Source organism: Malus domestica, chromosome 15, assembly GCF_042453785.1.
Source record: "Malus domestica chromosome 15, GDT2T_hap1".
Taxonomy (NCBI): domain Eukaryota; kingdom Viridiplantae; phylum Streptophyta; class Magnoliopsida; order Rosales; family Rosaceae; genus Malus; species Malus domestica.
Window position 1 is genome coordinate 8,636,144 of NC_091675.1, and position 121,397 is coordinate 8,757,540.

The 121,397-nt window shown below is 36.5% G+C and overlaps 10 protein-coding genes, 4 long non-coding RNA genes and 1 pseudogene across 28 annotated transcripts; 9 read left to right on the forward strand and 6 right to left on the reverse strand.

The window, feature by feature from the left end:
- Positions 1-2,046: 2,046 nt before the first annotated feature.
- On the forward strand, positions 2,047-6,256 carry LOC103456159 (probable boron transporter 6). 4 transcript variants are annotated; one of them, XM_008395810.3, is made up of 13 exons: positions 2,056-2,240; positions 2,742-2,850; positions 2,972-3,054; positions 3,175-3,367; positions 3,478-3,616; positions 3,705-3,870; positions 3,974-4,140; positions 4,263-4,436; positions 4,530-4,748; positions 4,821-5,128; positions 5,229-5,484; positions 5,565-5,702; positions 5,813-6,256. In XM_008395810.3, exons 2-13 carry the CDS (start codon positions 2,747-2,749, stop codon positions 5,840-5,842), a joined length of 1,977 nt encoding a protein of 658 aa, XP_008394032.1. In that variant the 5' UTR covers positions 2,056-2,240; positions 2,742-2,746; the 3' UTR covers positions 5,843-6,256. The 4 variants fall into 4 exon arrangements, with proteins under 4 accessions (XP_028950793.1, XP_028950794.1, XP_008394031.1 ...); XM_029094960.2 differs by having other exon boundaries at positions 2,047-2,240; positions 2,953-3,054; positions 4,530-5,128; XM_029094961.2 differs by having other exon boundaries at positions 2,047-2,240; positions 2,745-2,850; positions 2,953-3,054; positions 4,530-5,128.
- A 223-nt stretch (positions 6,257-6,479) lies between these two features.
- LOC103456161 (potassium channel AKT1-like) lies at positions 6,480-11,354 on the reverse strand. Its single transcript, XM_008395813.4, has 12 exons — positions 10,877-11,354; positions 10,047-10,412; positions 9,781-9,838; positions 9,352-9,669; positions 8,934-9,179; positions 8,699-8,797; positions 8,534-8,566; positions 8,253-8,438; positions 7,944-8,138; positions 7,752-7,827; positions 7,040-7,630; positions 6,480-6,795 (listed from the first exon to the last, which is right to left on the reverse strand). The coding sequence occupies exons 1-12, from the start codon at positions 11,098-11,100 to the stop codon at positions 6,512-6,514; spliced, it is 2,676 nt and encodes an 891-aa protein (XP_008394035.1). The 5' UTR covers positions 11,101-11,354; the 3' UTR covers positions 6,480-6,511.
- Positions 11,355-16,073: 4,719 nt separating this feature from the next.
- Positions 16,074-19,353, forward strand: LOC108170484 (UPF0481 protein At3g47200-like; annotated as a pseudogene).
- A 5,390-nt stretch (positions 19,354-24,743) lies between these two features.
- On the reverse strand, positions 24,744-25,781 carry LOC103415651 (uncharacterized). Its single transcript, XM_008353959.3, has 2 exons — positions 25,569-25,781; positions 24,744-25,460 (listed from the first exon to the last, which is right to left on the reverse strand). The coding sequence occupies exons 1-2, from the start codon at positions 25,779-25,781 to the stop codon at positions 24,744-24,746; spliced, it is 930 nt and encodes a 309-aa protein (XP_008352181.3).
- Positions 25,782-40,289: 14,508 nt separating this feature from the next.
- On the forward strand, positions 40,290-42,443 carry LOC139192484 (uncharacterized). The gene is made up of 2 exons (XR_011576667.1): positions 40,290-41,148; positions 41,854-42,443. It is a non-coding gene; the product is annotated as an uncharacterized lncRNA (long non-coding RNA).
- A 4,393-nt stretch (positions 42,444-46,836) lies between these two features.
- On the reverse strand, positions 46,837-47,860 carry LOC139192170 (uncharacterized). Its single transcript, XR_011576100.1, has 2 exons — positions 47,760-47,860; positions 46,837-47,178 (listed from the first exon to the last, which is right to left on the reverse strand). It is a non-coding gene; the product is annotated as an uncharacterized lncRNA (long non-coding RNA).
- Positions 47,861-52,911: 5,051 nt separating this feature from the next.
- LOC103408246 (UPF0481 protein At3g47200-like) lies at positions 52,912-61,826 on the forward strand. The gene is made up of 2 exons (XM_070813472.1): positions 52,912-54,830; positions 60,237-61,826. Exons 1-2 carry the CDS (start codon positions 54,783-54,785, stop codon positions 61,530-61,532), a joined length of 1,344 nt encoding a protein of 447 aa, XP_070669573.1. The 5' UTR covers positions 52,912-54,782; the 3' UTR covers positions 61,533-61,826.
- A 1,661-nt stretch (positions 61,827-63,487) lies between these two features.
- Positions 63,488-66,135, forward strand: LOC103415502 (cytochrome b-c1 complex subunit 7-2, mitochondrial-like). Its single transcript, XM_008353830.4, has 4 exons — positions 63,488-63,782; positions 63,907-64,064; positions 65,313-65,360; positions 65,801-66,135. The coding sequence occupies exons 1-4, from the start codon at positions 63,689-63,691 to the stop codon at positions 65,867-65,869; spliced, it is 369 nt and encodes a 122-aa protein (XP_008352052.2). The 5' UTR covers positions 63,488-63,688; the 3' UTR covers positions 65,870-66,135.
- Positions 66,136-73,903: 7,768 nt separating this feature from the next.
- On the forward strand, positions 73,904-78,587 carry LOC103456171 (BIIDXI-like protein At5g11420). Its single transcript, XM_008395825.4, has 3 exons — positions 73,904-74,350; positions 76,090-76,587; positions 77,726-78,587. The coding sequence occupies exons 1-3, from the start codon at positions 74,278-74,280 to the stop codon at positions 78,250-78,252; spliced, it is 1,098 nt and encodes a 365-aa protein (XP_008394047.2). The 5' UTR covers positions 73,904-74,277; the 3' UTR covers positions 78,253-78,587.
- Positions 78,588-79,190: 603 nt separating this feature from the next.
- LOC103456170 (GTP-binding nuclear protein Ran-3-like) lies at positions 79,191-82,119 on the forward strand. The gene is made up of 8 exons (XM_008395824.4): positions 79,191-79,555; positions 79,685-79,754; positions 80,332-80,388; positions 80,501-80,618; positions 81,061-81,150; positions 81,257-81,436; positions 81,524-81,601; positions 81,808-82,119. The coding sequence occupies exons 1-8, from the start codon at positions 79,553-79,555 to the stop codon at positions 81,875-81,877; spliced, it is 666 nt and encodes a 221-aa protein (XP_008394046.1). The 5' UTR covers positions 79,191-79,552; the 3' UTR covers positions 81,878-82,119.
- Positions 82,120-85,483: 3,364 nt separating this feature from the next.
- Positions 85,484-87,785, forward strand: LOC103431343 (GTP-binding nuclear protein Ran1-like). Of its 2 annotated transcripts, XM_029094260.2 has the most exons (9): positions 85,484-85,583; positions 85,671-85,740; positions 85,859-85,915; positions 86,023-86,140; positions 86,705-86,794; positions 86,952-87,131; positions 87,253-87,330; positions 87,523-87,616; positions 87,733-87,785. In XM_029094260.2, exons 1-8 carry the CDS (start codon positions 85,581-85,583, stop codon positions 87,593-87,595), a joined length of 669 nt encoding a protein of 222 aa, XP_028950093.1. In that variant the 5' UTR covers positions 85,484-85,580; the 3' UTR covers positions 87,596-87,616; positions 87,733-87,785. The 2 variants fall into 2 exon arrangements, with proteins under 2 accessions (XP_028950093.1, XP_008367713.1); XM_008369491.4 differs by having other exon boundaries at positions 85,491-85,583; positions 87,523-87,785.
- A 4,489-nt stretch (positions 87,786-92,274) lies between these two features.
- On the reverse strand, positions 92,275-97,787 carry LOC139192112 (uncharacterized). 7 transcript variants are annotated; one of them, XR_011575938.1, is made up of 7 exons: positions 96,858-97,787; positions 96,025-96,446; positions 95,158-95,898; positions 93,365-94,261; positions 93,019-93,082; positions 92,776-92,851; positions 92,275-92,498 (listed from the first exon to the last, which is right to left on the reverse strand). XR_011575938.1 is itself a non-coding variant. In XM_070813473.1 (4 exons), exons 2-4 carry the CDS (start codon positions 96,421-96,423, stop codon positions 94,145-94,147), a joined length of 1,257 nt encoding a protein of 418 aa, XP_070669574.1. In that variant the 5' UTR covers positions 96,424-96,446; positions 96,858-97,787; the 3' UTR covers positions 92,275-94,144. The 7 variants fall into 7 exon arrangements, 1 of the variants encoding a protein (XP_070669574.1); XR_011575936.1 differs by having other exon boundaries at positions 93,019-93,120; XR_011575939.1 differs by lacking the exon at positions 92,776-92,851.
- Positions 97,788-99,463: 1,676 nt separating this feature from the next.
- Positions 99,464-106,813, reverse strand: LOC139192113 (UPF0481 protein At3g47200-like). 2 transcript variants are annotated; one of them, XM_070813476.1, is made up of 6 exons: positions 106,704-106,802; positions 106,580-106,592; positions 106,146-106,215; positions 105,447-105,542; positions 102,704-102,859; positions 99,464-100,985 (listed from the first exon to the last, which is right to left on the reverse strand). In XM_070813476.1, the coding sequence occupies exons 3-6, from the start codon at positions 106,191-106,193 to the stop codon at positions 100,275-100,277; spliced, it is 1,011 nt and encodes a 336-aa protein (XP_070669577.1). In that variant the 5' UTR covers positions 106,194-106,215; positions 106,580-106,592; positions 106,704-106,802; the 3' UTR covers positions 99,464-100,274. The 2 variants fall into 2 exon arrangements, with proteins under 2 accessions (XP_070669577.1, XP_070669576.1); XM_070813475.1 differs by lacking the exon at positions 106,580-106,592 and having other exon boundaries at positions 106,704-106,813.
- A 1,993-nt stretch (positions 106,814-108,806) lies between these two features.
- LOC139192114 (uncharacterized) lies at positions 108,807-120,806 on the reverse strand. 3 transcript variants are annotated; one of them, XR_011575940.1, is made up of 5 exons: positions 120,631-120,806; positions 112,148-112,332; positions 110,940-111,092; positions 109,494-110,844; positions 108,807-109,333 (listed from the first exon to the last, which is right to left on the reverse strand). It is a non-coding gene; the product is annotated as an uncharacterized lncRNA (long non-coding RNA). The 3 variants fall into 3 exon arrangements; XR_011575942.1 differs by lacking the exons at positions 108,807-109,333; positions 112,148-112,332 and having other exon boundaries at positions 110,198-110,844; positions 110,940-111,152; positions 120,631-120,798; XR_011575941.1 differs by lacking the exons at positions 108,807-109,333; positions 112,148-112,332 and having other exon boundaries at positions 110,198-110,844; positions 120,631-120,792.
- LOC139192115 (uncharacterized) lies at positions 109,668-114,262 on the forward strand. Of its 2 annotated transcripts, XR_011575944.1 has the most exons (4): positions 109,668-109,804; positions 110,346-111,342; positions 111,452-113,640; positions 113,701-114,262. It is a non-coding gene; the product is annotated as an uncharacterized lncRNA (long non-coding RNA). The 2 variants fall into 2 exon arrangements; XR_011575943.1 differs by having other exon boundaries at positions 110,346-113,640.
- Positions 120,807-121,397: the final 591 nt, after the last annotated feature.

Sequence of the window (121,397 nt, forward strand, 5' to 3'; positions counted from 1 at the left end):
AATGTACCTAAATAAAGAACATACAAAATTGTTATCGGAATATATATTATAAAAAAATTAGTTGCCTAAATGTAGACATTAAAATATATTATGATGAATGAAATAAAAATTAAATTTAAATGTAATTAATACATTAAAATAAAAATAAAAGGATAAAACAAAACATCAAAATACAACTAATAAATGATATGATTAAATGTGCTAGGGACTAAAATTGGATTTTAATCTTACATATGGTTATAATCTAAAACTCATCTTTTTTAAGGATTAAAATGAAGTTTTCTATATAATTTATTATTTAAATTTAAAAACTACAACAACTTAAATTAAATGTAATATAATTAAATATTTAAAATAAATTGTGAAAACACTTACTTCGTTGTAGTAATTGGCGCCGCTTTCATGTCTACTTACCGTGATTAACAGTTGTATATTAAATTAATTTTTTAATTTAAGTGTCCAATCACTAGTACAACTTAGTTTGAGATTTGTCCCAAACTTACATTTATAAATGCACGTTTACCATCTCTAATAGGAAGCTTAGATTTGTCCCACATTAGGCGAGAATTGAGCAAGCAAAAGCTTGCATGTGTGGCACCCATTATATTTGTCCCACATCAGTTGTGGGAGAGGTTTGAGCAATCAAATATGCTTATAAAAGCAACATCTCCATATAGAACCAATCACCTTTCTGGGCCTTAATTAAATATTCTTTTTAAATTTTTGGCCAAAAAAAAAATTGAAAAAATAAAAAAAAATAAAATAAAAAAATTCAAAAATAACGACTAGTTGACGTCAGCTAGCTATTGAGATTCAAAATTTTTAGCCCGGCCCGGGGTTGCCTGGCTGGCTCATATGGGCCGGTCGGTTGGCCATTTGGCTTTTTTTTTGTCTAGTGGGGTCCACGAGCCCTTTGGCCTGGCCCTTGGTTGGAGATGGTTTTAGGCCTATTTTCGGTCATCTGAACCTTTCGGTTGGAGATGGCCTATAATCCAGTGCCAAGCCAAACTTTACACAAGTTTTTCTCTAGTTGTAGAGTTGTTATAAGTAACAACTCATTAAAAATCCAAAACTTTCCTATATTGACATCGTTTTTTCTTCTTTTGTTGGGCATTTAAAGTGATTTATTATTCCAAACTTCCTATATACAAATGTAAGTAGGTTAGTTTAGTACCATAAACACTTGAGGTTTTTCGTGTTTTCACAAAACTCAAGGGGCTATGTGAAAATAAATTAAAACTTCATGGGTGTTAATGTAATTTCCAGAACGTGAAGGATTTTGTGAAAAATTCAAAAAACCATAAGGGATATTTGTAATATTAACCGGTTACGGTATAGTCATATTTGTAATAGTAACACAAACATTTAAGTTGAGACGACTTGGCTATTGGTACTATAATATCGTTCTTTATTAAAAATCTTAAATTTGAATATCGAAAATAACAAGATTGATCCAAATTATTAGCCAACTCCCTCACTGAAAGTCGGTGTACAGAGTACACAGTTAACTCAAACCCTAGGACGCGTGAGACATCCACAACAAAAAGCAAAGAGAGATTATATTCACACATCCCAAATTATTTTTCCTATACCTTTTTATTTTTTAACATCTACACTCCACTAACACTTGATAGAAAAATATTTATAAATTAAAAAAATATGAGAGAATTAATTTGAGATGTGTGAATATAATCTCCCAAAGCAAAAACGAAACAAAGGGACGAGTGAGACAGCAAAAGTACAGAACACAGACAAAATGTCGAATGTAAATTAAATTGCATAAACAACGAATCAGGCGCTCCGAACTCGTCGGTCCTCAGCCAATTAGGTTTCTCCACGTACTCGCATCCTACAACTTTAGACCGGGCCCCGCGGAACCCTCCGGCGTCTGATATTTAAGTGTGATGCGCTGCTTCTCCCTCCGCAATTCTCTCCCGCTGCATCGGAGGAGAAACCAGACAGGTTGTTGTTCTAAGGGGTAGAGAGAGAAAGGGGTAGAGAGAGAAAGGGGTAGAGAGAGAGAGAGAGAGAGAGAGAGAGAGAAACAGATAAGAGGCTAATAATAAAAACGAAAATTTAAGAGAGATTGAGAGGTAGAAGGGCGAGATTGTCCCTGACCCCTAATCAGAGTCTGTGACCTCCGGCAACCTCCCCTGCCGGAATAACTCTCTCTTCCGGAGCCTGTCGCTTCCGGCATTCCTGTCTTTTATCATATCCTCTTCATCGGTTGTAGGACTCGGGTTCGTGGGCCCCACCATTCCCTCTTGTTTCATGTTCATGTTGTTTTTTTTCTTCCCATGCATGCATTTGCTTAATTTCGCATGATCAACTCATCATTTGCATTCCAATCCCATGTTGTTTTTGTTGTTGATTTTGATGTTTGTGTTTGTATTATGAAAAGAGAGAAGATTTTTTTTTACCGCATACCAATCTACAATCTACAGTGTATATTTATTAATGCCAAATTAATATTTAGATACCATATGATATTAGTGAATCCAATCGTCATTTATGCCAGCCTTACTCTTTATACAACACTTTTGAAGCTTATTTGGAAGTTCAGTTTTATTGTTTACTTTGACATCATCATTTGTCCTGGCCTTCCTCTTTATACAATGCTTTGGAAGGTGTTTTTGAAAATTCTCTTTTTTGTTTTCTTTCACATTTGTGTCTCTCTCACACACTCTATAACAATTTGACTGGCCATTACTCATTGCTTGCCAATCAAACAAAACTTGCAGCAGAAATGGCGAACATCAGAAGTCCATTCAAGGGAATAATCCAAGATGTCAAAGGAAGAGCAGCATGCTACAAGGAAGATTGGATTGAAGGACTTTGTTCCGGTGTCAGGTAAAAATTCTGTAATTTTCATAAGTTTATTGCCCCGTCTGGTAACCATTTTAGTTTTAGTTTTTAGTTCGAGTTTTTTATTTTCCATTTCGTTTGGTTCAGTCTTCTCCATGCATTGCAGGATATTGGCTCCAACTTTCTACATTTTTTTTGCCTCCGCACTTCCGGTCATTGCCTTTGGGGAGCAATTGAGTAGGGATACAGGTATAACATTTGCTGATAAGAACTCAATAATATAGCATTATGTGTTTATAATTTTTTGTTTTCTAGCTAGTTGAGGTTTTTAATGGAGGGAGCCTGAAATTTATGTTTGTGTGATTGTAGATGGAACCCTAAGCACAGTGGAGACATTGGCTTCTACTGCTTTATGCGGTATCATCCAATCACTATTCGGCGGGCAGCCTTTGCTGGTCTTAGGAGTTGCAGAACCAACCGTCATAATGTATAACTATCTGTACACCTTCAGTAAAGGACGGCCGGAGTTGGGGACCAAGCTCTTTCTAGCTTGGACTGGTTGGTACGTGAACAGCTGTCCTTATCTATTTTTCCAAGATTTTCGATGTGCCTTTTCGCTATGTGTCCGGAAATAGATTTTTGATCTCTTGTTTGCTTACTCTTATGTCACAGGGTTTGTGTCTGGACAGCATTATTGCTGATTCTTCTGGCCATTTTCAATGCATGTACCATCGTTACTAGATTTACTAGGATTGCCGGGGAACTTTTCGGGATGTTGATCTCCGTTCTTTTTATCCAAGAGGCCATCAAGGTTTGTGGCGTTGAGTTTCTTGGAAAAACATAACAAGTTTCGGATCTTTTGAGTTGACTTTAACCCCAAGTAAATGCTTATTTGGCAGGGAGTGATTTCTGAGTTCAGTATTCCGAAAGGTGAAGATCCAAAGCTGGAGGAGTTTCAATTCCAATGGCTCTATGCCAACGGGTTGCTAGCAGTGATTTTCTGCTTCGGTCTGACTTTCACTGCCCTTAAGAGCAGAAAAGCGAGGTCATGGTGGTATGGCTCAGGTAATGAAATGGGAGTTTGCGATTCGATCATTTTGTGAAAGATCATTGTACTTAAATGGTTTTGGTTATTCTTATCCTGTCCTTTTTTGGGCGATGGATGCAGGGTGGCTCCGAAGTTTTATTGCAGATTATGGGGTTCCTCTTATGGTCTTGGTGTGGACAGCACTGTCTTATGCTTTACCTGGTAAAGTTCCACATGGAGTTCCCAGGAGGCTTGTTTGTCCGTTTCCCTGGGACTCTAAATCACTCTACCATTGGACAGTCGTCAAGGTATTATTAGATTTAGCGCATGTCTGGTAATCATTTCGTTTTTAGTTTTTGCCTTTGACCTTTAGCTGGAATCAAAGGCTCGATACCGGAATAATAATCCATTTCCCATGTTTAAATTGCAGGATATGCCAAATGTCCCTGTCATGTATATTTTCGCTGCCTTCATACCGGCTGTGATGATAGCAGGTCTATACTTTTTTGATCACAGTGTAGCTTCACAGCTTGCACAACAGAAGGAGTTTAATCTTCAGAAACCATCTGCATACCACTATGACATGTTTCTCTTGGGAGTAACAGTATGTTTTCCAACTTCAAATCTTCTTTTCCTTTTCCTTTTCGTTTGTAATCTATATGTTTATAACTCTGCTGCTACATTTTCAATGCTGCAGACATTGGTTTGTGGGTTGCTTGGACTTCCTCCTTCAAATGGGGTTCTTCCGCAGTCCCCCATGCACACTAAGAGTCTTGCTGTTCTAAGGCGTCAGGTGATCCGAAAGAAGATGGTAAAGAGTGCCAAGGAATGCATGAAACTAAATGCAACCAACTCTGAGATGTTTGGAAGGATGGAAGCTGTGTTCATAGAAATGGACAGGGGATCTCCTCCAAATGTAAGTGCTCAAAGCTTTCCTCCGTCATTTGTTCTATTCCATTGTCAAATCATAGTTTTTCTATCCTTGCAGTCCAAGGAGTTGGAGAACTTAAGGGAGGCTGTGATGAAATCTGATGATGGAGGAGATTTGAAGGGCAAATTTGATCCAGAGAAACACATTGATGCTCATTTGCCTGTTCGGGTTAATGAGCAAAGAGTGAGTAACCTGCTGCAGTCACTCCTTGTGGGAGGCTCAGTATTCGCAATCTTCGTAATAAAAAAGATTCCTACCTCAGTTCTTTGGGGATACTTTGCCTACATGGCGATTGATAGTCTCCCAGGTAATCAGTTCTGGGAGAGGCTCTTGCTACTCTTCATCAGCCCTAAACGACGTTACAAGTAAGTCATTCTAAAAGTTTCAATAAATTGCCATGAATGTTTATGTAGTAGCTTATCAGGATCTCGATTCATCTTCTAATTCTGTCATTTTCTTGGACAGGGTTTTGGAAGCTTCTCATGCTTCGTTCGTGGAGTTAGTACCGTTCAAGTACATAGTTGCATTTACACTCTTCCAACTCGTATACTTCCTGATATGTTTCGGGGTGACATGGATACCTATAGCCGGAATATTGTTCCCACTGCCATTCTTCCTTCTCATCAGCATAAGGGAACATCTGCTACCTAAGTTCTTTCATCCTGCCCATCTTCAAGAACTCGATTCTTGTGAGTGGGAAGAAGTTTCCGGTGCTCCACATGTAAGTCTCTTGTACTTTCTTCCGGCTTGTATGAATGCGTTTAAAGGATTCCAATTCATGGCATTGAAATGTGTGAGCAGGAAAAAGTACCACCCGAACCTGGAAACGATGATGGTACAGATGATTTCTATGATGCTGAGATATTGGATGAGATGACAACAAGCAGAGGAGAGTTGAAGCTCAGAACCAGCTTCAGTAGTGAAGAAAGGTTTTCACATGTAAGAAAAAAAAGCCAATTCATGTCATCCGTCTTTATTTTAATCACTTTTCGATCATTATACACTTTTCCAATCAGTTCAATGATGCATTTCAACGCAAATTTGTGCAGGTGCACCCCGAAGATGTTGCCCGAATTTGACGAAACAGTCTATTACGATCAGAGTATGGATAGATTGACACCTGAGCTTGTCCTTATCATGATCTGATTGATGTCCTCAGCAGAGGATTGTTAAATTACAGAAAAGAGGACTAAGGATTATGCCTAGCTTGGAAAACAAGTAATATATAGAGAAAATCATGTGCGGATTCCGCGATGTTTTTTGGGCAATTAAGGGACAAAGGGTAGGGAAGAGGAGGGGGATATGTAAAAGTTAACTGGAAGAGTTGAGGGGGATTCAGGAGCAGTTGTAACTCTTGTAAAATTTCACCGAGGAATGTAATTTTTTCCCTTTTTCTTTTAGATTTTCACTTTTTCTTGGTTTTCAATTTTTACACAAGCTTGTAGAATCAGATAAGGTGAAATCATTTATGTTATCTTCTTCTTTTTTCTTTATGTTTGGGATTCCCTATTTAAATTTCCTTCAAGTGAACTGAACCTGGTGAATTTTTTTTTCTTTTCAAATGACTGTATACTTAATTATTAATAATTTTTGTTACATAATTATGATAATAAATGGGGGTAAGGCTAGCCGACATTCACCTCTCCCAGACCCTGCGTAAAGCGGGAGCCTTGTGCACTGGGTACGACAATTATGATAATAGTTATAGACATGCCATCTGGGGTATAATTTTCTGGCCTTCTGCATCGTTATTTCTCAGAATCACCAGCAAGAACAAGATGATCACCGTCTCTAACAAGCTCTACATCTTCTACTTCAGCTCCGTCTTCGGTTAAAACTTTGGTGGCTGTAAACTGGAATTTCTTGGCACCAAGGTCAAGTAGTTGTTGAAGGGAGTCAGGCAGAAGCACAAGCTTTGCAGCAGTTTGGCCTTTTTTCGGGCAGCTAAGTGTCACTCTGGCCGGATAGCTGTTCCTACTCGTGCTCCTTGCCAAACTGCCTGTAGATGCGACAATGTCTCTATCTTTCTCACCTGCATGTTTTCAAATTCACCTTGTCAAAACTGTTCATCACCTAGTGTTCGAAAAATTAATGTACGGTGAAAGGCCTCCATTTCTAGTAGGTCGAGTAATGATGCACTCGGGGCTTTTTTACTCATGATTTTCTGGGGATCCCTATGAAACAGTATGTGAGTGCTTTTCGAATAGAAAAATAAGAACAGGAAATTATAGCATCTTACTAAGAATTTACAGAGAAAATTGAAGATATATGCTTACCAGTATTAGTATTGGCAGCTGACATGAAACCAAACAGTGAATTGCGAAAGATTTTATCCATTCTACGAGTATTTTCTGATGTCATATCTGAGTAAGATGGCCTGCCATCCCGTGCGTAGGGAGGTAATGTAGGCTCACTCCTGAACTTCCCAGGGCGTGATGGTATCAGATCCTTTGGCATAGGAACAACAGTTGGTTTCTTGGTTGGTTTATTACTCTCCCATTTGTGCTGAAACAGTTCCATTATTTCTTCATGTCCCTGATGCTCTGCCAAAGCCCTAGGAGTCCATCCATAGCCATCCGGCTTGTCAGCCTCAGCTCCTTGTTCCAAGAGGAACTTAACCATCTCTACATTTCCTTCACATACCGCCGTGTGAAGCGCTGCAGTCCCATTGCTCTTGGGCAGTGTTACATCACCGTTATACGTGACAATGTCTTTAAGCAGCTCCAAGTTGTTTTGCTCAACAGCAGCACAAGCAAAATTTCCCACATTGCCAGAATTTATCTTCGCTCCGTTGTCTAAGAGAAGTTTAATCAAAGACTCATGCTTCCCTGATATTGCTTCCCATATAGGAACATTTCCTTCCGAATCTGCATGCAAAGTAATGAACAATTGGTTCAGCGTAATGTTCTCACACCATATTTCATATAAAAGTTCACCTAAATAGAAGCATAGCACACCAGACTGTCTGACAAGAGAACATGTCCATACCTTGTATATTGGGATCTGCTTCATACTCTAGGAGTAAAAGGGCGCAGTGTTCATTTCCATTAGATGCTGCAATGTGCTGTTGAAACAAAAAGTTAAAAAACACACACAAAGTAAGCACCAAAGTCGCAAATTCAAAGGCTATAGGGGACAAAATGGTGTCTGTTTGCGCATATAAAGATAGGGTATGCGCACCATAGCTGTTCGTCCATTATTGTCCATCTCGTTTGGATCTGAACCCCTCCTGAGCAACCGATGCAGCAACAAATCATCACCTCTCTGTGCAGCAAAGCATAAACTAAGAGGCAGATCCATTTTACCGCTAGCCAGCACATGCTCTATGTCCCTCAAAATTCCTTCTGCCAGCGGATTCTTCATTTCTTTCAAATGCTGCATCAACAACATATATGCACATGCATAAGAAAGACTGCAAAAAACTGTTATCGAAATGCTGATTCCCAAATATTAAAGACTACCAAAAAATGACTAAAGTAACTTACATACCTTAAGAAAATTGTTCATGATTATCGTTCCATCTCCAACATTTGCTTGAACAAGATTTAAGAAAGCTGTACGGTTCAAACGCAGAAGCTGGGAGAGTCCTTTCGTCCTAACTGTGACCATTTGAGGCCTGTAACAAAGCACACCTATTTCACCAACAACGTCTCCTGTCTTTGCTTCATGAACAACCTGCAGTCATTCAACAAGAAGTCCATTAGTCATAGACAAAGCACCAAGTTTATGTTTTAGAAGACACGTTGAACAAAGATTATCCTTAAACTTGCCGGTGTTGCTCCATTCCTATGCATAATAAGTTCCTGTTAGCAAGTTGCAGGAATCAGAAGCTAGTTTTCCAAATAAAAAACCGAAGAGTAAAAGAAAGGCAATAGGTGCCTTGTGATTCAAGCGCAAAGAGTGAGTCGCGTGAATGCTGTGTTTCTGATTCTTACCACAGAGCCAGTAGCCACGATATACATGTCAGTGGGTGCTTCATTCTGCAAGATTACATCTTCTTTTGGAGGAAAATATTCAGCCTTCATCTCGGAGACCTTAAAATTCAACCACGAAAATAGAAGTTAAACAAAATTGGCTTCTTACATATAAGATTGCAGAAGAAACTAGAATGACATTGCGGTGTATCAAACACCGCCAATTAGTACAAAATAGTGTTATCTTAATAATTACCAATTGGAAAAGGAGGTCTCTTGATACACCCTGGAACAAGTAGACACTATCAACGAGTGGATAGAAGAGATAGTGAGAGATGCTACATCGAATGGCTTTAGGGAGCGCATCGAGAGCCTCTTGCTGCTGCAGCCCTTCTGAATTCGTTCTGTACTTCAAACACAAATGAGCAAGCATCTGCTCGTGCAGGTGATCAGGTATTTGGTTCCTATGTGCAAAACTTGTCGCAGCTTGAATACTATCTCTCTACAGTCCAAAAAACAAGCCCAAAAAAACAGGAAACCAAAACATGAAAACCACTATTACTTGCACACTTGTCAGAACAACGAAGTTAATAGCTACAATTCTTAAGTTAAAATTTACATAATTTAGTAGTAAGAATTATAATATTAGTGTGAAAACAAAGAATTGAACTTACAAATTGTCTAGTTCGAGCAGTTCCATGGACAATCAAGTTGGTCATGTTTCCGATCAGGTAAGCTTGCAACCCAACATTGAAGAGCATATAGAAGATATTGAATGTCATCTCCTGTGAATTTACAGGATGAAAATCACCATAGCCGGTGGTTGTTAGGGTGATTATGGACCAGTACATTGAGGTCACGTACCGGTCCCATAAACTCAATTGTTGAAAGTTTTCTACGATAAGCCCAAACCATGTCCTTCTTGGGTTAGGATAATGCACAGCAAGGAAATAGAAGAAGCAGCCGGCGCAATGAACTGTGAGGAGAGTAACCTATAAGCACATCAAAAGCCTGATGATCATGATTATACACATCAGTTATATTAGACATTCAGCTCTCTCTATTAAAAAAAAATGACCAGATATTAGTCGAAAAGTACTCACGAAAATAAGTTTGCAGTATCGAACCCAAAAGTAGCTATAGTTCCTGTCCTTCTCCAATCTAGAATATCAGAGAAAATGTAAAATAACATGAGAGCTTAATGATCAGATCCTGTAATGAACATGAAAAATATAATCTGCATTGCCTTTGGATTAAGCTGACTTCGAACATGCATAAACCAATGATGAATTCAGTTCAGAATTCATAAATAAATGCATATATATAATAAGACTGCTGTGAAGGGAACTTCCATTTATGTAATTTGTACCTGGAAATCATTGCACTGAATCTTCGGAGACGCCAAAAGCGGAGGATATTGAAGTATCCATAAGTCTCCAGAGGAGGAGGCAGAACACGCTGAGCAAGTTCCCAAGGGATTGTGGAGATGATGTCAAAGGCCAGCCAGGTTTTGGCATATCTCAGAGCAATGATCTTGTGGTTGTCAATGAGGAGATAAGTAGTTTTATCAAGGTAGGCTATAAAGAATGTCAATACAATGTCGATAGCGAAAAGTGCATTGACAACGTTATCAGCTATGGCAAGAGGTCCTTTTGCTCTGTCCAAGAATCCAAATTCAAAGGGACACACCCAAGCAGTGTAGAAAACCAGCAATATAAGAAATGACTGCCAAAGTCTGCAAATTAATTAAAAACCAAGACCAAATGTTATACTTGAATTATGTTTTTTTTTGTTTTTTTGGTAGGACGATATTCTAAATTGAGAAGGGATCAAACTCAAGTGCAAAGTATATAGCTTGATCAACTGACGTAACTCACATTACGCAATTATTAATTAAACCAATAATGGAGCTACAATTAGAAAATTAAAGTCCCCAAAATAAAACAAAACAAAAAATACCCATGAACGATTGAAACATCATTAAAAGAAGAACCAAACTGGGCAATAAATTGTTTGTGATCTTATGCCGCCATACATGTGCACAAACACCACCAAAGATATTCAAATACATTCTAAATTTAAAACTTGCCACATGCAATTCATATCGAATCAAAATAAATCACCCCAATTGAGAACACGCACTGACATGCAAAACCAACCAGAAAAAATCGACAAATTTCTCGAGAGATTGATTATCACTTGTAATAATAATTAAATGGGGAGATGATAAAGCGGTGGAGCTTGTGTTTGGGACGGTTTCGAGCAGTGGCACCAAGAGACGGCAAAATGCCATTACTGAGGCTAAACTGGCTGGCATGGCTGCTGTCTTCCCTCGACATTTGTTCCGCCTTCTCCTGTTCTACTCCGCCATACCCCTGCCCGCATATTAACATCGACATTGACATTGATCCCTTCCTCATCATTACCACTCCGATCAGCAGGCATCATCTTCCATGTTTCTCTCTCTAGAAACTCACTTTTCCTCTGTCTTTCTCTCTCTCTCTCTCTCTCTCTCTCTCTCTCTCTCTCTCTCTCTCTCTCTCTAAGATTTAACGCAAAAGTTCTCCTCCTTGGTGTCAGCAATGTTGGACAAAAGTGAAGACCCACCACCGAAAGAAAAAGAGAGAAGCAAAGGAAGGAAGCTGCTAGCTCACTCTCCCTGCCCCTCTCTCTCTCTCTCTCGCTTTCTCTGTGATTTGTATTCTCTTTTTCCCGGACGTTACGTGAAGGGAGAGACTCTTGTGTGTTGTAGTGTGTACAAACGTTACACTACGCCGGCTCAAGGACCAATACAGATCAAAGGCCAACTTTGATGATGTGGTGGTGCGTGAAACAGTGTGAGACAAAACCTAACTACTCAACCCTAATTAGGAATTTTCAAACGACTTGGATTGTTTGCCCTCCAATTTTGGTACCCTCTCCGTGCCCTCCTGTTTTTGTGATCACGGTTAAGCCACGCCAACATTTTATATTACTATTTCTTTTTGTTTTATTATTTTTATAAAAAAATAATATAAAATATTAACGTGGCTTAACCGTAACCGCACAAAATAGGAGGGCATGGAAGGGCACCAGAACTAGGAGGGCAGACAATCCAAGTCCATTTTCAAATTCATATCCTAATTATTATTAGACTATTCCGTAGTACTAACCGTAATTATGGATTGAATCTAAACTAATTCATCGTACATTTACTGATTTACATACCACTACTATGTTTCACATGTTTCTTTGTCATTGTCTATAACGAATGGGTAATTTTTTGATGTGAACGCTATAGTGCCACATGTATTATATGTAATATTATGATATAATTTTGTCGTGAATCTATATTATAACACGTGGCTTAATAACATTATATGACCTCTCAATTGAAGCTCCAAGTCTAAGCTTTCATTTGATAACAACTAAAAACTTTTTGAAAGAAAACCTTAACATCTTAGTTTTAGATATATGGAGTGACAGTGAACGAATGGTCCTCTCATCAATATGGAGATTATGTGTAAACAAATTACATTCTAAAACATATATTCTTTATAGTTACCCTAGTTTGGGCCTGCGCTTTGCCTCCTATTTCTAAACGGGTAGTGCTATCTACACATTAATTTTTACTTCTCACACACTCCTCTCAATTTTCGACTGTCGAATCGAATGAATTGAAGAAGATCAATAACAGAAAATTAACATGATTGTATAAAAGGTAAAAATGAATGTGTGGATAACACTATTCTTCTTAAAAACTATTATGCAATTGGCACAATTTCATGTTATTTCATACTTTGTGGTACAATTTGTGGCCCCCTTATTTTGGTTCATGGTTTCGGCCGTGGCTTCTTGCCAATTTTTTTTTTTTTGAAAAAAAAAAGTTACAACGCCAAAACATAGAGTATACGAAATGTAGTTGACCCTTCCAAGGCTAGATAATGGTTGTAAATTTCATGAATTTTGATTTAGTTTGCGGATAATCAAGCACCGAGAAGAAATTCATACAAAAACGACTTATACATTTAACAAAGATCTCCATAATTTAAAATCATATTTACTTTCATATACATATTTATTTTATTTTTTCTGAAATGTATTCATTTACGGTCAAGATTATGGTTATTTTTAAAAATTATAATACTTGCATGAATTAGCAATATTACGTGGCGATATAATCATCACACTAAAAAAAAAAAAAATTCTTAAATGCGATTGGAGAAGTATATAAATAATACATATAGTTGCTCTACATGTAAAGGAATAAGAATCTGAATTTTGAATGTGAACCAATGCAACGATGGTATGTCAATTTCACCGTTCTTTTTGGTTTAAAGCAGTGATCTTAATTACATCCAGTGATCTTAATTACATGAGCCAGGCAGACATCGAATATGAACGATTTCAAATAAGAAATTGGATTTAAGTTTAACAGATCTAAAGAATGGTTGATTTCAACTTTTCAATTCAAGTACTAAAGAGAAAACACATAGAATCCAAACAAGTGGCTTGGTCTGAAAGAGAAGAATGTGAATAAGTCTTGGTGGTTTGAAAGTATAAAATAAAAAAAAATAAAAAAGAAAGAAAAAAGTACAAGATCATCAGCCTTTGGTTCATCTTGTGTTAGTGTTTCAAAGGCCGTCGTTTGGAAAATTTAATGTTAATAATAAACAAATGAAAGCCCAAAATGACGTAATTTAATCTGTTAAAAAATGACATAATCTTAGACTTGCATAAAACCAGCATCTAAGTGATCATTACCAAGTAGCATATTAGTCCAGTGATGTTTCTCCTCTCAAAATTAGAAATGATAACAAGTTTGAATGCTTCACCGGGTCACATCTTGTGGATAAGAAAACAAAATGAGTAAATAAAAAAGATAATTGTTATTGGCACTCCAAAAATCTTATTCTATACTCCAAACTTTATATATTTGGAAAGAAAAACTACACGAAGAGTGTAGAATGAGATTTTTGGAGCGTAATAATACTTCCCTTCAAAATTATAGATTACAACAGTAAAACACAGTAATAATTTGATTGCGTGGTGACAAAGTGTAAGGATGGAAATCTTTAAATCTTTCTCGTTCTTCTGGCTTTATGTTGCTTTGGTGCCGTTTTTTGTTTTATATAGTTCGGTTACGGGCCAGGGCCACCACGGAAAGGACTTCTTTGTTAGTTCCTTAGTAGGTCTTTGTGCATATTTACCACAAGTTTAGTTTCGTCGCCGGAACTGTTTTATTAGTTTTCGTCATTCTTCAACTGAAGTTCATGTTGCATGGGTCGTCCTTTCTGTAATGTCTGTTACATTTTCTGTTAAAAACGATCACATGCCTTGCACGTGACCTTTTGCTGTCTCTAAGGAATCTCACGTGTTATAGGATGGAGAACTCGAAAAGTTACGAGCAATGGTTTCGACAGGGGATTGAGAGCTCAATTTCTAGGGTTTTAGAAATTTGAATAAGAAATTCACTATGAGATTATTTATTGATTGGGAATGCACCTTCGTGATTGATTATTCACATGACGACAACCTTAAGTGACTTTCTATACTAAGGGGGAAACGGAGTGGATTATGTCTCATAATCCTCTTTTTGTTGTTTATTTTAAATTTTCCCATCTACAGGGAGAGGGAAACAAGAGGTCATGGTATAACAAAAGGGAAAGGTAAACAAGCAACACAAAAACCAGCGCGTGTGCTTTAAATTTGAATTTGGGATGTATTGGTGACCATAGAAAAATTTGTTATGTATGTGATGTCTAAGTTTCAACTGAGAAAGATATCCCGTCTTCGATTGCAAAAGGTAAGGAAGCAGGGAAATCATCTTCACATCCACCTTTATAAGAAAGAAAAAACAACGGAAACCATGATCGGGATAAAAAATGGGCATGATCAAGGGGATCATTGCTGTTGTTTTTCGGACTTCATTTTTGTAACATGAATCATGTCTTGTGTGGTTGTAGAGTTGGTACCCCATTTTGTGGGGTAAACTTTGTATTTTGGTAAGGGTGGTACTTTTGATGAAGTTGTTATGTTATTTGAAACTTTTGGTGATCTTATTTTGGTACTAATATATTATTATTAAACTCAATAATTGTTGAGTTGTGCAGGTATCAACAACTAGCTAGATTATAGATCAATAAAAGACAAGACTCCTTAATTTGAAGGCAACACTAAGTTACTAACTCACATGATAAACAATTAAATTATACAAGAAAATTACATATCCCTGTTGCACTTTGGGGGGGGGGGGAGGGAATTGCATATCACAATTGGCCTGCCAAGTTACTAACTCACATGATAAACAATTAAATTATACAAGAAAATTACATATCCCTGTTGCATGATAAACAATTAAATTATACAAGAAAATTACATATCCCTGTTGCACTTTGGGGGGGGGGGGAATTGCATATCACAATTGGCCCCCATTTTTTAGCTGGAAAATTAATCTTAGAAAAAGGTATCATTCACATACTGGGAATCCTACAATTCATAACTAAAAAGACCATTATACCCTTAGATTTAAGGGAAAAGATAATAGATTTGACGAAATGATCATTTGTGCAATACAGAGTTAAGTTGGAAGATGAGAGAAACTAATATAAGAGTGTAGAGATGAAAATTAAACATGGAGTAAAGTTCAGATAACTTTGCTACGGCGCACCCTTAATATTATGGAGATTGAATTTAAGACCTGCATGCGTAATCCAACAATCAAATAACAATAATATTTTTATTTTTGAAACCAAAGCAATATTATTCAACAAAATAATGTGTTAACACATATGCATGTTGGAGATGAAACTACAAACAAAGAACAACTTTCTCCTGTCCTCCATCACATGCTAACAATATTTATTCAAAATTTATTATGAAAGAAAATCAATGTACTTGTGCCGGAAAAAGCTCAATAGTAGCAATGGCATACATGACCAGAGCTAATTTTTTTGCAAAAGCCTCTTTTCTCGCGATCTGCAATGCAGAATTTCCAGCACTTTCTATCTTTTTTAGGGTTGTCATCTTCACCAGGCGCACATTTTACTAGCTCGGGATATTATATATCACGGCACCTTCAATACATACACACACAAAAAAGACACGAGTTAGGAAAATGACCCGAGCAAAATAAAACCCAAGATTAAAAAAATATTACAAATCAATTAAAAATTTGAATCCTGGATTCAACTACATGAAATAAAACCATAAAATAGTTAATACTGTTGTGAATAGAATTATTCATTAGGAATGCGATTGTGTAAACTTAAAGTAAATCTCAATAGGATTTGAAGATCAAATTTTCATAGGTTTGCGTTACTTGCAAGGCAAGAAAACCCATGATTAGTAAAAATAAAGGTATAAAGCCAACGGTGAGGACAGAATTCTCATATACCTGAGCCATTTTTTCTCTCTGTTGTCTCCTCTCTCTAACCCACTTCTAAAATAGATTCATAGGACGTCACCAGCACAATGTATCCGTGCGAGAAGGAGAGGATCCCTGAAGGAAACCCCGCAAAAGCTTTTCACCTTTTTCAGCAACATCCAAGTAATTCACAACCATAATCTGTTTGGTTTCAATTTAATTTATATCATTAATACTATAATTATGATTCTGCTTAATGTTCATTTTATATGTTGATGAATATGTGTGAGACTATAAAAAAAATGACGGGATTCCAAATCCCTAAATTGCAGAAGTTGCGACTTCAAGTTGCTCAAGCAGTTGAGACACGCCAGTCCCCAGCCCAGGTTGCATGATGTGGCGTTTGACATGTCTTTTTCTTCCCAAAACTTGACCGCCCCCTCCTTGTCTCATGCAGTCATGAGGGCTATGATCCCATACCACCGAGAGATAGAGACCTTTAGAATGGAGACCTTTCAGCATATGAAATTCGTATTAAACCGGGAAAATTTCAGATGATAGCTAGAAGTAGTTATTGCATCATCTTAAGAATATAATTACTCCAAAATAGGATGACAGTAAGGTTCTAAAAGACGCTAGGTGCTAGTCGGGAGGTGGGCTGGGACCTAACACTTAGGCGGTTATGAAGCAATATAACATAATGAAAACATGAGGAATAAGCATATAATGACATATAATGTATGCTCATCTAAGTATTTAACAAGTCTCTTACAATTTATTAAAAATAAATAAAATAAAAAATGAAAGTTATCTAATTTTTAGAATATGCGGAGATTTCTTGCATGTATAGTTTGAGTTGTTTAAACCTTTTTTCTCTTTAAACTTTTTTTTTACATGTATTACTGGGGGACTTTGCACCTGTGCCTTGTCTCTTGTTTTTTGTAGGGGCCTCTCCCTCTGGTTGTTTAATGAAGATGGTTTTCTGATAAAACAAAAAAAACAAAAAAAGTATCAGCTACTTTTTTTTTTAGTCAAGGAAATATAAGGGTAGGTACATGTGAATCATGACATTAATTTAACATGGCCAATTAAAAACGTTCTGCAAAATCATATTGAAGTAAAAATGGTTATATATAACCAGCCTATCATTGTGCTATCGTCAAAGAAAATTTACTTTTCGTCTATCAGAGGAGAGCAAGTAATATGTATTGAGTTTTCTTAGTCGTCTACAAGAGGCAAGTTAACCGTGCAAACTTGTTTGTTTTCAATTAACCACTTTGGCCAAATATATGGATGGTATCAAGCTTATGGTGTGATTGTGTGTTGCAGGCTTCGGACCCGTGGAGGAGCCAATGGATTTGGAAAAAATTGAATTGGTCGGAGATGGTGAAGAAGATGACGTAAGTGATTCTCATCTCCGAAGTCATCTGGCGGGATTTTTTTTTAGGAGAAATTAGGTTTTCATCCTTACTTTTGTTACTCCATTGATTAAAACCTTATTCCTTTTCAATTTTTTATCAAGGTCCTTGGTATTAATAACATCATTAATTATTTCAATAATAAAATATTTTTATTTCTAAATATATTCATTTAATGTTAAAAATGTTACCATTAGTATATTTTTATCATATATTTTTATTTTTAGTTTGTACCCATTTTTAATTTGTACCAATTTTCTTATTAGTTTTAATTTGTACCCATATATTAATTTCTTTTTGTGCCCATATTTTTTAAAGTTTTATTTGTATTTGTACCCATGTTTTTTTATTTATTTGTACCCATTTTTATTTTTGCTAAATGTACCCATGCTAATTATATGTACCCATTCATGTAATTTTTTCAAATTTTTAATCTTAAAATGTACTAATTCTTAAATATACCAATTTGTTATATGTAAAATGTACCACTTTTTTATATATAAAATCTATTCAATTTTTTTCTAATCCATTTTTAAACATATATGGGTACATTCTTTTTTCTTTGATTTGAGAATGTATCCATGTTAAGTTTAATCGAAAAAATTTACTAATATTATTAAGCCTAATATCTCTTTCTTTCTTTTTTGTGATTTTGAAGAATGTACTCATATTTTGATACAATAATTTTTTGATTAATTTTGATGAATGTACCCATGTTTATATATATACACACACACAATAGTATATTTTTATTTTAATATTTTTAATCCCACAAATTATGGTTTTTTTATTTAAAATCTCATTAATATAAACAAATATAAATATAAATTTTTAATTTAAAAAATATAGTAACGTACATAGAAATAAATTATCACATTAATTTCAGGGATTTTGATCAAAAATTGAAAACCAATAAGGTTTTAGTCAAAGAATATTCATAGTTAGGGACCGCATCCAAAGTCTCTTTTTTTTTTAATTTTTCTTGCTAAAGTTTGCTCCAAGTATCAGTGGAATGTGTGCTTAGTGAAATATTTGAATTAATGCAGATGATGATCTCAGGCGGTAAAATATTAGGAATCGATGAAGCTCAAAATGACATAGAAAACCCCTACGATCCAGTCCTCGAGGCGTTGCGTAACTCGTCTCCCCTGTGCCTTTTCAACCCCAACGATCCATTCCTCGAGGCGTTGTGTAACTTTTCTCCCCTGTCCCCTTTCCTGTGTATCTGTAGAGTTCCTGAGCGACTACGGGAGGGAAATGAGAAAGCATTACACACCTAGGGTAGTCTCTATAGGCCCACTTCACCATGGCCTGGGACACTTATTAAAAGCCATGGAAGAGCACAGAATAAGGTACCTGCGAGATTTTCTAAGTAGAACCAGGGTAAGCTTCTTTGATTATATACAAATGATAGAGGACCAAGAGGGAAGGTTGCGAGCTTCTTATGCAGAACCCATTGAGTTTGACAGTTATGACTTTGTAAGAATTGTTTTAGTGGATGCCGCTTTCGTCATTGAGTTCTTATTGAGGTACTATTTCGTAGAATTACAAGGTGAAGCTGAGTGCATATTTAACAAGCCAATGATGGTGTGGGATGTGCGTCCAGAATTGGTGTTGCTTGAAAATCAGCTGCCATTCTTCCTTCTTCAGGTTCTTTTCTGTTAGACCAAGTTTTAGTCTGCGTACGGTTTCAAGTGTTCGTGATCAAGTCAAACTGTTATCCAACAAGAGTTAGTTTAGTTTAAAACTCTTTCAAATATTTATTTCCGTGTAAATCAAAGTTTGATCTTTCTGTTGTATTTTTGAATTTCAAATTGCCTTGTAAATAGGGATTTCGATTCCCTGATGTAATCTGGAATGCAGTATAAATACATGCAGCCCATCACTAATTGGGTTATGCAATTGAAGAGAAACCTTGAGTGTTCTTAAGATTTACATGGTATACGAGCCCTAGCAGTCTAACGACACAGATCCCTTTTTTTTTTCCATGGCCGATTCTAGCAACGGGGCTGCAACCCAAACCACCACTTCCAACCCCACAAATTCCACCATGAACCCCTTCGCTTCCTTGACCTCAGTTGTGAATATTAAGCTGGATCGTACCAATTATCCTCTATGGTTGGCTCAGATTTTACCTGTTCTCAAGAGTCAGGAACTGATGGGTTACGTCGATGGGACCATTATTTTCCCTCCCAAGCAGCTTCCTGGAAGTACAAATACCAATCCTGCGTACACAACATGGGTGCAGTACGACCAAATGATACTCAGCTGGATTAATGGCTCTCTCACGCCGTCTGTGCTCTCGGTCATGGCTAGCAAGAGGACCTCTCGTGCTACCTGGGAGGCTCTCAAGCAACGTTATGCCTCTACGTCTCAGAATCGCATCTTGTTTCTACGGAATGAACTTATACAAACAAAAAAAAGTGATTTGTCGATTGCTGATTATCTTGATAAGATGAATGCTATTTCTGATAACCTTGTCCTAGCTGGCAAACCTGTGGATGATGATGAACTTGTCCAGATTATTTTGAACAATCTTGGGCTTGCTTATGAGATAACAGTGAACGCTGCTCAGGCACATGATACTCCAATCACGTACCCTACGCTTGAGGCGCTCTTACTGACAACAGAGAGAAGGATGACTGAGCAAGCTGCTCCACTCATGGAGGCTGCTCCTGTTAATGCGTTTGTCACGGCCAGAGGTCGTGGTGGACAACTTCGTGGAAATGGACGAGGAATGGTTCCGGCTGATCGTGGTCGTGCTGCTGGAAACCAGCGAGGTGTTAATCCCCGCAACAATCATTACAACAACAATGTGAGACCTAATTTTGCATGCAATGGTGAAAAGTTCAATAGTGCAGGTGAAAGGATTACATGCCAAATTTGTGGAAAACAAGGGCATCCTGCTCTAGATTGCTACCAGAGAATAAATGCGGCGTATGAAGGAAGGATCCCCGCCAAGAACCTCACTGCCATGGCCACATCTTACACTTTTCAACACAGCTTTTTCGTCTTTACGTCATCTGCCTTCATTACTTGAAATCTCCTACCTTTCTTTTGTAAGCGAAATCGATAGCAAGGGAAAAGAAGTTTGACAAAATATGTTCTTCTGGGGTAGAAGTACAACATTTTGTTGATCTGATAAGAAATCTCTACCTACCGTTGAAATCAAAACCTAGAGAGGTACCTAAAACCACAGCCGTACCTAAAGCCACTGCCATACCCAACGCCACAGCCACAGTTGTACCTCAAGCCATAGCCGTACCCAACGTGACAGTACTCCAGGTTGAAGTCAAGTTTAGGGTACGAAAAGACAGCAGCGATTTATTTGACATAAAATTCTCCAACGGGATCCTAGAAATTCCAAGGTTAACAATAGACGATACCACAGATAGGAAACTCAGAAATCTCGTTGCTTTTGAACAATGCCATTGCAAAGAGGAGAATTACCTATCTAATTATATTTTCCTCATGAAGCGTCTGATGAAAACCCCAGAGGCGATACCAAGAAGTGTTGTGCGGAAGCGTCAAATATGAAACCAATAAGCTAATACGGTAAAATATGACAAGACAAATAATCCAAAGAACACAAGGATTTATACTGGTTCGGCGTAAGCCTACGTCTAGTTCCGAGACGGCGAGGAAATTCCACTAATATCAAAAGGAGATTACAAATTGAGTTTTAACTCTCAAACCCAAATCCCACATACACCAAATAGCTCTCACTCAAACTAAGAAACAAATGGAGAAGAAGAAACACATATCAAAATCCTTCTCTCCCAAAAGCTACACAAGTAGCACCAACATATTTGATTGAGTGATTACTAACAAAATGAGATTATTACAAATGGTGGGAAGGAGCAGCTCATATTCAAATGGGAGAGCCGAATGCTCTCCCTGGTTTCTCTCATTTGCAGCTCCCCCCATCCTTCTCCCACATTCGGCCGAAACCTTAATCCATACAAAAGCATTCAATAAAAAATCCAAAGTAAAGAAATAATCATTCCTTTACAAACATAATCATGACATTTTTTTTTCTTTTCAACAAACATCATCATTGGTCTTCTCATAATGATGTTCTCATATCATTATGTCCTTCATTTTTTATTATATGCTTTTGGCCACTTGACCACTAATTTGGCCACTATCCAACAATCTCCACCTTGGCCAAATTCTGAAAACATCACAGAGAATCGAATCAACAATCACCATAAGCACCCAAAGTACAAACTAAAGACAACGGGAACTAAATCAAATTCTCCAAACTTTCGGTACTCATAATGATCTCCACCTCGACTCAAATTTTACCAAAGCCAACAAAAGTAGAGCATTTCTCTACCGTCTTCTCCAAATTTGCAAACCATAAGTGCCTTGATCAAAACAAAAGTGATTCAAACGAAGAACTGAAATTCTTCAATATCACCGACAAAAGATCAAGCACACCATACCAAAGTTGGACATACAACGAACTCCACCTGCTCACAAACACCATGGTCTTAAACTACACCAATAGACTCATTCACATAGCATGACACATTCTCCAAGTCAAAACTGATTACAAATTTGGCAACAAGGTCTAACATACCACATACAAAAAATATGCCCTTCACTCAAGTTTACCATCATCACATGAGCACCAACAGGACAACCAAAATTTTAAATTCAAATAATCAGCAGGAGATCCAAAACTATACCTCAACTGGAGTCTTCAAGAAAACTAATTGCAGATGATGGAGACCAACAGACCAAATAGCAGTGGCAAACAAATCCAACCAAATATCCATAGACCAAACAAAGTTAGAAAGCATATAACTTGCCTTCTACAAGAGGGTTCCACACAAATGTTCCGCATTAGGTGTCTCCAAAATAGTGTGGTGTCTCACTATCCAAACTTGCAGAACTCAACAAATTGGCCCTCACAAACTCCTCCAATGTTTCCATCAACTTGCTCCAAAGGCAACTAGTGGGAGTGAAAAACAACCAAACAATTTCTGCCATTGAAAAAAAATGCCAAAGAAAAGAAAACTTAGCCTTAGCCTTTTTCCCTTTTCTTCCAGCCAACAACATCATTTGTCATCATGATGTCCTTCTGCCAAAACAAATGCCAAAAGAAAAGGAACCAACATTTTCTTTTCAATTCTCAACAGCTTCTACTTTTTCTCCTTTCCACTCAACTCGTCGACAATAGCTCACAAACACCTCCGGTGCAACGATGACCAACGGAAAACCCACCAAAAGCAGTACACTACACCTGCATCTCCAATTGACCAAATGCCAAAGTCATTCCTCCTGTCGAATTTTTTCAAAAAAACATATTTCACCGTCATTCGAAGATTTCATAGACAAACTAGTACAAAGCCTCCAAGTCGAAACCCGGAGCTCTGATACCACTTGTTGTGCGGAAGCGTCAAATATGAAACCAATAAGCTAATACGGTAAAATATGACAAGACAAATAATCCAAAGAACACAAGGATTTATACTGGTTCGGCGTAAGCCTACGTCTAGTTCCGAGACGGCGAGGAAATTCCACTAATATCAAAAGGAGATTACAAATTGAGTTTTAACTCTCAAACCCAAATCCCACATACACCAAATAGCTCTCACTCAAACTAAGAAACAAATGGAGAAGAAGAAACACATATCAAAATCCTTCTCTCCCAAAAGCTACACAAGTAGCACCAACATATTTGATTGAGTGATTACTAACAAAATGGGATTATTACAAATGGTGGGAAGGAGCAGCTCATATTCAAATGGGAGAGCCGAATGCTCTCCCTGGTTTCTCTCATTTGCAGCTCTCCCCATCCTTCTCCCACATTCGGCCGAAACCTTAATCCATACAAAAGCATTCAATAAAAAATCCAAAGTAAAGAAATAATCATTCCTTTACAAACATAATCATGACATTTTTTTTTCTTTTCAACAAACATCATCATTGGTCTTCTCATAATGATGTTCTCATATCATTATGTCCTTCATTTTTTATTATATGCTTTTGGCCACTTGACCACTAATTTGGCCACTATCCAACAAGAAGATATCTTGTTTGTGAAGATCTGAACAAGTACTATATTGATGGTCATTGTAAATCCCTTACGACTGGGGTTTTTGTTAGCAAATTTCGATGGTACAAAGGGAAGACAACTTTGAGAAAATATTATTTTGACTCGCCTTGGTCCATTATTTCTGTTGTTGCTGCTGTTATTCTCCTCGTACTCACTTTCATACAAACTCTGTGCTCTGTTAAATCTACTGCTTAAGCATCAACGACCGCAAGGCTCTCCTCCGCTGTATCCTTACAAGTCTAGCCTAGTCTTTGAGAGAGTACAGAGTTTGCCTTAGCAATCTCAAGTTTCCTTCAAGTGAGTGTAATAAATGTTCCAACAAAATATAAAGTATTCAAGAGTGTGATTTTATAATTGATAGGGAAGCAGTGGCTATTTGTAATGATTTTCATTGAAGCGTGCGTTGTAAATAAAGGGAGGTGATTTCTGCAGACCCTTTTGTCCTCTGCACTTCTATATTTTCATCAGGCCTTAGATTCAATCAATAATCACTTTCCTAAATTAATGCGTACGTAGCTTCTGATGTTTACCAATTTGATGTTCTTGGACCTATGTTATGTCTTTGTATGTTTAAAGAAAAAGAAGAGTAATTGTATCATGTTTGCTGTTTTTTTGCCACACCAAGTGAACATTTCCATTAAAATGTTGCTTTAAGCATCACTCGCAAGGATATGGAATTGCTTGTTCAAAAATGTAACTGTTGAAACTCAAAGCTTGACAGGGACGAGGTTAACAAACCTTATTAATCCGAGGAAGTAATTGTTCCGAAGAAATCCCTTTACTGATCTTGGTAAACACATCAATGCATAACGCAGATGTGGTAGGCAATGGTTGAAACAACACTCTTTCAATCTCCATGCTCTCTACTTTCTATTGTTGCGGTTGCTGCAGTCCTTGTGATCACTTCCATTCAAACAGTGTGTCTAATCGCCTTCTTTTGACATCACCTGTTATCATTAATGGATTCTAGTTTGTTCATGACCACGGAAATGATAACTGTTCATCGTTTCATCTGTGCACAACCCTTGACATTTGCAGATGACCAATTTCACATATTCAAGCAATCATCTGTCTATTGTCGAGTGATGTTAAGAACTCCTAGAACTTACTGAGTTAAACCCATCGTAGTTGCTGCAGCAACTTCTCCAATTCTTGCTAGTCTCTCTACAGCAGTCCCAACTTCGATGAATTCTTCACTGGTCAATGTATCACATAAATAGCCTCTGAGATTTGAGCTCACATTGTAAGACAATCATTGCTTAAACACGAAATCCGTGTACCAAAAAATGAGTTTCCTCTATACGTAACCACTCTGGCCTCAGCCCCTACACACCATATATGGCCTTGCAGTTGCAAAGCTCCTTTCACCCCTGCTGTTTCCCACACAAACTTGAAAATCCCAAGAGCCCTGTCCAACTGCCTCACCTCACTCCATACCACATCCGAAGTCACAATCCTTCCCATGCACAAGCAGAAATCATTCTCACTACCACAGCTATAAACCCCACCGCGTACATCCACTTCAATATCTCTAACATGCCCATAGAGGTAATATAACATAAGTGCGAACAAGCACTTGGATGAATAACCCAGTGTCTTCGTCAACTTCTTCTGCACTAGGCTTTCTTGATGCCGAACTTCCTTGTGTCCTGTACTTGTATCAGTCAGCACATCCTTGACTTGAGAAAGCCCCTCTTTCGTGACCTCAAGCTTTGCTACGTAAACGAGCAACTCCCTTTCATTTTTCAACCAATCAATGAGGTCGTTGAACATTTCAAGAACATCTTCCCATTTTTGCAAACCAGAAGAGTCAATAACTTTTGCAGGCGAAAGGCTTGTCCATGAAGAGAAGTCGTGCTCACATGAAACGGACGTGGATGTGTCAGCCAAGAACTTTAGACCGCTAGAAACTATCTGCTGTCCTCTTTGTCCCTTTGCTTGGGCAACGATAATCTAAATAGTCCAGCTCGGATTTCAATCCATTGAGTACCTCCCCAAGCGCGACAGTCCTTATGTGGGGTTGTGCGACCTGTGGGGATATTTTGACACGCACTGTCCTACTGGGGAGAGTGATTTCACAATCACGGGCTCCCTTTCACTAGGTGTACCGAAACACACAAACGGGTTATAGATTATACCTCCTGACAATGCCGCCACATGATTCTTCAGCACTTTCTGTACCAATGGAGCTCCAGTAAAGACCCTGGCAAGTGACTTGAAAGTAAGCATTCTGCGTTCAACATGGTCGACGGTCGTCGATGATAATCGAACCATCACTGAAATTAACAAACCTTCCATCGATCAAACCGACATTTTTCAACAATTGGGTTAATTTCGTCAACTTCCGGAATGCATTCTGATGTCACTGTGGTGTCAAAAGGCTCTTCACCAAACTTCTTCAAAGCAATGATACAGCAGCGCATTCAAATACTAAGCTCCGTTTCGCTTAGCCATTAGAAGCTTTGCGCCGTATATAACCTTGTCTATATGTCTACGGGGCATTGTTCGCTAGGGAAAATAAAAATAAAAAAATCCCTCCAAATTTACTCTTCAATTCGGCACTCGGAAACTAAAAATGCAACAAGAAGAGGACCATGACTTGATTGAGACAATACATCAAACAGATGGCGAGCAAGTTTCTTGTCTTCACATAAGACTTAAACAATCAACCATTCGAGATTGTTTAATCGCGAATAACGAGGGTAAAGAGGATGACATGGAAACCTTCCCCCTAATCTTTTTGTTGGGTACAGAAATCTTTAGAGATGCATTACACGAGCATTACAATGCATGTAAGAAAAGCCATTTGCAAATCCATGTCGGAGTTTGGAATTAACGATAATACTCTCAACGTTAGAATTACTGTAAGCTGAAGTTTTGTCATCCAAGTTGGAATTGTTCCTCTCCGAGGCAATGCCTCGGGATCCTATTGACCGAATAACATGGATCGTTAGATTTTGATTTAACGGCTATAAAAAGAGGGTTTCTCTAAAAGTTATAATAATTTTAGCCGTCAGATCAAAATCCAATGAGCCATTCCATCCAAGTTCAAACTCTTTCACCTGCCTAATATTAATCTATGGGTAATGTTAGACAAACTAAATTTGTCGAGCAAATTTTGGAGACCAAAAGATATGGAAATTGATGATTGATTTGTTACTTAAGTGTTGATAAACGTACTTACTCCTATTAATGTCACGCCATTTAATTTGCAAGTTTAGTCTCCAAATTTGATATATTTAGCACTACTCTATCTCTATAGAATCAAATTAATTATTATATAAAAAAAATCGCCGATTTACCTCCTCAACTTGTATTACTTTGCCAATTTTCAACTTTTTTTTTTTTTTTTTGAGGGATACCAATTTTCAACTTAAATGTTTATTCAACATTACATTCAAGATTGTATCCAAATTGGTCAAGCTTGTGAGCCCGATTCTCCCCCAATTAAGGGTAAATATGACTTTTTACCTTTTTAAAATCTATTTTCTCGAGCAAGTTTGATCTATAAACCTGTGCATAACAACGATCCATCTCAGTACAACGAAATGATTTTTTGGTTATCATTTGTGTTGAAAAATATTTGTATTTTATGGTTATTTAATTATTTGGATTTGCTCGTTAGTTTTGATTTTGATCCTAGCCCATCTAAATTAAAGTTTCTTAGGTTTTACATTCTATAAACATAGCTTGTATTTTTAAACCCAAGGCAATATTATTCAACAAATTAATGTGTTACACATATGCATGTTGGAGATGAAACTCCAAACAAGGAACAACCTCCTCCATCACATGCTAACAATTTTTATTCAAAATATAATATGAAATAAATCAATATCCTTGTGTTGAAAGAAGCTCAACAGTAGCAATGGCATACAGGGCCAGAGCTAATCTTTTTGCAGAAACCTCCTTTCTCACAATCTGCAATGCAGAATTCCCTGCACTTTCCATCCTCACATTTTCCTTTTTCTTTTCCTTGCTCGGGGTGATTATTACAGCACCTTGAAGCTTGAGCAATTGAAATCTTGCAAATTGAAATCACAATCAAATTACTAATTAATTAAAAATTGATTAATTATTGAAAAAACATGGAAAATGCAAGGAGGTGACACGAGCAAATAAAACCAAAATTAAAAAAAAATAATATTAGAAATCAATTACTGCAAAACCTAGTACTATCGATAAAATGTTAGGAAAATAAACTAAAAAAAACCATCCCAAAAGCTTGCATGGATGTTTAGACCATATGAAACTGAAATATATAGTAGGTTATGTGTTTGTTTGGTAGTGCTTTGAAATATGTGTTTGTTTGGTAGTGCTTTGAAAATAATTGAAAGCGTTTTTTTGTGAAAATATTTTTAGAACCAATCCTTATAGTAAAAATGCAAATAAATCATGAAAAAAACACTTAAAGTGTTTCCTAGAAGAAACATATAACTGGTGCTTCTTAGTTCTTACATAAAACACTTTAATGCTTTTGAGACCAAAATTTTTTTTCTCTAAAAACGTTTTTAGTCATTTTAAAAGCACATATAAACGAGTCTTATTTTAGTCCTAGAAAGCAAAAAGGCTACCCAAAAATAAATATGATTGAAGATAACTGAAACAGACCTGTGGAGCTTGACAAAAGCGCCAACACAAGGAGGAAAGATGTGATTGTAAACCTATTCATCTTTTCTTTGTAAATTTTCACTTCCCTTGTGTATTGCTCTTTCACTTGTTGCGTTGAAAGGTCTGAGAGAATGTGTAATTTATAGAGACTCGAAGACAAGAATGATCTTTGGGTATTAAAGCATAATTAAAATTGCGAGTCCAAGAAATAGGAAAGTCTGATCGTTGGTACATATATAGGTTATGAATATAGCAAAGTATCCGGGCATTGTATTTTATTGGAAATAAATCCCAAGATTTGGAGATATTATTTGAAACAGTACGCGCACAAGATCATCAAAATTTTTTTGAACAAGCTAGGTTACGAATGTATCAATAATTCCAATCATTTATTTTTCTTGGAAATAAATCCAACCATTTAATGACATTATTTGAAACAATACATGCACGAAGGTTTTCATGATCAACAAAATTATTTTATTTTATTTTTTCCTTAAAAAGAGGACAACTTGTGGCAACTCACAATTATTCATCCATTCCGGACCCGTAGAGGCTATGGGGAGTTTCACCTGCCCTTGGTCAGGGTCAAAAAGACTCACCAGGTCAGAGCATCGAACCTGGGACCTCTCACATTTTTTTATTTATTGGAGAGCTGCAGTCTGCGCCCTTACCACTGGACCACTTACTGTGGTTGTGATCAACAAAATTATTTGGTTGACAGAAATAAATAAATAAAGTATGCGTCTCTCCATTTTTCAATGAAAAGAATGAGAATTTTAAATACTCATATCCTAGCATAAAATATCGAACTCAAGGTTAGGCTGAAACAGTGAGTATTACATAAAATGCTAGGTGATAGTATTTAAAAGTATCTATGTTTCAACAAAAAATTTATTGTTTGCTAAAAAAAAAAAAGAATTTTAAATACTCCCATCCTACCACAAAATTTTAAATACTCCCCTATTCTTCTCCATTCCGTTTCACTGAAACTCTAACCCTAGGAATGGCTGCCTAAACCTTACTCCCTCCAACGAAAGCCTTTTCTCTTTTAAACCCAGACTTTCTTGTTTTTTGCCTTAAATTTTTATTTCAACGTTAAATTCAAATTCTGTGCAAATTAGTCAAGTGCTCTCAATCAAAGGTGAATATGAATTTTTGTCTTTCTAAAATACATTTCCTCAAGTAAGTTTATATATAAACCTCTGCATTACAATGACTCATCTGAGTGCAACGAAATGATTTTTTTGTTATCCTTGGAAGTGTACAAACATGAATAGAATAAAGGAAAACTAATGAAAATGGCTTGAAAACTTTGAGTTTTAACGATAATGACAAAATAAAGGGTAAAGTGAATAGTAACAGAATTGACTTTTTAGTGTAAAAATGTGGTTTTTCGTTAAAGTGAACAGTACTGCGGACTTTTTGTTAAAACTCCTATAAAAAAATGGATAAAGAAAATTTGAAAATCTGACCGAGGGAAAATAATTGGCTATTTTTAAAAACTCAAATGGTTAAAAGCAAAATTCAATGAGATAATTGGCTACTTTTACCTCCTTTTATTATTATTATTTTTTTTTGCTATAGTGCTTCCGTTTTCTAGAGATCCACATCCTAACATCACAATAACTTTAATTTGGTGGCCCAAAAATAACGACCCGATCCAGAAGCCCTTTCCTCTCACGGTGCCCCGATTTAAAACGACGTGTTGGCTCTGGAGTCATCATAGACATAGCCACCAACAACATCGCTGCCATCAAAAACTCAATTATTATTTGAGAGATCAATAATAATGGATTTTTAATTAAGGGATCATTACTCCAATTTTATTAAAGTTAAAGGACCATTACTACAATTCATTCTTATTTTTTGAAACAAAATCTACTTGTTTATTTTTGGATAACAAAAATATACTTCTTATATACAAACCTACATTTTCTTTATTGTTTTTGTCTTTTCAATTTATGTATTTTTTTGTTTCTTAATGATTTTAGTTTTTATGTTTGAATGGTCGTTGGATATTGGAATTTATAAGGAAATGTATAGGTTATGGAAACACGTCTTATTTTAACTTTTAGTAGAATTTTGTTTTGTCTCTTGGATGTTTTGACTGAAAGCTTCAAATCTAAGAAGGGGCACACATAGCCGTTCTCTCCCTTCCATATCAAAGCCTTAGATTTAAAAACTCTATAGTCGCCTATCTCTTGTTTCGACTTACGTGAAACATATTCGTTAAGGTAACAATGTTGTAAATCTATCTACACCGTCTTGTATAGAAATAAAAACATGTGGCAGGGGATTTTTTCTTTTTCTTTTTCGGATGTGACACTGGATCTAAAATCTTTAGAATTACTGATAATGGAAGGTCTCCGTGGACAAAGATTGTCTACCCTCCCACTTCTGGTGCCCTCCCATGCCCTCCTGTTTTATGTGGTTACGGTTAAGTCAAGTTAACATTTTATATTATTTTTTTATAGAGATAATAAGACAAAAATGAATAGTAATATAAAATGTTGACGTGGCTTAACCGTGACCATACAAACAGAGGGCACGGAAGGACACCGGAAGTGGGAGGGCAGACAATCCTTGTCCGGTCTCCGTGGGGGTCTTTATGTACACTGGTCAATGTGGAGACTTCCGAATCCACCTTCTGTCACTACATCCTACATTGTTTGTCTGGTTGTTCTGCAGTGGGATTCCTGTTTGTGTTGTAAATATTTGTAAACCCTGTAGCTACTGAGAGCTGTCTACCCAACCATCTATACTGATTGCCCTCATCTCTGCTTGATTTCTTGGAAGTATAATGTCAAAAGAGTTGTAAGAATTTCACCTGCATGTAGCCCATTGCAAAAGACACAACTATATATGTAGACAAACTTTCTCATCAGTTATATAACACGAAAGGTTTCCTAATTTCCCAACGAGAGATTCACACTCCACCAAGTTACCAAAACATAGTCAAGCTTTATCTCACATCTCTTCATTTCATTTATATGTGTAACTGGGATACGTGGAGAGGCACCTGAAAGATTGAGTTATCAAATTTTTAGTGAATGAAAACCACCTCTACTTGAATAAATTATTTATACTGTGATGTGAGAATAAATAGCAATAAAATAAAGTTGTCGAGTGTTTGGTAAACTTTTTTTTTGTAAAAGAGCTTTTAACAAAAAAAAAACAGTATTTGAGTGTTTGGTAAACTTTTATATAAATTGATGTGAATATGTTAAATAACTAAAAAATATATGGTACTTAATATGATATAATAATTGCCAAAGACGATAATGTATGAACAAATATTGTAAAATATGCGGGGGTATTCATTAATACAAATATTGTAAAATGAGTACTGATTACTATGTTTTGAAGAAAAAAAAAGCACCTTTTTAAAAGTATGGTAGACCTTGCTTCTGTTTTTCTACCGTCACTAACAGTAGTTTTTAAAGAAAATATTGTTTTTTTTGTTTTACCAAACATATATGATATTTCAGATTTTTTTTTAATAAGCTACCTTTTTTTTAATAAAATAAGTTAGTTTTTTTTAAAGGAAAACTAACAAAAAATTCAAAAAACTTTAATTTTAATAAAAATGACAAATAAAGGTATAGTGCATAGTACCAGAGAAAGGTAAAAATATATTTTTTCGTTAAAAGTGAACAATATCGAAAATATTTCGTTAAAACTTTTTTTTTTTAAAGCATAACAAATCCAAACATGTTATAAAGTAAGTGGATGTCCACTCAACTCCGCCACTTCATTCCACCACAAAAAAGATGAAGATTCTTTGTTTTTGTTTGTCCATGCTTCTCTTTTGTTTTTTTTTTTACTAAGTCAAGACTATCCAAAGGCTTTCTAGGCCGAATGACAGCTAGTGGCAAATCACGGTTATTCATTTTGTCAGACATGAAGAGGCTATGGGGAATTTCACTCTGCCTTTGGCTAGGATCAAGCAAACTCACTAGCTGGGAGCATTGAACATGGGACCTCTCACATTTTTTTGTTTATGGGGAGTTGCAGTCTACGCCCTTACCAATGGGGCACTTGTTGTGGTTGTGATCAACAAAATTATTTGGTTGACAAAAATAAAAATAAAAAGTATGCGTCTCTCCGTTTTTCAATGAAAAAAATGACCGTTAAAATTGACATGTGTCTTACACATGATGGAGTAGGATTTTCTCCCCTCCTATTCTTATCCTCTTCATTCCCCTCCTCTTGCAAATTATTTTTTTGTCTTCTTCTGGCTATTAAAAAATTAACACAAAATGTTGACGTGGTTTAACCGTAACCGTCAAATAAGAGGGAGGGGAGGGAGATTAGGAGGGTAGACAATTCTACTCCGCAAGTGAGAGGACAAAAATGTAATGCCCTTAACCCTGTCAACTCCACCTCCGGTAATATTTTAAATCCTTTGTTTGGAGTGAAATTATTTTGAGGCTTCGTCGTTGATCATCTGATCTCAAGTGCATTTAATGAGTTTACATGGAATTACATTTTTGTCTCACTTTGAACAGTCTTTCAACAAGCCATGTTGTCTGATCAGTAGGATCACGAGGCATTGCCTCAGAGAGGATCCAATTCCATCCAAGTTCAAACTCTTTCGTCTGCCTAATATACTACGGGTAATTTTAGGCAAACTAAATTTGTAGATCAAATTTTGGAGACCAAAAGATATGGAAGTTGATGGTTGGTTTGTTACTTAAGTGTTGATAAACGTACTTATTTCTATTAATGTCACGTCATTTAATTTGCAAGTTTAGTCTCCAAATTTGATATTTTTAGCACTACTCTATCTCTATAGAATCAAGTTAATTATTATATAAAAAAAAATTTGCCGATTTATCCCCTCAACTTGTATTACTTAGCCAATTTTCACCTTAAATGTTTATTCAACATTACATTCAAGATTGTATCCAAATTGGTCAAGTGTGTGAGCCCGATTCTCCCCCAATTAAGGGTAAATATGACTTTTTACCTTTTTAAAATCCATTTTCTTGAGCAAGTTTGATCTATAAACCTGTTCATAACAACGATCCATCTCAATGCAACGAAATGATTTTTTGGTTATCATTTGTGTTGAAAAATATTAGTATTTTATGGTTATTTAATTATTTAGATTTGCTCGTTAGTTTTGATTTTGATCCTAGCCCATCTAAATTAAAGTTTCTTAGGTTTTACACTCTATAAACATAGATTATATTTTTAAACCCAAGGCAATATTATTCAACAAATTAATGTGTTACACATATGCATGTTGGAGATGAAACTCCAAACAAGGAACAACCTCCTCCATCACATGCTAACAATTTTTTTTCAAAATATAATATGAAATAAATCAATATCCTTGTGTTGAAAGAAGCTCAACAGTAGCAATGGCATACAGGGCCAGAGCTAATCTTTTTGCAGAAACCTCCTTTCTCACAATCTGCAATGCAGAATTCCCTGCACTTTCCATCCTCACATTTTCCTTTTTCTTTTCCTTGCTCGGGGTGATTATTACAGCACCTTGAAGCTTGAGCAATTGAAATCTTGCAAACTGAAATCACAATCAAATTACTAATTAATTAAAAATTGATTAATTATTGAAAAAACATGGAAAATGCAAGGAGGTGACACGAGCAAATAAAAACCAAAATTAAAAAAAATAATATTAGAAATCAATTACTGCAAAACCTAGTACTATCGATAAAATGTTAGGAAAATAAACTAAAAAAAAACCATCCCAAAAGCTTGCATGGATGTTTAGACCATATGAAACTGAAATATATAGTAGGTTATGTGTTTGTTTGATAGTGCTTTGAAATATGTGTTTGTTTGGTAGTGCTTTGAAAATAATTGAAAGCGTTTTTTGTGAAAATATTTTTAGAACCAATCCTTATAGTAAAAATGCAAGTAAATCATGAAAAAACACTTAAAGTGTTTCCTAGAAGAAACATATAACTGGTGCTTCTTAGTTCTTACATAAAACACTTTAATGCTTTTGAGACCAAAATTTTTTTTCTCTAAAAACGTTTTTAGTCATTTTAAAAGCACATATAAACGAGTCTTATTTTAGTCCTAGAAAGCAAAAAGGCTACCCAAAAATAAATATGATTCAAGATAACTGAAACAGACCTGTGGAGCTTGACAAAAGCACCAACACAAGGAGGAAAGATGTGATTGTAAACCTATTCATCTTTTCTTTGTAAATTTTCACTTCCCTTGTGTATTGCTCTTTCACTTGTTGCGTTGAAAGGTCTGAGAGAATGTGTAATTTATAGAGACTCGAAGACAAGAATGATCTTTGGGTATTAAAGCATAATTAAAATTGCGAGTCCAAGAAATAGGAAAGTCTGATCGTTGGTACATATATAGGTTATGAATATAGCAAAGTATCCGGGCATTGTATTTTATTGGAAATAAATCCCAAGATTTGGAGATATTATTTGAAACAGTACGCGCACAAGATCATCAAAATTTTTTTGAACAAGCTAGGTTACGAATGTATCAATAATTCCAATCATTTATTTTTCTTGGAAATAAATCCAACCATTTAATGACATTATTTGAAACAATACATGCACGAAGGTTTTCATGATCAACAAAATTATTTTATTTTATTTTTTCCTTAAAAAGAGGACAACTTGTGGCAAGTCACAATTATTCATCCCTTCCGGACCCATAGAGGCTATGAGGAGTTTCACCTGCCCTTGGTCAGGGTCAAAAAGACTCACCAGGTCAGAGCATCGAACCTGGGACCTCCCACATTTTTTTATTTATTGGGGAGCTGCAGTCTGCGCCCTTACCACTAGACCACTTACTGTGGTTGTGATCAACAAAATTATTTGGTTGACAGAAATAAATAAATAAAGTATGCGTCTCTCCATTTTTCAATGAAAAGAATGAGAATTTTAAATACTCATATCCTAGCATAAAATATCGAACTCAAGGTTAGGCTGAAACAGTGAGTATTACATAAAATGCTAGGATGAGAGTATTTAAAAGTAGGAAAAATTAGTATCCGGTCCCTAGTTTTTACTGTTCATTGACTAAGACCTTATTAGTTCTCAAATTTTGATTCAAGTCCCTAGCATTAATGTGATAATGAATTTACATGTTTATTATATAATTTTTTAATATAAAAATTAGTAATTAATTTAGGGTTTAATACTCACACCTCTATTAAACTTCTAATAAATTTTCAATTCAAACATTTCCAAAATAATAAAAAATTAAATTAAATTAAGTTTGTACCTATTAGTTTTTTTTTATATATAAAAAGATTCTCAATTTTTTAATCTTAAATGTACCCATTCATATAATTTTTCAATTTTTTAAATCTTAAATGTACCCATTCTCAAATATATCAATTTGTTATATGTAAAATGTACCCTTTTTTTAATATAAAATCCATTCAAAATTTTTAATTCATGTTTAAACTCATATGGGTACATTCTTTTTCGTTGATTTGAGAATGTATCCATGTTTTGGTACAATAACTTTTTTTGTTAATTTTGGTTAATGTACCCATACATATATGTATACACACACACACAATATAATAGAGAGTATAATTTCTATTTATTATTTTTAATCCCATAAATTATGGGTTTTATTTAAAATCTCATTAATATAAACAATTACAAATTTCAATTTTGAATTTTGAATTAAAAAAATATAGTAACTTACATTATTACATTAATGTCAGGGACCTCAATCAAAAACCAAAAACTAACAAGGTTTCAATTAAAGAATGTTGATAGCTAGGGACCGCATCCAAAGTGTCCCTTAAAAGTATCTATGTTTCAACAAAAAATTTATTGTTTGCTAAAAAAAAAAAAGAATTTTAAATACTCCCATCCTACCACAAAATTTTAAATACTCCCCTATTCTTCTCCATTCCGTTTCACTGAAACTCTAACCCTAGGAATGGCTGCCTAAACCTTCCTCCCTCCAACGAAAGCCTTTTCTCTTTTAAACCCAGACTTTCTTGTTTTTTGCCTTAAATTTTTATTTTAACGTTAAATTCAAATTCTGTGCAAATTAGTCAAGTGCTCTCAATCAAGGAGGAGGATTGTCTGCCCTCCAAGTTTCGGTGCCCTTCCATGCCCTCCTGTTTTGTGTGGTCACGGTTAAGTCACGTTAATATTTTATATTATTTTTTTATAAAGATAATAAAACAAAAATAAATAATAATATAAAATATTAACGTGGTTTAACCGTGACCACACAATCAGGAGGGCATGGGAGGGCACGGTAACTTGGAGGGCAGACAATCCTCCTCCCTCAATCAAAGGTGAATATGACTTTTTGTCTTTCTAAAATACATTTCCTCAAGTAAGTTTATATATAAACCTCTGCATTACAATGACTCATCTGAGTGCAACGAAATGATTTTTTTGTTATCCTTGGAAGTGTACAAACATGAATAGAATAAAGGAAAACTAATGAAAATGGCTTGAAAACTTTGAGTTTTAACGATAATGACAAAATAAAGGGTAAAGTGAATAGTAACAGAATTGACTTTTTAGTGTAAAAATGTGGTTTTTCGTTAAAGTGAACAGTACCGCGGACTTTTCGTTAAAACTCCTATAAAAGAATGGATAAAGAAAATTTGAAAATCTGACCGAGGGAAAATAATTGGCTATTTTTAAAAACTCAAATGGCTAAAAGCAAAATTCAATGAGATAATTGGCTACTTTTACCTCCTTTTATTATTATTTTTTTTTTGCTATAGGGCTTCCGTTTTCTAGAGATCCACATCCTAACATCACAATAACTTTAATTTGGTGGCCCAAAAATAACGACCCGATCCAGAAGCCCTTTCCTCTCACGGTGCCCCGATTTAAAACGACGTGTTGGCTCTGGAGTCATCATAGACATAGCCACCAACAACATCGTTGCCGTCAAAAACTCAATTATTATTTGAGAGATCAATAATAATGAATTTTTAATTAAGGGATCATTACTCCAATTTGATTAAAGTTAAAGGACCATTACTACAATTCATTCTTATTTTTTGAAACAAAATCTACTTGTTTATTTTTGGATAACAAAAATATACTTCTTATATACAAACCTACATTTTCTTTATTGTTTTTGTCCTTTCAATTTATGTATTTTTTTTTGTTTCTTAATGATTTTAGTTTTTATGTTTGAATGGTCGTTGGATATTGGAATTTATAAGGAAATGTATAGGTTATGGAAACACGTCTTATTTTAACTTTTAGTAGAATTTTGTTTTGTCTCTTGGATGTTTTGACTGAAAGCTTCAAATCTAAGAAGGGGCACACATAGCCGTTCTCTCCCTTCCATATCAAAGCCCTAGATTTAAAAACTCTATAGTCGCCTATCTCTTGTTTCGACTTACATGAAACATATTCGTTAAGGTAACAATGTTGTAAATCTATCTACACCGTCTTGTATAGAAATAAAAACATGTGGCGGGGGATTTTTTTCTTTTTCTTTTTCGGATGTGACACTGGATCTAAAATCTTTAGAATTACAGATAATGGAAGGTCTCCGTGGACAAGGATTGTTTACCCTCCCACTTCTGGTGCCCTCCCGTGCCCTCCTGTTTTATGTGGTTACGGTTAAGTCAAGTTAACATTTTATATTGTTTTTTTATAGAGATAATAAGACAAAAATGAATAGTAATATAAAATGTTGACGTGGCTTAACCGTGACCATACAAACAGAGGGCACGGAAGGACACCGGAAGTGGGAGGGCAGACAATCCTTGTCCGGTCTCTGTGGGGTCTTTATGTACACTGGTCAATGTGGAAACTTCCGAATCCACCTTCTGTCACTAGATCCTACATTGTTTGTCTGGTTGTTCTACAGTGGGATTCCTGTTTGTGTTGTAGATATTTGTAAACCCTGTAGCTACTGAGAGCTGTCTACCCAACCATCTATACTGATTGCCCTCATCTCTGCTTGATTTCTTGGAAGTATAATGTCAAAAGAGTTGTAAGAATTTCACCTGCATGTAGCCCATTGCAAAAGACACAACTATATATGTAGACAAACTTTCTCATCAGTTATATAACACGAAAGTTTTCCTAATTTCCCAATGAGAGATTCACACTCCACCAAGTTACCAAAACATAGTCAAGCTTTATCTCACATCTCTTCATTTCATTTATATGTGTAACTGGAATATGTGGAGAGGCACCTGAAAGATTGAGTTATCAAATTTTTAGTGAATGAAAACCACCTGTACTTGAATAAATTATTTATACTGTGATGTGAGAATAAATAGCAATAAAATAAAGTTGTCGAGTGTTTGGTAAACTTTTTTTTTGTAAAAGAGCTTTTAACAAAAAAAAAAAAAAACAGTATTTGAGTGTTTGGTAAACTTTTATATAAATTGCTGTGAATATGTTAAATAACTAAAAAATATATGGTACTTAATATGATATAATAATTGCCAAAGACGATAATGTATGAACAAATATTGTAAAATATGTGGGGGTATTCATTAATACAAATATTGTAAAATGAGTACTGATTACTATGTTTTGAAGAAAAAAAAACACCTTTTTAAAAGTATGGTAGACCTTGCTTCTGTTTTTCTACCGTCACTAACAGTAGTTTTTAAAGAAAATATTGTTTTTTTGTTTTACCAAACATATATGATATTTCAGATTTTTTTTTAATAAGCCACCTTTTTTTTTAATAAAATAAGTTACTTTTTTTTAAAGGAAAACTAACAAAAAGTTCAAAAAACTTTAATTTTAATGAAAAATGACAAATAAAGGTATAGTGAATAGTACCAGAAAAAGGTAAAAATATGTTTTTTCGTTAAAAGTGAACAATATCGAAAATATTTCGTTAAAACTTTTTTTTTTTTTTTTAAAGCATAACAAATCCAAACATGTTATAAAGTAAGTGGATGTCCACTCAACTCCGCCACTTCATTCCACCACAAAAAAGATGAAGATTCTTTGTTTTTGTTTGTCCATGCTTCTCTTTTGTTTTTTTTTTTTTTACTAAGTCAAGAGTATCCAAAGGCTTTCTAGGCCGAATGACAGCTAGTGTCAAATCACGGTTATTCATTTTGTCTGGACCTGAAGAGGCTATGGGGAATTTCACTCTGCCCTTGGCTAGGGTCAAGCAAACTCACCAGCTGGGAGCATCGAACATGGGACCTCTCACATTTTTTTGTTTATGGGGAGTTGCAGTCTACGCCCTTACCAATGGGGCACTTGTTGTGGTTGTGATCAACAAAATTATTTGGTTGACAAAAATAAAAATAAAAAGTATGCGTCTCTCCGTTTTTCAATGAAAAAAATGACCGTTAAAATTGACATGTGTCTTACACATGATGGAGTAGGATTCTCTCCCCTCCTATTCTTATCCTCTTCCTTCCCCTCCTCTTGCAAATTATTTTTTTGTCTTCTTCTGGCTATTAAACAATTAACACAAAATGTTGACGTGGTTTAACCGTAACCGTCAAATAAGAGGGGAGGGGAGGGAGATTAGGAGGGGAGACAATCCTACTCCGCAAGTGAGAGGACAAAAATGTAATGCCATTAACCCTGTCAACTCCACCTCCGGTAATATTTTAAATCCTTTGTTTGGAGTGAAATTATTTTGAGGCTTCGTCGTTGATCATTTGATCTCAAGTGCATTTAATGAGTTTACATGGAATTACATTTTTTTCTCACTTTGAACAGTCTTTCAACAAGCCATGTTGTCCGATCAGTAGGATCACGAGGCATTGCCTCAGAGAGGATCCAATTCCATCCAAGTTCAAACTCTTTCGTCTGCCTAATATTAATCTATGGGTAATTTTAGGCAAACTAAATTTGTAGATCAAATTTTGGAGACCAAAAGATATGGAAGTTGATGGTTGGTTTGTTACTTAAGTGTTGATAAACGTACTTATTCCTATTAATGTCACGTCATTTAATTTGCAAGTTTAGTCTCCAAATTTGATATCTTTAGCACTACTCTATCTCTATAGAATCAAGTTAATTATTATATATAAAAAAATTCGCCGATTTATCTCCTCAACTTGTATTACTTAGCCAATTTTCACCTTAAATGTTTATTCATGTTGTGATAATATGTGGATGGCCCACATGAATAGTTTGTTACTATTTATGCACAGTATTTTCATTATTCATTTGTGGAAAATTTGTAAAGTGAATAGTGATCTCTTTTGTTTATATATTTGAAGAAGAGAAGAAGAGGTGGGCGATTTACGGAAGAGGAAGAGAGAAGAGAGAGAGAGAGGAAAGAAGAGGAAGAGAGGAAGAAGAGGAAAATGAGGGGGAGATTAAAGAGAGTTATCTTTGTACTCCTATTATTTCAGATTATAATGAAAGCACCACTGCTGCCCCGAGGACGTACTCCAGTCACACTGACTGTAGAGGAACCTCGTAAATTTTGTGTCTTGTTTCATTTATTCCACTACACCCACCGTCGATTTTACAACACGTTATCAGCACGAGAAGCTCTCATGTCGGTGGAAAGCACTACTTACCTCTCACATCTATCGGCTGGAATCTCACAGATAAGAAAATCTTTTCATTTCATTCTCATATCTCTAAATGACTAATTTTCTTAAAGTAAATATACATGTGTTTATATAAGTATTGTCATTATTATTGGCAGAAAATCCGACAGTCATATGAGCTTTGAAACTTCAACTTCCAGTGCTCATACAGAAACCATTCCTTCATAAAAGTTGTTCATTATCCTCTCTCCCATAACATACCAAAATTCCAGAACCATCCAACGGTTAAATCATTCCAGATCTTAGAATACTACAGACTCAAAATCCGCAGAAAATTTGGCAGCCATGTAAATAGCCACTGAACTCCAACTTCCTGACATCCGATTGAAATACTTTCTTCTTGAAAGTTGTTTGCCCGCCTCGTACCTAGAACATATCCAAATTTCAGAAATTGTCAACGGTGCGATCGTCGTAGATGACTGAAACTTCAACTCAGCTTCCATTTCCGCAGAAAACTGGACAGCCATCTTATGAGTACCAAACCTTCATTTTTAGAAGCTCAGCTCGAAACTGTTTCTTCACGAAAGTTGTTTGGTATCTTCTTATCCATATCATACTAAATTTTGAGTTAAATCTAACGGTTTGATCTTCTTATAAGTGGCAGACAAAGAAAAGTGTGATTATTTTGGGTAGTTGGAAAGAAAGAAAAATATACATATATAAATTGAAAAAGGGAGCAAATGGATGGTGTGTCGGTTGGACTATTTAAAGAAAACAAAATGGTTTTGGAAGTGAGTTGCACCATTCTGAAAAAAAATAAATAAATAAAAAAAATTGGAAAGGTAGATTTTTGGTGCATGATGTTGTCACAAAAGGAGAAAAGAACAAATATTATTGGATGGTACACGGCACCATGTGAATGAATAAGAAACGAAAATATATATTTATTTATGTGAATGATGTTGGCTTAAAACACTTTCACAAGCTCTATTTATTTAAAGCAATTTATTTACAGTGGGTAGCATTATTACCCTTTGCTTTAAAACTTTGATATTTATGTGCATGGTGTTGGTTTAAAGCCCATGTCACAAGTTCTATTTACTTTAAAGCAATTTATTTATCATGGACGGTTTTATCACCTACTGCTTTAAGTTTTGATTTATGTGAATGGTGCTGAATTAAAGCCCTTGTCACAAGCTTTATTTACTTAAATGCAATTTATTTACTATGGTTGGAATTACCGCCTAGTGCTTTAATTTATTTATTGTACTTATCTTTTGTTACTATGAGTATATACAGGACCTGAAGTTCCTTGATCAGATCAGAACCTGCAGTTTCTTGATCCTCATCATATAAAATGATTGGACCCGAAGTTCCATCATACAAAAGGATCTGGCATGAAGTCCCTTGATCCTGAAGATCTACACATGAAGTTCCTAGATGAGTACCGTAAGTTTGAAGTGCCGCAGTGCCTTAACTTAATTGTAATAAAAGCCATAAGAGTCTTAATTTACAGACTATTAAATAAGGACCAGAAGTTCCTTATGTCCATACTCAAAATGGTTTAGCAGAAGCCTTTATTAAGCGAATTAAATTGATTTCCCGCGCTCTGCTCATGAAAACGAAATTGCCAATTTTCTACATGGGGACATGTAAACTTTACATGATGCATTATTAATTCGGTTGAGACATGTTACCGACCATCAATACTTCTCAGTACAACTCGGGTTTGGAACCAACCAAACATTATACATTTACGAGTTTTTGGTTGTGTTGTCTATGTGCCTGTAAGACTGCCACAACGTACTGAAATGAGGCATCATTGCAGATTAGGCATTGATGTTGAACACCATCTATCATTCAATATTTGGAATTCTTGATTGGGGATATGTTTACCGCATGGTTTGCGGACTGTCATTTTGATAAGACAATTTTCCTGCCATTAGGGGGAGAAAATAATATCGTTCCAGAAGAACGATGAGAAAATATCATTCCAAAAGAATAATGAGAAAATACCGTTCCAGAAGAACGAAGAGAATTTGTCTTATTTTGATTCACGAAGCAATCAATGAGAAAATGAAATATGAATAATTGAATGATGCAACGAAAGTGATGAAATCATATATACTTACTGCAAATGTGCCTACAAGAATTGATGTCTCTGTTGGATAAAATAATGAGACAGTAAATGATTTATCTGTTGCACGCCTGAAACGTGGCAGATTTTTAGACTCAAAAGGTTCAGTTATTCGAAAGAAGAATAATATGGCACTACTGAACTATTGCATTCCCGAAGCATAACTGTTGCATGCCAGAAGCATGACAGTCGCCGTATGGATACACGTCCCAGATATGACAATCCACAGACATGGGAATATTGATGTCTCATGCATGAAGCATGATTGACGTATAGGTTCTAAATGACTCAACTCTTGGAAGTGGAGATTAAAATCCAAGCTCTATAACGCTCAAGAAGAGGTTATGATCCGCATTCTCTAAACTATGACTATCCTGGAAGAGATAGTGTAATGCCCTTGAAGAGGCAATGGATATCCAAAAAAAAAATGAAAAGCTTTTATGCATGCGCATGCACATGAGAATATGGGATCACGGATTGATGATAACCAATGGTAATTTTGGTTTTTACAAGTAGCTACTAAATTCATCAATGAGCTGTGTTAATATTGAGTCACGTTCTTTTGTTCATCGACAAAAGGAAAATTATTGGCCAAAATGGAGAAAGGCAATTCCATTACAATTTTGTAAGAACGTGGGCAAATGAACCTATATATATTTGAATACAATACAAATAGCCAAAAGATGTTGAACCAAGGAGATTATATATGGGCATTTGTAATACAGTGTAATACACTTACATGATATGACACAAGGTTGTAAACGAGTTCATATAAATGGAGAATTATATATGAAGGGTTGTGAGTCACCCACATCATATCTCCATAAGTAAATCCCTCAAATATACATGGGAGCAAATTGCTCTGTATAAATTTCAAAGGAAAATGTGTCATGAAGTGTAGAAAATCCCTGAAGGATTCAAATTGCTTGAAGTAAGCCCCCGAAGGGTAAAGCATAAATTATGTACTCAATATCAATGGATGATATAAATTGCCTTAGTGAGTACTATCATTATGATATTGTTGCAACATACTAAAATCTCTTGCAAGAGTCAATGACAGTAAATTATAACTCTTGAAGAGTTGATGATATTAAATTGGGACTCCTGAAGAGTCTAGAAAAATTATAAAGTGTTGAAGGAATTATTGTCTCGAGCTGCAGATCGAACAATCTACCAACACGAATCTTATCCATGATATTTATGATATTAAAAGAACCATATGGATTGAAGATTATGAGTTGAATACTCATATGATGAAGACACTAAGAATAATCATTTATCTTCGTGAGGGTAAAGATAAATTAATACTTGGTCCAGAAGTACCACATCTTAGTGAAGTATATGCTTTATTGTATTTGGCACAATACATTGAATGAAATAAAGCTTATTTATTAATATCTCCAAGAAATTACAGATATATACATACACATGAGTTAAAACAAACAAACAGGATGGAGCCTTCACAAAGGTTGCTCATGTGAAGCCTCAGTACTCGGAAGTACCCCAGAAGGGGGAGGCACTGGAGATTGATCATGTGGCACCCCAGTACTTAGCAAAACACCAGAAGGGGAAGGCATCAGTTGCTTTCGGAATCTAGCAACAAACCTCTGGTGATCACTTTGAATTCGACTTTCAGATTCCTGCAGTTGGTCGAGCTTTCTTTTCATGCTCGTAGAGTAACTATTTGCAAGCACGTGTAACACCCTATTCTCGTGCTTGAGCCCTCTGATCTCTTGTTTAAGACTTGCCACCTCCACCATCAATGATTTAATTTGGCAAGTTTGAGCAAGTAGGCGTTGGTCCATATTGGAAACAGAGCCAGCACACTGAACACTGAGAGCCAAGGAGTCTTGAACGGCCGACTCTTCAGACCGTTCTGAAAGGATCTTGTTATCCCTTGGAGTGAGAAGATTCCTAGCTACCACAGTAGCGGTTATGTTATTCTTCATCATAGAGTCCCCAACCGTAAGAGGACCATTAGAAGATAAGAAGGACGGGCGCCATATATTATCCTGACGCTGCTCGTCTGTATCACTCCTAAGACTCAAATCTAAGCAAATGTTAGATGGGCAAGTCATTTTTCAGAAATGATGAAGGAAAAACAGAGGTCAAATAAAATTTCAGAAGTGCAAGATAGAGAAAATTTCTACAGGCAGTAACTTTCTGAGCATACCCTTGAACACAATTGATGTCTCTATAAAAGAAGAGGCAGCAGAGCCACTTGTTCAAAGATCGAAGAGGCACCGCTCTCCGAATTTCAAAAGCCAGATTTTCCTGAATAAAGTTCGTTGGTATTTTTCAGACGTAATCCCAGCTTTTTCAGATGTCGCGTGCAATTTTGTCAAAGATCTCTGACAAAGTTGAAAACGCGTAAATCTTACTGTTCTATTTACACCACAGTTGCTGACAAGAGTAAAAGCACAGCACCACCACTTGCTATTGGGAAATCTCTATATATGTCGACCTCTGTTCTTCATAACAAGGCAGACTCGCAACTCTGCAAGAATACCTAACTCTTCCTCATTTCCGAGAATGCATCTTCAACATAGCATCTCGAAATACTCAGTTTTCTTCCTCTTCGAGAATACCTCTTCAAACATGTCACACCAGAGCAAGATTATCACATATCTTCAGGGACCAGAGCAAGATTATCTCATATCATGCAATCTCCCTGTCCTTTCCTTTGTCCTTGTTCTTGCCTGCAAAGACAAGGATCAAGAAAGCAATATGTCGGAACCTCCACTCAAACTCCCGGTAAGGAACCTACTGCCTGGAACCTTTTCTGATTGCTTACCTAGTATTGCTCTCGAGTAGTCATCTTCAACTGTTGTTGGAGCTGGGTCCCCAGTCACCAAGAAGTGATGAACCATTCAAATGCAAGGGTTTGCATTCCACTCCTGCATCAGGGGACAAATCCTACAAGAGAAGATGCCACATATGCATGGGGGAAAACCAGGGAAAATACTACTGAAGCCAGGGGAGCAAGTAAGGAAAGTGAAAATGATACATTGAAGCATGTGGAGACAAGTGCAATGAACACGTGTTGATTCATCCCCAACTAAGCCGAAGAACACTTGTCACGTGAAGCTCCTCATGGTCCAATTTCATTCAAGATCAAGCTTCGAAGGTCTTTAAAGAAATTACAAGTCCGATTCAAGATCAAGTGTCCACCACACTTAAAACAAATCTGCTCCAGATCAAAGGAGTAAATTCAGACCTTTGGATGCAAGTCTAGCAGAAAGTCCTCTAGCCCAGTTCAAGAAAAAGCCTGTGGAAAGTTAACAACAAGTAAAGCACCTCTTTCGGCAACTCTCCCCGCTAAGAGACTGAAGCAGAATGATCAGTGATCAGCCTAAATGATTTGAAATCAGGAGGAGATACTCATCAGGGGGAACATCCAAAACAGATCAAGATTTTAACGAATCAATGGAAGACTTATGGCCATCCAAGGGGGAGTGTTGTGATAATATGTGGATGGACCACATGAATAGTTTGTTACTATTTATGCACAGTATTTTCATTATTCATTTGTGGAAAATTTGTAAAGTGAATAGTGATCTCTTTTGTTTATATATTTGAAGAAGAGAAGAAGAGGTGGGCGATTTACGGAAGAGGAAGAGAGAAGAGAGAGAGAGGAAAGAAGAGGAAGAGAGGAAGAAGAGGAAAATGAGGGGCAGATTAAAGAGAGTTATCTTTGTACTCCTATTATTTCAGATTATAATGAAAGCACCACTGCTGCCCCGAGGACGTACTCCAGTCACACTGACTGTAGAGGAACCTCGTAAATTTTGTGTCTTGTTTCATTTATTCCACTGCACCCACCGTCGATTTTACAACAATTCAACATTACATTCAAGATTGTATCCAAATTGGTCAAGCGTGTGAGCCCGATTCTCCCCCAATTAAGGGTAAATATGACTTTTTACCTTTTTAAAATCCATTTTCTCGAGCAAGTTTGATCTATAAACCTGTGCATAACAACGATCCATCTCAGTACAACGAAATGATTTTTTGGTTATCATTTGTGTTGAAAAATATTAGTATTTTATGGTTATTTAATTATTTGGATTTGCTCGTTAGTTTTGATTTTGATCCTAGCCCATCTAAATTAAAGTTTCTTAGGTTTTACATTCTATAAACATAGCTTGTATTTTTAAACCCAAGGCAATATTATTCAACAAATTAATGTGTTACACATATGCATGTTGGAGATGAAACTCCAAACAAGGAACAACCTCCTCCATCACATGCTAACAATTTTTATTCAAAATATAATATGAAATAAATCAATATCCTTGTGTTGAAAGAAGCTCAACAGTAGCAATGGCATACAGGGCCAGAGCTAATCTTTTTGCAGAAACCTCCTTTCTCACAATCTGCAATGCAGAATTCCCTGCACTTTCCATCCTCACATTTTCCTTTTTCTTTTCCTTGCTCGGGGTGATTATTACAGCACCTTGAAGCTTGAGCAATTGAAATCTTGCAAACTGAAATCACAATCAAATTACTAATTAATTAAAAATTGATTAATTATTGAAAAAACATGGAAAATGCAAGGAGGTGACACGAGCAAATAAAAACCAAAATTAAAAAAAATAATATTAGAAATCAATTACTGCAAAACCTAGTACTATCGATAAAATGTTAGGAAAATAAACTAAAAAAAAACCATCCCAAAAGCTTGCATGGATGTTTAGACCATATGAAACTGAAATATATAGTAGGTTATGTGTTTGTTTGGTAGTGCTTTGAAATATGTGTTTGTTTGGTAGTGCTTTGAAAATAATTGAAAGCGTTTTTTGTGAAAATATTTTTAGAACCAATCATTATAGTAAAAATGCCAAGTAAATCATGAAAAAAAACACTTAAATTGTTTCCTAGAAGAAACACATAACTGGTGCTTCTTAGTTCTTACATAAAACACTTTAATGCTTTTGAGACCAAATTTTTTTTTCTCTAAAAACATTTTTAGTCATTTTAAAAGCACATATAAACGAATCTTATTTTAGTCATAGAAAGCAAAAAGGCTACCCAAAAATAAATATGATTCAAGATAACTGAAACAGACCTGTGGAGCTTGACAAAAGCACCAACACAAGGAGGAAAGATGTGATTGTAAACTTATTCATCTTTTCTTTGTAAATTTTCACTTCCCTTGTGTATTGCTTTTTCACTTGTTGCGTTGAAAGGTTTGAGAGAATGTGTAATTTATAGAGACTCGAAGACAAGAATGATCTTTGGGTATTAAAGCATAATTAAAATTGCGAGTCCAAGAAATAGGAAAGTCTGATCGTTGGTACATATATAGGTTATGAATATAGCAAAGTATCCGGGCATTGTATTTTATTGGAAATAAATCCCAAGATTTGGAGATATTATTTGAAACAGTACGCGCACAAGATCATCAAAATTTTTTGAACAAGCTAGGTTACGAATGTATCAATAATTCCAATCATTTATTTTTCTTGGAAATAAATCCAACCATTTAATGACATTATTTGAAACAACACATGCACGAAGGTTTTCATGATCAACAAAATTATTTTATTTTATTTTTTTCTAAAAAGGAGGACAACTTGTGGTAAGTCACAATTATTCATCATTTCCTGACCCGTAGAGGCTATGGGGAATTTTACCCTGCCCTTGGCCAGGGTCAAGCAGACTCACCAGCTCAAAGCATCGAACCTGGGACCTCCCACATTTTTTTGTTTATTTGGGAGCTGCAGTCTGCGCCCTTACCACTAGACCACTTACTGTGGTTGTGATCAACAAAATTATTTGGTTGACAAAAATAAAAATAAAAATAAATAGTATGCGTCTCTGTATTTCAATGAAAAAAATGAGAATTTTAAATACTCCTATCCGAGCATAAAATATCGAACTCAAGGTTAGGCTGAAACATTGAGCATTACATAAAATGCTAAGATGGGAGTATTTAAAAGTATCTATGTTTCAACAAAAAATTTATTGTTTGCTAAAAAAAAAAAAAGAATTTTAAATACTCCCATCCTACCACAAAATTTTAAATACTCCCCTATTCTTCTCCATTCCATTTCACTGAAACTCTAACCCTAGGAATGGCTGCCTAAACCTTACTCCCTCCAACGAAAGCCTTTTCTCTTTTAAACCCAGACTTTCTTTGTTTTTTGCCTTAAATTTTTATTTCAACGTTACATTCAAATTCTATGCAAATTAGTCAAGTGCTCTCAATCAAAGGTAAATATGACTTTTTGTCTTTCTAAAATACATTTCCTCAAGCAAGTTTATATATAAACCTCTGCATTACAACGACTCATCTGAACGCAACGAAATGATTTTTTTGTTATCCTTGGAAGTGTACAAACATGAATAGAAGAATGGATAAAGAAAATTTGAAAATCTGACCGAGGGAACATAATTGGCTATTTTTAAAAATTCAAATGGACGATTGGCTAAAAGCAAAATTCAATGAGATAACTGGCTACTTTTACCACATTTTTATTTTATTTTATTTTATATTTTTTGCTATAGGGCCTCCGTTTTCTAGAGATCCACATCCTAACATCGCAATAACTTTAATTTGGTGGCCCAAAAATAACGACCCGATCCAGAAGCCCTTTCCTCTCACGGTGCCCTGATTTAAAACGACGTGTTGGCTCTGGAGTCATCATAGCCATAGCCACCAACAACATCGCTGCCGTAAAAAACTCAATCATTATTTGAGGGATCAATGATAATAGATTTTTATGGGACATTTTTGATGTGGTCCCTAACTTTCAATATTCTTTTATTGAAACCTTGTTAGTTTTTAGTTTTTTATTGAGGTCCCTGACATTAATATAATAATGTAAGTTACTATATTTTTAAATTAAAAATTAAAAATTGAAATTTGTAATTGTTTATATTAATGAGATTTTAAATAAAACCCATAATTTATGGGATTAAAAATAATAAAATATAAATTATACTCTCTATTATATTGTGTGTGTGTGTGTACATATATGTATGGGTACATTAACCAAAACATGGATACATTCTCAAATCAACGAAAAAGAATGTACCCATATAAGTTTAAACATGGATTAAAAAATTTGAATGGATTTTATATTTAAAAAAGGATACATTTAAGATTTAAAAAATTGAAAAATTATATGAATGGGTACATTTAAGATTAAAAATTTGAGAATCTTTTTATATATAAAAAAAAACTAATAGGTACAAACTTAATTTAATTTAATTTTTTTTTATTTTGGAAATGTTTGAATTGAAAATTAATTAGAAGTTTAATAGAGGTGTCAGTATTAAACCCTAAATTAATTACTAATTTTTATATTAAAAATTATATAATAAACATGTAAATTCAGTATCACATTAATGATAAGGACTTGAATCAAAATTTGATAACTAATAAGGTCTTAGTCAATGAACAGTAAAAATTAGGGACCGGATACTAATTTTTCCGATTTTTAATTGAATGATCATTACTCCAATTTGATTAAAATTAAAGGACCATTACTACAATTCACTCTTATTTTTGGAAACAAAATCTACTTGTTTATTTTTGGGAAACAAAAATCTACTTCTTATATACAAACCTACATTTTCTTTATTGTTTTTGTCATTTCAATTTATGTATTTTTTTTGTTTCTTGATGATTTTAGTTTTTATGTTTGAATGGTCGTTGGATATAGGAATTTATAAGGAAAGGTGTTGATGCACAAACCGGAGGTCTTGGAACAACGTAAATCCGACCGTGAATCTGCAAGAAAGTAAATAACACAAGATGTATCGTGGTTCACCCCAATGTTTGGGCTACGTCCACACTAATATTGTATGTTTGTGAGAGGATGAGAGGGTGAGAGCTTCTGAGGGTGAGAAAGTTATTCCCATGGCCAAAGAATTGGCCTCCCCTAATGAGGAGAGTGAGAAGTCATTTTATAGAATAAGGGTTCCTCATTTATTACATATTTGCGCCTTCATTTATTACATAATTACATTTGAGTCCCCCGAGTATTTATACAAGGTCTAAATACGGATGCCCTAAGTATGGTATAAACAGTAGTCCCCAAAGTCTTCAGTCAAGAGAGTCTTTTGGCTGGAGAATTGAAATTCAGTCCATGTGTGGGCCAAAGTAACTAGATGTCGTCTAGAACTGATACTCGATATGAGGTGGGGCTCAATCTGAAATGATACTCAACTAGTAGTAGCACATGTTGCGAGGCTGCTCTGCTTGTGGCTTATGTTGCCTTGGATGGCTCGGCTTGTGGCGTTGAAGGTGAGGGAGTCCCTTTTATAAAATAAGGGCTCGCTCCTCAATACATAAATGATGGGCTAGAGTTGATGCTCGCGGTGAGGCGGTTGCTCAATAGGCAGCGATACTCTCTAATGATGGTAAGGGAGTCCCTTTTATAGAATAAGGGCTCGCTCCCCAGTACATGAATAATAGGTTATGAGTGATGCTCGCGGCGAGGCAGTTGCTCAGCTGGCGGCGATGCTCTCTAATAAAGGTGAAGGAGTCCATTTTATAAAATAAGGGTTCGCTCCTCAGTACATGAATAATGGATGCTCTCTAATGAAAGTGAGAGAGTCCCTTTTATAAAATAAGGGTTCGCTCCTCAATACATAAATAATGGGCTAAGTCCCCCAAGTATTTGGAAGGAACAAAATTCGGGATTCATATTTGGGGTTGCTGAATTCAAAAATTGGGGAATTTGGGATTTGATTTTTGTTTCTGGGGATTTTATATGAAATTGGAGTGAGAAAATGTGTGATGAGAGAGAAAGAGGAGAGAGAGAGTTTAAGAGCAGGGAATCCCACTGAATTTCTCTCTCTGTCACGCCTTTTTATTTTCTGTTTAGTTTTTTCTCTGATGAATCCTTGCTAATTTTGGAAGACAGAAAGAGGGGGAGATGTGACTGGTTTCTTGGGTTTTTGTGATCTTGCAGATTCACGGCGGAGGTGAAAAAATGAAAGAGAACCGACACAACTTTTCGTATCGTTTCCCACAGACGACGCCAAATGTTGATGCACAAAACCGGAGGTTTTGGAACAACGTAAATCCGACCGTGAATCTGCAAGAAAGTAAATAACACAAAATGTATCGTGGTTCACCCCAATGTTTGGGCTACGTCCATACTGATATTGTATTTCTCTGTTTGTGAGATGATGAGAGGGTGAGAGCTTCTGAGGGTGAGGGAGCTCTTCCCATGGCCTAAGAATTGGCCTCCCCTAATGAGGAGAGTGAGGGGGAGATGGAAACACGCCTTATTTTAACTTTTAGTAGAATTTTGTTTTGTCTTTTGGATGTTTTGACTGGAAGCTTCAGATCTAAGATGGGGCACACATAGCCGTTCTCTCCCTTCCATATCAAAACCCTGGATTTAAAAACTCTATAGCCGCCTATCTCTTGTTTCGACTTACGTGAAACATATTCGTTAAGGTAACAATATTGTAGATCTATCTACAACGTCTTGTATAGAAATTAAAACATGTGGAGGGGGTTTTTTTTTTTTTTTCTTTTTTCGGATGTGACACTGGATCTAAAATCTTTAGAATTACAGATAATGGAAGGTCTCCGTGGGGTCTTTATGTACACTGGTCAATGTGGAGACTTCCGAATCCACTTTCTGTCACTACATCCTACATTGTTTGTCTGGTTGTTCTACAGTGGGATTCCTGTTTGTGTTGTAGATACTTGTAAACCCTGTTGCTACTGAGAGCTGTCCCGATTGTATTATGATTTGTGCTTGCATGTCTACCCAACTATCTATATTGATTGCCCTCACCTCTGCTTGATTTCTTGGAAGTATAATGTCAAAAGAGCTGTAAGAATTTCACCTGCATGTAGCCCATTGCAAAAGACACAACTATATATGTAGACAAACTTTCTCATCAGTTATAGAACACGAAAGGTTTCCTAATTTCCCAACGAGAGATTCGCACTCCACCAAGTTACCAAAACATAGTCAAGCTTTATCTCACATCTCTTCATTTCATTTATATGTGTAACTGGGATATGTGGAGAGGCACCTGAAAGATTGAGCTATCAAATTTTTAGTGAGTGAAAACCACCTCTACTTGAATAAATTGTTTTTAATGTGATGTGAGAATAAACAGCTATAAAATAAAGTTGTCGAGTGTTTGGTAAACTTTTTTTGTAAAAGAGCTTTTCGAAGGATGTGAAGTTGCTCCAACGGTATGGAATTTTCGAAAAAAACAACCTACAAAAAAAAAAACAAAAAAAAAAAAAGCTACCACTTCATCTATCAGAGGATCAAAATGATCTGCAGTCCAGCTCCAAAGGTAAACCACAACACCACCGAAGGCATCTGGCATTATTCTTACAAAAGTTTGCTCCATTGTGATTGTTTGTTGCAGGCTTCGGACCTCGCGGAGGAGCCAATGGATTTGGAAGAAATTGAATGGGTAGTAGTGGAAAGTGAGGCTGAAATTAAAAGTGAAGGAGATGGTGAAGAATATGATGTAAGTGATTCTCAACTCCCCAACCAAAGGGAAGTAACCATTCGATGCTCCCGGCCCCTCTGAATTAAACTATATATGGTTCAAGAATATAATTAACTTTCTCCCCATTATATAAGAGTGCCTGTGTCACTATATGATAATATATAACTTGCAAGCCTCAAATTCTGCCAACAGAGGAAGTCTTGAATATCTGGTAAGCTTTCCTTGCACATATTTGTTTATTATTAAAGTCTTGATTATGAGGAAAACTAGGACTTTAGACGATGTTATAAGGTATAATTATTTGTTTAGACTATTAAATTCTTGCATGCTAAAAATTGAACAAGTAAAGGAAGACAATAATTGGATTTCAAATAATTGTGAATTGCTCGTCGTTAGGAGATGACTTGGGTGAGATTTAATTTAAATTGTGTTTTTGTATCAATTACATGATTTAGATTGTTTTCGAACATTCAAATACAAATATAGGAATTTTCATTGTGAGTTTGTGGGGTTTGTCTTCTTGCTTCTGCTCATTTTTTGTGTGTGTATACATGGATCCTCTAACTTCAGCCTGGCAGAGAAGAATTGCATAACAATTCAATTACGTTATAAGAAGTTGATCAATTAGGTTCTCTTCAAAAAAGGCTTAAATGTCAAAATGGTCCTTATATTTCATCTTATCGGTCAATTTGTCTCCGTGTTTATCTCTGTTAACCATTTATGGACAATTTGTTAAACATGGGGACCAATTTGGCTAAATTGAAAACATGGGGACCAAATTGACTGATAGAGTAAACACATGGACCAATTTAACATTTAAGCCAAAAAAATATACAAAATCGTTTTACTATTTTCCTTAGACTTTGGATGTAGATTGAATAAATTCCCTTTGATGCTTTGGTTTGAATTGTTGTGTTCATATAATTAAGTTTAAGGTAATTTTAGAATTGGGGTTTTATTCAAATTGCTTTTTACCTTTGTTTTGTTTGAATTCACTGCCTACTTCTGCAAAATGGATTACAACAATAATCGTGTTGCCACTTTGATGCATTAGTTGAACTGATTTGAATGGCTATTGGTTAACTTTATCAACATTTTTATTGAAAATTACCTTCCCCTCACATGTTAGTAAGTTGACATTTGGGATTCCATTTGTCCTTTTGTTGACAACAACCCTCTCCGTAAATAAGAATTTGTTCATGCCTACTCGCACTAGCTAAAGCCTTCATCTGCTGACATCAAATTGCAATTTGTGAGTTGGGATTTTCAATTCTATTAAGCCAAGTCATTCCTAAATCATATTGATTGAGCATTTGTTTTGTTTGCTGTCATGATGCGTGGTGCATAACATTACTATGGATCGTTGGAATTTTACAATTTTATGGAATTGATAGCTTGATTCAGTTACGGTGTGAATAAGAATGATTTTTACGCAAGTTTTTGTCAAGTTAAATACACCCAAGAGAAAAAAAAAGTTTCTACTTCATCTATCAGAGGATCAGAATGATCTGCAGTCATATTTTCTAACGTTCAGCTCCATAGGAAAACCACACCACCTCCGAAGGCATCTGGCGAGGTTTTTTTATTCTTGCAAAAGTTTGCTCCATGTGATTGTTTGTTGCAGGCTTCGGACCCCGTGGAGGAGCCAATGGATCTGGAAGAAATTGAATCAGTAGGAAATGGTGAAGAATATGATGTAAGTGATTCTTATCTCCTAGACAGTAAACGTAGGGTTTCGGAGCACTTCAAACTGTAGGCGGTTTCATATGAATATTTAGTAGCAATATTCTGTTAGACTTAATTAACTAAACAAGATTAAACATGAATCACAATCTAATAAGAACCAACCAATATTGTCTATGAGATAACTTAACAAGAATGGCATACCTGCAGAAGTCCCTGATCTAGAAACCATGGTGCTGAACTTTCTCTTCTCTCGCAAATGATCAAGAACTCGACTTACAAATAGGTTTAAGCCCCAATATGAGCGTGTGTTATGTGAGAAGAGAGGTCATCATATATATATATATATATACACACACACACACACACACACACACATACACACACATATAGTATTTTCCATAACAGATAGGATTCCCTATTAAAATCCCTATAGGAAATAAATACTTGTCTCCTTGTTCCATAAGAACTGATCTCATGGCATGTTTACGAAACGAGAATGAGGTAAGTGGAATCGGAATTGCATTCCTTCAAATGCATTCATGTGTTTACTTGTATATAGGGAATGAAAACAAAGGTGGGGTCCACCCAAAATGGAGAATTCAATTCCAGATTTGCCTGGAATCCAATTACCAAGATATAGGTGGTAATTGAATTCCATAAGAAAGGGTCCATCAGTAATCAAACTTTTCTTCCTAAAGTGCCCTTGTACTTCTTTTTATATCCCAAAACACCCATGCAGCTTCAACACACTTACTTCTCTCTCAGTGGACTCCTTGCAACTTCTTCTCCAATTTCTCTTCGTTCCGTGACTTGGGACTGGAGCTTTCAAGGTCCATCTTCCTCCTTGCCTTCAATCAACTATTGTTTATCCCAAACCCGATTCATGTCCCTATTCTTATATATTCTCATTTCAACTCTTCGATTCGCTGACTCCATGGTTAAAAACTCATTCATTGCCGCAACTAGGAAACTCAAATTTGGGGTAAAAAAATTAAGGCTGGGACATGGAGGGAGGGAGCATGAAAGGTTCTTCGCAAACGTGGGGTGGGTTGGCAGCAGAGAAAGATATTTTAGAAAGGGGTAGGTCGGCAATACGTCGGCAGCAGAGAACGATGGGGAAATTTTAGAAATGGGTAGATTGGGAAAGATGGGGAAGAGAGGGAGAGATGGAGGATCACAAAAAAAATTGGAAAAATGAAAGAATGAGAAGAAGAGTTTCTGGGAAATTGAAGTTGTAGAGTTTCTAGAGGGTTTTTGAAAGCGTGAATGAGAAGAAGAAATACTAATAAATAAATAAATGAAAGATAAAAGTTTAAAAATAATTAGCATAGAAAATAGATTAGTTAAACTAGGGGTATTTTAGTAATCACATTAGTTTCATTCCGTTTCAAGTGAATTAGTAAACAGTTTATATAGATCAATGTCATTCTTACTTCGATTCCAGACAGTTTTAGTAAACAACTTCAACAGTAATCTGATTCTGATTCCACCTCATTCCAATTCCTCCTCAATTCAATTCATTCTCAATTCAATTCCTCTCAATCTGATTACGGATTAGTAAATGTGCCCTCAATGCTATACAAAATCCTTCTTTGTCAGGGATCATCATTCTTCTTATTAACAAGACTTTTCTTCAAACTGAATATATATAGCCGATCCCAAAACTAATATACCTCATACTCATATTCTTACATTCTCCCACTTGAGTATGAGAATAGTTTCAAGTACTCAGCTTATTCAATTGTTTTTAGATAGAAGTGATCACTAAGTCTATTAACAAAAGTGCCCAATCACAATCAATTCATATACATCTCAAAATGTAGAACTCTGTAACTTTATTGCAACCATAATGCAAAACATCTTTCAAGAATTACATACATTCAATTTGTATCTTTAACATTGTGAACTTCATCAATATCATAAGTAGCATGAAACATTTATTGGATACAGTTTCTTCTCATTTGGATTATAAATTCAAGCCCCAGCTTTACATCCCCAAACATAAAAATGATCAAAGCTAGGCTTTCTTTCACTCCAGATTTTGAAAGGTGTTAATGAAACTGCTTTACAAGGAACTCGATTCAGTATATAAGTTGTTGTCTTCAATGCTTCTCCCCATATAAATCTAGGCAATTTTGACCTTGTCATCATACTCCTTACCATTCCAATCAAGGTTCTAATTCTCCTCCCTAAAACTCCATTTTGTTGTGGTGTTCCAGGTGTGGTGTATTGAGCCACAATGCATTGTTATTCAAGATAAAGAGCAAAAAGACCCTTGTGTTGTCCAACCTCAGTGTACCTGCCAAAGTACTCCCCTCCTTTATCCGATCTAACAATCTTAATGATCTTTCCTAATTGTTTTTTTACTTCAGTTTTATAAATTTTGAAACAATCAAGGACATATGACTTCTCACTAATTAAATAAGTGTAACAAAATCTTGAGAAGTCATCAATGAAGTTAACAAAATAAGATTTACCACATGGTTTTAATTGAAAAAGGACGATAAATGTCAGTGTGTATAATTTCCAGCAAATCATGACTTCTTTTAGCATCCAATTTCCTAAAATTAGTCATTTTTCCCTTGACACAATCAACACACTCAGTTGCAGTAGCAAAATTCAATTCAGGAATTAACTTAGCTTTGGACAGCTTTAAAACTCTTTCTTTGAATATGTGTCCTAACCTTTTGTGTCAAAGTATGAAGGAATCACCATTGCAGTGCATCCTCTTAGTGCTTATGTTTAAAACTTGTTGGTTATTAGACTCCAAAGTACAATTTAAACACCACAAGTTGTCACTCAAGTATGCAGTTCCCAAAACACAATCTTGGCGGTTCTTTTCAAAAAAATTTAAACACTCAACATCACCTAGAAAAACAAAACCATTTTTGGCAATTTTAGAAGCAGAGATCAAATTACTCCTCATCTTTGCCACATAAAGCACATCATTTAATTTTAGTATAAAACCAGAAGACAATCTTAAGCTTACCATTCCAATAGCTTCTACTGCAACCTTAGTTCCTTCACCTACAAAGATATTATAGTTCTTAAAACCAGTTTGTTTTGATGTCATAAAACCTCTAAAGAATTTGTAATGTGGACTGAGCAACCAGTATCAAACCACCAAGAATTCACAGGAATTTCAATCAAATTTGACTCGACACAAACATTAACTTGTTCTGCACCCTTACTTTTAAGATAGTCCTGGAAAACTTGATAATCTTTCCTTCAGTGTCTTCTAGTTTTGCGAAAAAACATCTAAGTTTAGCAATATTTTTCGTTTTAACCCTAAGATTGTTAGATCCCTTAATAGAGTCATTTACTTTAGCAGATACATTTGACTTAAAAAGGTCAGCTTGGTATTGGAATTTTTACCAGAGTGTTCAGAGAATGAATTGATTGCCTTTTTCCCCTTATCTGGTTGCACAAAATTCACCGTTTCTGCATCCTTTCCTCTTTCTTGCTTTTGTCTAGTCTCCTCTTGAACACATTGTGCTATTAGCTCATTGACATCTCATTTATTGTCTTGAGTATTATACGACACCTTTAACTGACTGTATTTGCTTGGAAAAGCTTGAAGGATACCATTTGTTTCTCACCAATGTTGACATCTAGAGAATTCAACTTCTCAGTTGCATTAGTCATTCTCATGATGTGGTCTCTGATGGAACCAGTGCCTTCAATTTTGTATATGGTAAGCATTGCCATGTATTGACTGATTTCTGCCTTTTGAGACTCTTTGAACTTCTTCTCAATTGCTTTCAAATGGTCAATAGCCAATTCATGCTTCTTGATCCCACCTCGAACAATATCAATCATGGCACTTTCAAGTATGGAAAGTGCCACTTTGTTAGCTCTGATCCATCTCTCTGCATCAGCTTTCTCAGCCCTAGTGCTTTGATCAGTCAAAACTGGCTTGGGAATGTCAAGTGCTATGTCAAATTCATTAAGTATCAACAAGAGACCAATCTCTCGTCTCCACTTCTTGTAGTTGCTTCCCCCTGTGAGAATGGAAATGTTAGCCAAGTTCATAGTTCTTAATGATATTGCAAATGCTGTAGAAGTCATGAAATCACAAAAATGAACTTATTAGTTCCTGATTTCATTTCAACATCCTTTTGCACATCATGACTTTAATCACAAACTCATATAGTCTTAACAACAATTTGTTGATAAGCATATATAGAATAAATGATATAACAAGAACTCAGTCAACATGCTGCAGTAATCATGTATCCTCAGACACCGGATGAATTAATGGTGTCTCATACATGTGATATATAATGAACAGATTCAAAAGTTATCAAAGTTAAATCAAAATCCAAAATTTGTATTCAAAACTGATATCCTTAATATGTTTCTCACTGCAGCAATTCTCTGTAGCAATTTATTAATACAAACTGCAGCAGCAAAGCATTTTCATATGCACTAAAACATACACAGGTATTTGAGAAAATCAAAAGCAATTAACATACCTTTTAATCACTGATTTCAATTTCACGAAGAGAATAGCGGAAGCGATTTAGAATTTGAAAACAGAAGGTTTTATTGCTTAAAGGAAAAACCCAGATCGTTATTCATGAAGAGAATTAAAACTAACTCTAATATGCGAAAACCCTCATTCGGCAATGGTTTAGGGGTTCCAAGGGTCAAATTTTCAGTTTAATCTTATAAAGCCGTTATTTTGTCGTTTTCCTCCACTGTTTCTTTTACAATCACCAGAACCAGACTTCGATTCTCCACGAGGGCAAGAGTTAATTTTTTTTTTTATTAGAATGAAAACACAAACGTTTGATCTAAACTCATGTTTATATGTCTTGTGGCTCTGATACCACATGTTAGACTTAATTAACTAAACAAGATTAAACATGAAGCACAATCTAATATAAGAACCAACCAATATTGTCTATGAGATAACTTAAGAAGAATGGCATACCTGTAGAAGTCCCTGAACTAGAAGCCATGGTGCCGAACTTTCAGTGAACCTTCTCTTCTCTCGCAGATGATCAAGAACTCGACTTACAAATAGGTTTAAGTCCCAATATGAGCGTGTGTTCTATGAGAAGAGATGCCACCATATATATACATATAGTCTTTTCCATAACAGATAGGATTCCCTATTAAAATCCCTATAGGAAACAAATACTTGTTTCTTTGTTCCATAAGAACTGATCTCAATGCAGTACAAAATCCTTCTTTGTCAAGGATCAGCATTCCTCTTATTAACAAGACTTTTCTATCAAACTGAATACATATAGCCGATCCCAAAACTACTCTACCTCATACTCATATTCTTACATATTCGACAAGAACTCCGAAGGCATCTGATGGGGTTTTTTTTGTTTCTTTCTTACAAAAGTTTGCTCCAAGTATCTTAGTTGAATGTGTGCCTAATGAAATATTTGAATCAATGCAGATAACGATCTCAGGAGGTAAAATGGAAGGAGTCCATGAAGCTCCACATTACATAGAAAACCCCAAGGATCCATTACAAGAGGAGTTGGATAACTTGTCAACCCTGTCCCCTTCGCGGTGTATCTATAGAGTTCCTAATCGACTGCGGCGGGTAAATGAGAAAGCATATACACCTCAAGTAGTCTCTATAGGCCCACTTCACCATGGCAAGGAACATTTAAAAGCCATGGAAGAACACAAAAAAAGGTACCTGCGACATTTTCTAAGCCGAACCAGGGAAAGGGTAAGCTTCTCTGATTATATACAAATGATAAAGGACCAAGAGGGAAGGTTGCGAGGTTCTTATGCAGAACCCATTGAGTTTGGCAGTGAGCAATTCGTAAGAATTGTTTTAGTGGATGCCGCCTTCGTCATTGAGTTCTTATTGAGGTGCCGTGACTCACATTGTGAAGGTGATGATTACATATTTAACAACCCTATGATGAGATGGGATGTGCGTCCAGATTTGGGGTTGCTTGAAAACCAGCTGCCATTCTTCATTCTTCAGGTTCTTTTTAACACACTTTCTTCTTCTGCACATCCACGGCCTTCGTTACTCGAAATTTCCTACTACTTTTTTGTAAGCCAAGTTGTTAGAAAGGGAAAAGAAGAGGCTTTTTATGAAAAATATTATACTGAAGTAGAAGTACAACATTTTGTTGATCTGATAAGAATTCTATACCGACCGTTGAAATCAAAAACTAGAAGGGAGCTTAAAACGACAGCCGTACCCAATGCGGCAGAGCTACTCCAGGCTGGAGTCAAGTTTACGGTCGGAAAAGGCAGCAATATATTTGACATAAAATTCTCGGATGGTATCCTCGAAATTCCGACGTTAATAGTAGCCGATACCACAGATCTGGCAATCAGAAATCTCCTTGCTTTTGAACAATGCCATAAGAGAGGGGAGGATTGCCTAACTAGTTATGTTTTCCTCATGAAGCGTCTTGCGAAAACCCCAAAGGATGTGGAATTGCTTGTTGAGCATGGAATTATTGAAAATTGGCTAGGCAGTACCAAGAAGATATCTACTTTGCTTCATGACCTTGGCACTGGGATGATATTAGACCACTACTGTTATGCCCCTCTTTGTGAAAACCTCAACAGCTACTGCAGAACTCGCAGGCACAAATGGATGGCAAATTTGAGACAAAATTATTTTAACACGCCTTGGTCCATTATTTCTGTTGTTGCAGCTGTTATTCTCCTCTTACTCACTTTCATACAAACTGTGTGCACTGTTATATCTGTTGCTTAAGCATAAACGACCGCAAGTCTCTCCTTCTCCGGAGGATCCACAAGTCTCTGCTTCTCCGGAGGATCCGGAAGTCTCTCCTTTGCCGTATCCTCCGCACCCTTAGAAGTCTAGCCTAGTCTTTGAGACGGTACAGAGTTTGCATTAGCAATCTCAGGTTTCCTTGAAGTGAGTGTAATAGATGTTCCAACAAAATAAAGGTTTGAAGAGTGTGATTTTATACTTGATAGGGAAGTGGCTAATTGTAATGACTTTCATTGAAGTATGTGTTGTAAATAAAGGGAAGTGATTTCCGCAGGCTTTTTTCTCATCTGCACTTTTATATTTTCGGGCGTTTAGATTCAATAAACCTTGTATTTTTAAAACCAAAGCAATATTATTCAACAAATTATTGTGTTACACAGATGCATGTTGGAGATGAAACTCCAAACAAGGAACAACCTCCTCCAGTACATGCTCACAATGTTTATTCAAAATATAATATGAAATGAATCAATATCCTTGTGTTGAAAAAAGCTAAACAGTAGCAATGGCATACGGGGCCAGAGCTAATATTTTTGCAGAAACCTCCTTTCTCACAATCTGCAACGCAGAATTTCCAGCACTTTCCATATTTTTCAACGTTGTCATCTTCACCAGGCACACATTTTCCTAGCTCGGGGTGATTATCACAGCACCTTGAAGCTTGAGCAATTGAAATCTTGCAAACTGAAATCACAATCAAATTACTAATTAATTAAAAATTGATTAATTATTGAAAAAACATGGAAAATGCAAGAAAGTGACACGAGCAAATAAAAACCAAAATTTAAAAAAATCTTAGAAATCAATTACTGCAAAACCTAGTACTATTGATACAAGATTAGGAAAAAAACATTAAAAAAAAAGATGCCAAAAGCTTGCATGGATGTTTAGACCATATGAAACAGAAATATATTGTAGGTTATTTTAGTCATAGAAAGCAAAAAGGCTACCCAAAAATAAATATGATTCAAGATAATTGAAACAGACCTGTGGAGCTTGACAAAAGCACCAACACAAGGAGGAAAGATGTGATTGTAAACTTATTCATCTTTTCCTTGTAAATTTTCACTTCTCTTGTGTATTGCTCTTTCACTTGTTGCGTTGAATTGTTTGAGAGAATGTGTAATTTATAGAGACTCGAAGACAAAAATGATCTTTGGGTATTAAAACATACATATATAGGTTATGATGAGGCAGATTGTCTGCCCTCCTATTTGGGTGCCCTTCCCATCCCCTTCTATTTTGTGCTGTCACGATTAAGCCACGTCAATATTTATATTAATTTTTTTTATAGAAATAATAAGACAAAAAATAATAATAATATAAAATGCTGACGTGGTTTAACAGTGACAGCACAAATATGAGGGGATGGGAAGGGCACCCAAACAGAAGGGCAGACAATCTGCCTCCTTAGAGATATTATTTGAAACAGTACACGCACAAGATCATCAAAAAAAAAAAATTGACCAAGGTTACGAATGTACCAATAATTCCAACCATTTAAAGACATTACTTAAACCCAGACTTTCTTGTTTTTCTCCTTAATTTTTTATTTCAACGTTACATTCAAATCCTGTGCAAATTAGTCAAATACCCGAGCCCAATTCTCTCTCAATCAAAGGTAAATATGACTTTTTGTCTTTCTAAAATACATTTCCTCAAGCAAGTTTGATCTATAAACCTCTGCATTACAACAACTCATCTGAGTTCAACGAAATGATTTTTTTGTTATCCTTGGAAGTGTACAAACATGAATAGAAGAATGGATAAAGAAATTTTGAAAATCTGACCGAGGGAACATAATTGGCTATTTTTAAAAACTCAAATGGACGATTGGCTAAAAGCAAAATTCAATGAGATAACTGGCTACTTTTACCTCTTTTTATTTTATTTTATATTTTTTGCTATAGGGCCTCCGTTTTCTAGAGATCCACATCCTAACATCACAATAGCTTTAATTTGGTGGCCCAAAAATAACGACCAGATCCAGAAGCCCTTTCCTCTCACGGTGCCCCGATTTAAAACGACGTGTCGGCTCTGGAGTCATCATAGCCATAGCCACCAACAGCATCGCTGCCGTCAAAAAACTCAAACCATTATTTCCGAAACTCAGTCTTGAGAGAGAGAAGGCAAAAATGGCGTCGTTGCTGAAATCTTTGGTGGATCCAAGGACGAACTGGTTCGCCCGCCAGCACATGAAGGCCGTCTCCCAGCGCCTCCGCCATTACGGTACACCTCCTCTTTCCCAAACCCTAATCTCTCTCTCTCTGTATGTATATGTATCTCGGTGTATGTATAGGCCGATTTGGTTTCATTTGATTTGATTTGTGCTAAAATTGGTAATGGAAATTAGGGCTTCGATACGATGATCTGTACGATCCCTACTACGATTTGGACATCAAGGAGGCTCTGAGTCGTCTGCCGAGGGAGATTGTGGACGCTCGTAACCAGCGTCTCAAGCGCGCCATGGACCTCTCCATGAAGCACGAGTACCTCCCCGACCATCTTCAGGTGCCTTTTTCTTTTACCTCATATCATTTCTGTATCACTTTGCTTTCCAAATCTAATCCCTGATTTAATTCATAGGGATTTGTGGTGTGTGGAATTTGACTACAATTTTGCATTTTATGATTGATATTGGATTAGTATGACTGAGAACTTAATCATGAATGATATAATGTTAATTGGAATCAAAGGTTTTGCCTTTCTAATTCATATGTCATACAATTCTACAAGATTTTTTGTGAAATCGTAGTAGCATGTGTAGAATGTTGTGATTGGCTCATATTTTAAGCTGGCAACAATGAAGTGACCCATGTGTTTTCAGCAGTGGATGATTTGTGCAATTGTGCATGCTTTGCATTTAGTGGAAAAATAATGTGGTGCACTTTCGGATAAATAGTGGAAGACATGTTTGGGATTCTTTCCACTTTGTCCTTGTTTTGGTTTCCCATTGGAATGCCACGTGAGTGGCTTTGAGTTTGGTCAAAAGGCAAAGCAGAAAGTAGGAGCATCATGATGCATCATGATTATGTTTGTAAAGGAAGGAAAGTTTATTTTTTTTTCTTTGTTTAAAGGCAGAAGCAGGGCATTAGAGAGGCAGAGAGCATTCGGCTCTCTCCTGAGAAGGCATCAGAAAAACATCCAAGGTGGACAGAGCATTCGGCTCTTCCATGGGAAAGGTTGAACATGGGTTGAGAGAAAATCAAGACAGCTAGAGTGAAAAGTATTCTAGTGAAAGAACTCTTGGGGTAGAGTGAGGCTCTTGGGAAAATTCTATGAGTGGGTGTACAAGGGATTTGGGATTGGGTTATGTCGATTTAACTCATGTGTACTTGTACTGTTATTCTCATAGTGAAGAGCAATATCTCTCCGGGGACGTAGGCAGGTTTTTGCCGAACCTCGTAAATTTCTCGGTGTCTCTATTTCTTGTATTTTATTCTGTTCAACTGAGTGTGATTTTGGTGAGGTTGTAATCTGAATCTCGTTTCCGCACTGACGAACGGGCCAAGGCACAACAGGTTTTGCCTTTCTAATTCATATGTCATACAATTCTACAAGATTTTTTGTGAAATCGTAGTAGCATGTGTAGAATGTTGTGTTTGAATGTGTTGTTCGGTGCATATTGTAGCAGAAAATTGAGTTTGAATGTGTTGTTCGTATTGTTGGCGCCGATATTCAGCATATTGTAACCACGCATATATTTATGTAATATTAAAATGGCATTGTAAACACTTGCCTTTGTTTTGCTATTTGCAGGCACAGCAAACACCATTCAGGAGCTACCTTCAGGAAATGCTGACTCTGGTAAGTAACGTTTGTTTTCTTCTTTACTACGGTTGTTTCTTGGGTGTTTCAGTTTGTGTTTGTGTCGTCAACTATGAAGCTTCTATATACCAACCTGTTTGAGTTTTTAACTAAAACATTGAAGATTTCCGGTGACTGTTTATTTTTTAGAACAGTTTATGGGAAGATATGTTTACATGTAAGGTTTTTTGGAATATCTTTATTGCTAATTTGCTACATGTGTGTAATTTGGGATGGGAAAAACGTCAATTTTCCTTTTTGTTATGGTCTCTGTTCTCTGGCAATCCGTGAACAGAAGATATAGAATAACCAATATAGAGAAGAGCGTGAGGCTTTGGATGTTCTACCGAATTAGAAAAAACAATCTATGATTTTGCACACGTATGACATGTTGGGTACATAATTTGTCATTAACTGCTAAATTATGCTTATGTTTGCAGGTGAAGAAGGAAAGCGCAGAGCGTGAGTCTTTGGGAGCTTTGCCACTCTATCAGCGCACCATTCCATAAGCATGCTATTGCCTCTTTAACTATTTTTTTTTTTGTTGGAATGAATCTTGGGATGAAATGATAGCATTGTTTCTGGTATATGTTTCCACACCTGAACGGAGATTGTGTTCTGTTCTAGAAGCTTTTCCAAATTGTTGCCATTTGAGATTCGAAGTTGGAACTTCCTTGATGGTTATCATATTCTGGAAGTCTGTTTTCCAATAATAATGTGCGATCCAACTTTCAACTTTAATACGTTTGATTGCAATAAGCTGCTTTCTCTACAAGTGTTCTTGAATTCTTTCTATGCTGCTCGTTTGTTACCTTCTATTCATGTTCCGAGTAAAATCTCTATGATTGGATCAAAAATCGATTTGAGTTCTGCAATTTCTCACAGTACTTGTGTTTTGGATCTTTATGGGCACCAAGAATGGTTGCCTACCTTTTGTTGTCCTATATTATTTGTGAAGCCTGTAGAAATATGTTCTTGCAAGGTTATTGTTGGCTATGAGATGTAGTGGAAGGACGACTTACATGGCACAGGGTCATGATGATGGTATACTTGCGTTATGTAAGTTGCTCTGTACTAGAGCGGTTGTGAAATGTGGATGTGGATGTGGATTCCTTAAAATTTTATAGTTTAAAACTGTGTAATACATTTAACTTTAATTTGCCAAGAATGATAGTTTTGTAATTAAATAATTTTTTTTCAGTTACAGTTATTATATTTTCGTCATGAGTATTTCGGTTTGTAAATTGTATAATATTATAGATGTTTTCAGCGCCGAAAAACAAAATTTAAGATTTTCTTTCTGTGAGCCACTGGAAACTATTCGACCGTAGGCCTAAGCATACCTACGATTTATTTGGACTTGGTGAAACAAAAGTTCGCTTCACGGCGTCTCAGCTAGGGTGGGCATGATTTGGTTCAGTATGGTTTTAGGGTAAAACTGAAAATGAAATTAAAATTTATTTAGGTTTGGTACGGTTTTGGGTTAAGAACGGAAATGGAAACAAATTAATTGGTTTTGGTTCAGTTGGGTTTCACACAGTTTTGGTTTAAGTTTGTGCCTCACTTGTAGCAAATCACCAACGAAAAAATTTTGGTGTTTCAAGTCGCTACTTTGAAAACTTTGAAATTTTGAATCGTACATCGCTTTAAAAGACCATTGAGCTCGTGGAAGAGCTTGAGAAGGCATTTGAGCTTGGGAACGTGATACTTGCGAAGTCCTTGTGAAAGTGAAACTAATGGATGAGAAGTCATTGAATGTGAACTAGAAGCTTAAGAATGTTTTGGAGTTTGTTGTTGTGGTTGTGGATTAAAAGTAAGAGAGGCGATGTTTGAATTCAAATTGGTCAATTGTACACAATACAAAACCATAAACAATATAAACTACATTAGCTGTTATATACTTTAAAAAGGAATTAGTTTTCACTTTTTGATTTTCAATTTTTAGTTTTTTATTAGTTTTATTTATTTATTTTTAATTGAAAAAAAGGTACCAAACATGTTTTCAGCTTACAGTTTAATAAAAAAGTGAAAACTAAAAATGAAATGGTTATAAAAGGTCTCTTAGTGATGCATATAAATGCAATTTGATTTAATCAAGTTGGCTAAAGCACAATGTCTTTCTTTGCGCTCTTCCCCAAAGTATAGGTCTAAAAGTGATCCAGGGTTTCCAATTCTAACATTAGGACTTTAGGAATGGAAATTGCCTCAAGCCAAGGCAAGGCAAAAGACCGGTGACTGGGAAGTTCAGTTTGTGTTTGGGAGTCCAGCAATGTCCCTCTCACCTCCTGCAGAATTATTCTACGTCTCCAAAAGACTGACCATGGTCAATCTATGGATTAAAGGAATTTCTTATCGAAAAAAATTGGAAGTTTTAACGAAAAGTTCACAGTACTGTTCATTTTAACGAAAAACCACATTTTTACACTAAAAAGTCAAATATGGTACTATTCACTTTATATTTTATTTTGTCCTTATCATTAAATCTCAAAATTTTCAAGTCATTTTCATTAGTTTTCCTAAAAAAAATTGATTGATCTAAAGGGACTAGGTGCTTTAACCGATTGGAGGAGAATGAGCTAGGTATTAAAGATCCCCCATATATTATTTAAGAGCATCTCGAAAGAGATGCAAATTGAGATGTAAAAACTGGATATAGAATTTTATATTTCTGAGAGATGAAAATTTAGAATTTCTGCTATCAGAGAGGTATATGGCTGAGAAAGAAAATAAAAATGCCCATTTTAAGGCATTTAACATTTTTTATTGAAGATGCTCTAACGAGACGTTTAAATGATAGCGTGTTTCATTTGTTCATGCATGTATGAGCTCATTTTAAAATAATTAAATGCATAAATTAATTACAGTTAGTTTTAAAAAAACGTCAAATAATTTTGAATGGGATGAAACGTAACACAGTTATAGCATTACGAAGAATGAGGAGAAACGTTAATGATTGGTCTAGTGGAAAAAGTGAAGTTCAAGATCCAAAATTTAAATGTGGATAAACAACAAAGAAAGGGAGAAGATCGACCTCCATCAGCATCATGTGCATGTATTGTAATTTTAGGTGGCTCCTGTACTTGAAAACCTAGATGGATGCGATGCATGGTTCAGTGAGTTCAGTCTTCACTGTCATAGTCGATCAAAATTCTCATCTCCTTACAACAAGGTTGATCTTCCACTCATTTATCATGCAATCTTATATGCATTCCTCTTCATAAATAAGTACATTGCCGACATTCTTTCTTGTTCCTAACTGAGCATGCATGTTACCTAATTTTCACTTGGCATGCTTGTTTTCAAATTTATTATGCACATTCATGAATCCATGAAATTTTTTAGTGAAATTGTCTGCATATGTTAGCAGTGTTGGTGATGTGATGGTTATGGGAACTGGTGTAAGTCGTATGCACGATTCATTAGCCAAAATAATTTAGTAGTGGGTCTCATTTGTTTGTGCATGTATGAGATCATTTAATTTTTTTACTCATAACAAATAAGAAATTGTTACATCAATAAGTAACTAAAACTTGACAAAATTTTTTGTGACGCTAGTATTATTGTTTAAAAATTCTCACAATAGTTGTAAAATAGAAATGCATCGGACTATCTGTTCATCCTAAATTTTTATTTCACACAACCATTGCGAAAAATGAAAAACTAGTGTATACATGCAATTGTAAACAATCGTACTCGCACGAATTGGAATTTACCACCGAGCATTCCATGTACCATGAGCCCCATGCTTTAAACCATCTTCCACATTGTCTCCCTAGGATTATGATTCTTCACCAGGATCTCTCTCTCTCTCTCTCTCTCTCTCTCTCTCTCTCTACCGTTTGGTGCCCCAATTTACCTAGGATGCGTTGTCTCATGGAACGGATTTTAGTTAATTTTTTGTGTCACCCTTCCCCATGGAACACAAAATAATAACTTGTTGGACAACAATACCCATCCTCTTTTTCATTAATTTCACTATCTACCCTCTCTCTCCCTTAGCCTCCTTCTCTCATGTAGCCTCCTCCTCCTCCACCACAAACTCAGCAACTCAGGCTAACCCAATCCCAGTAAACCCATATGAACCCAACCTAACCTTCCTCCCGACGCCTCCCTCCTCCCTGCTAGTCCCACGACAAGACCGTAGCCCTCCACCACAAAAACCTCAAGACCACCCACTCGCAAGACGTGCCGACGCCGTCGCTCGAGGGATGGGACGACGAGGATTAGGCGGAAGATGTGAGGGATGACATTGAACTTGTCGGTGGTGGCTCAGGTAAGGTCGAACTCGTCGGAGTGGATGGGTACGATTGTCATTTAATCCTTTGTTCCATTCCGATCTGAGCATACACCAAACGTAGCATGAAACCTCTCTTCCGTCCCGTTCTATCATGTATGTGTACCAAACGGTACCTAAAGGATTAAGAACCCAAACACACGAACCTGTGTATCAAGAAAATTGGGAGGTCAAATTATTATTCAAATCATTGAACACAAAGTTGGGTTGTGTTACATCTGAAAGCTTATAATTGTTAGTTGAAAACAACCATCTGAGATTGAGATATGCTATCCAATCTTGAAGATTCACTTCAAATGTGAGGTTGCTTTAGGTGAATTAAATTCAGGATAGGCAGGATATTTCATGTCCCTTTTCTTCAATTGCTGGAGATATGCATGAGTGCTGACGGTGTCACCCGAGAGTGGTATGCAAATAGAAAAATACTAGACTCTAACGTACCCATCTAATGTTTCGGTTTATATTTTCTTATATATCACCTTAATAATATAAATGTCAACTTGTGATTTGGAGAAAGGTGCCAAAAGGGTTCCTGCAAATAATCTCATAGCTTAGTTCGATCTCCACTAATTTCATTCCCCCTAATATATATAGTTATCTGACTCACTTGTGCTACCATTTGTAAAATAAAATAAAAAATAAAAAAATAAAAAAAACATTTCCCCTCTAGTTTAAGTTTTAAATTTTGCTGTTTGCAAAAGAAGTGATCTACATCATTATCTTATCTTGAGACAACTTAATTAAATGCTGCCACATGGAGAGTACAGCCACCGTCCGATCTGTCCAATTAAAGTGCATAGGTTAGCATGTCATTTTCCATGTATAGCTAAAGAAAGTGCAGCTATTTGGTTCGAAGTTGATTTCAGAAACAAGCTCAAGATCAAACCATCCATGGTTATCATTCTCTGAAAACCATAACAATTATTTTTCAAATTTTGTGGTATTATCCGAATGAGTGATGGCTTTCATTGGATAAAGGATAATATATGCTTGTATAGTTGTATATATGAAATTCATTCATGTCAATATTGGTAATGCAACTGTGAATTCGTTTCTCCAAATTTTTGCCACAATATTACGTTTCTATTGAGCCTATATATCCAACTTGGAAAGAGATCTAGATGGCATATATGCAGTGTCGTTAATGTTATCATAATATAACATGCATGGCACTTCAACTTCACGTGCAAGTGTGCAACCATGCATGAACCCTAAAAGTCGAGCCTTCGTTTTCTTGCGCTATTTCCTGGCTTGATTTCCAAATTATAGATGAAATAAGATAAGTATTATCTTATTGAGATTACTCAAAGATTATTGCAAAGAGTTATTAGGTACTGAATAATTGTAATCAAAAAGAGAAAAACTTATATAGAAACAGATTAATTGTCATTGTGATGTCTCGATCTAAGTCTACTGACATGTTATTATGCTAAATTTTTCTTCATATAATATAATATTACTGAACTAAACGTTATGCAGCGATGAATTCATGCAAATGGCTGAGGTCTGACAATTTTGACGATGACACTTGATCATGCATGCATTTGGTCCCGTGCCCAAAAGACATAGGAACAGTCGTTTTGGGAAAAGAAAAGGGGTGCTTGTTTTCTTGTGGTGGGATCAATTGGAAAGTGGAGAAAATGGTGATGCTGTATATTTCATGTCAATCGGTTTTGGCATTTTATCCTAGGGTTGAAATTCTTTGGCTACTTCCATGCTTGTCGCATATCTAAGCAAACAACCAAAAAAAATTTTATTGAGATTTTTGGACCCATTAAGTATTTTTAGTTCCAAGTTCACATTGTTTAATTATTGGCTAATCTTCACTGTTGTGATTGTTCAGAAATTTAAGGATATCTAATCTAAGTTTAAAATTTCATCATTTGCATTAGGCAGCAATTGGAATAAAGATTGTCACATTTTTCTTTGACGAGAAAAACTTTTCTAACACATCTTAATTTATACACTAATTATACAATTTAATTAAATTAAGATAATTTCGTGTGTAGTAACTTTTCAATTTCGTGAGAAAGCCGACATTTCTATCACCAATTGTATACAACTAATTTCTTTAAAAAAATTCTCCCTATGGACTTGCCATTCTCATTCCTATGTACCCTCGCCCTTGGACATGAATCACTAGAGAGGTAATACTTCATTTTTTTAAAGAAAAATGATCATTTTGTTTAGACACAGAAACTGACATACATGTTGATATCGTTTGAAATGAAAAGTTTTAATAATTAATTTCCTAAGTTTTCTCTTTTCTACGACACCTTATAACTTCTACATTCAAATATATATATATACATACCCTTTATCCAAAGGGATACCCATAAAATGATTTGTTTATCCATGTACAAATACTTAAGAGAAATTAATATTGATTTAGATGGTAGATGGTAGGTGGTCAATCATAACTTTGGGCCAGTGAGTATCAAGAAGAGTCCAAAAAGTAAGGGGACAAGTCCCTAGATTTCTGGCCTACGCTGGTCGTCCACATGCAGCCGATCCTGGGGGTTGAGGCTCTGGATCAAAACCGGCCCACTTCGTTTCCTTTTATTTTTAATAATTTTTTTTAAATGGTAAAAAAGGCCCACATATTGCTCGTATGTCAAGCCCAGAACCCGGCCAGAATCATGGGGTGCTACGATCCTACACAAATTCAGATTACGATCAATTCAGATTTTTCGGGATGAAAATATGGGTCCCCCCAACATCACCCCCAATCACTTCCCCTACATTCCTCGTGATGTGTTTTTTCGGGTTAGGGGTACTTTGGTCTTTTGAACCTTGAACCTTTGTAATTTTAATGGATATTAGTGATCCTCCCCAGATTTTTTCCATCAAATTCATACCATCAATCAATTTGGATTTTTAAAATTTGATTCAACGGTTAAAATGATTATAACTTTTAAAGGAGGATCCTATTTTTAACCGTTGGATCAAATTTCAAGAACCCAGATTGATTGATGGGATGAATTTAGTGGAAGAGATCTGAAGATGATCTTTTCCGATATTAAGCATTTCCAATTCAAATCCTTTATTTTACTGGATATTTTGCTTAATGGTCTTTTTAAATAAAAATGTTAATTTGCTATATTTTAGCATATGTTACCACATTACTCATGAGAAGTGTGCATGCCCGTCTTAAGAGGCTCAATTTTATTCAATCTGTTCATAATTGTATTTTTTAAATTCCACTTATATCATGAGCTAGAAATAATAATTTCATTTATTGTCAATGCAAAAAGGGTTGTAATTCAAGTGATTACAAATATTTTTTTGTTTGCATATGAGGTTCGAAGTTCAATTCTCCAATCTCGTATTATGTATGAAAAAACAAACATACAACTTCTCACATGAAATATACAGAATAAATAGAAAAATGCATCTTTTTTTTATTCATACAACGGTAACCTTATGATTTTATTATCCCTGTTTAGTTGGTTGTCTCATATTTGTATTTGATTCAAAAAAATATGAACTTGCTAACTACATATCGGTTTCATGTCGTCTAAAAAAATCATTACTCCACTCTCGAACTATCACTTTCAAATCTTCATTTGTACATCTTATTTTGTTATTAAGATTTAAATCAAATTAGTAATACGTTAATATAACATATCGAGCTAATTAAGAAGTGAGCATTATAAGACCGTGTGTGGCTGCCTCTCTTGAGGTCATTTATCTCATACGACCTCACCGGCAAGAATACTAGTGTACCAAACAAACATTAATAAATGGCATGTGCTTTGGCCTCAGTGCCTCACCAAATAGTATAAGGTCAAATATGTCATTAACACATAAAACATTCCCCACTTATTGTCAAATTCCATTCACTATGGTTAATTGTTTAACAAACTTCATTTCCATTTCTAAAAGACAAAATTGTACATTCCTTAGTTAATCGAGTCAGTTGGTCGAAACAACGCGACCATTTCTTTTCACATACATTTGAATTGGCTCCTACAAAGTTAGAGTACTTAACGTCACGTTCGAGATTGTTTTCTGTAAAAAAAAAAAAAAAAAAAGCGCTTATGCTCATACGTATTTCATTAAAAAAAAAATAGAATATAATTTTACGACTCAGAAACACTTTTAAATTTTTCTATCAAACAGAAACAAAGATACTTTTGATTGTCAGAAAACGCCATCCCTTTCGAACGTAATCTCAAACATTCCCAAGAATACCACTTTTTTAACGTGAACTTGGATTTCAAACATGTATTCAAATGTGCGAGGATACAAGGGTGTCGTGGGCATGCATGCTTCGCAACAACCAAGGTTGAACGAAACCATGTGACCTTAAAACAGCTTTTGTCTTCAGGTTCAAATCCGCCACAACACATACAGATTCGGATCACATGTCGACATATGCACTTCACCCCCTTACAAAAAACAAAAGAACTCAAGCCTAAACACGTCATTTCACAGGCCGCGCGAAGATAGTCAAAAATTCGAATGGCAAACTCGTTATATTCGGTAAACCTAAGGGCAACTTTGGACGCTGACATGCATATAAACCCTTCCTCTCTCCCTCTTTTCCTTCCACTCAGCATTGCTCACCAGCTTACACCTCAAAAATTTGCAGAAAGAGTTTGAATTTGATTGATCAAAATTATGAGAGGGGTAGCCGTTTTGTTGTCGGTGCTGTTGTTTGCCACTTGCCACTCAGCCTTCTCCCTCATCGATGGTAAAGCTTTTTATATCACACTAATTAATTAACACAAATAATATTTTCATTTTATTATTTATTCAAGCATTTTTATTTGGTCCTTTTCAGTTCTTCATCTTGCTCCTTAGGTATTTGGCCGTTATGCTTCATACTTTACTTCAGGTTGCCGTATATCTTGCTAGTATAGTTGATGAAATAGGAGTAGTATTTCTTGAAATTTGGTCGAAATTAAAATTTCGTAAGTATTGATCTCCGAACTTGTTACAAAATGAAGCAAATGGTTTTTTTTTTATAAAAATTCTCTTCAAAATAAATGAGTTTTAAGAACAAATAAGCGACGAAAATTCTAATAGGTTATTTAAAATGATCGTTACTTCACATTGTGATGCATTTAGAGACAAGTACTCACAGATTATTACTTCCAGCGATCAAAGCTTCAATTGGCCTAAATTCAGGGACTACTACACAAATTTTATTAGTATATCACCTTTTACTAGCTTAATTTGTCAAGGTTATGTATGAAGTTTGTGTGAAAAAGACCAAAATAGCCTCATACTTAAGCATAGGTTCATCTCTTGGATACATGGGTGGAGGGTCTTCTTCGTCTACTCATGGTCATAGAGGAAGAAGGGTGACCGGAATTGAGGTTTCTGTTCACCTAAGTTTTTTCTAGTTTTCGAAAATTTTGAATTCCTTGAGGGGTAAATTTGTCATTTAGGTCTCACCAATCTCTTCTTATTTTCTGAGTTGTAACTGCATCTTTTGCCTTATCCAAAGGTTTTTTTTAATGGATAATGTTAGAGAGATTAAATTTGAAGATTAAATTTACAAATTAAAATATGTACTAAGTACGTTTATCAAAATATACCAATATCTTTTAATTTTTAAAATTTATTCTTTAAATTAAGTCTCCTGGTTTTATCTTTTTGGATTTCCATTTCCTTATCCCTTCAGATCTTTTAGAGTAAATGTTTGGACGGTTGTGATTAATATTATTCTGTGGCGGTACCAATCTATTTACTAGCTTCGCAGAGTGTCAGAAACCTCACATGGGTGCCTAAATTTATTTTGAAAATCTGAATGATAACTACTGGTCATTATATAAGTAAATTTAATGAAGAAAAAATTTCAGTTAATTTTTTAACATAAACATTTCACAACTATATAATAACACGTGGCATCCCTTATCTTTCGACATATTTAAAAATCTCTTTACAAGCGCACCAAAATCCAATCCACTACATTTGTATAACATCAAATTTATTACCATTTACAGTAAAAAGGCCAATTCATTTTCAACCATGCATAACTTGGTCTAGAATTACAATTATTGTTTAGTTAATTATCATCTCATAAGATAAAGCAAACATCTGAATTAAAAATGTTTGTAACTGAATTGGTTAAGAGTATTTCTTCTTGTGGTCGACTTTTTCGAGTTCAATTGTCATAATTTTGTGCCCAACAAGATTTTCTACGTTCGTTTGATTATAGTTTTATCGCATAGTTTCATGTACACGCATTACTCATTACTTATATGTCACATGGACCACATTCTTGTACTACGTTTTATGTTTGTTCGCTGAGAAGTAGGCCATGCCTACTTACTTTTACACGCCAATTGCAGTTTAACATGTGTATATGCCTTTTTTATTTTGTATTTTTATTGAATTAATTCTGCATATCTGTCGTGCTGTTATTAATGATTATTGCGATAAAAAATTATTCCTTTCCTAAAACAATGTCATACACTAATGCAGGTTACTTAGAAAATGGCAATTTTGAGCTACCCCCTAAGCCCTCAGACATAAAGGGTTCAGAAGTGATCGGCCGATATGCCATACCAAAGTGGGAGATTTCTGGGTTTGTGGAATACATTAAGTCAGGCCAAAAGCAAGGGGACATGTTGCTGGTTGTCCCCGAGGGAGCCTACGCAGTTAGGCTCGGAAATGAGGCCTCGATTAAGCAGAGCATTAAAGTGACTAAGGGGTTGTACTACTCAATCACTTTTAGTGCAGCGAGGACTTGTGCTCAAGAGGAACGTTTGAACGTTTCTGTGGCACCGGACTCCGGAGTGCTGCCTATCCAAACAGTGTATAGCAGCAACGGGTGGGATTCATATGCTTGGGCGTTTCAGGCGGATTATGAAACAGTTGAGCTTGTTTTGCATAACCCCGGAGTCGAGGAGGATCCGGCTTGCGGGCCTCTGATCGATTCGGTCGCCATCCGAACTTTGTACCCTCCTCGAGCAACCAACAGTAAGTTCTCTTATCAGATACCTAACATGTTATATTTGAATTGACAGTATGATAATATAACACGAGCATATTTTGAATTTGATACTATAATTGCTTAATATAGGTGACCTAGTTACATGCAATGAGATATTCTGATGTCTGTCTTAAGGTAAAAATGGGGTCCTCCTATAAGGAAGGACCACACATTTTGTATAGCTGTATGGAGCAATTGTTTCACCTCCATCAGAAAAGCTAAATAATTCAGGGCTGTGGGTGCAATTATTAGATGGCAAATGTCCTTTTTGGGTCCCTCTGCCTAGGTTTTTGACATGCGTGACATCAATAGTAAAAGTTTTAATACCACAGAAACTATAGTGGTTCCTTGAGGGGAGAACAAATATATCAATTTAGGTAAATCTTTGCTATTCTCGATAATTCCATAGATCTCATATTTCCGTTTAATTTCTCAGTCATCCCCCATAGACAATGCTCCTTTATTAGTTGGCTCTAATCATGACTCTGAGGCTATAAGTTGAGAAAAACTTGTGTACAAGCACTCTATCGATCATGTCATTTGTAGGACAACTTTCACAAAAGTATGAAATTTTATAGTTTGGTCTCACTTGACCGTATATCTCATTCATTTCGGATGAAAGTTGTGCTAATTAGGCAACACTATCATAGTTTCCGTTGTATAAATTGAGGCCGGTAATTTAAACTTCATAAAAACATGAATGGTGAGTTCACATGGATTGTTTATTTGTACGAGTCTCACAATAAAGTGTACACATACATGCATCAATTGTTGGTGTTGAAAGCAAATCTCATCAATATAGGCTCGTGCAGTGCCTAATTTTTAGGCCACATTGTCTTGGACATCACAGCTTGCCATGACCTTCTTTCCCATTCTGTATTAAAATTGTAGGGTATATCATGTCTCTCCCCTTCGTACATTGATGCATGCATAATTGAAGTGTACCAAATTGAAACTTTAGGGTAACACTCTATTGTCGGACTTACTGAAAACTTAGGGTAACGTTTTGTTGTTAGAATGTTACCATATTGTAAATTTATGTTATAGGTACATTACATGTAAAATCAACTTGATCAATGATCTAGATTTACGTCGATAATTGCCTAATTATATACCCTAATGCAGAGAACTTGTTAAAAAACGCTGGATTTGAAGAAGGACCATACGTGTTCCCCAACACATCTTGGGGAGTCTTGATCCCACCAAACATAGAAGATGATCACTCCCCGTTACCAGGCTGGATGGTGGAGTCCCTCAAAGCAGTGAAGTACATAGACTCAGACCACTTCTCAGTCCCAGAAGGCAAAAGAGCGGTCGAACTTGTGGCCGGAAAAGAAAGCGCGATCGCCCAAGTCGTTCGAACCATCCCCGGCAAGACCTATGTGCTCTCATTCTCCGTAGGAGATGCAAGCAACTCATGCGAAGGCTCCATGATTGTGGAGGCATTTGCAGACAAGAACACGGTGAAAGTGCCTTACGAGTCCAAAGGCAAAGGCGGGTTCAAGCGGGCGGTGCTCAAATTCGTGGCGGCTTCGACCCGGACACGTGTCATGTTTCTAAGCACATATTACACCATGAGGAGTGATGACTTCTCTTCTCTGTGTGGACCTGTGGTTGATGACGTGAAGCTGTTGAGCCTTCGGAAACCCTAGACAGTGAGGGCAAATTTGGTAAATGCAAATTGGCTTGGAGCTAGGGTTTGAATTCAGTTTATGAACGTGAGGAAATGAGACCGTATATTTATGATATACAATGAGGTCGCTTAATTTGGGTTATGTTATGAAGATGATGATGAACTTTTGGTTCATTTTATGAGTGCTTTTTAAAGAAGAGAAGAGGCGGGATTAGTGTGAGTTTAAACATATATGTATGTATACTAATGGGGAATAATAGTGTATAATAATAGTTTGATTTTTATCAATGGTTATGTACTTTCATGAGCAAAATAAATGGGAATACATGATATTAGTTATTTCCAAAACAAAAAGGACTTAAAATCATTGCAGAAAATTGCAAGTGATAGATTGTCCTCGTAAATAGCTTATTCATCTTTGATCCATTCAACGTCATTGCGTTTCGAATAAACCCTTCTCGTCGTGTAGTTTAGATGATAATATCATTTATAATAAAGAAACCATTTTAGAGAGCATGTTTCTTAACTGTTTTGTGCTTCGTCAAGGTGATTTGCTAGGCTTTGGTGAGTCCAAAAGGCACCATAATTGGGGAGGAGTTGGTTTGATACCTGTTCCTTCTCATTCTTATTCATGACTTCCTTGAGTAAACATGCCAAAAGCTTAACTTCCTATAATCTTAATTCTTTGCGTTATATCGTGATGCATAAGATCTCAAACAGTTGAAAATTAATGTAAGTGACGCAATTAGACCATATAAGGAAAATTTGACATTCGTCAGAATGTGAACATCCAACTTAAAATCAACTGACAATAAAAGAGAAACCCAAATTATACAAACTATTTACGCAAAGCTTTCTTTTCAACGTGAGAAAACTTTCAATGCCCTCTAACAACATCATAAGAAAAATATCACTAGATCAAATCCACATGTCAAATGCATCAACTCATGAATCTATGCCAGAAACCAGAAAAAAAAGTGAACAAATAAATGAGAGTTCGAAAGCATTTTTAATGATAAAAACGGCTTACGCCAGCCCAAAGCCCAAGCCCAAGAGCCCGACTAAATCTTTCAAACCGGGTCCGACGAAACCAGGCACAGTCCAAAACGTCAAACCGACTCTGCTACGTGTCAATCAAGATCATCCCTGCTGTCACAATCGGACGGCCCACATCCCTGCGTCACATTGAAGCTAACATAATGAAGTGCTACGGTCTCTGAAAAGACTGTGACTACGTAAACCCTAAACAAATCTCAACTCGTTCCCTCTCTCTCTCCCACTCGCCCTGCTCTCCGCGCCACTCACAGCGTTAGACTCAAATGGTAAGTCCTCGCTTTTTTTTCTCGGGAAGATTTCTGTCCGATTCTTTTGATCTTTGTGTTTTCTGTTTGGCTGCTGAGAAAACCGATTTTTTACTAATTTGTTTGAAATTTTTGGGTGAAATTTTGCAGGCTTTGCCAAATCAGCAGACCGTGGATTACCCGAGCTTCAAGCTCGTCATCGTCGGCGATGGTGGAACAGGTATGCCCTTCATTTTCTCTTCCGATTCATGATCTGTTTGGTTTCTCAGAAAACTTTCGTTTTCTGAATTTTTTTTTGGACAAAATGGATTGGTTTCTGAGCTCAGATGAGCCAGATGCGAACTTTGTGGCTTGGAAAATATGGAGTTTGATTTTTAAATTTGGTTAAAGATTTTAATTTTTTGAGTAGTTGTAGCGAAATGGTAAATGTGAAGTTTGGATTTTTTAGTGATTATATAGTTGTAGGGTGATTCCTCTTGATATTGATCACATTATTGCAAATCGATAATAGCAGTGGAAATGAACTAAGAGTACATCTAAACCTCTTGCTTCTCTAGAAATTGTTTACTGGGGTTTCGGTTCTTGAACTTTGTTATAATGATTCAAATGCAAATGCGGCTTAAATATTATGTTTGGTGGTTTGATACTGTCTCGGTGTAATAAGGTTTTTGTTATTTGTGATTGTGGACATTTTCTTTTTCAAACTGTGGTTTAAGTTTGTAACTATGACAATATGGATTGAGTAGTTTGTTTGTAATTGTGGTTTTTCCCTAATTGAAACTTTTCTGGCGATGCAGGAAAGACAACCTTTGTGAAGAGACATCTTACTGGTGAATTTGAGAAGAAATATGAACGTAAGTATCTTGCGTACCACTTTTCCCTTTTGAGTTGGTCTTTTCTTTTTTGACTGTTCCCTTGCCATTCTGTGATCTATGTAACTCATTCACATTCTTGTTTAATGGACAGCAACTATTGGTGTGGAGGTTCATCCATTGGACTTTTTCACCAACTGTGGAAAAATTCGATTCTACTGCTGGGATACAGCCGGGCAGGAGAAGTTTGGAGGTCTCAGAGATGGATACTAGTGAGTATTTTTTAGATTTTTTTAAATTTCTGGCTGAAGTTTGTTATCAAGCTTGTTTGCTTTTGTTTTTTGGCTGTGTTTTGAGTACAAGTATTCTGCTTTCTAAATTCTTATCAGCATTAATTGTTACTCGAGATTTGGTTTGTTGGATTTGCCAAGTCTAAAGTTGGTGCTTATTCTTGTATAGTGCTAATTCAATGTTGTTTTTTTAGTCGAATGATTACATGCTTCATTGAGATGTGGTATGCAAATCGTGATGACGAAACCTTTGTTTTATTGATTATGATGCTTTATACTCTATGCATTCATGTCATTATCTGTAGTTTTTGTTCCTGGTGGATGCATGAACATTTTGTAGTTATTAGTCACCATGCATGTTTGATTGTTATCCCCCAAAATGTGACATTTTCTTACTGGGGTTTTGAATTACATTGTTGTACAGCATCCATGGGCAATGCGCTATAATCATGTTTGATGTTACTGCTCGGTTGACATACAAGAATGTCCCTACATGGCACAGGGATCTTTGCAGGTTTGCATGCAAAATTTTCATTATTTGTTATCGCATGGATTTCACCCAATGAGGTTTTGGGTTTGATATTAACTTTTTTTTGGGGTTATCGTGTTTTGAATTCCAGGGTCTGTGAAAACATACCCATTGTTCTTTGTGGAAACAAGGTTGATGTGAAGAACAGGCAGGTCAAGGCAAAGCAAGTTACTTTCCACAGGAAGAAGAATCTGCAGTACTATGAGATATCAGCTAAGAGCAATTATAACTTCGAGAAGCCTTTCTTGTACCTTGCCAGAAAGCTTGCAGGGTAAAATCTTTGAGTTGTAGATAAATGTATTTTTCTTGTGACTTTTGGAAGTGCGGTTTAAGTTACTGAAAGTGCGGCTTCTTGTAGGGATCCTAACTTGCATTTTGTTGAATCCCCTGCCTTGGCTCCTCCAGAAGTGCACATTGATCTTGCTGCACAGCAACAGTAAGTCTTATTTCGTAACCAAATTCTCTCTCACACACACACACAACCCACACTTGCGCACACACGTCTAATGTAGTGACTAGGAATATAGAGATTTGGAAAAAAGGCTAACGGTTTATGATTGGACTCAACGCATTGGTGTTGGTACTTTTTGATGAGTTGTTGCAAACAGGAGCTTACGTTTGATTTTGTAATTGATAATACAGGCACGAGGCTGAACTTGCTGCAGCTGCTAGTCAGCCCCTTCCGGATGATGATGATGAAGCATTCGAGTAGATGTGGAAGTTGTCGTCTGGTTGAGAGTTCCCTTATTATTGTTCGTGGTCCTCGGACCATTTGTTTTGTTTTTTTTTTCTCAAACTGCTGGTATTGTTGTTTGTAAGTGTTGATTTTCCTGGTCAATTGAGGATGTGAATTGGAGAATGCCAAGTTCTTTTGATGTTGAATTGGCTTCGTATCAGCCATCTTCCGACAATTTGTTCAATCTATATTATGCAATGCCGTTCTATTGCTATGTAGCCAATCTTTTCAGGAAACTTCTGTGGAAGATGCTGTAGGATTCGTAACCGTTTGGTTTAGGCCCAAGAGCCCGAACCAAATGTTAAATAATGGTATGGTTTGGTACAGTTCGGTTTCTATGAGGGATCTTGTCAAATCCAAATTGAACTAATACCGTTATAATCAAGTATAATTTGCCTACTTGGTATGCATATGACACTTTTTTCCATGAGGCAAATGAGTAAGCAATATTTCACGTCAGTCTTTACAGTACAATCTTGCCTGCTTTGGTTGTCTATACCATTGAAGATGCTTTAAGACTTCACACTTACGAAAAAAAAACAGAAATATCATTAAACTGTAGTATTAAGTTGCAAAAGAAAGTTTCAACTTACGGTTCAGGGCCTTTGACAAAGTAAAAAGTCCTTCGACAGGCTTTGACGAGGTTTTGATTGGGGTTTGTGCTTCTTAAAACCTGTTTCTAGTAAAAGCATAGCACCTCGAAACAAGACTTAATTCTAGTAAGAGCATATTCAATGGAATAGGCAAATGAGTAACCAAACTCCTTTTCATGAGCTACATAGGTAAAATCAAGCTTCAATGGAGTAGTCAATTGAACAGTCAATTGAATAGGCAAACTTTTCCTACTCCCCAAAAGTAGGCAATGTTGCCTACTTTCACATGTGCAGGCAAAACTAGGGTTAGGGTTCTACCACTATTCTATCGAGGCCTTTTTAGAAGACACCACACCTATGAATAATGAATTGCACATGCAAAGCAACATCTATGAGAATTAGTAAAGCGCCATTGGAGCGACTACGAAGCTTTGAACATTTTTCTGTTTCGAGATTCTCTTATTTTGTTGTTTTAGAACTTAGGATTTTTGTTGTTGTTGCATATATTCCTCAAATTGCTGGCATGATTATTCTTCCATCCGTAATGTACGTGTTTCAATATATAGAAGCATCATGTTCTATGGTTAATTAGAATCTTGAACATAAAAACCAAATCATAATTATCTCGGAATTATTTGTTTTGTTCAACTTCTGTAAACCAGAGGATTCTTCCATCCGTAATGTACGTGTTTCAAATTGCTGACATTGTATATTGCATCTCCTTTGCCGTTGTATTTGACACTTACGCAATGTTCCTTTTCTGGACTTTCAGTATCAAGGACAGTGTGCCATACGCACAAAAATGTTCCCACATGGCGCCGTGATATCTGCAGGTTTGTTACTTGAGATTTATTTATCCCCTTTATTAATATTCTGTGTTTCTGGTTTAGTAGTTTCTGGCCAGGAAGCTTGCAGGATAATTTCTGCATCATTTATTTCAATGAATTTTCAACTTTTTCCTTTAGGTTTGGATCGTTTTTCTCTCGGTTTTATTTACCTTCTCGTGGGCTGAAAGCTAATATTCCGTCACTTCCGTTTGTCTCTGCAGAAACACCGAGCTGCATTTTGGTGAATCACCTGCTCTTGCCCCTCCAGAGGTTCAAATTGACATGGCTGTACAGGCAAAGTAAGTGATAGACCCCATTAACTGTAAAAATAAAAAATAAAAAATTTCACCGTCTGCTTTCGATAGTACACCAAATTGTTCTTTGCTTTGTGCTTATACTCTGAGTTCTTGATTGGCAAAGTCTTGCTAAGACACCGTTGTGGTGGTGTTTTTTCAGGCATGAACAAGAATTGATAGATGCAGCTACACAAACACAACCACTTCCTGCCGACGACAACGAGCTGTTTTGAGACTTGAGTATTAGTGTGCTTGTTTCTGCATTTTGTAGGCTGTTTGATGTGGTCACCGCTTGTTTAGGTTTCAGGTTTTAGGATAAAAATTGGTGTTGATTTCTAGGAGACACATTTGCCATTTTTTTTTGTTTTTGAAGTTTTTCATGTTTGGTTGATATAGATGATGGTGATGAATTTTTTGGGTAAAATACTGTTTACTACCCTTATGTTTCGTGGTTTTCAACATTTAGTACATCAAGTTTTTTTCGTCCCAGAGTCATACCTAAAGTGTTAATTTTGGAACAATCTTATACATCCGTTAGTCAAACTGTTAATTCTCCTGTTAAGTGATGACGTAACTCCCATGTAGACAATGATTGGGCACCACGTGTCATTAAAAATATTAAAATAATTAATTAAATAAAAGTTATAAAAAAAAATTAAAAAAAAACATCCCTTCTCCCCCCTCCCCCCGCACCCCCAACCCAAAAGAAGAAGAAGGAGGAGGAAAAAAAAAACCGAATCTGCAACCCAGAAGAAGAAGAAGAAGGAAAAAAAATCGAATCTGCAACCCAGAAGAAGAAGAGGAAGAAGAAGGAGGAAGAAGAAGAAGATGAGAAAGAAAAAAATCGAATCTGTAACCTAGAAGAAGAAGAGGAAGAAGGAGGAAGAAGAAGAAGAAGAAGAAGGAAAAAAAAAAAATCTGCAACCCAGAAGGAGGAAGAAGAAGAAGGAAGAAGGAGAAGAAGGAAAAAAAAATTTGCAACCCAGAAGGAGGACGAAGAAGAAGAAAAAAAAAAACCGAATCTGCAACCCAGAAGAAGAAGAAGGAGGAGGAAGAAAACAGCAGCCCAAACACAGTTCCTCCCCCCCCCCCCCTCGCCCAACGACTGTGAACGCGAACCCAGACCATGAACTCCATATTTTTGGGATTTTCAGTGTGGGTGATGGGAAGATGGGCATTTGGGGAAGATGAAGGTTTTTTTTTTTTTTTTTTTTAATTTTAATTTTTTGTATAAATTTTTATTATATTTATTTATTTATTTTATAAATAATTTATTTTTAATTTCCATGTGAATGACACGTGGCGCCCAATCATTGTCCACATGGGTGCCACATCATAGTTAACGGGAGAATTAACAGTTTGACTAACAGATGTATGAGACTGTCCCAAAATTAATACTTTAGGTATGACTCTAGGACGAAAAAAACTTGATGTACTAAATGTTGAAAACTACAAAACATGAGGGTAGTAAACAGTCTTTTACCCTAAAATTTGTGTTAAGTTTGATAATAGATGTTGAATTAATTTGTAACCTTTCAACGTATCAAAATAAAAAAGGAAAATTTTAAGTTCGAATCTCGTAGATGTCGAATTCGACACTAAATTACGCTGCGCATTATGTGGCTTAGTCGAATTCCCTCTCATTTTAGTGTAAAATATCGATTTACTAAGAGGAAAAAAAAAAATTAAACGAATTGATTTGTTAAGCATATTGGCCCATTGGGGAAGTAGGTGCCACGTGTACGAATAAAATTCAAGCGGAGAATTTAAGCGGGACTGGAATCCAACGGTGGAAAAATAGCTTTGAATCAAAGCCGAACCTCTGGCGTGCTTGTTCCGCGTCCGTCCGATATAAAACCCGCAAGTCCTTCACCTTCTTCAGTACTACTGTTCTCCGCGGAATTCAAACCCTTCCCTCTCCTCCAAACCCCTAAATCAAGTCACATTCTGCAGCTCTCTTGCTATGGTAAGCAATCTCTCTCTTCTCTCTAGGCAGTTCGCTCGCTAGGGTTTTGTTCTGATCGAAAACGATCATTGTTGTATTTGATTACAGGCTCTTCCGAATCAGCCAACTGTAGATTACCCTAGCTTCAAGCTTGTCATCGTCGGCGATGGTGGAACAGGTACACGTTTTTCGCTTTTCTCTTTGTTAAGCTTCAATATCGTCTTTTTCCTTTTTTTGTTCATTCTGATATAAGATTTTGTCAAATCCTAACTTTTGCTGTATTTGGTTGGGTGCAGGGAAGACCACTTTCGTGAAACGCCATCTGACCGGAGAGTTTGAAAAGAAATATGAACGTAAGGAAATTAAATTCCTTTTATTATCTCTGCGTGATTGCCAGTGACTTTTGGGTTTTTTTGTGTGTGAAATTTGGAATTTTACTGTGTGGCTTGGCGAATTGCAGCAACGATCGGTGTTGAGGTTCATCCGTTGGACTTCTTCACAAATTTTGGGAAGATCAGGTTCTACTCCTGGGACACAGCTGGTCAGGAGAAGTTTGGTGGACTCCGAGATGGTTATTAGTATGTCGTCTTACCACAAACCTCTATTTTAATTGCATCCTGTTCATGATTAACTGTAATCTATATTTCATTGTAGTCATGCGATATTGTATTCATCTAATTTGCAATGTTGTGCGTTTTGTTAGTGCTTTTGATATATGTTATGCCTAACCATCGAATTCATCATGTTTCCCTTGCTTCTGTTACTTTGTTATTTTTCATAACGTGGGGAATTTTTAGCATATATTCTCCAAATTGATGGTATTATTTTCCTTTTCTTTATTTCGACACATTCTCTTTTTGCAACCTGGTTTGTTTGGAACATCATGTCGGTTAATTAGCTAGTTCCTAGGAATCTTGATACAAAGCCAAATCAAATCATCTAGGAATTATATACATCTTTATTCCTTGTACACCAAAGTACAGTACAGTTAATGGTTTTGTAGCCATTGTTTGTCTTTCATTGTCTAGTGTGTGGATCTGCCCTTATCTTTGAATCTTCTTTTCTCCACTGTTTGAATAGGTTGATGTCTATTGTTACTGCACTTAATACTTACATGAGCTGCTATTTTTCTTGATTTTCAGTATTCATGGACAGTGTGCCATCATCATGTTTGATGTTACTGCTCGTTTGACATACAAAAATGTCCCGACATGGCACCGCGATCTCTGCAGGTATGTTGTGATTTATTTACTGTTTTCTTAATATTCTGATTTTCCAGTGTTGTCTCCCTTCTACCCTTTTTTCTGTTTCCTTCAGGTGTTCCTCCTTTCCAGTTTTCTTAACTTGAAGATCTTCTAAGTTCTAACCACCTTCTCTATTGTCGTCCAGGGTTTGTGAGAACATACCTATTGTTCTGTGCGGAAACAAGGTAGATGTGAAAAATAGGCAGGTGAAAGCAAAGCAGGTTACCTTTCACAGGAAGAAGAATCTCCAGTACTATGAGATTTCTGCCAAGAGCAATTACAACTTTGAGAAACCTTTCTTATACCTGGCCAGGAAGCTTGCAGGGTAATTTATACATCATTTATTTCAATGAATTTGCCATATTCCTTTATGGTTTGGATCGTTTCCTCTCCCTGCGTTGTTTAACTTTCTCATGTGCTGAAATACGTTCCGTTGGTCCCTGCAGAAACAATGATCTTCACTTTGTTGAATCTCCTGCTCTTGCTCCTCCGGAGGTTCATATTGACATGGCTGTACAAGCAAAGTAAGTGATAGACCCCCACTTCGATTCAAAAAATTTTAACAAAAGGTTTCATGATCAACCCTAATATGATTAACAAACATGGGATTTTTCAAAAGCAATTGTTAGGACGGTTTGGTGCGATAGCACATCATTGATGTTCTAGTTTTGATGAGAAATTCTTGCTAACACAAACTGGTGTGGTGGTGTTAACAGGCATGAACAAGAATTGAAAGATGCAGCTGCACAACCACTTCCTGATGACGATGATGATCTGATTGATTCGTGATCTACTATATGATTCTCCATTTTGTAGTAGAGGAAAAGGCAGTGTGGTGTACTTTTGAATATGTTATCAATGTGACCTAAACTATTTAACTTTTTGCAAGTTAAGTTGGACATTTTATGCTGATTTCGCAGGGATTATTGTAGAAATGTTGAGGATTAAAAAAATGTCAAAGTTCTTTTTTCTCCCTTTATACATAGTAGTTTAACTTCTCATTCAATAGAATAGACCAAAAATGAACTTCTTATCGGTACATTTTCTTTACAGAAATCTTCATGAGTTACCAGCAAATACAAGCAAAGCTTTATGGAATTGACTTTGTGATGTTGTTAAAAATTTCAGAATTATAACATTGATTAAACAGAAAATAAGAGAAGTTGCTAAAAAAAAGAGGAACACTTAGAAATTAATATATATTGCTAAATGTGTGGCTGTAAGACGTTTTTGTCACACTTTTTGACTTTTTAGCAATAGTTATGCCAGCAACAGCCACATTGGCTCTATGTTGCCCTTTTATCTTATGGTAATGAAAGAAGATGAGCTGATGTTTTTAATACAAGCAAATTCTTCTTTGAAGTAATCTAAAATATTGGGATGAAATTCGCAGTTGCGTGCACCGAGGAATCACATTCACTCTAACCAACACCCACGTCTGCAACTGCAAGAAGGTAAGATGATTTTTGTCAAAAGAACCAATATTCAGCCAATTACCCAGTTGATGTACAATGACTTGATTAGAAATTAATTTGTGCACAGGATCTGAATCAAGTTTCATTTATTCTGTTAAGCTCGTTGCAGTCTTATCCGTTTCGTGCTCGCACAACCATTAAGGATAATATTACCCCGAAACTACTTAGCCTGATTTCGGAGGCTAGAGAGATTTTGAGAAGACATTAACCAAACTAACATTTCTGCCCTAATTAAAACCTAGTTTTGCGGTATTTTTTCAATTGTCTTTTTTCTCTTGACTGACCTGAAAACAAGTCCATGATGACTGTCTACCATGATGTCGATGTCGATGAGGGGATGGACGTAGAAAATAGAGAGGCTATAGCAATCACGACTTGCCTGTTGCTTGACCTACAAGGAATAAGTCTTGCAACTACAAGTTCAATTATGCGATGAGTACTACATGCAAATTCAATTATGCGATGAGTACTACATGCATCAACGACTGAACTATCACAATTAAAGCGGAGCTACTGTTATGCTAGATTGTGTTCTAGCTTAGTGAAAAAACTTAGAATTGTAGAAATTTAGTTCTAGTTTAGCCCGCCCCATCTTTGAAAAGAATTAGTCTACTCCACCTAAATCTGACAAATAAAATTCATTGGGTTGTTAATAGATACCTAATGAGTTCAACGTATAATGGTGGCTATAGATAGTTATGGTGACGATATTGTTAGTGGTGATAATGGTGTAATAGACCTTCTATGGAGATATAAAAATAATTTTAACAAAAATTAAAAATTAAATAAAAAACTATGGCCTACCCTTATGAAATTTCCTGGCTCTACTCTTGAGCGTGATCTTTCAAATAATTTATAAAGCAGGAATAGCATAATCTTTCAAATAATTTATTGAGCAGGCCAATTTGGACCACTCTCCTCAATAATATGTTTATATAACTGGATCTCATGGATCGCTCTTCACTCACCTCAAGCACTAAATACATAGTCAATACAACCTTATGGATAACCCCGTGAAGGTTTTTTCACTTCTCAGATTTCTAAGCATTGCTATAACAATTAGCATTTGCTTATGCAATGGAATTCTCATCAGTGCGCCTTGCAAAGAATATGAGAGAGAAGCACTTCTGGTGTTCAAGCAAGACCTCAAGGATCCTTCAAACCCGCTTTTATTGCGGGTTGGTGGCGAAAGAGACTGTTGTAACTGGACTGGAGTTGTCTGTGATAAAAAAACCGGCCATGTCCGAGAGCTCCACCTCGGAAGTTATTATTCAGATGAGGAATTTTCGAGTGAGAGTTTGTCTAGGTACAAGATTTTGGGTGGTAAGTTAAATCTTTCCCTACTCAATTTAAAGCATCTTAGCTACTTGGACCTACACAACAATGATTTTGACGGCATAGAAATTAATTCCTAGCTTCTTAGGTTCTTTGAAAAGTTTAAGATATCTCAACCTTTTGGAAGCGGGGATTTGGAGGTACAATTCCTCCTCAACTAGGAAACCTCTCGAGTCTTCGTGCTCTTGGTCTGTTTGATAATGATTTTGTAGTTGAGAACCTTCAATGGATTTCTAGCCTCTCTCTTTTGCAACACCTGAACATTGCTGCTATAGATCTTAGCAAAGTATCACATTGGTTGCAGGGTAAAAGCACACTCTCCTCTCTGCTGGTAGAACTACATATGTCTGAATGTTTTTTGCATCTGCTACCAGGTGGAATTTCAAACATGACTAGTCTTAGAGTTCTTAATCTCGATTAGAACTCTATCAGTTCTACCATTCCTAACTGGTTGTAAACTTTTAGATATCTCGAAACACTAGTTCATTCCAAAAATAACTTTCATGGCGAAATTTCGAGTTCCATTGGAAACTTGAAAGCCCTTGTCAATCTTGACATATATATCTGACAATCAACTTGATGGGAAAGTCCCAAACTCATTGGGAAACCTCTGTAAGCTGATGGTTCTAGATTTGTCAAAAAACAATTTCAGCGGAGGCGTTTCAGAAATATTTGAAAGCTTGTCTAGGTGCAATCCAGGTCGCATGGTGTTATTGGCTCTATCAGATAATAATCTTTCAGGTCATCTGTCATACCAGCTTGGTAACTTCAAAAATTTACGCTTGCTTGACTTTTCGTGTAATTTAATATTAGGTTCGATTCCAGTGTCCTTGGGAAATCTGTCATGCTTAGAACATTTGAACATTTATAACAATCAATTAGAGGGTGTTGTCTCTGAAGTTCATTTCACTAATCTGACAAGATTGAGAGACTTTTACGTTAGCCAAAATTTGCTGACTCTAAAAACTAGTCCGGATTGGCTTCCTCCCTTCCAACTATCCACCTTGTTTCTAAATTCTTGGCATCTGGAGCCATCAGAGTTGCCTGCATGGCTTCAAACTCAAACGCAACTCCTTGCTCTTAACATGTCGAATACAGCAATTTTAGGAACCATTCCAACTTGGTTTTGAACTTTTCTTCTGTTGGATTACTATTTGTGGATCTCTCATACAATCAATTGTACAACAAGGTTCCAAATATTTTTGTTGCAAATATAGATTCCAGCTGTACATCAGTAATTAACCTAGGTTCTAACTAGTTCAATGGTTCATTACCTCTGTTTTCTTCCAATGTGTCTTCACTAGATCTTTCCAATTCATCGTTTTTTGGAACTTTGTTTCATTTCTTGTGTGACAAGACTGATGGGTCAAAACAACTTCAAATTCTTCGTCTTCACGACAATTCTCTCACAGGAAAAATTCCTGGCCGTTTGGACAATTTGTAAAACTTGGAACTTCTCAACTTAGAAAACAACAATTTGAGTGGGAACATTCCAGCATCCATTGGGCACTAATGACTCCTCCGATCGTTGCACTTGCATAATAATCGCTTATGTGGAGAAGTATCTACTTCCCTATGAAAATGTGTGTCCTTGTTCCTTCTTGACCTTCACAATAATCAGTTTGTTGGAAGCTTACCAACATGGATTGGTAAAAGCCTTTCACGTTTGGGAGTCCAGCCTCCGTTCGAACATGCTTCGTGGCAACATTCCTCATGAACTGTGTAGTCTCTGAAAGCTCTAGATCCTGAACCTCGTGGACAACAACCTCTCTGGAGCAATACCAACATGTTTCAACAATTTCACGGCCATGACAAATTTTTCAAACTCGGGAGGTCCCATTTTGTTCTACACTGATTCACTTGGCGGTTATGGTTTTTTCGAGGATGACTACATACAGAATGCAATCTTGGTGAGGAAAGGTAGAAAAATGAAGTATACCAATAAGCTTGCTTTGGTGACAAGCCTGGACCTTTCAGACAATGTTATACTGGAATATCCTTGAAAAGCTGACCAGCCTCATCTGCTTGCAATCACTCAACTTATCAAACAATCGTTTGGTTGGAAAAATCCCTTCAAGGATTGGTGATATGAAATGGTTAGAATCTCTTGATTTTTTGATCAACCATCTTACTGGTCAGATTTCTCCAAGCATGTCAAAGTTAACGTTTCCAAGTTACTTGAACTTGTCCGATAACAATCTGTTAGGACAGATTTTGGTAAGCTTCAGAGTTTTGATCCATCCAGTTTCCTTGGAAATAAACTTTGTGGACCTCCACTGGAGGAATGCAGCACAAACCATGTTGGAAGTTTAGGTTCACCAGGCGATAAGAAAGAGGGAGCAATTGTTCATTTACTTGAAGACGGTTGGTTCGATATGAGTTTGGGACTAGGGTTTGCATTTGGTTTTTGGGGTATTCTTGGCTCGTTATTGTTGAACATCCCATGGAGCACTAGGTTTTGTCGATTCCAAAATAACATTGTGAACATGCTTTATGCCATCATTCAAGAGAAAGTTATAAGGACGCCTGCAGAGGAAAAGTGCAATGCTATAACTAACTTGACTACGTCCATGTTTGCGAAAGTTTTATGCTATTATTGTTGAATTTTGTTAATTATTAGATATAAACTGTACCAATACTTGTGTTTGTGTATTCGAGTCGAGTAATTTCCTTGCTCATTTCAAATAAATACACAATTACAATGATCATATTTCATATAAACAACTGCATAACAGTAGTCTGATTACAAAATGCTCATTATCTAAAGAAAAAGGAAAATTGTTCGATCAGAACTGAAAATCCATGACAGCATTTTCTAGTCATCAACTCTTTAACAGCAATGCTTGAGCAATTTTCTGAAGGAACCTCGTACATTATTAGAACTGCAAAAGAAAGCTCAACTGTCCTCAAGATCAATGTGACAAATCCGAATTTCGAACGCTCGACTGTAACATCTAGTCCGCTTAAAAACGCATGTAAAAAGAATTTGCAGTAGTTAATAGTGAACTTTTTGGGAGACAAAAGAATGTAAAATGTATCTTCAGGTTTTCATACTCCCTAGTAGCAAAATTTACCAGTGATACGGCACCCCACATACATCAAGAAAAAGAAATGCAAAATATAATGTTACAAACTAAAATGGCAGCTGGGATGGCGTACCACGTATATCACACTATCCCGCAGTATACGTTCATGAGACTGCCATCTAAAGAGGTTTTTCGCGCCCACATCGAACCTATTTCATTACTCGAATCATAAACATCATGCAAACTGCCAAAATTTCAATGGGATACAAAGCAGGTCTATTTGTACAACAAGCCGAGCCCTCAAAATTTAACCTTATACTGCATGATCTAGTTAACGGAGGATTGAGAATTATATACAAAGAAATGTGCGCATTACCTTGTCAACGAATGATAATACGTAGTTGGGACAAATGCTTGTCGATCTGAATTGATTCTTTTATCTGAGCTCCAAAACCAGCAATCAGTGTCTTATCATCATCTAATAACATGTGAAATTCCTTGAAAATTTCCAACAAATCCCATGACCACATCCAAGTATAGAAACAGACTAACAGTACATAGTGCAATCAAGTTCGATTCAATGCTTCTTTTACAAATGAGATCACCACACATTGCTTTAATCACTTACACAAATCCTAATTCAATCAATAGTTCACAACAGTTCACATGTGCCTACAATTAAGTGTTAGATATCACTTGTCTCAATAAGTAACTGAGCATACCTCCTCGTTCCGAGAAAGCTCTTGGCAGAAAGTAGTTTAGTTCTTTCCTTCCACTTCTCTCTACTTGTGGGAATTACCTCTTGTAGCCAACCGTCCACTTATATTGTTTTAACTTTCAAATATATGACAATTTCAAAACATCAAAAGCTTCGATTAATAGCATCAGAAATTATTGTTTCAAAATAAAAATAGCATACCATCAAAAACTTCAATTAATAGCATCACAAATATTTCACATGATAATTTCATGTCATAATCAAAACAGAAACATCAACGCCTTCAGATTACTATCATCAAAGTACATAAACTAATACGGAAATAAATGCATGCCAAACAGGGGTTTTAAACAGTAAATTCAAAGCCATTTAGGTTGTCGTACTAATGCACAAGGTACTGACGGATAAGGAGTATTGAATAAACAGATGGATATGGAACATGTAAAACGTTCCAGAGTTCAAAAGATAAAACAGAAAGAAAAAAACAGAAAATTTACTGGGCAAATTCAAAAACTGCATGGAGATGGTGCTAAACTAACATAGCTTTTTAAGTCAAGCAATATAATACGTCCTATATTTCTACTGTAAAAATGAAAAATTGATAGAAAATATAGAGATATATCATATAGAGCAAAAGATAAAGGTAAACTGCATCAAGCAAACTGGGAACCTTTCAAAGTTCATGTTCTGCTTTGTACAAGATGTGTTCCAGTTCCCAGCAGAGCCGAAACAAACCACCTCTAAAAAACAGAGGAAACCATTGTACCACTTGCTAGTGACATAGTCATACACCAAGAAAATTGGAAATAGATAGTCCCACTGTACACGCTAAGATGATAAATCCCAGGATCATCTTGGCCTTTGGAAGCAAGGTAAGCCAAGCAAGGCTCCAACCTTGGCCCTGAAAATGCAGGGATTCGAAATAAGAATCATGAAATGGAACTCTGTATGCATTCACATGGTAACAAGGAAACCAAGCACAATTCGACAAGTAAAAAGATAATATGGCATCACAACACACTTCATATTCCATGTGTAATGCAGAATGAACCAATCTTCCACATACTTAATGATAGCATCTCACTCAACTAATCATTAATGATAGAACAGAAATATGGTGATCCTTGTTCCCGGAACAGAAACTTGGTTTTTCATTTTACCTTGTAAAAAATCTAGAGTTCAGACAGAGAAGTCCTTAATATAAACCAAAACCATATGGAGACAAGTGTTCATCCTTGTCATCATCATAGAACGAAACAAACGTAAATGGGTCCCAAGAGACTAGATCATGGATAGGTACAAATCCTCTCTGGTTTAATACTCACAAAATACTGCACATAAGAGCTACAAAGCACAAACCTTCCAAAAGGGACAAAAAAGGGTACAAGTATTCACTTCCTTATAAGACAAAGTACATAGCTTCCTAATTACAAATTTTACATACTTATATAACTGGACATTGGAAACTAAAATAATCACAACAAAATGTAGCAATATATCCTTGTTTCTTACAATGGAGAAAAAACAGGTAACGAGATTATTAAAAACAGATGAAAAGACAGGACCACGGTAAACCTGGAATATTCACTTCTACAAAATCAAGTACATAACTTCCAAAGTACAAATTTCCCAAGTTTAAATCAGTACAGATTGAACAATCAAGATAAGCAGGATAAATTGTAGCAATTATTTCTCTGATTCTTACAAAGTATGAAAGGCACTAAAGCTACTGAACATCGTAAGATCAAAAGTTATCTAATATTGAAGTTTTGTTCCTGCAGAAAGTAAGTTCCTTACTTCCATCAAATGTTCATCATTTGAAATGTGAAGTGAAATACGGAGATTTGTCAATAACGCTTCTTGTTCCCAGCTTAAGGACCCAGAAGCATGCATTGCCACCAGAGTACTGCGATAAGCGTTCAACTCTAATCTATGGATTCCTGCTGCTACATCCTCTTTTAGAGGAAGGGAAAGATTTTCTTGTGCATCTTTACAGCAACAAAAGGACTCTGCATCACTAGAAAGGGTATCTGCATCTTGACTAGTACCTGCTACATTATGACCGAACAACTTATTTGAACTGCTACTAATAACACTACAACTACCAACAGAACATGCATCACTATCGGTATCATTAAGTTCTGAGCTTCTTTCAACAAAACAAGAAATAACACCATTTAACTTTTCCCTCTCCTTTTCAACACATCCAGTTGTGCGATTAATAAAGGATGTATGCATGTCTTTTTCACCCAGATTTTCTCGCGGGTAAGCAACAGCATCTACCTTTTTGAGCAAGTAAGATGGGGACCCAGAAAAAACGCGTTGATGCTCACACCCCTTCTCAATTGCCCTCATCTTTTGAGAATATCCCTCAACAGAAGAGCTATATGGAGAAGCTCTCTTCAAAGATCCAGATGAAACACTATGGGAATCCTGACAGCTGATGTTGTACAGAGAAGGTAAACGATTATTCCTGGCAGGTAGCTTTATTTTTGCATTCATTTGTCGGACTTGCAAGCTCATCCGATTGTCCGGACCCTGTCAAAAGGAATATTAGTAAGCAAACAAAATAAAAAGAAAGGCCTGAAACTGTTATCAATATATTCAACAAGCATAGAAATGATACAAATACATAAAACAAAGATGAGCCAGAAAGATGTTTACCTTTCCGATCCCAACCCATTTGTCATCATTCCATAATTGACGCGCCCTGATCCTATATTTGTGGACTCTAAACTCCTCAAAAGATCCAAGTACCCTAGCCAAGTAATAATTTTCATCCAAGACCTTTAGCACCGTGGCCATTTTCCAGAAACCAACATCAAACACCTCCGCAACATCACCAACTGCCCAAATCTCCATTCTTTGAACAGGCGGAGGGCAAGGCCTAATATCCTTCCTTGAGACTCTCTGCACAATTGCCTGACTGTCCTTGCCAGACCAATCATAGCTAACACTATATGTGTGCCCATTACCAGAGACAATCACAGCACAGCGCCATGCTCCCCCAGGCACCTCCTTTTGGCTAAGTACCTCCACTTTGCTTCCCTGCTTGAATCTCATGATGCCTACTATTACGTCAAAACCTGTAACAACCAAGAAATCAAATCTTCGAATCAGAAGCGAAGCCTAAGAGTTCCGTAAAATCAATAACTACACGAAAAAACGACGATGAATCAGCAGATAAACATTTGTAAAACTTAGAAAGGGGACAACTTTTCCAGATTGTAGTGAAACAGTTTACAAAACCGAATAATTTGGACTAGAGTAAATACAATCAATCAAAAGCCCCAACATATCAAACTGAACCAAGTTAATGAAAAGCCCCAAATTTTAATAGAAAATCAGAATCGGAGTTCTTAGGCAAGCAAATAACACCAAAATCTTTCGCAAAACAATCCAAACGTACTCAATTTCACATAAAAAGTAAACGAACAAAGCATTGAGAGCGTAAATTCCAAACCCTAGAAATCAAAATTGAAACAGATTCGACTCACCTTGCTTGAAATTTTGCGAAATTCGATCAATTCACGAAAAATACTGCCCTAGATCCTCTGTGTTTCGGCTTCAATTGGAGATTTCCAGTCTGTAGGGTTGAGAATTGCGCACTTGGAATTGGGAGGAAATTTAGAAAGTTAGGGTTTGCAATTTTCTGTTTGTGTGAGAATATGAAGAAAATAAAGTTGTTTACGAATTTATATTTTGATTTTTTATTATTTTTTCCTTTTTGGCGTCCGCTTGAAGTTTTTGCCCTCGGCCAGAAGGGAGAGTGCGCAATGCGCATAACTGGGTAATTTTCACCTAATTTTTAGGAGATTATATCACTTTGATTTTTCTAATTTTTTTAAATTTATTTTTCACGAAGTTGGTGGATTTTTACTATTTTTTAATTAATGTTGATTTAGAAGTATTTGAGTGTTAACTTGCTTCTCAAGTGTCCAACATTTTTAAGCATCTTTTCCCAAACAAAAAAAAAGTGTCCAACAAATTTCTTTTAATGAAAATGACAATCTAAAAGCAGGACTTGGTGAACAAGTTTTGCGAGATGAAGTTCCTTTGGACTTGTTTGAGATTGTTTTTATAGAAAATATTTACGCTCACAAGCGGTTCTATTAAAACATTATTAGAAACAAATTGAAATTTTTATAAAAAATTCAAGTGTTCTTGTAACCGGAAAAACAAAAAATAGTTCGTATCCAATACACTAATAATATTTGAAATAAAATGTTATTCTTTTTTTTTTTTGGAAAATAAAGTTAATTATTCATAAAAATAGAAGTTAGGCATGCTTTTTTATATCAATTCAAGGGTGGTGGTGTGATAATAAAAAGTGTTGGTGTAATAAACCAAACATTAAAGAGTCTTTAAAAGTTTTTTTTAACTCTAGACGCGATAGTAGCTCACGCGCGCTTACATTATTTTTTTATCGTTGGTGCAAGTGAGTCTCACAATAATCAAAATCATTTGACATTACCAATATAGTCCGAAAAGTTACACTTTTTTTCCTTGACAAAATTAACTTAAAAATGACAACTAAGACAGAGAAAGAGTCAAACTAAAGCCGTTGAGATAATTAAAAAGGAAAATTAGAAGTCCAAGATGTAACAAAGACAACATTGTTACCCATCCGAGCCAACACATTTTCTGCATAATTAGTTTCATTAAACGCTAAACTTTCTCATCTCCCTATATTTATCTTATATATTTCATGACATTTCTTCCACATCTCTTCCGTCATCCTTCTTTCGCATTTCTTCATTACGGACCCATAGAGATTATTTGGCACGATGATCCTCTTCTAGCCTCCTCTAGCCTGCATCTTAGCTCCTTTCATTAAACAATTTGTGGTAAGCCACGATGATCCATATGTATCGAAAACTCTCCTAGAGCAGGATCTTATGTGCTTTTCCAAGACGATACATACATACCTAGCTAAACCAGTATCCAAGTCCCAACCAATCTTCATTTCCGGTAGGAATGTGGCACAAGGATAATCAAAACTCTGCCACAATAAGTTATCCGGGTTAGTTTCGTTCCCAATTTGCACCACAAAATCTCCAGAATCCAAGAGTTGCGATACTGGATTCCCCGCGATTCTTGATGAATTTGATGATCACAAAATGCTGTTTGAGCTATTGGTAAGGAGGACGAGAACTCCTTACTCAGTGAGCTTCAAAAGTCCTGAAGAATCATCAAGTGATGTTTCTCTGTTGGCTACCAACACAACTGCATCAGTAGAATCCCATTTGAAAGCTTCCACCATCTGAAACCAGAGTTTCGACGTCTCTAATATATCGAACTGGGGTGATTGTGCATGGAGTAGCTGCAGATGAGATACCTAGGAAGGGAAGGAGAATAAAGAACAAACACACAAAAAGGCTTCTCAAGGATTGCATTGGCATCTTGTCTACAGGGAAGCAAAAAGTGGAAGCACAAGACGTTTAGCTCTCTTTCAAGATTATTCTTCGTTTTATCAGATATTGTGTTAGTTTTGGCTTTGTGAAAGGCTAAACTAAGTTGACATTTGAGAGAAAAAACTCAACAATGTTAATTCACTGTCTAGACTCTAAATTGTAGCGCTAAAACAACTTTGTTAAGTAATAACCTCCCTAAAGTTATAAAATTGTTCCGAAGAATAGACACACTGTTTGAATGGAAGTGATCACGAGGACTGCAGCAACCACAACAATAAAAAGTAGAGAGCATGGAGATTGAAAGAGGTTTTGTTTCAACATTTCCTTCCACCACTTCGTTATGCATTGATGTGTTTACTAAGATCAGTAAAGATATTTCTTTGTAACAATTACTTCCTCGGATTAATAAGGTTTGTCAACCTCGTCCCCCTGTCAAGCATTGAGTTTGAACAATTACATTTTTGAACAAGCAATTCCATATCCTCGGGAGTGATGCTTAAAGCAACATTTTAATTGAAATCTTCACTTCTTGTGGCAAAAAAAGCACATGCAAAGACACAAGCATAGGCCCAAGAACATCAAATTGGTACGACATAAGAAGCTAGGTACGCATTAATTTAAGAAGGTGATTTAAGCACGATTTATTGAATCTAAGGCAGAAATATAGAAGTGCAGAGGACAAAAACGTCTGCAGAAATCACTTCCCTTTATTTACAACACACACTTGCATTAAAGTCATTACAAGCTGCCACTCTTTCCCTACCAAATATAAAATCACTCTTCAAACCTTTATTTTGTTGGAACATATATTACACTCTATTCTACGAAACCTGATGCTAATGCAAACTCCGTAGGCTAGACTTCTAGAGGATATATGGCGAAGGAGAGAATTGCGGATCCTCCGGAGAAGGAGAGACTTGCGGTGGTTGATGCTTAAGCAACAGATAAAATAGAGCACACAGTTTGTATGACAGTGAGTATGAGGAGAATTACAGCTGCAACAACAGAAATAGTGGACCAAGGCGTGGTAAAATATTTTTGTCTCAAATTTGCCATCCATTTGTGCCTGCGTTTGTTGCAGTAGTTGTGAAGTTCTTCACAAAGAGGGGCATAATAGTGGTTGCTAACCATCATCCCATTGCCAAGGTCATGAAGCAAAGTAGAGATCTTCTGGGTATCACCTAGCCAATTTTCAACAATTCCCTTCTCAACAAGCAATTCCACATCCTCTGGGGTTTTCACAAGGCACATCATAAGGAAAACATAATTAGTTAGGTAATTCTCCTCACTGTGATGGCATTGTTCAAAAGCAAGGAGATTTCTGAGTGTCAGATCTGTCGTATCGTTTACTGTTAACTTTGGAATTTCGAGGATCCCATTCGCTCTCGAGAATTTTATGTCAAATAAATCGCTGCCTGTTCCTCCCGCAAACTCGACTCCAGCCTGGCATAGCTCTGTCACGTTGTGTGTGGGTGTGGTATTTTCTTTCTCTGTAGTTTTTTATTTCAACGGTAGATATAGAATTCTTAGCAGATCAACAAAATGTTGTACATCTCCAAAAGAACATATTTGTTTAAATTTCTCTTCTTTTCCCTTGCTATCGATTTCGCTTTTGAAAAAATTGTAGGAAATTTCAAGTAACGAAGGCAGCTGATGTGAAGAAGGAAGAAGTGTGTTGAAAAGATCCTGAACAATGAAGAATGGCAGCTGATTTTCAAGCAACCGCAAGTCTGGACGCACATCCCACAACATCTCAGGCTTGTTAAATATGTAATCATCTTCACAATTTTTGGAACAGTAGCGCAATAAGAACTCAATGACGAAGGCGGCATCCACTAAAACAATTCTTACAAATTCATCGCTGCCAAACTCAATGGGTTCTGCATAAAAATGCCGCAACCTTCTCTCTTGGCCCTTTATCTTTTTTATATAATCAGAGAAGCTTACCCTTTCCCTGGTTCGGCTTAGAAAATGTCGCAGGTACCTTTTTTTGTGCTCTTCCATGGCTTTTAGCTGTGGCTTTCCATGGTGAAGTGGGCCTATAGAGACTACTTGAGGTGTATATGCATTCTCATTTCCCCGCCGTAGTCGCTCAGGAACTCTATAGATACAACGCAAAGGGGACAGGCGAAACAAGTTATGCAACTCCTCGAGTAATGGATCCTTGGGGTTTTCTATGTCATGTGGAGCTTCATCGATTCCTCTCATTTTCTGCATTGATTCAAATATTTCATTAGGTTCACATTCCACTTATAGAGAGGTTTCACTATAAAACTAATTGACAATATGAAGAATAGCCCAACTTCTTATAAGCTCATGCAAAGTCTCTTTTCCCATCACCGCGAGACTCATTCTCAACAACTTCAAACAAACTTTTGTAAGGACCTCTAAGAGAGAGAGAAATCGAATTTGCGAATCTTCTCTCTCACTGCTTCTTCTTGTCGATTTATCCCGGCCCTTGGGAGGAGAAGGCTGGAGGTTTAAGTGAGGGGAGAGAAAGAGAGGGAGAGAGAGGTGAAGAAGATCGGGACAGGGGCAAGGGGGGAGAGAGAGAGAGAGAGAGAAGCTGGATCTAAAAATTTCAAAAACAGATTTTTTTGTGTTTTAAACAAATAAGCTTTGTAGCCATTTAGTACTACGGCCTAATAGTATTCCTCCTTACTTAGTACTATAACCTAGTTGTATTAGGTTCAGTTCTTGCCAAAAGTGAATTTGAAATACATTATTGTTAGCCCATTGTGAAGCTAACCGCACTCGCTCCCCTTTAACGTAGATAATATCGTTTGTTAAAAAAAAACAAATAGGCTTTGTATTTGTGTTTTTTTTTGTTGAGTTTTTTTTAGAAGTCTGCCAAATAAGAATTTTTGACTTGCAAATTAAAACTTATTTTTGAGCTAAAAAAGTAGAACTCAAATAGAATACTAAACATTTTGACAAAAAATAAAAAATAAAAATAGAATACCAAACAGATCTTAAAAAAAAATCAATACATATTACTTACTCATCTAGTAAATGAAAAATAAATTTTCTTTAACAGTAGCACAATGATAGGCGAGCTACATAATAACCATTTTTTCTTCAGTATGTTTTTGCAGAATGTGTTTAATTGGCCATACTAAATTAATGTCTCAGACGCATGTAGCTACCCACTTTATTTGTGTGACCATGTTAGGGAGATCATCTATTTAAACTATATTTTGTAAGTTATATGTTATGATTGTTGATGATTGAATTATTAAAATATGTGTTTGATACTAATTCTCCAATTCATGTACAACATTCTGACAGAACTTGGATTTTAAAGAGTCTCGATATTGTGCTAGCCAAAATGATCTCACTTACTGTGCTTGATTAATTTAGCCTTTAGCTATACATTTTTGTTTAAACCCATCCGCTACTTACTATGCTTGATTAATTTAGCCTTTAGCTATACATTTTTGTTTAAACCCTTCCGCTACTTACTATGCTTGATTAATTTAGCCTTCAGATGTACATTTTTGTTTAAACCCTTCCACTAATGCAACTGGAATTTCATTGCTTTCCAACTCATCTACACCAAACTCCATGTGTGCTTTAGTAATTATAATTAGCTTAGGATGTAATTTTACTTTGATAATGGAATCATAAGTTCGACACTACCCTAAACTTGCAAAACATTATGAACTCAGCTCTTGAACACCTATTTTGTTCTTTATTGTAAATAGAGTTGTAAATAAATTTCTACATGTATGTAAATAGTTCCTATAGTATATATATATCTACAATGTTTTACATATTTTACACCGTTTTAAAACCCGCAACATCTACATGTTCTGTATTGTACAAAGATTTCTCTTTCGCATGACGCTTACTAGGGTTTTAACCTCATATGGTTTGAAGTGTTCCCAAACCCAACTACATTTATCATCTAGGAGATGAGAATCACTTACATCATCTTCTTTACCCTCTCTTTCACTTTCAATTTCAGCCTTTTTTTCGGTTGCCAAGTTAGATACATTCAAAAGCATTGGCGCCTTGGGGTTAAAAGTCGACAAAAAAGGAGCATCTACTGGACCTGCTGGAGCCTTCAAACAAGGTTCTGAAGCCTGCAACAAACAATCACACCATGGGCTTGATTCCATTCATATATTAGGCCTAAGTGGTTGACTGAAGACAATATTAGTGCATTATTGTACTTAATAGTGGACACTTATAAAACTGAAACATATATACACAGCCAAAGTAATCAACTAAAAGATATTAAGAAGAAAGCTGCAGCATTCCCTTAACCAGTAAATATGAAACTAAAAGCTTCAAAACAGTGGATATGAATGGAGAAGAAACAAGGCAGATGAAAGATTATATATTGAAAGGTGAGTTGTTTTTGGTACTAAAAATAAGTCATCTAACATGTTTTGATGTGAAACTTGTGTTTGGCTCATACATTTGTGAGTAATTATAAGTCATGTGTTGACAACAATTGAAGACATGGTAACTACCACAAGCCAAATGTCTTTCGGCTAGTAAACTAAACAAAGAAGTGGACATCATCATTGTAAGAAAATAGAAAAAAAGTGGTTGCTTTTTTCTTTAATGATTATGCATAAATTATGATGTTGGGGAATAAAATATGAGTGTGAGTGACCTTATATTGAAAGGGCATTCGGAGGAGAACATGTGAGAAAAATTATAGAGTGAGAGTGAGAAACTCTTGGGAAGAGTGAGATTCTTGGGAAAATTCTGTGAGGGTACAAGGGATTGGGGTTTGGGTTATGTCAATTTAACTCAAGTGTATCTTGTACTAGTTATTCTCATAATGAAGAGCAATATCTCTCCGATGACGTAGGCAGGTTTTTGCTGAACCTCGTAAATTTCTCAGTGTCTTTATTTCTTGTATTTTATTATGTTCAGTTGAGTGTGATTTGATGAGGTTGTAATCTAAATCTCGTTTCCGCACTAACGAACGGGTCAAGGCACAACAATTGGTATCAGAGCATCGTTGGACGCTTGGTTCGTTGGAGGTCCAGATTTGTTGTTCGCCATGGATTTTTCAGTTGAGCAGTTTAATGGGAGAGGCAGTTTTACTCTTGGTAAATGAGAGTAATGGAAGACTGAAGAAATGGAAGTCGTGTTCAGGGATGCTTAGATCATCTGCGAAAGTTGATGTTAAGGAAGAAGACAAGGGCCTCTTTCTTCTTACCTCACTTTCAGATTCGTACGAGAACCTTGTGAAACTTTACTGCATGGAAAGATACAGTAAGTTTGGAGCAGGTGCAAGCTTCTTTGGTGTGGAATGATACACAAAGGATACCATTAATGATGGTGGGCACGAGACTGCTTAAGCTATTCAAGGTTGGAATCGTGGAAGAAAATTGGAAAGAGGATCTGAGAGAGACAACAGGTTCAGATCTAGTTCCGGAGGCAAGGGTCCACCTTGCTACGGTGCAAGGCCGGGTGGTAGCAAGTTTGTGGCATAAGGCTTCGAGTATGCCCTATAGGTACTTGAAGCAACAATTTTCCTAGTGATGTTTAGTCTCAAGTGTTGCAGGGGTTTTGCAACAGGTGGAGCTATGGGATTCACAGGTGATGAGATGGTCCTAAGGTAGGAGGAAGTGTGTGAATTTTGTCTGGCTCGATGGGTTGTTGTTGGAAACGGGCGCGCTGAAGAGTTTCCAGGTTGCAGACAATGAAGATGAGAAAACCCTGCTAGAGGAGACGAGGATATGTCAAGATCCTGTCTGAAGCTAAATGGTGATTTTTAGCTTGCAGCAGCTGCACATGCATTGGCAGTGACTGAATCGGAATAGGACCAACGAGGTTGATTCAGGGTGTGTATGCTGGTACGTAAGGCCAATGAGCTTTGGTGATGGGTGCAAGGATTTTTGCATGGTATATTCGCCAAGGTGAAGATTGTTGTGTTTGGCTCATACATTTGTAAGTAATTATAAGTCATGTGTTGACAACAATTGAAGACATGGTGACTACCATAAGCCAAATGTCTTTCGGCTAGTAAACTAAACAAAGAAGTAGACATCATCATGAGTAAAGACATCATCATTGTAAGAAAATAGAAAAAAAGTGGTTGCTTTTTTCTTTAATGATTATGCAGAAATTATGATGTTGGGGAATAAAATATGAGGGTGAGTGACCTTATATTGAGAGGGCATTCGGAGGAGAACATGTGAGAAAAATTATAGAGTGAGAGTGAGAAACTCTTGGGGAGAGTGATGCTTTTGGGCAAATTCTGTGAGGGTACAAGGGATTGGGGTTTGGGTTATGTCGATTTAACTCAAGTGTATCTTGTACTAGTTATTCTCATAATGAAGAGCACTATCTCTCCGAGGACGTAGGCAGGTTTTTGCCGAACCTCGTAAATTTCTCAGTGTCTTTATTTCTTGTATTTTATTCTGTTCAACTGAGTGTGATTTGGTGAGGTTGTAATTTGAATCTCGTTTCTGCACTAAAGAACGGGCCAAGGCACAACAAAACTTATTTTTCTACATGTATGTAAATAGTTCCTATCTATAACTTTCTACATGTTTTATACTGTTTTAAGACCCGCAACACCCACATGTTCTATAATGTACAAAGATTTCTCTTTCTCATGACATTTACTAGGGTTTTAACCTCATATGATTTGAAGTGCTCCCAAACCTAACTACATTTGTCGTCTAGGAGATGAGAATCACTTACATGATCTTCTTCACCATCTCCTTCACTTTCAATTTCACCATTTCTTTTGGTTTCCAATTCAAATAAATTCAAATCCATTGGCTCCTCCACTGGGGCCTGCAGCAAACAATCACACCATAAGCTTGATACCATCCATATATTAGGCTTAAGTGGTTAATTGAAGACAATATCAGTGCATTATTGTTCACAATTATAAAACTGAAACATATATACACAACCAAACTATTCAACTAAATGATATTAAGAAGAAAGCTGCAGCATTCCCTTAACCAGTAAATATGAAACTAAAAGCTTCAAGACAGTGGACAAGAATGGAGAATAAACAAGCCAGATGAAATATTATAAATTGAAAAGTGAGCTGTTATTGGTACTAAAAATGTCATCTAAGTTGTTATTGGTACTAAAAATTAAGTGATCTAACACGTTTGATGTGAAATTTATATTGTAGAGTTGTAAATAAATTTCTACACGTATGTAAACAGTTCCTGTCATATATATCTAGAACTTTCTAAATGTTTTATACCGTTTTAAAATCCGCAACATCTACATGTTCTATAGTGTACAAAGATTTTTCTTTCTCATGACACTTACTAGGGTCTTAACCTTATACGGTTTCAAGTGCTCCCAAACCCAACTATGTTTACTATCTAGGAGATGAGAATCACTTAAATCATCTTCTCCACCATCTCCTTCACTTACCATTGCAGCCCTTTTTTGTCTAGCTGGTCTATGTTCTCCCGAATCCATTACTCCTCCACGGGTCTGAAGCCTGCAACAAACAATCACACCATAAGCATTACCATCCTATATTAGGCCAAAGTGGCTATTGAAGACAATATCGGTGCATGGTTACTTAATAGTGGACACTTGAAAACTGAAACATATATACACAGCCAAATTATTCAACTAAAAGATATTAAGAAGAAAGCTGCAGCCCTCAACCAGTAAATATGAAACTAAAAGCTTCACAGTGGATATGAAGAAGAAACAAAGCCAGATGAAAGTTTTTAAATTGAAAATTGAGTTTTCATTGAAACTAGAAATAAGTCATCCAACACGTTTTGATGTGAATTTTTTTTTAAGAGTGTTAACAGTACTCCCCTTCAGAAAAAAAAAAGAATTTGAATTCGCACCTGCTTTGTATACCTGAAAACAAGCAAGTCTATAGGGTTAATTATAAACAAATATGTGCAAGTCTTAGTGTTTTCAACAAATCAAGACTTTAATAATAAACAAATATGTGCAAGAAAAGCTTACCAGAAATTCAAGACCTCCTCAGTTGGCAGAATTTGAGGCTTGCAAGTTATATATTATCATATAGCGACGCAGGCACTCTTACATAATGGCGAGAAAGTTAATAATATTCTTAAACCATATTTTAATTCATAGAGGGGCCGGGAGCATCGAATAGGTACTTACCTTTGCGTGTGGAGGTGCTCTACTGCAATATGAGCAAGAAATCTCCGCATATTCTTAAACCATTTTTAAAGCATTTAAATTTGAATGAGTGTCATTGAAGCAGAAAAGTGGATGCATCTATTTTTCCTAACATAAAAACGATAAAAGTAGAAAGATTTGCCTTCCAATAAGGAAAACCAATGACAATGTGGGGATTAGACTATTAAATTCTTGCATGCTAAAAATTGAACAAGTAAAGGAAGACAATAATTGGATTTCAAATAATTGTAAATCGCTCGCTGTCAGGAAATGACTTGGATGAGATTTAATTTAGATTGTGCTTTTGTATCAATTACATGATTTAGATTGTTTTCAAACTTTCAAATACAAATATAGAAATTTTCATAGTGAGTTTGTTGGGTTTGTCTTCTTACTTATGCTCTTTTTTTTTTGCGCGTGTAACATGGATCCTCTAACTTCAATCTGGCAGAGAAGAATTGCATAACAATTCAATTATGTTATAAGAAGTTGATCAATTAAATTTTCTCAACAAAAAAAAAGGCTTAAATGTCAAATGGGTCCCTGTGTTTCATCTTATCGGTCAATTTATCTCCGTGTTTATCTCTATTAACCAATCTTAGACAATCTGTTAAACACGGGGACCAAATTAACCAATAGAGTAAACATAGAGACCATTTTAACATTTAAGCCAAAAAAGTATACAAAATCGTTTTACTCACAATGAACTAGCAATAATATGGTTCAAATTCACTTTTGGCGAGAATCAAACCTAAGCCTTTCATTTATAAGTGTCGAGGAATATCAATAGACCGTAATACTGAGTGGCTAGTTTAAGGTAGTTTTAGAATTGGGGTTTTATTCAAATTGCCTTCTACCTTTGTTTTGTTTGAATTCACTGCCTACTTCCGCAAAATGGATTACAGCAATAATCGTGTTGTCACTTTGATGCATTAGTTGAACTTAAATTTCTGTCGTTTTAAATTTTTTCTGGTGGTGCATTAATTTCAATTTCCGTCATTTAAATTTTTTTTTTAAAAAAAAGAGCTTCCGGGGTGGGAAAGACTCACAGAGACATTTTCAACCTCTCTCTGGCCATAAGTCTGACTTACACGCCAGCTAGCTTCCACACCAGCATAGGGTTTTTAGTTTTAAGGAAACCTCGTAATCCGTCATTTACCACTAGGCTACCAGTTAGTGGTTGTCATTTTAAAATTTTTTTAGTAATCTTAAATTTCTTCATCTAATCATAATGTTAAGGTTTGCACTTTTCTATTTGTGTGAGAATATGAAGAAAATAAAGTTGTTTATGAATTTATATTTTGTTTTTTTTATATTATTTTTTCCTTTTTTGCGTCTGTCTGAAGTTTTGCCTCGGCCAGAAGGGAGAGTGCGTAATGCGCATAACTGGGTAATTTTCACCCAATTTTTAGGAGATTATATCACTTTGATTTTTCTAATTTTTTTTTAAATTTATTTTTCATGAAGTGGGTGGATTTTTAATATTTTTAATTACTGTTTTTTTTTCTTTGAATAAACGATATTATCTAGACTTTAAAGAAAGATGTGAACTTAGCCTCACAATTAGTTAGCAATAATTTTTATTAAAGTTCAAGTGTTCTCGTAATCGGAAAAAAAAAATAGTTTGTATCCAATACACTAATAATATTTGAAATATTTTTTTTTTTGGAAAATAAAGTTAATTATTCATGAAAATAGAAGTTAGGCATGCTTTTTTATATCAATTCAAGAGTGGTGGTGAGATAATAAAAAGTGTAGGTGTAAAAAACCAAACATTAAAGAGTCTTCAAAAGTTTTTTGAAATTCTAGACACAACAATAGCTCACACGTGTTTACATTATTTTTCATTGTCGATGCAAGTGAGTCTTACAGTAATCAAAATCATTCAGCATTATCGATATACGTGTTCACACAATCCGAAGTGTTACACTTTTTTTTCTTGACAAAATTAACTGAAAAAGACAACTAAGACAGAGAAAAAGTCAAAATAGAGCTGGTGAGACAATTAAAAGGAAAATTAGAAGTCCAAGATGCAACGAAGACAACATTGTTACCCATCCGAGCCAACACAGTTTCCGCATAATTAGTTTCATAAAACGCTAAACTTTCTCATCTCCCTATATTTATCTTCTATATTTCACCTACATTTCTTCTGCATCTCTTCCATCATCCTTCTTTCGCACTTGTTCATAAAGGACCCTAGGGTTGCCGACATTTTGCCATAGAGATTATTTGCCACGATGATCCTCCTCTAGCCTCCTCTAGCCTGTATTTTAGCTCCTTCATTAAACAACTTGTGGTAAACCACGATGATTCATTTGTATCGAAAACTCTCCTAGAGCAGGATCTTCTGTGCTCTTCCAAGACGATACATACCTAGCTAAACCTGTAACCAAGTCCCAACCGATCTTCATTCCCTGTAGGAATGTGCCACAAGGATAATCAAAACTCTGCCACAAGAAGTTATCCGGGTTAGTTTCGTTCCCAACTTGCACCACAAGATCTCCAGAATCCAAGAGTTGCGATACTGGATTCCCCGCGATTCTTGATGAATTCGATGATCACACAATGCTGTTTGAGCTATTGATAAGGAGGACGAGAACTCCTTACTCAGTGAGCTTCAAAAGTCCTGAAGAATCACCAAGTGATGTTTCTCTGTTGGCTACCCACACAACTGCATCAATAGAATCCCATTTGAAAGCTTCCACCCGCTGAAACCAGAGTTTCGACGTCTCTAGTATATCGAGCTGGGGTGATTGTGCATGGAGTAGCTGCAGATGAGATACCTAGGAAGGGAAGGAGAATAAGAACAAACACACAAAAAGGCTTCTCAAGGATTGCATTGGCATCTTTTCTACAGGGAAGCAAAAAATGGAAGCACAAGACGTTTAGCTCTCTTTCAAGATTCTTCGTTTTATCAGGTATTTTGTTAGTTTTGGCTTTGTGAAAGGCTAAACTAAGTTGACATTTGAGAGAAAAAACTCAACAATGTTAATTCACTGTCTAGACTCTAAATTGTAGCGCTAGAACAACTTTGTTAAGTAATAACCTCCCTAAAGTTATAAAATTGGTTTGATCCCAACTATATAACTTTATAGATATTTTACTATAGTTTGTGTGCAGCATAGACGGCCACATGATCCAAATTGCCAAAGGATAATACTTCCTTCCTTCCCGCTAGTGTGACATCATTTTACTGTACAAATGTCATAATCGAAATTATTTATTCTCTTATAATCATCTAAAAAATCATATTTAAAAAAAAATTATTTGATTTGAAGACAGTTTAGTCATCTATATAAAACAAGATCATCTATATGAAACGAAGTTTACCATTCATCATTTTTTACCATAACTATCAATTTGTTTTAACACATTAATGACTAAACTTTAAACGATGATAAAGAGAATGAATATTTATTTGTAGTTCATCTTGTGGCCTAACGTATTTGACCTTTACAGCCCCAAAAGTGTCAAAACCGTCATGCGGAGCCGAGCTCGACTGATAAGTGTTCCTACAAATAACGGCACATGCTTTCAAAGCAGACCACCAAACGTCCTGAACCGGACCTTACTATTATCAGCCTGCACGCGACATGGGTTAAATCTCTTACAATATTCACAATTCAAGCATTTTTCTTGTTAATTGGAAAAATAAATTGAATACCGTTACTGCAAACTTATGATTTCATGTCATTGTTTCCCAGCTGAGACTGCCAAGGGTCACGTCAACCTGCCGAATGAAGAAATTATTTGCTGGACACGGGTGCGTTCTTGATGGTAATTCGGTGACACTTTGTTCAGTGTAGAAACCAGGATGCTTTTGAGGGATCTACCACCACAAAAAGCTTCACACGCTGCCAAATGCAACAACCCAAAAGTTTTACAAGATTGTCATTTTTGAACTCTCATTTCTTGTCCAGAATTCTTCGATAGCCTCTTGACTACAATATCGTCCCTCCTATCAATGTGCCCAATATATGGATCATCATTTTAGCAGGTCCCAAAATTTTGTTTCACAAAGTAACTCATCTTAGTTGCATGAATTTATATTACCTTGTACACAGGTCCAAGGCCACCTTCTCCCAGCTTGTTGCTGCTTGCGAGGTCGCTAGTGGCTTGGCTACAGTGGTCAAGTCAAATAGTGGTAACTCCATGTTTTCCCTGCTTCTCCAAGGTACTCTTTTCCGCAATCCTTTTTTCTGACACCTGAAATGTAAGTGAACAGCTAGTCACACTGTTGAAATTTTATACTGATCACTTCCTTATCTGATGCACTTTTTGTAGTCAAGATAATTTGATTTAGATATTTGTACTATAATCTTCTCATCATGTATCTGATTAATTAGACCATGTCTAAGATAAATACATTGATTTCTTAGTTTTTTCTGTATATACAATGTCAGTCCAGCAATTAGCATTCCCAGGATTAACACTGCAGAGCTGATGAGAATTGCAGGTAGTGTAGCTTTTTCTTGTAGAAGAAGCTCTTTTTCTCAACATGATCTCAAATATCCATATTAAAACAAGCTTTTCATGTATTTTAACACTACTTTGCATAACTGCAGACAAAGGCCTAAGACTAGCCTCATTCCGAAGCTGCCACCGCCGCCAGGAGTGAATTCTTTTACGTCGGTGAGGTTACCAAACCAAAGAAAACAGCCACTTCCTCCCTCCTGATATCTACATAATGTAGTTTTAACTGAATTTGTTACTTGCTTTAAAAAGTGCATTTTTCTACTAATATTAAACATTTCACACAGCTGGGCAGATCGGCAAATGTTCCTCCCACATTTCACACAGCTGGGCAGATCGGCAAATGTTCCTCCCAAAAGAGCATATAATTCAGTTTTGAATCTTATACCAAAGAGCATATATTATTTTGCCACTGAATTTGTTTGTACAATCTACAAGTTTCAAAAGGAAATGGACAATTAACTCATAAACCCAATAGGAACACAGGTAAAAGCAGTCCTGATAACAAATGAGCCTAGTAGCCTACCATAAATCAGAAATGCTAGCTCAAAATATATGAGAAAGATTGAAATATAAGAATGTAGGTATGATCAAAGATACATCAACCAAAATGTCAGATTCAGAGAAATTAAAAACCCTCAAAAGGAACCAAATCAAAGTAATACAAAAATTAGATCAACCACGGAAACCGATTAAAACCAAACTCGCAAAATTGAACTTGGATAAAACTATAACTCAAACAATGGGTGGGCGGTGTTTGAATGAAAAAATACAGAAAAGGAAGGTACCTTAAAAGGCTAATCTTTTTTTTTTTTGGAAGAGGTGGGGGTGTTGAAACCATGGTGGAGACAGCAAAGAAGAGAAGAGGCTCACTCAAAACATACACCAGTATGTGAGATCATTTGCTCGCCTTTCTTACTTCTTTAAAGGATAGCATCACATTTTTGGTCTTTTCATATATCTTTAGAAAATCCTGCACAAGCATGAAGCATCATCATTTAAACAAGTTTGATGACCAAATCACTACTCTCCAACCAATGCTCCCTTAATAAATCATAAAATGTCTTTTGTAAGATTCTCCCCACATAGATCCTTTTATTTTTACACATAAATCCCCCAGAGACTTCAAAATAAGTAAAAATGGTCATGCTCATCTCTCACAGTTTGTATAAATAACTTATCCAACATCATGATACTAGGTTACATTGAAATTACATATAAGAAAAACATTTAAACAATTAGTCCAGTTAACGAAGAAATCTCCCAGAAGGGAACACAAATACAACAACAACAACAACAACAACAAAGCCTTTTCCCACTAAGTGGGGTCGGCTATATGAATCCTAGAACGCCATTGCGCTCGGTTTTATGTCATGTCCTCCGTTAGATCCAAGTACTCTAAGTCTTTTCTTAGAGTCTCTTCCAAAGTTTTCCTAGGTCTTCCTCTACCCCTTCGGCCCTGAACCTCTGTCCAGTAGTGACATCTTCGAACCGGAGCGTCAGTAGGCCTTCTTTGCACATGTCCAAATCACCGGAACCGATTTTCTCTCATCTTTCCTTCAATTTCGGCTACTCCTACTTTACCTCGGATATCCTCATTTCCAATCTTATCCTTTCTCGTGTGCCCACACATCCCACGAAGCATCCTCATCTCCGCCACACCCATTTTTTGTACGTGTTGATGCTTCACCGCCCAACATTCTGTGCCATACAACATCGCTGGCCTTATTGCCGTCCTATAAAATTTTCCCTTGAGCTTCAGTGACCTATGACGGTCACACAACACGCCGGATGCACTCTTACACTTCATCCATCCAGCTTGTATTCTATGGTTGAGATCTCCATCTAATTCTCCGTTCTCTTGCACGATAGATCTTAGGTAGCGAAAACGGTCGCTTTTTGTGATCTTCGCTAGATTGCTCCGGTCATTAGTATGGATAAGTATATAAATGGATAGAGATAGGAAAGCGAACACAAGATGTACGTGGTTCACCCAGATTGGCTACGTCCACGGAATAGAGGAGTTCTCATTAATTGTGAAGGGTTTACACAAGTACATAGGTTCAAGCTCTCCTTTAGTGAGTACAAGTGAATGATTTAGTACAAATGACATTAGGAAATATTGTGGGAGAATGATCTCGTAATCACGAAACTTCTAAGTATCGGAGTGTGGTATCGTCTTGACGTGCCTTATCTGTCTCATAGGTAGATGGGGCATCTTCTCTGGAAGTACTCTTCCTCCATCCAGGGGTGGTATCTTTAACTGGTGGAGATGCACAAGGTCGTCGTACCCAGTGCACAAGGCTCCCGCTTTACGCAGGGTCTGGTGGAGATGCACAAGGTAATGTAACAATTTCACTTGAAGCTTACTTGTAGTTTCAGGCTTGGTCAAGCGCGATACAAACCATGTAGTAGGAGTCCCCCAAGTCGCCGAGCTAGGGGATCTGCTGAAAGAGGTGACAGACAAGGTAAGCAATCATAGCTCCAGCTGATTGTTCACAGTCTCCCTATCTTGCAGGCAGCATGAAGGATAAAGAGAAGAAAATGAGAAGAGATGATATGGGATACTTTTGCTTTTGAAGAAGTAACTTTCCACAGGCTTATTCTTGAACTGAGCTTGAGGGTTTTCTGGTTTCCTCCAGAGTATAAGGCCGACTGAAGAATTTGAGGGTCAAAACAAGTCCATCAAATCTAGAGTACGTTCGACCCTGCTGATATGGGATACTTTTGCTTTGACAGAGTAATGAATGTATCGGCACGTGTGCTGTTACGCTTGTCTCCACATGCTTCCTTGTATCCTTCTCCCTTGCCCTATCTGTTCCTCAGGCAGATGCGGTATCTTCCCTGGAAGCATAAGATATTGAAGATGAGTACTCGAGAGCAATGTCAGGTAAGTAATCAGGTAAGGGGTTCCAAGCAGTCAGTTCCTGGCTGGAAGCTTGATTCCAAGTACTGACTGATTGCTCTCTTTCTCCTTGTCTTGCAGGTAAGAACAAGGTCAAAGGAAAAGACAGGGAAAAAGCATGATATGGGATACTCTTGCTTTTAACCCTGATGATATGAGATATTCTTGCTCTAGTATAGCTTGTTTGCAGAGGTATTATCAGGGGGAAAGAAAGCTGAATATTTCGAAAGGCTTCGTTCGGAGTGCCCTCTCAGATATGAGGAAGGGTTGAACATTTTTGGAGGTCTGCCTGTCTGTTGGGGATGGAGGTCGACATATATAGGAGTCTCCTTAACAACAAGTAGTAATGCTATTCCTTTACCCTACTTGGTCATAGCACGGTAGTGAGAGCTGCCAGCTTCACATGTTTTAACGCTGTCAGAGCACTTTGAAAAAGTGGTTTGTGGTATCTGGAAAGCTGATGTTGCGTGTGAAGATTACAGACAGCTTTATCCAAGGAGATCCAGCTCTTGAAGTGGGGAAAGTGTTGCCTCTTCGGTTTTGGAACAAGCAATCCTATCGGGGATCTGGCTCTCGAGATTCGGAGAACTATGCCTCTTCGATTTTTGAGAAAGCAATCATGCTGGGGGTCTGGCTCTCGAGATTCGGAGAGCGATGTCTCTTCGATTTTTGAGAAAGTAATCATGTTGGGAGTCTGGCTCTCGAGATTCGCAGGGCGGTGCCTCTTCGATTTTGGAGCAAGCAATCTTGTTGGGAGTGTTTTCTCGAATGTGAGTAAAGGTTGGGCATGTTTGCTAGTCTACCTTGCCACGAAGCACAGAGGTTGACACACAGGGACTTTCCAATTATCCAACAATGGTACTGTTCCTTTACCCTCTTCGATTTTTGAGAAAGTAGTCATGTTGGGAGTCTGGCTCTCGAGATTCGGAGGACAATGGCTCTTCGATTTTGGAGCAAGCAATCTTGTTGGGAGTGTTTTCTCGAATGTGATTAAAGGTTGGGCATGTTTGCTAATCTACCTTGCCACGAAGCACAGAGGTTGACACACAGGGACTTTCCAATTATCCAGAAGTGGTACTGTTCCTTTACCCTTGTGGGTAATAATATGGTAGCTAGACCTTCAAAATTTATGTGTCTAAACTTTGTTAGTGTTGTTTCTTTGCTATTCTTTTACCCTTCTTGGTCAGAGCGATGTAGTGAGAGCTGCAAGCTTCACGTGTTCAACTTTGGCAGAGAACTTTGGCAAAGTTATCTGTGGTACCCATGAGCTACTGTTGCGTGTGGGAAGTGGGTGATTGAACAGTAAGACTCATGTGCTTTCTACTTCACCAGAAGTCTTCGACCGAATGCCCATAATTTCCGCAAAGCTGAGTGTGCGTGTGACAGGTGCTGACAAGGCTGGAAAAGTAGGTGCCTCTTCGATTTCTGAGATCGGCCCTCGTGGTCTCTGAGCATCCCAGCTTTTGAGAAAGCAAGCGCCTCTTCGATTTCTGAGATCGGCCTTCGTGGTCTTTGCGCAGCCCAGCTTTTGAGAAAGCAAACGCCTCTTCAATTTCTGAGATCGACCCTCGTGGTATCTGAGCAGCCTTGCTTTTGAGAAAGCAAACGCCTCTTCGATTTCTGAGCAGGCACCTCTTCGATTTCTGAAGCTCCGTCGAGTGCAGATTTTTATAGGGGCTGGCATTAAGTTCCAAAGCACACTTGAATCTCCACCAGTAGAAGCTCCATTCTTGCACTTCCAAGATCTTGATTTGTCCGACCTCTTCTCTCTTCAACACCTTTGAAAATGTCTGGCCCCTCCGACCGTCGTTTTGACTTGAACCTTGTTGAAGAGGCAGCCCCGCCTTCTCCTGACAACATATGGCGTCCATCCTTCGTCTCCCCTACTGGTCCTCTTACCGTTGGGGATTCCGTGATGAAGAATGATATGACCGCTGCGGTGGTGGCCAGGAACCTTCTCACTCCCAAAGATAACAGACTACTTTCCAAACGGTCTGATGAGTTAGCTGTTAAGGATTCTCTGGCTCTCAGTGTTCAGTGTGCAGGTTCTGTGTCTAATATGGCCCAACGCCTATTTGCTCGAACCCGCCAAGTTGAATCATTGGCAGCTGAAGTGATGAGTCTCAAACAGGAGATTAAAGGGCTCAAGCATGAGAATAAACAGTTGCACCGGCTCGCACATGACTATGCTACAAACATGAAGAGGAAGCTTGACCAGATGAAGGAATCTGATGGTCAGGTTTTACTTGATCATCAGAGATTTGTGGGTTTATTCCAAAGGCATTTATTGCCTTCGTCTTCTGGGGCTGTACCGCGTAATGAAGCTCCAAATGATCAACCTCTGATGCCTCCTCCTTCTAGGGTTCTGTCCAGTACTGAGGCTCCGAATGATCCCCCTCCGGTGCCTTCTCTTTCTGGGGCTCTACCGACTGCTGAGACTTCTTCTAAGCAACCTTTGTGAAGGCTCCCTCTTGTTTGTTTATTTTGACTTATGTATATGTACATATTTGTAACTTATCGGGGATATCAATAAATAAGCTTTCCTTCATTTCAACGTATTGTGTTAAATACACCAAAGCCTTCTTCGCTAAGTTCTTTGAATTTTCTTTTGTTGAAGCTTTGTGAGTGGAGCATGTAGGTTGAGGTAGTGTTCCCTTAATTTCCTGAGTGAGGAAAACTTCTGGTTGGAGACTTGAAAAATCCAAGTCACTGAGTGAGATCGGCTATATGAATCTTAGAACGCCATTGTGCTCGGTCCTGTGTCATGTCCTTCGTTAGATCCAAGTAATCTAAGTCTTTTCTTAGAGTCTCTTCCAAAGTTTTCCTAGGTCTTCCTCTACCCTTTCGGCCCTGAACCTCTGTCCCATAGTCGCATCTTCTAATCGGAGCGTCAGTAGGCCTTCTTTGCACATGTCCAAACCACCGTAACCGATTTTCTCTCATCTTTCCTTCAATTTCGGCTGCTCCTACTTTACCCCGGATATCCTCATTCCTAATCTTATCCTTTCTCGTGTGCCCACACATCCAACGAAGCATCCTCATCTCCGCTACACCCATTTTGTGTACGTGTTGATGCACATTCTGTGCCATACAGCATCGCCGGCCTTATTGCCGTCCTATAAAATTTTCCCTTGAGCTTCAATGGCATACGGCGGTCACACAACACGCCGGATGCACTCTTCCACTTCATCCATCCAGCTTGTATTCTATGGTTGAGATCTCCATCTAATTCTCCGTTCTTTTGCAAGATAGATCCTAGGTAACGAAAACGATCGCTCTTAGGTATTTCTTGATCTCCGATCCTCACCCCTAACTCGTTTTGACCTCCATTTGCACTGAACTTGCACTCCATATATTCTGTCTTTGATCGGCTTAGGCGAAGACCTTTAGATTCCAACTCTTCTCTCCAAAGGTTAAGCTTTGCATTTACCCCTTCCTGAGTTTCATCTATCAACACTATATCGTCTGCGAAAAGCATACACCAAGGAATATCATCTTAAATATGTCCTGTTAACTCATCCATTACCAACGCAAAAAGGTAAGGACTTAAGGATGAGCCTTGATGTAATCCTACAGTTATGGGAAAGCTTTCAGTTTGTCCTTCATGAGTTCTTACGGCAGTCTTTGCTCCTTCATACATATCCTTTATAGCTTGGATATATGCTACTCGTACTTCTTTCTTCTCTAAAATCCTCCAAAGAATGTCTCTTGGGACCCTATCATACGCTTTCTCCAAATCTATAAAGACCATGTGTAAATCCTTTTTCCCATCTCTATATCTTTCCATCAATCTTCGTAAGAGATAGATTGCCTCCATGGTTGAGCGCCCTGGCATGAACCCGAATTGGTTGTCCGAAACCCGTGTCTCTTGCCTCAATCTATGCTCAATGACTCTCTCCCAGAGCTTCATTGTATGACTCATTAGCTTAATACCCCTATAGTTCATGCAATTTTGTACGTCGCCCTTATTCTTGTAGATAGGCACCAAAGTGCTCGTTCGCCACTCATTTGGCATCTTCTTCGTTTTCAAAATCCTATTGAAAAGGTCAGTGAGCCATGTTATACCTATCTCTCCCAAAACTTTCCACACTTCGATTGGTATATCGTCTGGGCCTATTGCTTTTCTATGCTTCATCTTCTTCAAAGCTACAACCACTTCTTCCTTCCGGATTCGACGATAAAAAGAGTAGTTTCTACACTCTTCTGAGTTACTCAACTCCCCTAAAGAAGCACTCCTTTCATGTCCTTCATTGAAAAGATTATGAAAATAACCTCTCCATCTGTCTTTAACCGCGTTCTCTGTAGCAAGAACCTTTCCATCCTCATCCTTGATGCACCTCACTTGGTTTAGGTCCCTTGTCTTCTTTTCCCTTGCTCTAGCTAGTTTATAGATATCCAACTCTCCTTCTTTGGTATCTAGTAAACAACTTTGAGTGGAGTCGTTCGAAAAGAAGTTTCTATGGCCCCCTTGCTCATTTAACACTGCATCCGGGTGCCGATGGAGATATAGCGACCCTTGCTCACTTATCATTGTGCTCAGGCCACACAGCGCGCCACTTACGGGTGACGCCCTAGCTTTAGCGCAATTTTGTTCTGAATTCATTTTCATAAGGATTCGACGTGATCATGGAGTGCCGGCTGTCGACTACCTGACGCCCTCCCCCTCCTCCTTTATCCGGGCTTGGGACCGGCAATGTAAGTACATAGGCGGAGTTCCAGAAGGGAACACAAATGACACAATAAAATATTCCAGAATTTAGCCATCTCATCAGTCACTCATTAAATTGAACCGAAGTGAACAAAAGTGAAGTGAAAAAAGATCATTAAGATACATGTCAACATACAGAAAAACCTAAAAATGAAGCATCAGATCAATCAAGATTTATGGTAATGACACTCTAGTAAACTGTAAAACTTCCTCCATTCTATTGAGACCATTTCAAACAACAACTTATTCTAATTCAAGATCAATCTGTAAGTTCCACATAAATTGAGATTGTTAGAAACTCACCGGGGGTAAACAATCTCATAAACAAGGATAAGAAGTTGCAAGTTAAAATGCTATACAACCAATAGTTAATCCTTTCTGGGTAACAGTCACCAAATTTCTTTCTCTTTTATAGGTAAAAGAAAAAGAAGTTTGGTGAGGCAAAGATGAACTAAGGTAACAACGCACTGAAGAAACTGAGGCAACAATAAACCAAAGAAGCAATGTATTATGCCCATAATAAACTGTAGTAGCCATTAATCAAGGCAACAATATTATTCAAGAATAAAGTTAGGTAACCTTTAACTGAAACAACCATGACGAGGCATCAATACACCTGAGGCACCCATAACCGAAACCAACAGTAAATCGAGGCATCAATACAACCGAGGCAGCCAAAACCAAAACCAACAATAAACTGAGGCAACCGTAACCGAAACAAACAATAAACTGAGGCAACCACTAATCAAAGCATCAATACAACCAAGGCAACCATAAACGAAACCAACAATAAATCGAGTCAACCATAACCGAAACAAACAATAAACTGAGGCAAGCACTAATCGAGGCATCAATACAACCGAGACAACCATAACCGAAACCAACAATAAACCGACGCAACCACTAATCGAGGCAACCATAACTGAAACCAACAACAAACCGAGGCAACCACTAATTGAGGCATCAATACAACAGAGGCAACCATAACCGAAACAATAAACTGAGGCAAACACAACCAAAACCAACAACAAACTGAGGCATCAATACAAATGAGGAAACCATAACCGAAACCAACAATAAACCGAGACAACCATGGATGAGGCATCAAGATAATTGAGGCAACTATGAACTTCCACAAAAATATACTGACGCAACAATGATCAATGAAAACCATGAATTGTGGCAACATATATTGAGCCAACACTGAATCCTGGTATCAGGATAACTGAGCAACAAAATATTGAGAAAAAAATTGCGAAAAATCAAAGGCAAGAATGTATTGAGGCAACAATAACCAAGAAAAACATTAAAGGTTAATAGTACACCGAGGTATCATGAATTAAGGCAACTATCAACCACAATCATGAAATGAAGCAACCAAAATCAAAGCCAGCATTTATCAATTCAAATTCCACACCTACAAATTGTATACGAAAACAAAATAAACAGAGGATACACACAACGCTACTCAACTTGTGAAAATTTGGTCAAAATAAAATACGAAGGGGCACTTTTCCACACAACCATGAAATAATGAAATCAAAACCCTAAAACTGATAAGCTTCCCAATGAAATCAAAACCCTCAATTGCACGACAAAAAAAAAAAAAACGAAATTGATAGGTTTCCCAATCAAATCAAAACCCTAGAATGGTTTACCTGAGGTGATAGGCACAATCGATCTCGCAAAACCACCGGCCCGGTACCATGGAGAAAGACGCGCATCTTTCCAACTTCGTCTTCCTTCCAGATTGAAGACCTTCCACTTCGTCGTTGCTCTGCGTGCCGACTTTACGCGACCCACCCTAACGGTTGGAAATCAATATAAAGACACTCCCGGTCAAGTGCATCGTGCAAATTCAAATAAAGTCGGTGGCTCCCAATCACGTGATGGTCACGTGTCTTTAATTTCAATCATTAAATGAGACAAAATAATGATATTTTTTTGTTTTACAAATTATGGATAATTCATCTAATAATGTTTTTCCCCACTAGTTTGTGTGGATCACAAGTCGATACACATGTTATAATATAAGTGATTGATAAATTTGATATGTTTCACTTTAAAATATATTTTTTAGTATCGAAGGTTTGCATACAAGAAAAAACTCTGATTAACTTGAACTTCCACTACGGTCATATTTTAATAATATTACGATTTAAGAACTTAATTAGTTTTGTCAAATATATATATATATATATATATATATATATATATATATAATTAAGTTCATCAATTATCCAAACAAATGACATGTCAAAATTTAGTATTTGTGTTACCCTTTTACTCATTTAGATCGCCTTAGCTCTACGTCATTCGGGTTCTTATTCATCTTTCCATGGATGCATCAATGAGACATGAAGTAAGAGTGCATGAACTCATTCGTCTTGCTTCTCCAACCTCTTATGGATTCGTTTGGAAATAC

What these genes read in the sequence shown, in the direction of transcription:
- LOC139192113 (XM_070813475.1), bottom strand. Translation starts at nt 106,193, where the DNA reads ATGGATTCGGGAGAACATAGACCAGCTAGACAAAAAAGGGCTGCAATG. An exon ending in GACAAAAAAGGGCTGCAATG is followed by an intron (nt 105,543 to 106,145) that starts GTAAGTGAAGGA and finishes TGTTTGCTGCAG; the next exon opens with GCCCCAGTGGAGGAGCCAAT. An exon ending in GAGAGGGTAAAGAAGATGAT is followed by an intron (nt 100,986 to 102,703) that starts GTAAGTGATTCT and finishes GAATCAATGCAG; the next exon opens with AAAATGAGAGGAATCGATGA.
- LOC103431343 (XM_029094260.2), top strand. An exon ending in GTTTGAAAAGAAATATGAAC is followed by an intron (nt 85,916 to 86,022) that starts GTAAGGAAATTA and finishes GGCGAATTGCAG; the next exon opens with CAACGATCGGTGTTGAGGTT. An exon ending in GGACTCCGAGATGGTTATTA is followed by an intron (nt 86,141 to 86,704) that starts GTATGTCGTCTT and finishes CTTGATTTTCAG; the next exon opens with TATTCATGGACAGTGTGCCA.
- LOC103408246 (XM_070813472.1), top strand. Translation starts at nt 54,783, where the DNA reads ATGGATCTGGAAGAAATTGAATCAGTAGGAAATGGTGAAGAATATGAT. An exon ending in GAAATGGTGAAGAATATGAT is followed by an intron (nt 54,831 to 60,236) that starts GTAAGTGATTCT and finishes GAATCAATGCAG; the next exon opens with ATAACGATCTCAGGAGGTAA.
- LOC103415502 (XM_008353830.4), top strand. Translation starts at nt 63,689, where the DNA reads ATGGCGTCGTTGCTGAAATCTTTGGTGGATCCAAGGACGAACTGGTTC. An exon ending in ACCTCCCCGACCATCTTCAG is followed by an intron (nt 64,065 to 65,312) that starts GTGCCTTTTTCT and finishes TGCTATTTGCAG; the next exon opens with GCACAGCAAACACCATTCAG. An exon ending in TTCAGGAAATGCTGACTCTG is followed by an intron (nt 65,361 to 65,800) that starts GTAAGTAACGTT and finishes TTATGTTTGCAG; the next exon opens with GTGAAGAAGGAAAGCGCAGA.
- LOC103456171 (XM_008395825.4), top strand. Translation starts at nt 74,278, where the DNA reads ATGAGAGGGGTAGCCGTTTTGTTGTCGGTGCTGTTGTTTGCCACTTGC. An exon ending in AGCCTTCTCCCTCATCGATG is followed by an intron (nt 74,351 to 76,089) that starts GTAAAGCTTTTT and finishes ACACTAATGCAG; the next exon opens with GTTACTTAGAAAATGGCAAT. An exon ending in CCCTCCTCGAGCAACCAACA is followed by an intron (nt 76,588 to 77,725) that starts GTAAGTTCTCTT and finishes ACCCTAATGCAG; the next exon opens with AGAACTTGTTAAAAAACGCT.
- LOC103456170 (XM_008395824.4), top strand. An exon ending in CGTCGGCGATGGTGGAACAG is followed by an intron (nt 79,755 to 80,331) that starts GTATGCCCTTCA and finishes CTGGCGATGCAG; the next exon opens with GAAAGACAACCTTTGTGAAG. An exon ending in TGGCACAGGGATCTTTGCAG is followed by an intron (nt 81,151 to 81,256) that starts GTTTGCATGCAA and finishes TTTGAATTCCAG; the next exon opens with GGTCTGTGAAAACATACCCA.
- LOC103415651 (XM_008353959.3), bottom strand. Translation starts at nt 25,781, where the DNA reads ATGGTTCGATTATCATCGACGACCGTCGACCATGTTGAACGCAGAATG. An exon ending in TTGTGAAATCACTCTCCCCA is followed by an intron (nt 25,461 to 25,568) that starts GTAGGACAGTGC and finishes TGGACTATTTAG; the next exon opens with ATTATCGTTGCCCAAGCAAA.
- LOC103456159 (XM_008395809.3), top strand. Translation starts at nt 2,747, where the DNA reads ATGGCGAACATCAGAAGTCCATTCAAGGGAATAATCCAAGATGTCAAA. An exon ending in GGACTTTGTTCCGGTGTCAG is followed by an intron (nt 2,851 to 2,971) that starts GTAAAAATTCTG and finishes CATGCATTGCAG; the next exon opens with GATATTGGCTCCAACTTTCT. An exon ending in ACCATTGGACAGTCGTCAAG is followed by an intron (nt 4,141 to 4,262) that starts GTATTATTAGAT and finishes TTTAAATTGCAG; the next exon opens with GATATGCCAAATGTCCCTGT.
- LOC103456161 (XM_008395813.4), bottom strand. Translation starts at nt 11,100, where the DNA reads ATGATGAGGAAGGGATCAATGTCAATGTCGATGTTAATATGCGGGCAG. An exon ending in TCGTGGCTACTGGCTCTGTG is followed by an intron (nt 8,567 to 8,698) that starts GTAAGAATCAGA and finishes ACTTGCTAACAG; the next exon opens with GAACTTATTATGCATAGGAA. An exon ending in TCATGAACAATTTTCTTAAG is followed by an intron (nt 8,139 to 8,252) that starts GTATGTAAGTTA and finishes TTGTTGATGCAG; the next exon opens with CATTTGAAAGAAATGAAGAA.
- LOC139192112 (XM_070813473.1), bottom strand. Translation starts at nt 96,423, where the DNA reads ATGAGATTCAAGCAGGGAAGCAAAGTGGAGGTACTTAGCCAAAAGGAG. An exon ending in AATGGGTTGGGATCGGAAAG is followed by an intron (nt 95,899 to 96,024) that starts GTAAACATCTTT and finishes TCCTTTTGACAG; the next exon opens with GGTCCGGACAATCGGATGAG. An exon ending in ATGATGAACATTTGATGGAA is followed by an intron (nt 94,262 to 95,157) that starts GTAAGGAACTTA and finishes CTGCATTTTCAG; the next exon opens with GGCCAAGGTTGGAGCCTTGC.